The sequence below is a fragment of the Poecile atricapillus genome, chromosome 17 (assembly GCF_030490865.1).
Source record: "Poecile atricapillus isolate bPoeAtr1 chromosome 17, bPoeAtr1.hap1, whole genome shotgun sequence".
In the NCBI taxonomy this organism is placed as follows: domain Eukaryota; kingdom Metazoa; phylum Chordata; class Aves; order Passeriformes; family Paridae; genus Poecile; species Poecile atricapillus.
Window position 1 is genome coordinate 2,034,753 of NC_081265.1, and position 142,166 is coordinate 2,176,918.

At 47.3% G+C, this 142,166-nt stretch overlaps 2 protein-coding genes and 2 long non-coding RNA genes across 10 annotated transcripts; 1 reads left to right on the plus strand and 3 right to left on the minus strand.

The window, feature by feature from the left end:
• Positions 1-44,667: 44,667 nt before the first annotated feature.
• On the minus strand, positions 44,668-50,914 carry LOC131585992 (uncharacterized). The gene is made up of 3 exons (XR_009279070.1): positions 50,723-50,914; positions 49,422-49,572; positions 44,668-46,456 (listed from the first exon to the last, which is right to left on the minus strand). It is a non-coding gene; the product is annotated as an uncharacterized LOC131585992 (long non-coding RNA).
• Positions 50,915-56,743: 5,829 nt separating this feature from the next.
• KCNJ2 (potassium inwardly rectifying channel subfamily J member 2) lies at positions 56,744-75,163 on the minus strand. 3 transcript variants are annotated; one of them, XM_058852272.1, is made up of 2 exons: positions 66,777-67,345; positions 56,744-62,056 (listed from the first exon to the last, which is right to left on the minus strand). In XM_058852272.1, exon 2 carries the CDS (start codon positions 61,838-61,840, stop codon positions 60,557-60,559), a length of 1,284 nt encoding a protein of 427 aa, XP_058708255.1. In that variant the 5' UTR covers positions 61,841-62,056; positions 66,777-67,345; the 3' UTR covers positions 56,744-60,556. The 3 variants fall into 3 exon arrangements, with proteins under 3 accessions (XP_058708255.1, XP_058708256.1, XP_058708257.1); XM_058852273.1 differs by having other exon boundaries at positions 66,605-67,345; XM_058852274.1 differs by lacking the exon at positions 56,744-62,056 and adding an exon at positions 66,352-66,476 and having other exon boundaries at positions 66,605-75,163.
• Positions 75,164-78,682: 3,519 nt separating this feature from the next.
• Positions 78,683-116,070, minus strand: KCNJ16 (potassium inwardly rectifying channel subfamily J member 16). Of its 3 annotated transcripts, none has more exons than XM_058852234.1 (4): positions 116,022-116,070; positions 112,827-112,896; positions 100,570-100,677; positions 78,683-85,134 (listed from the first exon to the last, which is right to left on the minus strand). In XM_058852234.1, the coding sequence occupies exon 4, from the start codon at positions 85,077-85,079 to the stop codon at positions 83,799-83,801; it is 1,281 nt and encodes a 426-aa protein (XP_058708217.1). In that variant the 5' UTR covers positions 85,080-85,134; positions 100,570-100,677; positions 112,827-112,896; positions 116,022-116,070; the 3' UTR covers positions 78,683-83,798. The 3 variants fall into 3 exon arrangements, with proteins under 3 accessions (XP_058708217.1, XP_058708218.1, XP_058708219.1); XM_058852235.1 differs by having other exon boundaries at positions 100,570-100,724; positions 116,022-116,036; XM_058852236.1 differs by lacking the exons at positions 100,570-100,677; positions 116,022-116,070.
• LOC131585768 (uncharacterized) lies at positions 113,010-120,447 on the plus strand. Of its 3 annotated transcripts, XR_009279046.1 has the most exons (7): positions 113,010-113,142; positions 113,572-113,595; positions 113,694-113,885; positions 114,265-114,377; positions 116,764-116,847; positions 117,647-117,786; positions 118,103-120,447. It is a non-coding gene; the product is annotated as an uncharacterized LOC131585768 (long non-coding RNA). The 3 variants fall into 3 exon arrangements; XR_009279045.1 differs by having other exon boundaries at positions 113,572-113,885; XR_009279044.1 differs by lacking the exon at positions 113,010-113,142 and having other exon boundaries at positions 113,154-113,885.
• Positions 120,448-142,166: the final 21,719 nt, after the last annotated feature.

The window sequence follows — 142,166 nt, forward strand, 5'->3', positions numbered from 1 at the left end:
TCCCAAATTATTCCAGGTCAATCTCAGGGATTGAATTCCTGAGAATTCCTCTGGTGCCAAGGGGAAGAAGATCCCACAGCCGGCAGCTCGTGGTCCTCAACCTCTCCATAAAAATCTGCATTCCTGCAGGGAATTTGGGAAGAGTTTTCTTTCCTCAAAGCGCAGGTTCATATCGAGACAAGTCCCTGAAAGTGGAAGGCAAGGCAGCTCCTTGGGAAGGCATTTTTAAGGAATGCTGCCAACCTGTATCTACTGGCCCTGGCGCAGCAGGGGATTCTTTGACAGGCACTGGGAAGGTGTTTTAATTAACACTTCAAGAAAAGCAGGGGGAAGAGTGATTCTTCAACTTCTCAAAGGTCAGAAGGTGCTCAGACATCACAGAATTGGATAGAGGGCAAGAGCCTAAAGAGACAGGGACCTGTCAAAGCTCTTGGACAACAGGGCCCCTCAGAGGAGTTATTTTCTTTCTGTTATCAGGTGAAATGGAGCTATCAGAGAATGAATCTCCTGCTCAGACACGCTCCAGAGATAAGGCAGAGCTGGAGGGAGGTGCTGCACTTCAGAGGGTCTCTGCTGCATTGGGCCAGGGTGATGAGGGTGATTAAAACAAAGAGATTGTGTGATTATCTTGTAACTTGGAACGGCATTGAAATCCCCCCACAAATGGGTGTGATCCCTTTTCATGGAGACATTGAAAAGTGGGAATGGCTGGCGGGATTATTCTTTGCCAGGCACAGTGCAGGGCACCTCCCATCTTCTGTCAGGGAAGAGATAAAAGATCAAATTTGCAACAGGAAAAGCTTTTCAACTCCAGTTCTTGTCCTTCTCCATGCAGAGCCCATCAGTCTTGCTGAGCTCACTCAGAGCTCCCCACTGCACTTCATTTGAACTCTTAAACTGCTCAACTCAGCTTTTGTTTGAGCTGGGACCCCCACACCCAGCTGGGTTTATATGAAAGAGGTGGTTTTACCACTGGGAATCTCATTTATCTGACTGAAGTTGCCTCAAAGCCTCCACATCAAGAAATGACCACTTTTACTCTGCGGAAAAAAATGCCTCACACCAAAATCTGAGCGTGCATGCAAATATGAAATCTCCCAAAAGTGCTCCTGTTAATGGGGTGTGCCCAAACAAACAGCTCCTCAGCACTGAAAAAATGCAAAAAAACCATAGAAGGTCGATTTATATGAAAATGAAAAACTCCTTTCATGCTGTTTCAGTGATAAAAAAGGCATCATGAAGCTTTCTCAAATTTTAAAATTATTTTAGTCAAGCTTACATTGGGTGCAAGGTGGGAATAATAATGAGGCAATGCTATTAAGTGGGAATCTTTCAGGAGTGGTTGTGGGAGATGCTGGGAGCTGAATGATGAGCCCACTGGAAGGAAAAATCGAGCCCAGCTCCCAAACTCTCACAGAGAACCTGCACACCTACAGGAAGGAATTTTTAGGAAGCCGAAGATGTGACAAGAGACTTTCGACAGCTCAAACGCTCTTTCAGGTGCTGAAAATAGATCATTTCCCCCATCTCCTTCCCCATCCACAGCAGCCCAGCTGAGGGTGGGGAGGATTCTCAGCTAAAATGTGAAGTTTGCTGGTGTCTGTGGCTGGAGGTGACACAAAGGTTGCAGGACAAGAATAGAGTGAGATTAGCTGAGCTCTAATCCCACCGGTGCCGTGGTGGCTTCACCTACGGAGAGCCTTCCACTGCTCCAGGGAAACGTTTTAAACCCGGCCTCCCAATCCTAATTGATCCACTTCTATCTCCTTTTCCACCTCATATCAGCATCAGGAACTGTTTTAGTTGTTCCACTTAAGCTGCCCAAAAGAGGGCTGAGGAGGGATCTGGGAGGAGAGCGAGCCCGAGGCTGAGCGTGGAGCTCGTGCTCAGATCCAGCTGAATCCCAACTCTTGGATGGGGATAAACGGTGCTGGAAACATCCCAAAATGCCAGCAGAACAGCAATGCCCCTCTTGGCCCATCAGAATATAAATTATTCCCGCCTCTGCAGTGCCTCACGGGTTTCTAGTTAATAAATTCAGGTTTCACAGAGCCCAGGGAAGGAGAGGAGCCGTGGAAACACCAAATATTGCAGTAAATTACAGAAGGGAAGCGCTGCCATTCCCACGGAAAAACAAATGGGAGCTGCGAGCTGCCGGCCTGGTGGGTGGCCAGAGCAGCTCTGATGCCGTGCTCCACAGCCTCCTGGAAAACCAGAATCCACAGGATTTAACTCCACGGCTCTCCAGAGCACGGAACAATCGGGCAGGGTGGAGGCGGCTTCGGAGCAGGCATAAATCTTTCTTCCCTCTGCTCGAATCTCACGCTGATAGCAGCGAGTTTTCTTATCAGCCTCTGATGGCAAGAAAGGAGGATCTAGATAAAGTTGTTTATTCCAGTCAGGTATTGGCATGATGTGAGAAAACACACTGGGAGACCAGATGTTCCCGTGCTGGCCACCGCAGGCGTTTGCTCAGGAGCAGGAAAAACGATTTTTCCTCCTTTTCCCTGGCCTTGCTTGGCCTGTTGTTATTTCCTACGAGCACCTCGGTGTTTTCCTCCATCAGCTGGAGCAGAGCCCGGGTCCTCCCCTCCTGCTGCATCTGTTTTCAAAGCACTTTTTGAGAGCTCTCAACGCAAGAGTGATAAATCCTCCTCAGGATGCGGGGAAACGCTGGGCTGAGGATGATGAAGGGAATTTAGGCACGTTCTTGGTGATCCCTTTGGCCAGTCTTACAGAGGACGGTGTTGAGGTGAATTCATCTCCTGTATATCAGGGAATCACCTGGATTTTGCAGCTCCCTGGACACCAGAGCAGTGGGAATGGACAATGAAATTCCTTTAAGTTTGAGAGGGGCTGGCAGCAGGGGGTGGAAACTTTTTGATTTCTCCCCAGATTCATCTTTTCCTTGGGAGATTCACCAGCAAAACAGGACAGATTTTGTGGGTGAATTTTCTCTTTTGGGGTTTGTTTGAGGAGTCTGGTTTTTTTCCCAGTTCATAAGATTTCAGGAGCAAAAGCCCAACATGAAGTTCTCTTTGATTTTGATCAAATGTTGACTCTGTTAATTAAAAAAACAGAGCGGAGCTGCATGGCCTCATCTGCCTGCAAAGCATTTGTAGTCTCCAAACATAACAGGAGATAAGCAAATGTCTACATCATCTTCTCTTTTAACCTTTGGATGAGGAATTTTTTCCAGCCTGGCTGTACCTGCAGCAATCAGCAATGGCGGGACTCAGCAGAGAGGAACAAAAAAAAAGGAATTGGAAAGCCCTTCATTAACCAATCTGAAATGAAAGCATTCAATCTTAATCCTGTCATCAGGGTTCCCTAATTAAGGGAATGGGCAGATTTATGAGGTTTCTATTTTTAGCGCCAGCCCAGCGCATTCGGTGCCGCGGAAGTGATGTCAGGGCTGGCTGGAGCCAACGGGAATTGTGTTTGAATTATCCCAGGAGAACTCCTGTGTTCTCCAACTCCCACAGCACCTCCCCAGCGTCTTCATCTTCCCACAGAAAACCTCAGGGCTCCAAGGGATTCACATGAGCATTGTTTTCCTTCCTTGTCTCACCTTTCTAAATCTTCTCTGGATTATTGCCGTGAAATCCCGATCTTCCACAAACCCAGTGGAAAGGCAGGGGGATAAATTTCCTTCCTGATCAGGTTGGAATAAATTTTAGAGGATCCTATAAAGCCATCAGACATCGCTCACGTTTGCAGTGGCAAGAGAAATTGGACAGAGTTTGAATGCAAATGGGAGTGCTGGGCCACCTGTAAATGGATAAAAAGTGAATTTAGATCACAACAGGCAGGGAATTTGTAGGAAGGACCCATCCTTTCTTGGCCCTTTGGCAATGCTGGCACCACTTCTGTGTCTACCACAGCATTTTTTGGAGAAACTTCCTCATAAACAACTTGTTGGGACAATGAGGGATCTTCCATGGAGCAGCCTCAGCCCCTTCCTTCCCCCTCTCTTTGGAGCTGTCTTTAGTGACGCTGCTGGGGGAGAAGAGGAGATGGGAAAGATCCGAATTTCAAATTCAATTCCTCCAGCAAGTGACAATCTTAAATTCAAAAGGCAAAGAATCACCCCAAAAAATCACAGAAATCCAAACCCAATGAAAGAAGCCATCAATCCAATTTCCAGAAGACAAAAATCCAAGCTCCAAGTGCTTTCAGGATTTTGTTCTCACCGTGTATTGATGGAAAGCTTTTAGCTTTACCCCTATATTTAGCATTGCAATAAATGTTCTGCATCCCCGTGCTGCCACCACTGCTCATTTAAAAGCTTAAATAGCTGAATTTATGACAGGTTTTCTTTCTGATGCCACTGTTTTCATGCTCATGAATTATAGATCCAGCTCTAGAGAGAGTGGCGGTGTCAGAGAAAAACTGATCACTCATCTTTATGATGAGAACAAATAAGATAGGAAGAGGCTCTGTGACAATGGACAAATTTAGTGCTTGGGGGGGAAAGGGGTCTTTTGTGGAATCTGTCAGATTTTGCCTTTTTCATTATGAGGGGAGGAGCAGGAATTTGATTTCTGCCAGCAGAAAGAGCAGGATAAATGAATCTCTATCACAGGCCAGGTCTCCGTTCCCTTTTCCAGCAGGGATGACCCCTCACTTCACTCTAATTTATCAAGACCTCTCCCAAACCAGGCATTTCTCTGTGGATTCTGTGCTGGCCACCCTCCACAGCCAGAATCCCTCATTTTCCTGCTGCTGACCAACATTTCCCTGCTGCACCTCCGCTCCTCCTTCCAGGGGACCCTGCTAGCGAGGAATTCCTCTCCTGGGATTCCTTCCCTCCTCCCATCAGCTGTGCTGGGAGAAGTGGGCAGATTTTTGCACATTTTGTCTCACACCATGCTGAGGGAGATTAAAATATTGAAGTTATTTTTGCTGTGAGGTTTGGAGAACAAAAATGCTGTCAGTTTTCTAAGGGATGTCTTGTGCCTTGCTCCCTGCACTTCCACGAGGTGTTTTTTTCTCTTCAGAATGAAATTTGTGAATGGCACAGGGGGTTTGCTGTGCTGAACCTGTTTGCACTTCCTCATTTTCTCCTCGTGCACAAGGAATTTTGCCAAAAGCTCCTTTTTCCCTTCTCCATCTCTTCCAAATCCCCCTTCCCAAATTAACTGACAGCCTTTCATGTCCATGCTCTGGCAATTTCTCCTTCATTCCAAGAGGGAGGAATGCACAGGCCAGATAGTCCAACATAGCTCCACAAAGACTTTAAGCTGCTTTTCCTCTTGTCAAACCAGCCTAAAATAAATGTATTCCACACCTATAGCCTGAAAAATTTTTACAAGGCCAGGCTCTCGTGGAGAAATATAAATCTCAGTGGGGAGAAGAATGCAAAGCAATAAAGTTGTGTATACAGCTGAGGGCAGAGGGATGAAGGGCTGGCAGATGAACTATTTTCTGGTTGTTTCCTCACCCAAAAACCATCCTCTTCATCAACTTCCAGGAATGGAGTTTATCCCAGTGCCTGCTTGTGACAGAAGTAGCTTTGCCATCCTGACCTTCTCCCTAAATCCACTCAGCGTGGCCTGGAAAGTTTTACATTTTTTTCTTGCTGTTTCATTCTGTTCTGGGACTTTTAGGGCAAGAGAATTATCCCCACTGAATAATCAAAAAAATTGCAATGAGGAGAGGGGGGTGGGAAAGAGGGAATGAAAGCAGCTGGGGAATTAAAATATTAAAAAATAAGGGCCACCTAATGCTGAAGAATAAATGTTGTGTTGAAGCTCTCAAAACCCAGGACTTTAGTCCAGGAATTATCACAATAAATGGTCACACACACAGAATTTAATTCCTTTCCTCCTACCATCAGTTATGGTGGGAGAATTGGGCAGATTTTTGTACATTCTCACACCAAAACGAGGAAGAATATAATATTTAAGTCATTGTTGCTGGTGGGGAAGCTGAGTTGAGGAAGCCTTTTGGGGTAAATCTGCAGGTTCCAGCACTGCCCTCACCCCATGGTTTGTTCTGGAGGGCTCCAGGTGACGACCCCAGAACAAACAAACAAAGAAATCTCACCCAGAGTTTTCCATTCCTTCCTCCAACATCACCAAATTTTGTGTTGTACCAGCCCCTGGAAACTGCAAATCACTGAGGAATGGAGTGAAGTTGATGCTGAACATCCCTATTTTTGTTTTTTTTTTGTTTGTGTGCAGCATCCAAGCAGCAGCAGGTGGAGCAGGACCCCTCAGATTGATTCCCCAGGATTGATTCATTTGGTTCTTTCTGTCCCAGCAGTAAATCCTGTGAGGCTGCTCCTGTTTCAGGGCTAAACTGCATTTGTCAAGTCCACCTTTTGTCTCCTGCAGAGCTGGGGGGGATTGATCTTTCCAAGGAACGTGCTGGGACTCGTGGAGGCATTTCAGGGGCTGGAAGGTGAGCTCCTGCACACCCATGACTCTGATGTGTCACCATGAATTTCATGGCCAGTGGCAAATATTGGCCACTTCCTGGTGCTTCAAATGGAATTTTTCAGAGGTGGTTGTTTATAAGGGAAGAAAAGCAGCCTCAAAAACTCTGTTTGTGGAAGAGGCAGAAGAACTTGGTGTGGAGGAAGCTGTGGCCACCTCCAGGACCACTGAGGTCCTCCTGGGACCTCATCTGGGTCTGTGGCACCTCCTGAGCTTGGACCCAGCCCCGTCCACCCTCCAGCCGTGTCCAAGGATCTGCAGGGCCTGGTTTGGCAGGAGGAGGCTCCAGGAGACAATGGATGGCTGGAGAACAAATGAAGCGTCACAGAGATCACTGGAGGGGAAGCTGATATTTGAGATGGGCCCAAACTGAGTCAGGATTGTTTAGAATTCTCTCTGTGCCTTCGCTGTGTGTTCTCCTCTGGTTCTCCAGCACCACCCGTGCTCCTCAGGCTTTCAAATCAGGATGAGCTTGGCAGCAGCGGTGCTGGAAGTGCTGGAAGCCCTCAGCTCCTCGGGAGCCCCTCCTGAATCCAGGCATGGTTCCACTGGAAACCAGCCCTTGATTCACCAAAAGCTTGACGTGGCCAAGATGAAACAATTTTGGGAACTGTGAGGAAATCATGATTCCCAAGACTCTCCCAGGCAGCCCCCAGCGCTGCATCCTCTGCAGTGATGAGCTGCTGCCTCTTAGCCAGCCCCAAGAAGGGCCAGATTTGGTATTTTGCTCTGTGTTAAACAAATTATGGTGGCCTGAGACAAATGCTTGTGGGTGGCTAAATTAGTCCTTACAGATATATGAAGTAATTTGGGTTAATTGTCAGTTAACCAGCTCAGAAAACGAAGCTTGAGCATTTCAAGAGAAGTACATCAACATGAGCGGAAAGAAAACTGACTTCTGATATTTTGGAGGTCAAAATTAACAAAATTATGTAGATTATTTAAGAACTTTTTAGGCTATTTTTGTGCATAATCAAAAGAATGACAAAAGGGAAGAGAGGCAGTGTCCCAGTTTTTTCCTGACAAGCAAAATCTTGGTTATTTGCTGCCTTTAGAGCTGGACCTCTGAGTAATTTCAGTAATTTATTACTGATACCTGCACTGTCAGATATGCCTGTGACTGACAAAGGTGAGGGAGTCAAAACCAGACAGAGTGGAGATTTTCAGGATGATTTTCAGAAAGGAAAATTGAAATATAGCTCCCACTCTGACAGGCACTTCCAGGGGTTTGGAGATGACTGTGTTGAAATCTGTCCCCTCTAAAGGAAGCAATAAAACTCCACTGCTGATGATTAACACATCATTAACATCCCCTGGCTCTCAGCAGCCTCTGCTCAGCACTCTTGGCGCACCCTGCACACCTCATTCCCTCCTGCCTCCCGAAATTCCTGTTTCCATGGGAGAAGGTGATTTCCTTCCTGTCATTTGTGACTGGGAGCTGTGTTTAATGGGCTCAGCTCCACGCTCGGAGCTGTCTGCCTTTCAGTGGGAGGGTGTAGCTGAAATTCCATGTTTTTGTAGGATAATTGGATGCTTTTCAGGAGGGCAGCGGATCAGCATCAATCAGTTTTGACTTTCCCACCTCTCTCAAGGTGCTTTGTGCTTGGAGCAGGAGCCAAGGAGCTGGTGCTGGATGGAAATTCCTGGGTGGAGATGGGAGCAGAGGCCTCGTTAGCAGGAGCTGAGCACAAAGATCGGGCTTGGTGGCAGTGTGATTGTGTTTTATCCCTGTGAATTAGCCGTGAAAAGCTCAGCTCATTCCCAGGGTGTGTTTGGAGACTGGAGCAGTGAGGAGGGTTGGGATCGTCCCTCTTATCTGTATGCAACACGAGAAATTCCAACGTTTTGTTAACACTTGGATTGCTTTTATGGGATGGAATTAAAGATCACCTCTTTATCCCCGAGGGGATGGCCCTGAGGAGGTGAGGAGGTGACTGCTTAAACTGGAGGCAGTGTCAGCAGAAGGACAAATGGCACTACAATGATGCTGGATGCAGTTAGGCTGGATATCTGATAACTAATATTTGGAAAATCCCTTCTGCTGGGAGCACTGGGAGCACTGGGAGCACAGAGACTGCTGGTTTGGAAGATGTGACTTTCTCAGAGTGTGAAATGTTTTATCACAGTGCTGAAATGGTTTGGGTTGGAATGGATCTAAAGCCCATCCAGTCCCACCCCTGCCATGGCAGTGACACTTTCCCCTGTCCCAGGCTGCTCCAAACCCCATCCAGCCTGGCCTTGGGCACTTCCAGGGGTCCAGGGCCAGCCACAGCTCCTCTGGGAATTCTGTGCCAAGGCCTGCCCACCTTGCCAGGGAAGGATTCCATCCCAATATTCTGTCTAAGCCCGTTGGAAGCCATTCCCTGTGTCCTGTCACTCCAAGCCCTTGTAAAGGGTCTCTCTCCATTTTTCCTGTAGCTCCTTGAGGAGCTGGAAGGCCACAGCGAGGTCCCCCCAAAGCTCCTCTTCTCCAGGCTGAGCAACCCCAGTTCTCCCACCCTTTTCCCACCTTGGATCATCCTGGTGCCTCCTCTGGACTTGTTCCAGTATCTCCACATCCTTCCCACGCTGGGAGCCCAGGACAGGATGCAGAGCCCCAGCTGGGGTCCCACCAGTGCAGTACTGAGCCTGTTCCAACCCATTCCAACCTGTTCCAACCCATTCCAACCCATTCCAACCTGTTCCAACCCATTCCAACCCATTTCCAACCCATTCCAACCTGTTCCAATCTATTCTAACCCATTTCCAACCCATTCCAACCCATTCCAACCCATTCCAACCCATTCCAACCCCTTCCAACCCATTCCAACCCATTCCAACCCATTCCAACCTGTTCCAACCCATTCCAACCCATTCCAACCCATTCCAACCTGTTCCAACCTGTTCCAACCCATTCCAACCTGTTCCAACCCCTTCCAACCCATTCCAACCCAATTCCAACCCATTCCAACCCATTCCAACCAATTCCAACCCATTCCAACCTGTTCCAACCCCTTCCAACCTGTTCCAACCAATTCCAACCAATTCCAACCTGTTCCAACCCATTCCAACCTGTTCCAACCCCTTCCAACCCATTCCAACCTGTTCCAACCCATTCCAACCTGTTCCAACCCATTCCAACCCCTTCCAACCCATTCCAACCCATTCCAACCCCTTCCAACCCATTCCAACCCATTCCAACCTGTTCCAACCTGTTCCAACCTGTTCCAACCTGTTCCAACCAATTCCAACCTGTTCCAACCAATTCCAGCCCATTCCAACCCCTTCCAACCCATTCCAACCCATTCCAACCCATTTCCAACCCGTTCCAAACCATTCCAACCGGTTCCAACCCATCCTTGCTGCCATGCTGATCAAATAACTGAGATTAACTTCCCACAGGCATCACTCCCTGCCCGTGCCCTGTCCCTCTGTCTCTCTGCTGACTCCTTGGCCCTTGGAGATTTTCTCTGGCACGTGTGGTATGCTTTGTTCTGAGGGGCACCTCTAATCCCAGCTTTTGTGGAAGAGATCTTCTGATGTGGAAGAGAATGAATGCTCAGCTCACACAAGAGCAAAGGAAGGCTCCTGCTGCAGGAATGTGCTGGCTCCCAGCCACCAGACACCGACTGGATTTACAAGAAGGGGCAGAAATACCCAGTGGTTGTCCCCTGGAGCAGCCCAGGAATGCCACCAGGATCCTGGATTTTTCCCTTTCTGTGGGGGGACCCACTCAAACAATTTAAATCTGGCCAGTGTCAGTGGTAACCCCTTCCACAGTCGGGAGGAGTTTCCATGTCTTGGCTGCAGGCAGTGAGAATCCACCTGGATGGAGGATGGTGAGGTTCTGTCCATCCCTTTCCAGCCCTGCTCTGGCTGGACACGAGGGCCAGGGCTCTGTTTTTATCTTTTGATTCTTGGAGGGGACCTCACCCACCGGCCCTGAGTGACTCAGGAAATTTATTCCAAATCTGTTCCACCCTGGCCGCGCTCCAAAGCGAGCCAGGGCCGGACTGGCCAGCAGGAACGGGTGGAAATCCACACAGGGACATTCCTCACATTCCGGGGCACGTGCTGCTCCCTGGAAAAATAAAAATAAAATAACCCAAAACTTTCCACTGCAAACAGGCTCCGGGAGCCTTTCCCTGCCCGGCCGCCCCTGTGCCACCGGAGCCGCTGGAATTGGGAATGCTGCAGTGCCAGGCCCTGTGAGCAGCAGGAGAAGTTGGATTTCTCTCACCTGGCTGGGATGTGTGGAATTTAGAGAAGGCAGAGTGGTTGTGTTCATCCCCTTCTCCAGAGGGATCCCATCCCAGGGAGTGCTGGGCACATCCAGCTGCTCCTTGTGCTCCATCCTCTGCCACCAGGAATTTTTGGGTCGGGTGCTTGCCAGAGCCACTGCCAATATTGATTTCTTTTAGGTATTAATAAATGCAGAGCTGTTCAGCCACAGCCAGGGAAAGGGAGCACCTGGAGGGTTTAGCAGAGGAAAATTTTTAGGAGGGGTTTGTGTTTTAATTGCTGGGCTTTAATATTCTCTTCAAGGGGTGGCAGAGGAACAGAGCTGGGCTCTCTGTTGTAGAGGAGAAGCAGGTTGGAGCAAGGGAAATTCCAGTTAGATCCAGGGAGAAATTCACCATGAGGATGTGAAACCCTCATTGATAAAAATATTCAGAATTCAATCAGCTCAGGCCCTGAGCATCATGGGCTGGCTTTGAAGCTCCCTCTGCTTTTTGCTTTCTTCCAACCAAAATTCTGTTTTTACCTGATGAATCCACACCATGATCTGTGAATTTACAAAGCCATAACTTTCCAATATTCAGAATTCTTTCTGTGACTCCAGAGGGACCTTCCAGAGTGCTGTGACAGCTTCAAAAAGAGCATTTTATTCTGTACCAGCCTCTGCATCCTGAATGAAGGCACTGCCCACGTTAGTATTGATCTCTTCTGTAATTTCAGGCCCTGCTGGCCCATTTAATTGAACAATTCTGTGGTCACCTGTCACCAGAACATGTCAGCAATACTTCCCTGGAATTCTCCCTTTAAATTTTATTCATGGAGCAGGGTCCCATCCCTGTTCCCCCCTCACCCCTGGGTTAACCAGATGACATTTATTAAATTCCACATTTGTTTCATTCTCAGTGTGTACCTGCAGGTGCAGAAAGAGTTGTCAAAACACTTTTTTTTTTTTTCCTATTTAATCAATGAAAACAGAGAATCAAGGTCACGTTCCCTCATGTGACAAATTCATTCATTGTTTTGGAGGGGATGGAAAGGGGTTGTGACAGGAAAAACATTTTTAATCAGCAATTCCTGTAAAAATGTTCCATAGGGGCTGATCTTATCTATTCTCTGTTGTCATAAATAACCAAACAAGAAATTTCTGTCTGAGTTTCACCAGCATCCCTGAGTCCCCTCTGTCACATTTCACCAATCTGCCGAGGGATGCCCAAGCACTGGGGATGTCTCAACCCAAATTTTTCCTTTAGAGTTGTGTTTAGGAGTGGGAATTGACCAGGATGAGGCTCTGTGATGGTTTGGTAGCTGGAGTGGGGCAGGCACAGCAGGAAAAACCTTGGGGAAAGTGCAAACCCTGCTGAGGGTCCTGAGGCATCCTGTGGTCCAAACCAAAGAATGAGCCAGCACTGGGAATGAGAATTCAGGTTGAAATGAAGATTGGGCTGCTGGAGGGATCAGAGCTCCCCAGGCTCAGCCCCAGGGATGTGCTGGTGCCAGGAGGACTCTTCCCCCCAGATCCCCTTCCCTGGGTGGCTTCCAGCAGGTGCCTGACCCTCCTGGAGAGGTGACATTCCTCAGGTTTGGATATAAAACCCCACAAACCGCCCATTTTAACTCCATCCCAACCTCCTGCCCTGTCTGCAGCTCTTGCTGCCCTGGCAGAGCCCCTGTGAGAGTTCTGCTGCACAGATGAGGAAGGGAGCGGTGAGGAGCTGCCTTTCCAAACCCTCTCCACAGGCTCCCAAGGCACCAGGAGGGACAGCTCTTAGACAGGCAGCCAGCTTTCTTCTCCTTCTCCTTCTCCTTCTCCTTCTCCTTCTCCTTCTCCTTCTCCTTCTCCTTCTCCTTCTCCTTCTCCTTCTCCTTCTCCTTCTCCTTCTCCTTCTCCTTCTCCTTCTCCTTCTCCTTCTCCTTCTCCTTCTCCTTCTCCTTCTCCTTCTCCTTCTCCTTCTCCTTCTCCTTCTCCTTCTCCTTCTCCTTCTCCTTCTCCTTCTCCTTCTCCTTCTCCTTCTCCCTCTGCTTCAGTTCTCCCCCTGTTTGTTGAGTGCTGAGCTTTCAGATGCTTCCACTGAAGCCTTGAATATTTCTTTTAAGCGGAATAAAAGTGGCTGTTCCGTGCCTTGCCCCAGCTCACCCAGGGTGTCTGTGGCAGAGCCAGCAGCCGAGCCCAGATCTTCAAAATCTCAGGCCAGGCTTAACCACAAGGCCATTCTTCCTCTCACAAAGATGATCCCCATCCCATAGGAAAAATATTCCAACAGGATCTGAAAAAAAAAAAAAAAAAAATCCCTATAAAAATACTTAAACCTGAACAAATATGTAATAATTGCTATTCAGGATCCATGCAGGGGCTAATGAAAGCCATACTCCGTAACCTTAATTTAAAACAAGCCCAATATTATTTTTAGGGTTTGGATGGGGATTTATTGCTTCTATCAGCGGCGTGTTTGGCACCCAGTGCCACACAAAACTCTGCTGTTTCATCAAAGCCCTGGCAAAAAAAACCAAACAACTCAGATTTCTGGACAGCTGCTTCATTTTCCTGATTAAACCCCCCTGGTGCTGCTGCTCGTGTCCCCTTGGAGAGCAGGGGGCTGTGACACCGGGAGCGGGACCGTGCTGATCCCAGCTGCCAGCCACCCTTCGGGATTAAGCTTTAATTCCGGATATAGGAGTTATGTAATAAAGCAGAATATGAGTCCCCAGGGCTGCACTCGCTGACCTTCCAGCCCAGGGGATGCAGGGCTGCTCCCAGAAACCCAACCTGAGCCATCTCTTCCCTCTCCTGGCCGATAATTCCGCTTTGCCTCCCGGTTTCTGGCCCAAAAACCCTCCCGGTTTGCGGGAGCTGACTCAAGCTGGGGGTGTTGTTTCCACACGTGAGACAGTAAATGATGTTCTCTCCAGAGGAATTGAAAATAAAGGCACGTGGCAACACAGCTCATCTGATTTTTTTTTTTTTTTTTTTTCCCTCCCCCCCTTTTTTTTTTTTTAATATTGTTTCTGTTTCTCTAATTCCAGGATCTAGGGGAGGAACTAACCACAATAATACGGTTTTTTACAAGATTTTAACTTAATTTTGGTTGGGGACAAGGAACTCAAATACTTCTGGTAAACAAGAACAATGCGGGCTCTGTGAACTGAGCTCAAAGGCTGAGCCCTGAAGAGCTGCAAAGCATCTTTTTGTCCTTTTTGCATCCTAAAACCCCTTTCTTTGTAGAAAGGGGTTAAAAGCAGCAAAAGAAAACAATGAAGACATCAAAATAGCTCAGGCCAAGCGCAAAGCCACAGATTTCTGGTGTTTTTACCCCGTGTCTCAGCACCTGCCAGCCCAGTGTCTCCTTTTTCATTACCCCAGCAATAACAAACCCTGCAGCCCTCAATCCCTGCCCTGGCCCCGAGCCTTGCAGCAGATGTGGTGAGAGGCTTTGTGAAAATGGTGAGGAAACAACCATGGCAAAGGCCAGGCTGGGCAGGGGGAGCAGGAACCTGGCCTTGTCCTGTCCTGAAAATGCCAATTTTCAGGACAATTTCCCCTTCAGCTTTGATTCTTTGTCTTTCAGACTGAGAGCGCAAATCACCTGAATTTATCTCCCCTCTTTGAGAACTCTTCAGCCTCTTGCAGACTCGAGAATTCAGTCTGGGGACAGAAATTCTGAATGGAAATTAAGAGTTCAAGAATTTCTGCGACAAGGAGGGAAAAAAAAAAGGAAACAAAACCCCTTTTGCTTCTGGATTAATGCAATGTATAAACGTGCCGTGATTTTTCGGAAGCTTCTCCTGCCTGTTCGCTGATGTTCTGTGACCCTGACAGAGCCTTGGAGGGTAAAAAAACCACAGATAAAATAAAAACCTCACTTGTGTTGGGGTCAGTATTGATCACCTTCAGCCCATGCAGTGCTGGGGGTGAGCAGAGTCTGACCCCAAACCCCAAACCCCAAAGCCCAAAGCCCAAAGCAGCTCTTGGGCAGAGGATCAAAGTTCCACTCGTGCTTTCAGGACACTCTAAACACAACTTGACACCAGCACATCCACCTGAAACTGGGCACTCAGTGGAGTTTGTGCTTTGCCACTGAGAATTAGTGAGAGGAAGGAGAAATAAGCCCTGGAAAAGCAGAAGCTGCTGCCTGTCTCTACCTCTTTATCTTGTTATGATATTCGTGTCCAGCCGTGCTTCCCTCTGCAAACCGCCGGGGTGGGAGCATCCATCATCCTATCAGTTCACTTGGATTAATTATGCTCAATCAAAATGTTTCAAAAGAGGACAGAAATGTCTGCAGCAGTTAATCCCGACCACTGGGGTTGTCAGGACATTGGCATTTTACACTTCAGTTCAATTACAAGACAAATCTGCTAATGGGACATAATCTTCCAGAGTAAACAGGGAAGCAGGGCACTGATATTCTGGCGATTGATTTATGCAGGGTAAATGGTGCAGAGTAAAAGCCTCGGGAAGCCACATGAAGGAGAGCAGCCCTGAGCTTGTCTCCTCCTGCTTTCCCTTCCCTTCTTCCACGGGAAAATAAATAAAAATGGTTATGTGAAGTTTGTTTTTAATTGTTCTGCAGCCAGGAGTCAGAGCTGGGCCGGAGGGATGCTCCAAACCCGGGGGGATCATCTCCCCTCATCCCCCCTTCTCCCTCCTCCCAGCCACGGGCAGGCAGCTGAGAGGGCACCACAAAACACAAAAGCTTCTGCTGCAAAGAGGAGATCCCAGAGCCCCTGTCCTGCACAGGGGGAGGATGGAGACACCTGGGGCAGCTCAGCAGTGCCTGGAACTGAGGGAACAGGGGCTGGGGGTGCTGTGAGAGACCCCCATGGGGCTGGGGATGCTGACAGGACTCTCCCATGGGGCTGGGGATGTTCAGGAGAGACCATCCTCAGACGAGGAATTCTCATGAGAGTCTCCCACAGGGCTGGGGATGCTCATGAGAGTCTCCCACAGGGCTGGGGATGCTGATAAGAGACCCCATCAAGGCTTGGGATGCTGACAAGGGTCCCCCAGGGGGCTGGGGATGGGGATGAGAGACCCCCATGGGGCTGGGGGTGCTGATAAGAGACCCCTCCTCCCCTCCCCAGTCCTGTCCCCCCAGTCCAGCTCTCTCCCAGCAGGAGCAGCAGCCCTGGGTGCTCTGCAGGGCAGCGAGCCCCGAGCCCCCCTTGGAGTAAAAACGACCTTTAAAGGTTTAATTAACGCCACCCTGAGTGATGCAGCCGCCCTCCCACACGGAGCTGAAGGCAGCCGGGCCGTGGAGCTCCTGCACACTCATCACACTCACATCACACCCTCATCACACCATCCTCATCACACCCCCTGCAGCCCTGCAGCCCCTCTCCAGAGCAGATCCATGAGGAACCCAGCTGGATCCTTTGTGATTCCTGCCCTGGAGGTTATTTAACCTCCTTGTAACCCCCCTGCTCACCGACAGCCTCGGACACGGTGTTTTCATTAAGCATTTATAGCAAAGCAACTGCAATTAAAGATTCATCAATCCTATTGCATTACAGCGCTACCCAGAGCAGGAACTGACCTCGGGCCAACTTTCCTGTCTCTTTTCTTGTTCTCTGAGGACAACAAGGAGCTGGAATCAGCTATCAGTTGAAAGTGTACCCTCTGCTTGTTCAGGGGCTTGTCCAAGCGATTTTGGTGTTGATGGAGGTATTTTGTTTGGGACATGGTGCTTGTTGAAGGAGGAAGGGCCTGAAAATCAAGCTGCAAATTGTTCTGGGGAGACCTCCCAGGCTGGTTTTCACCCTGACTCTGTTCTTTCAGGTGGAAATGCACTTCAGACAGCCCAGCCCACCTGAGACAGGTTGGTGTGTGCTGAGCCCTCGTTTCCCAAAATACCTCCTCCCCAAAATATGCCACCCATCCAGGGGCCAGACAGTGCTGCTGGGCTGTGTCCAAACATCAGACATCTCCAAACATCAAACATCTCCAAACATCAAACATCTCCAAACATCAGACATCTCCAAACATCAGACATCTCCAAACATCAGACATCTCCAAACATCAGACATCTCCAAACATCAGACATCTCCAAACATCAAACATCTCCAAACATCAGACATCTCCAAACATCAGACATCTCCAAACACTCATCTGAAGGAAGTTCAGGGTTTCTCCTGTTCTGGAGGGACATCACACCCCAAGCCAGGAACTGTTGGGCTCATTCATCCATCTCCAGTCGGGAAATCTCACTGGAAAGGGTTGAAAGCAAGGAGTGAGTTTGGAGATCTGAAATTCTCCAGTGAAATGATGGCATTGGAAGTATCAAAAGGAGCTTGCCATGATTGGGTGCATCCACATTTTACAGAGTGTTTGGAAATGCAGCCCTGTATAAATTCCCTTCCTCAGAGTCCCCGTGGGATTGGGTTTTTTCCCAAGACTTTGCAAGCACTTTCAGGCAATCAGAATTTGCCCTTTCTGCTACAAACTGGTCCAAGCCACCCAGGCTCAGCCCAGCTCGAGCTCTGCTCCTCGGGAAGGAGGAGGGAGGGATTGACCCTTTTGTCTGCCCCGGTTTCACCCATCATTACACTGTGAATCAAATTTAAAACTACACCTGGAAATTCCCATTTACTCATCGAGGGAGTGAACACACTTCAAACCATTCCAGCACTTTCAGAGGAGTCAGTGTTTCAGCATAACCATGTTTGGGCTCAGAGAAAAGCCCTGATCAATCCATGGATGTTTTTTTCCCCTGATTTTTCAGCCCTGGAGTATTTTTTCCCCTCTCTGGAAGCCGTGAGCATGCTCAGCACACCCACAAATGCTCATTTTCAGAGGGTGGTTGATGATTTCCGGAGCGGTGACAGAAATGTGTGGGACACAGATGAGCTTTGATATATTTGATGAACTTCAGCACAGCTGGCACCAAGTTCTGCCTCTCCAAGGCTGGGGAGAGGAGGTTTTGCTGGAGCAGGAGGGCAGTGGGAGCTGGGACAAGGTTTGGGGTTGAGATTTCAGATGGAAATTATTTGGGACCTCGGTTTTGTGGGACAAAGCTCTCATGAACCTCATGAAAAAACTGCCCCTTCCCCACGAATATTAAATCCTCTGTGCAAAATCTCCTCCTCCTCCTCCTCTCCAGGCTTGGATTTCCCAGGGTTTCAGGGCTGAGGGAGGTGAGATGCTCAGCCCCAGCTCTGGAACTCCCTCCCCACATTTTACCCACCAAATTTCAGCACTGAGCATTTCCCTGCTCTTTGTGCCCGGGCTGCCTCTCCCCGGGGAGCAGTGATAACATTTTGACTTGTGACAGATGCTTCCTTCACAAGGATATTTTCCAGGCTGACTTTTTCCCCAGCCACCTCATACAAATAAAGTTTTTTTTGTTTTCTTTTCTTTTTTTTTTTTCGTTTGAAATGAGTTGTTTGAAGTGGTGGGGGCTGCTGGAGGTGCTGGGGAATCCTTTAAAATATGTCTTGTGATTAAAAATGAAAAATAGAATTCCAAAGTAATTAACATGTGTGTTATTGGATGTACACTGATGATTACATTATAGAACTGGTTATCAAAGGATTACAGTTAAGAGGTTTAATATTCTCCAGTTGATCCTGGGGCAAATTAATCTGCTCTGACCTTTACTGTTCTTTGTTATGTCACCAGAGTATCATTTGAGCTACATCATCCCTTACCCCTCTCAGGAAAGCTAAAAAAGGAAGGAATTTAAAAAAAAAAAAAAAATTTGGCTTTTTAGGGGAAAGATTATCAGAGCAAAGCTTTGCTGGTTCATCATAACTAATCTCATTTCTGAGAGAAATAGATCTGAATGGCAAACTTTGGAATCCCTGCAAAGATTGGTGTAAGAACATTAAAAAAAGGGGGAAGAAAACCCTTCCCTGCACAAGGATTTGGTTCAGTAGAGGATAAAATGGGAGCTGTGGGTGCCACGTTTTGCATTAAGCGTCCTCTCCCTACAAACAGAGCAAAACCTGAGGCCAGTCCTCGGAATCCATCAGCTTTAATCCCCCAATGTCCAGATGAAACCGCCCAGTGAAGAATTCCTGCATCCCAGCGCAATCTCCCAGCCCTGAGGTCATTCCCAGCAGAGTGGATTAAAGCCCCGCTCCTCCAATCCCACAGATTCCAGCTCCACAGATAAGGAGAGCCACGGATTCCTGAGCTTTTTGTCTGACTCAGCAGAGAACAAAAGGCTGAGCCAATTAAACCCCTGGCATCTGCTTTTCCTGTGCTTTTGCTGTGTCCATGTAAAGGAATTTTCACAGCTCTCCCTTGCTGCTGCCAGAACAGCAAATTTGTCATGGCCAGGGCTGGAAGGATGGATTTTCCTGCTGGAATGGGAAAAGGCACCAACAGGGCATCAAACACAGCCTGACAGGGACAGGCACCCCAGGGATCTGAAAAATCAGGGGAACATCCAGGAAAATCTCAGAGATTTTCCAGCTCAGAGAAATCCAAACTCTTTGTGGGGAGGTCACAGGTGCACAAACCCCAGCCAGTTCCAAGGAGATGCAGGAGGAGGGAATTTTCTGCTTCATTCCCCCTGCCATGGGATGCTGTATTTCCTTCTCTTCCTTCCTGGGCACTCCATCTCCTGATCAGGAATTTTTTGGGTGGAAAAGCTGATTTTTCAAGAGGTTTTTGCACCTTCAGTCACTCGATTTAGGAACAATGCCATTCCACCCTGGAAAAGGAAGGTGTTTAAAAGAAAAATCCTTATCCATCTGACACCATTTTCACACTCCCATTTAGAATTTCCATCCAAGCAATTCCCACTTTTCCCTGCAGCTAATTCCAGTTCTCCTCTGCTGCGGTTTCCCTCCTTGCTCTGGGTTTGGATTTCATTAGCCAAAAGGACACAGCCTTTCCATCTCAGAACAAAGTGCTCCTCTGAATTTCTCCTTCCTGAGGAAGGTAATATTCACGTTTCCTAGGAAACTTAGAGCTCTGCTCCCTGCAAACATCATCTTGGCATATTTGAGGAATTAAGGCTTCTCCTCCATCACAGGGGAAAAAAAAAAATAAAAAAATAATGACATTTATAAAATCTTTTCCTCTGTAGGATCTTCCCAGAAAGGGAATTAGACTCTCATTGTTCACTTGGATCTGCTACCCCTCAATTTGAAATTATTGCAGATAATGTAGTTCAAAATGATTGCAGATATTTGGACTTGAAATTATTGCAGATATTTTGATTTTAAATTATTGCAGATATTGTGATTCAAAATTACTGCAGATATTTGGACTTGAAATGATTGCAGAGATTTGGATTTGAAATTATTGCAGATATTGTAATTCAAAATTATTGCAGAGATTTGGATTTGAAATTATTGCAGATGTTGTAATTCAAAATTACTGCAGAGATTTCGATCTGAAATTATTGCAGATATTTGGATTTGAAATGATTGCAGATATTTGGATTTGAAATGATTGCAGATATTTTGATTTTAAATTATTGCAGATATTGTGATTCAAAATGATTGCAGATATTTGGATTTGAAATTATTGCAGAGATTTGGATTTGAAATTATTGCAGATATTGTGATTCAAAATTACTGCAGAGATTTTGATTTGAAATTATTGCAGATATTTAGATTTGAAATTATTGCAGAGATTTGGATTTGAAATTATTGCAGATATTTGGATTTGAAATGGTTGCAGAGATTTGGATTTGAAATTATTGCAGATATTGTAATTCAAAATTACTGCAGAGATTTGGATTTGAAATTACTGCAGATATTTGGATTTGAAATGGTTGCAGATATTTGGATTTGAAATGGTTGCAGATATTTGGATTTGAAATGATTGCAGATATTGTGATTCAAAATTATTGCAGAGATTTGGATTTGAAATGGTTGCAGAGATTTGGATTTGAAATGATTGCAGATATTGTAATTCAAGATTACTGCAGAGATTTGTATTTGAAAATACTGCAAAAATTTTGATTTGAAATGATTGCAGAGATTTGGATTTGAAATGATTGCAGAGATTTGTATTTGAAACGATTGCAGAGATTTGGATCTGAAATGATTGCAGATATTTAGATTTGAAATTATTGCAGGTTTTTGGATTTGAAATTATTGCAGATATTTAGATTTGAAATGGTTGCAGATATTTAGATTTGAAATTATTGCAGAGATTTGGATTTGAAATGGTTGCAGATATTTGGATTTGAAACGATTGCAGATATTTGAATTTGAAATTACTGCAGAGATTTGGATTTGAAATGGTTGCAGATATTTGGATTTGAAATGGTTGCAGATATTTGGATTTGAAATTATTGCAGATATTTAGATTTGAAATTACTGCAGAGATTTGGATTTGAAACGATTGCAGATATTTGAATTCAGCATCATTCCCCACTGCAGCATCCCCGTGCTGGTGGCCCTGGGGAGTTGTGTCACCCCAAGGCTCAGCAGGAATTTTTGCTGAGGTGTTCCCAGTGCCAGGCTCCAACTGGGAGCTGGGATTTGCTCCTTTGGGTGCTGCCCAGCAAAGTTAATTAAGGATAAGGGAATTTCCTGCAGATCCCGGGATAAACACTCCACTCCTGAAACCGGAGCTCCCAAAATGATTTGAGTTACGGGAGTAACTTTCCCTTATCATTAATTGATTGATTACTTAGTTAATTACTGCGATCACTGAGGTGTTTTGTGCTTGATAAGGATCTCACTGGGTGTTTTGAGCTGCTGCAATCCCTGCTCCAAACAGGGAATTTTCATTTATCTGGATGGGCACAGAGGGAAGGAATTTGCCCCACCTTGGTCTGATCCTTCTTTTAATCAGGAATTTTTGCATTTTGTAATTTTTTGGTGATGGTTAAATAAAAAAAGGAAGGAAATATTGTGTAAAACAGTGGAGTTTTGCAGGTTTTCCAACATTTCATTCCTTCCCTGTGGCTCCATCAGGGTGGCTCCTCCTCCAGAGAAATTCAAGATCTGAAAATTCTGTGAATGAAAGAATGAATGAATTATTTAATGCTTGAAAGTTTTCATGAATAACTGTGCTCCATAAACACGTTTGGTTATGTTGCCTAAATAAAAAATAGTTCATTATAGCACCTAATTAATTCAAATTCTAGTGCAGCATTTCTTAGAAAAATTGCAGGTTTCAAGGCATTTTCTCCTAAAAATGATTTGGGTTTATTTTGCTTCTCCCTAACATTGCCATAAGGAAAATGTCATTATAATAAACATTTAGCTCATTAAAGTTTCAGTTTGGATTTTGAATAGGTTTTTGATGTTTCATTTCATTTTCATGATGTTTTCGATGATTCATTTCAGAGTAACAACAGAACCTCCCCATTTGGAAGCAAAAATTTACAAAAAATCATGGTTTGAGAGGAGAATTTCACTTTCTTAACCAAATAAAAGAGTTTTTTATCATGAATATCAACTATAGCACTTCTAAAAATTGCTTAATAGGCCCAAATTTAAATGTCCATCCTTCCAAATGATTTCTTTTTGTTTTTAGTTTCCATTAAAAGCAAGAATGCACTCGGCTTTCTTTCATTTCATAGGAGCCAAACTAAAGGATGGTTTTTCTTCAGAGCTCCTTTTGCCCTGTGAGCTTCAATTAAACATTACCTTTGTTTTTTTCATGTCTGGCTCACAATTAAAACCAATAATGAATAAATCCTACAAAATCCATTTTCCAAAGCTGGATCTCAGAGCGAATTTTTAAGGAATTATAGAAAAATCTATAGAATTTTCAGGAATCTGAGTGCCAAGTTTCCCAGGGCTTCCCTCGAGGTTTTAACAGAACATTTCCCTTTCACTTTTAAATAATCTCCACCCAGTTTCACAAGGCATCAGGACATGGAAAAAGGAGCTGGTGGAAGAGGAAGGGAGGCAGGTTTGTTTCATGGATGAGCAGCTCTCATTTTCATCCCTAAAATGAAATATAAACTTCTTGTATCTCTTTTCTTCCCTGCATTAAATGCCCTGCATTCACCTGGCCACTCAATACCTTCGGTTTCATCTTTCCCAAACAAAAGTCCTTTTTTTTTTTTTCTTCCTCTTTTCTCTTCCTTCTCTTCCTATTCAACTCCAGCAGCGTTTGGGAGAGTGGAAAAATTAATTGATTTTCCCTAATTGATGTCTCAGTGAGGAGATCAGGTGAACTGTGGGCAGCAGCTGCACTTTAATTTGGGAATGTGCAATTGAAAATTCGGCACTCATTGGGTTACTGCACCTGAGCTGGAGCTTGGCCCCCTGCCTGAAGTGGTTCAGAAAGAGAAGAGTCGTTAAAAAATCCAGACAATTAAAAAAATCCAGAGAAATTCTAATATCCATGTGGAAGTGAAGGAAAGGAGAGCGGAGGTCGCCCTGATTTGTTTGGAAAAGAATGTGGAAGTTGGGACTTCAGGCAGTCCAGAAAAGTTGGGTTTAGAGATAATGAAATGTCATTTTTGCACCTGGTGGTGCTAAACCCAACCTCAGTGTTCTGGAATTGTCTCAAGAAGCAGAAAGTGAAACAGAAACATGGAGCAAAAAGCATAAATTTTAAATTACTGCAGAGTAATAATCCAGAGTGCCAGGAAAATATCAAAGTGTTAAGATGAAGAGCATTTGGAACCACATTTTTAATTTAAAAAGACAATTTCAAGCCAATGAGAACCTTGATTTTCGTTTCATCTTAAAGCTGACAGGGTGTTTTATTTTATTGGTTTTGTTTTGTTTTGTTTTGTTTCTTCTAATCCTCCACGTTAAACTTGAGTCATTTCACTTCCAGGATCTGCTCAGATCCTCTTAGAAAACAACAAAAAACACATTTTAGGTGTTCCTAAAATAGAAAAGTGGAACCAGTGTTTGGCCCATTGGATTTTTCCATTTGAAATCATCGATATTTTGCAATCTGGATGAAGCTGGGGATGTTTGTACTCTTGAAATGTCAGCCAGCATCTCCCAATTTCACATACTTGTCATCATTTTACAGCTTCAGGTTCACATTACAAACTGGCAGCGACGCTTTTCAGGTCATTTTAATATTCCTCTTTGCTTTTTTGTTTTCCCTCTCTCTCTCCTTTTATCTAAATTCTTAAATTCCAAAGGAAATCCAGAGGGAAATTGGGATTTGTGGGAAACCTTTCACCTTGGTGTTGCTGCTGGGTGTCCAGATCAGGTCCAGCTCTGGAACCACAGGGAACTGAGGGAGACAAAAAGGCACAAAAATGATCTGAAAATTGTGGAATGCTTTGGGTTGGAAGGGACCTTAAAGCCCATCCTTAAATCCACGGGGATTTAATTCTCTGGGAATTTGGAATTCCAGTGTCCCACCATCCTCATGGATTCACCTGAATGAAGGGACACAGGGCTTGAGGTGTGGTTTAAACTCTGGAGTGAAGAGTAGCCAAGAAATTAGGGAAAGGTGGGAGAAAAAGCCTGCCTGTGGGATCCTGTATCCAAAGACAAATCTCCTCTCCAAGAACTGGAAGTTGCCTTCAAACTCAAATTTTCTCTGTATTTTGAAAGTGTATTTTATGGGTGTCAGAGGGAATCCTGTGCTCTGACACAATTCCAGCATCTCCCAGGGCAGAAGGAGCTTCCACTTGGGCTCCCCTGACACTTGTGGAGCCCAAATGGACAAAAACAAACTGCACCCAGACCCTCCAAACATTTCAAAAGGTTTTTTTCTTCTGGAAAACACAGCCAAAGGTTGGGTTCCTGCAATGAAAGCACTTAAAGTCAAACAGCCACAAACCAGAGCCCTACAAACCACTAATTCCATTTATTCCTCTCCTCCTGGAGCCTGTCTGGGAGGGCTGGAGGGAGAAAAAGAGGGAAAATTCCCCATTTTCCACGTGCCCACGAGAGCAGAGAGGGAAAAGCGAATGCAGGTCACCTCTCCTGTCCTCTGGCACAGCAAATCCATTCTCCTTTCCCTATTTATTGCCTGAGCCAATATAAAAGCTTTCCCTGCCCAAATCCCGAAGCTTTTGCTGCTGGGTGCTCCGAAAGTGAGAGGATTTATCCCTTGTGCTGCCCTGGATGAGCAGGAAGGGCCACTGTGGACATTCCTGGTGTGGATGGACAGCAGATTTTCATCCAGGAGCAGAAAGGAGAAGCTTTTTGGGCCAGCTGTGCAGGGCTGGTCCTGCCAAGGAGGGAAAACTCGCTGGAATTCCTGCTTTTATCAGGCTGGCAGGAGTGGAAGGGTTCACTCCTGGCTTTTGGAGGAATTTTTGGGCTCTGGTGTCAGCTGGCATTTCAATAATGCCAATTTTTCCCCAGCGCTGCCCCAGGAGAAGAGATCTTGGACAGAACTGAAAAATCTTTGTTGTTCTTCCCTTTTTGTGGTCTGAGTCAGCCCTGAAAGCTCAGCCAGACCCGGCTCGTTCCAGGTGAGCACAGGGAGGAATTATCCCGGCAGGAGGGAGGAAAAGGAGTGACAAAATCCTCCTCCCTGAGCAGCAATTCCCAGCTCATCCCTCACTCTGCCTGCCCAGGGAATATCCAAACTGTGAACAGAAGAACTCCACACAGAAGGAATATTTCCTAAGGGTTTTCACAATATTTTCAGGGATTCACACAAAATTTTCCTGCTTTTACCAAAGAAGTTCATCCAGTGCCAGACACAATTCCAAGAGAGACAGGAAAACAGGGATGGGTTTTTACCTGAGAAGGACAAGCAGAGCAGTGTGAGTTAGACTAAGAATAATGAGATTAAAACAGTGATTTAGTGATTTAGGGTCTCTCTGTGGTAAAAACCCCATTTCCATCAATGAAGGAGGAGTAGGAAACTTCATCCTCACAAAAATGGGATCAGGAAGATCCAGCCTTATCCAAGGTCAGAGTTTGTTTCAATTATTTTTGGGTTCCAAGAGAAGCAGTTTCCATCTCCATAATAAAAGATCAGCTTAGGTATTCTCAATATAATATTATTATATTATATTATATTATATTATATTATATTATATTATATTATATTATATTATATTATATTATATTATATTATATTATATTATATTATATTATATTATATTATATTATATTATATTATATTATATTATATTATATTATATTATATTATATTATATTATATTATATTATATTATATTATATTATATTATATTATATTATATTATATTATATTATATTATATTATATTATATTATATTATATTATATTATATTATATTATTTAAATTATATTATATTATATTATTTAAATTATATTATATTATTTAAATTATATTATATTATTTAAATTATATTATTTGATATATTATCAATATATCAATATAAAATAAGGTATAAACCTGTTTTTTTTTTTTTCTTACAGAGGCTTTTTTGTGATGGCAGGAGCCTGATGAAAGAGGAAGTGTAATTGAGATGGTGTCACCAAGGCAGTCAGGGCCATCCCAAGGGATCCTCTCAGGCTGCAGATCCTCCCTGGAAGGAATAAAAGACAAATATTCCCAGAGAGGGAGAGGTGTGAGGCTGAGTGGGGCTGAGCAAACTCTTTCCTGAGGGCCAGGGGGTAAAAGATGTTGGGGGAAAATTGTTAAAATCCCACAAAAAAACTGGATCTTTGCCATTGGGAATTTTGCACAAACCTGATTCTTCCTCACACTGTAAATATGATACAAATGAATGGATGAGGGTGGTGGGATTGCAGGGATAAACTCTTGATAATGCCCAATTATTGCAATAAAAACTGGGGAATGAACCAGGAAGAGATGGCCATGGAGCATCCCTGTGTTCCCAGGTTTTCTGTGGAAAGGGTGTCTGTGTTTTCAGCTTGGAAGGGCCCCTCTGCTCCAGCTGCCTGAATTTTGGAGAGCAACTTCCCACTCCTGAACTTCCTTCCTTGTGATTGCTGCAAACCCAGTTCCAGTGGGTCCTGCAGGGGCTGGGACAGCTCCAGAGGAGTTTAAAGCCACAGGGAGCGGAGTTTGGTGACTCCACTGCTGCCAGCATCTCCAGGATGGGCAATAACCACAAAATCCAGCCCTGAGCTGCAGGACAGGCTCTGGCTGCTCACCCTTGTGCCTCTGACCTGCTTTGGGAAGCCCTGCCCTGCCCAGTGCAAGGGGAATCATCCTGATTAAACACTTGGAAAGAGTCCCCAGGGAGCTGCTGGATCCTGACCCTTCCCCAGGTCACTGCAAAACAATTTCAGAAGTAATTCAGGTCTCACAAAGGTAATTCAGCTCTCACAAAGGTAATTCAGCTCTCACAAAGGTAATTCAGCTCTCACAAAGGTAATTCAGCTCTCACAAAGGTATTTCAGATCACACAAGCCCTCACCAGCTCCTAGAAGCTCTGACACAACTTTGTGTTCTCCCCTTTGGGAGTCGCGTTTGGGGCTGGATCAAAGGCAGAGGATATTTTAAAGTCATTTAAAAGTGTTAAAAGGAATTTTAAAGTTGTTTTTACTGTCGCCCTTGTAGCTGTTTTATTCTCCTTCATCTCAGACCTGCACCCTCTGAACAAACAGAAGTAGGTCTGCTCTTTTCTTTATTCCACTTTCAGATGATGATGAATTAAGCGAGTTCTGCTTGTCAGCTCTGTTTATTGAGATGGACCAAACCCAGAACCCAAACAAACCCAACCCAGAGGAAGTTCAGAGCTGCAGCCAGACCTTTTACCTGTTTTCCCTTTTGAATGACCCAAATCCGAATTTTAGGAACATTTCCATCAGCTTTTGATCTATTTTTAATCACTAAAACCCCCAGCCTCTAGCTCAGAAGGAGATAAAATACAGATCTGGAGATCTGGCTGCTCCTCCACAATCCTTTTTCCAGAGTTGTGCAACCAAGGCAGTTTTTATGACCACAGTGGCATAAATTAGCCAGAAACAGGCACAGGAACGAGGGTGCAGCACCAGGAAGATGGATTTAGAACCAGGATGAGGGATTTAGGACCAGGAAAAGGGATTCAGAACCAGGAAGAGGGATTTAGAACCAGGAAGAGGGATTTAGCACCAGGAAAAGGGATTCAGAACCAGGAAGATGGAAATGACACCTTCAGCCATCATTTTCTGTCTCTGACCCATCCCATGACTCTTTCCCAGTAACTTTTCCCTACTCTCCAAGAGCAGAAATAGTGGGAATGTTTTTCCCTCAAGGGCTGTCTCATGCTCTGGGATTTTTTTTTCTTTTTGCAGTCCTCAACATTTATTTAGAATTCCAATTCAGCACAACTGAGCTCCCAAAATTCGAGAGCCAATGATTTAAAATGAGGATTATTGGTCATGGGGATCTCCCAGAGAGGGAAACAGGGACAAAACGTGCAACTTGTGCTGGATGTTTTTCCCAGGGCTCTTCATTATTTTGTGTCTCGAAGGTCGAATTTCCATCAAAATCTAAAAAAATAGAAAATTTCAGCAAGGTCTGTGAACAGCTTTGGGCTTGGGGAGGTTTGGAGTATCCCAGGAAGGTCTGGAGGTGGCACTCAGTGCTCTGGGCTGGGGACAAGGTGGGCATCACTGGCCTTGGAGAGCTTTTCCAACCTCCCTGATTCTGGAATTCTGTGATTCCCAGCCCAGATCCATGGCCTGGTGTCTTGCTCTGAGCTTACAGGACCCAACTTCACACTGATCATCATTGGCAGCAAAACATGAGGTGAGGAAGAACAGAATCCAGCAGAACTGGAGATTCCTCCTCTCTCCCATCCCAGTCCCGAGCTTGGCATTTTTCCCAAGATCCAAACCCAAAAGTTGTGCTGGGCTGTTGTCATGACCTCACCTGCACAATTTTTCAGGCACAGGAAAATCCAATTTTCCAGCACTGCCTTTCATGTCCTTTTTTTCCAGCAATTTAATCCATAGGAAGAAGAGCCAGGCTCCAGGCACCCATGGGATGGGAGTGGGGAAACATGGAAAAAAAAATCACCTTTTTGTCAGGTACTGACTCTGATCAGCCAACAAACCAACCCAAATCCTGCCAGAATTCAGAATTCACAATTCACAATTCACAATTCTGTCAGAATTGTGTGCAGGCACACAAATTCAGGGTTTGTGTTTTTATGGTCGTGTCCCAGCTTCGTTATTCCCTTCTCTTTGTTTAATATTTTGGTATTTGAGGGAAATTTTTGCATTCCAATGGATAATTATTAAAAAGATAAATTAACTTAGCCCAGGGTGATTCTTTGTACTCTCTGAAGGTTGCTCTGGCTCCTGCTGCCCTTTTGGGAAGTTTCTCTTGGTAACAGATTTTAGGAAAACCCTCTCTGCTCCCTGATTTTCCAATGGCATCACAAAGAGCTGGAGGAAAATGACATCTTTGCATCTTTGAATAAAGAGATTCCACACTCAGAGAGAGACTTTGGGAGTTTCTGGAGAGGAATTCCACCCCAAACCAACCCTGGATCACAGCATCCACGATCACAGAAACAGCCCAAACCTCTGCCAAAAATCCCCTGAACCCATCCCACTTCACCTCACAGCTGAGAGCAGAGCTGGGTACGAGAGGCTTTTATTTTAAATTCATCTTGGACTGGTTGTTTTGGTGAACTTGTCTGTTTTATAATAAATATTTTCCCCCTAAAATTATGGAATTGTCTGTTTCATTTCAAGCTCTTTCTTCACCCCCGGCTCCAGAAAGAGCAATGGTTTTTTAATGTGGAAATTTCTTGCACAGGTTCCTTCGTCCCTTGAGCCAAATCCCATTTTTCTGTTTCTTAAAGATTTATTTATTGATCCTTTTTTGGCCCACCTGATGAGTTACACAACCACATATCACAGAGGGGATGTAAGCAGCAGTTTAAAAACCTTACAGAAAGGGTCTGGAAGCAGCCAAAGCAGCTTTATCAGCATCACTCTGATTTATTTAGCACATCCCAATGATTTACTGCGGCCTTTGCTTTATGCTCAAAGCATTTTTTCATTCTTTTTGTTCAGCTTTTGCTTTTTTTTTTCCTTTTGGGTCTCTTCTGAAAAGTTGACACACGCAGCCACTATTGTTTTCTATTCTCATCTTTGCAAACTTTCAGGGTTTAAATCAACTCCAATAAATAAAAAACTTGCAGTTGAAATAGGGGAAGGAAAGTTTTTTTCTCTCCAGCTACTCCTGACCATAGGGCACATTAAAGGTTTAGGTTTGTTTTTTTTTCTGCTTTCTGCTTCTGTTTGGTTTGTAATTAAGAAACTACTTGAATGAGAGAATTAAATATAAATACAAATATAAATGTAAATATAAATATAAATATAAATATAAATATAAATGTAAATATAAATATAAATATAAATATAAATATAAATATAAATATAAATATAAATATAAATATAAATATAAATATAAATGTAAATGTAAATGTAAATATATATATAAATATAAATAATATATATTTAAACATATATTATCTATTATCTATTATCTATTATCTATTATCTATTAATTATTAGCTATTAACTATTATCTATTATCTATTGACTATTAACTATTAACTATTAGCTATTAACTATTAACTATTAACTATTATATATTATATATTATATATTATGTATTATATATTATACAACATAAAACATACAACATATAACATATAAAGCATTAAATATAAATATAAATATAAATATAAATATAAATATAAATATAAATATAAATATAAATATAAATATAAATATAAATATAAATATAAATATAAATATAAATATAAATATAAATATAAATATAAATATCTCTCCAATTCTGGATCTTTTATTGCTTCAAAACCAAACTCTCTTGAAGTTCCTGACAGATCCCATCACTTTTTTCCATTTTTACACTAAATTCCCATTCCCAGCTCAAGCTGGAAGTGCTGAACTGGCAGAAGGAGTCAGCATTTTAACCCCCATGAGTCAAATTTTGGCAGCCTGGGGAAACCAAAGTCAAGATATTCAGGGAAGGTACCTAAATTAATCTTTTCATTCCTCTGTCATCCATCAGTGGGATGGACTTTGTGAAGTTCTGTCCTTCATAAAGGCGTTGCCTGGGGCGTTTTTGGGCTCGGGGAATTCCTTTGGTGTCGCTGGGGAGCTGCCCCTGCCAGCGGCTGCACAGATGGTGAAGGAGCAGATCCCCCTTTGCCTGGAAAAGCTGGAATTTTAACAGGTTTTTGTTAATTAGAGATCCTCAGGTTTTCACAAATCCTGCTGCGAGCCAGGGAAGGGTGACTGGGCACGGTGGATTGGATTTGGTGATCTTGGGCGTCTTTTCCACCCTTAGTGGTTCTGTGAGGTTGGGTCAGTCCTGGCTGAAAGATGGGAAACCCAATTTGAAAAGTGGGAATGATTTCTCAAGAACATTGGCAAAATCCAGATGAGTCCAGAGCTCTGGGCTCCTCCTCCAGAGCCACAATCACCATCATTCCCCGTCCTTCGTGAGGAAAAGCTCCTGCTTCTCCTCTCCTGGGACAGATCTTCCAGAGCTGTGACTCCTGGGATTCTTAAAAATGCTCTCTTGTGGTACCTCCACAAGGTTTTGGTTTCTCCATCACCAAACCCTTGCTCCTCATGGAGCATTTTGTGGTCCCGTGCAGGTTTCAGAGCCCTCTCAAAGATTAAATTTATCCCTTTGCTAAAATGCGGTGCCAGGCATGGACTGAGCACTTTGCAGAGAAAAAAACTGTTCCAAGCCCCTCCAGTGCAGCTCTAATCAATTTTCCAATTAATAAATGCACTGGATAACTCAACCCCTCCCATTTCCAAAGACATAAACAAGTCCCAGACCATCCTGGGATGGAATCCCAGCCGAAGTTCTGGAATCCAGCACATTATCTCACGTTAAATACACTCCTAGAATTCCTCTGCTTTCTGTTTAATTGAAGTGTGACACACAAAGCAGAAGATGCTAATTGAATTTTATAGCTCCCAGAAGCTGCCAGGTTGTTGGAGATTATTTTTGCTGAGGGGAAAATTTATCTTCTGGAGCTTTATTTCTTTTTGGGTTGGCAGCACTGAAGGAGCCCTCGCTTGGAGAGCACCACATTTATTTATTGGCTTTGCTTTCTTGCAGCTAATGGCTGGTTTTATTTTGCAGAAAACATGTCTAGCTTTGTTCTTAACGACACTTTCAGCAAAAATCTCATAAAAACAAGAAAAAAATAAACAGTTCAACCTCTGAACTTGAGCCTTATCTCAGATTTAATCTCAGTTTGAAATGAGGGCTGACTCCTGACCTCTCTCATCTGAACCTCCCATCACCTGCCAGAGCTCTTTGGTGAAACCCAGCTTTTATTTCTGCTCGTAACCCAGGCTGGATTTGATTTACAGTAATCCCTTCTAGGAAAGGCTGCTCTGAACTTGGGCTTGGCTGTGCCTGATCAATTAAGACAGGAAAAGAGCTGATTAGAGCTGCTCTGATAGCGGGGCCTATCACAAACCGTTCTGCATCGATTTGGGCTGCTCAGGAGGGGTTTTTTACACACTGGGTATTGATCAGCACCTACAAATGAAGACATTGGAGAGGTAATTGCTCCTCCTGCAAGGCCCTGCAATAAATTTAAAAGGTGGCAGCACTAAAAGTGTGTTCCTCAGTAAACACATTTGGCTGCCCCACAGGTTTGGGGCTTATCAAAAACACTTAACTGGCAAAACCTGGGCCTGGAAGGTGCCATTTCACAGCTCCCTTCCTGGTGTTTGTGTCACCAGTTCATCCTCAGCTGGCAAAAAGGTATTAAATATAAAAAAAAAAAATTAAAAAAAATTATAAATAAAAAAAAAAAGGGTAATTTGATGCTTTGAGGCAACGTTACTTATTTCCTTCCTGCCATTGTGGTGGGTAGTTCAGGCCCCAGTCTGTGCACCGGGAGATAAATTTGAAAGCTATTATACTTATTTCTAGATATAAATACATATTTATGTCCTCTCTAATTAGATCAGTAATTTCCTGCAAACTCTCGAGGAGCAGCACTTCTTGATTTCTTGTGGATTGGTTAATTTTGGATCCATCAGCAAGGAAAAATAAAAAATAAAAGAGTCAAATATGGGACTGAGAACACAATTCATCCCTTCTTGTCCAGTGAACACCTGTCTCCATGTTTTCCAGGAAAAGACAGAAGGTTCCAACGTTGGCAGGTTGATTAGAGGAGCTAATTGCATTTTTATTAATGGGCCTGCTGGATTTTCTCAGCAGAGGAGTTGCCAGGCCTGCAGCAATCCAAGGGCTGCTTTTGCTTCTTGTTGTGCTTTGAGGGTTGGTGTTCACCAGAGGGACAAATTGTGAAAACTGGAGTCAGCGTGGAGCCTCTAATTTAATATGGAATGTGGGAAGGAAAAGGAGAAAATGAACAAGGAGATAAAAGGATAATCATAAGAATGATAAAATCACTGAAGAGACCATGGGCAGGGACACCTTCACTGCTCCAGGCTGCTCCAGCCTGGCCTGGGGACACTTCCAGGGATCCAGGAGCAGCCACAGCTGCTCTGGGAATCTGTTCACATCTGAATCCTTCACTGGGATGAATTTCTTCCTAAAATATTTGTCTGTGGAGCAGCAACCACATCTCCCAGCTTCCAGAAAAACTTCCAGACCGGGAAGGTCCCTGATCCAGAGCCAGCCCTTCTGCTGGTGACAGAGGCAGCAGCTGGCAGGGGACAGGCTGAGGGTTTGAACTGCATCCTTCCCATCCCCATGGCACAAAACAGAGCTCCTGTAACCCCCAGCACACTCCTGCCTGATTGTGACTGACCTGCTGAGGCTTCCAGGGAGAAACCTGGAATCTGACGTTGCTCCTGGCCAGTGTTTGCATTAAAATCCACTGCTGTTCCCTGTATTTTATGCAGAAATCTCGCTTTGTGTGCTTGAAGAAGAAGCCCACCCACTTCTACACAGAACATTTGTTTATTGATGGTTTCACTACACATCTGTTGACCCCACAATTCCGTCTTCCGCGGGAGAAAGAGGAAGAACAAAGGAAAAATGACACGTCGAGTCTGAGAGGAGAATTCCTGATTCTGCTGGGGAATGGGAGCTGAGCAAGCAGAAAACAAAACCTTCTGTAGAAATAGAGCCCAGATGTAGCTCCAAATTGTTAATCAGCAAAACTCTGTGCTTGATAAAAAAGATTTGATAAGGAATCCTGTCTGTTGGACACAAGTTTCACTCATCCAGGGCCCTCATGAACAATTCCTATTTTTGAATTAATGAATAATGTGCACAATGTTTGATGAGCTTCCTCCACCAAGCCATGCAAGCACAGAATGTACAATCCTAATTAGCTGCTTTGCCCAGCTACTTAAAATGTTTTTCACATGCCAGCAAATGTAAATACACAATTAGGACATGCTTAGTTAAAAGGCAAAGCGAGATAAAGTACAACTATTATTAGCCAGAACAAAAATCTTCATGATCTTCATCATAGCGAGGGCTAATTAGGTTGGGAAAATGTGCAAATGAGCTCAGCTGATTGTTCAGGGTTTGGAAAGCAGAGCCCAGCTGGAGAGTCCAAGACTGAGGGTGTTGAGGGGTGGGTTTGTGGTTATTGGTTCTGGGAGCTGCTGTCTGCACAAGTGTGAAAATAGTCAGCATTAGGAGGTTGTGTTAACAGGAATTGGGAAAGAGGTCACAGGAGATCTTCATGGCAGATGAACCCCAAAAAATGTCAATTCTATCAGCTGGTTTGTGTGGCTGGGTGTCTTTCTATTCATATTTGGGGAGTAAATAAAATTCAGCTCATTGTCAGCTTGGTTTAACAAATAAAGTTTGAGGGGAAAATGGAAAAAGCGTTTTTCTTTCTCTCTCTGAGCATTTGCCCATTGCCTGTCTCGAAACCCTGCATTTCCCAGCGCTCCAGATTGCCTGGGATTAGGAAATGCTTCAAGAGTTAGAGCCAGAGAAGATAAAGAGGAGCTTTCTTCCAGGGAATTTGAAGCATCCTGCACTGCTGTGGATGTTTTACTCTCAGGTTGGAGGTGATTCCCCTCAACCTGAAACACGAGGTCTGCTACAGCAGCCTGACAACTTCTTTGCTGTCAAACACATACCTGGAACTAATTAAAAGAGAGGCTCTTTGGTTCCCACTGGGAAGGTTTCAGGGTGTTCATCTAAAGGCTGATTTTGCCAGCTCAGGTTGGTCCTGCTTCTCCCAGGAATGTCCAGAGTTTGTTCACCTGAATTCCTCGGCTGAGGATGCACTGGCAGGGTCGGTCAGAGTGGAAGTGACACCAAAGCCACCCCAAAATCCTGAATCAAGACCCTGCTCGTTCTTTAGTGGTGGCTTCGTGTCCTTTGGGGTCTGTCCCTGTGAGGGGCATCAGCAGCTGGGATTGCTGCAGGAAGAAACAGGAATGTTGTGTAAATAAATCAGTGGAGGCAAAGCAGAGACTGCCACTCATCCCCTCACTGCTGATTACCTTCCAAGCAAATTCAGATTTACAGTCATTTACTGTTTTAACTACATAAAATAAAATACTATTTCTATTTTTTTATTTATTTATTTTTACTATACTAAAATAAAATACTAATAAAGCTTTATTAGTGTTTCATCTCTCCCTCCCTTTCTTCATATCCTCATCTGAATTTGTGGTTTCTTTCCCTCTCCCCTCCCAATCCGAGGAGCTTCCAGCAAAGCCAGAGAGGAGCAATAGGGAGCTAATGCCTGGTGCAGTTTGATCCCAGCCCAGACAGGCTGGGTTTGCCTGGTTAAGCGTGCCTGCAAGCCTAGCAAGCTGATTAAAGCTGAGCCCATTCTCATCTTACAGGCACTCGGTGTCTGGGATATGAGATACCAAAAAAAGCCTCCTGTGTCCCTGATCCTTTAGCTGCATGCCAAGGCAGCCAGGCCTGAGCCAGGTTTCATCTTTCTCGAGGTGTTGCCAGGTGCTAAATTAGCCTCGGGACCTTGCAAAAAGGGAGAAAGTGCAGGAAAAGATTTCCCTGGAGTTTGGTTTCTTTCCCACTGTGTAGAACTCAGCCCTGTCTGTTACAGAGTTTATTCCCATTTCGTGCTTCTCCCAGGGATGGACTCTGCCCTTATTAACACAAGTACCTGTTGCTGATTGAGTGGATATTTCTGCAGGCTGAATTTCCACATTCCCTATCCAGAGCTGTCAGTAACATCCCCAAAGCAGAGGGAAGACAGAGCAATGTTTAAATCCCCCAGTTTTTTTGTTAATTTGGCTCAGCTAAGGAAAACTTCCATCCTGGACCTGATAACTGGTTTATTAGACCACTCTGAAACAATAAGAGAGCACAGCAAGTTCCCCAGTCCCGGGGGAGAGTGGGCAGGGCTGAACCAAGGCACAGCTCCTGGATTCAATTCCCAGTGTCGTAATGGAAAGCAATGGGAAGTGTCCTTGATTCCCCGATAGCCTCAGCCCTACGTGCTCCAGCCTTTCTAATAAAGGCCTTTGGGGAACTGCATGTGGATTTGGCCTAGCCAGACACCCCCTTTTTATTTAATTTATTTGTGTTTTGCTGTTCCACTGGTGGTGAGGGAAGGAAGTGGTGAGAGAGCAGAGCTGGTGCCCGGTCCCAGACTCCCGAGGATGCTCATACCCTTGGCAGGCTGCTGCTTGCTGTGGGCTCACCTAAAAGTGCTTCTGGCTGCTGCCAAAGCCTTCCCAACATGCAGAGAGGATTTTTTGTGGATACCCAACCCTCCTTTTATCCCACTTGTGACTGTTCCGTTGCCCCGTGTGCTCTCGGAGCTGCGCAATCACCGTCAGTTCTTTCTCTGGGGGGATTGCATCCAAAGCTTTTGGGCTTTTTCAGGTCATGTGTGCCAGACCTCAAAGTGACCTTAGCTAACAATCCCTTGTTTCTCTTCCTCTTTCGTGTACTTTCTTTCCAGGATCAATCTCTTTCCAACAATAATATTAATGTTGGCAGCCGGTCCCGCTGCCTTTCACTCTGGTCTGTGTCTGGAGCAGGGAGAAGGACAAAGCTCCCGTCTTTAAAACATTAAAGCTCTCCTCTTCCAGCCACACTTGGGGCCTTTTCTTTACACTGATTGTGTTTCTAAGCTGATTGAGGGTTCTGTTGTAGGACAATCCTGTGCCCAGCACCAGTGACTGCTGCAGAATCCATCGGGGCTGTGCTGGGTTTGTTCCCATCACTTTTGATATTCCTCAGACATGAATTTATAAAGCTTGTTCCCATCACCTTCTGATATCCCTGACACAAAGGGAAATTCAGAGCCAGGAGCTTTAATACACAATCACTTTGTTTCAACTTTTATTTATCCAGTGCATTCTGTGTTAAAAAAATAAATCACAAAATAGGTGAAGTTGAGGATAATGCAGAGACAGGGGAGCAGAGTGGGATGGAGATGGGAGGAGAGGCTGGTCCTGGAATGCTGTGCTCTGTTTTGATGGCTGCACTCAGCACCAGCAGCTGGAAGTGACTGATGATAAAATTCTAGAAGAAATGAGATGGACCTGTTTAACAGCAGAGAGAAATTCCTGCAGGAGTGAGGGGACCTTTTTGGCAGCTCAGAGCAAGGCTGGATGCATTTCCAGAGGATATTCCAGGCTCAAAGCCGGGACTCCATGAGCTGTGAATGGAGCAAAGGGACCAGGCTAAACGACACTTCACCTCTCACCTGAAACTCTCCTGAATCAGGAATAGGGAATTATTCCTTGGAATGAACAAGCTGGAAGCCGTGGCAGTTTTACAGACCTGGCTGCACCTCGGGGTGGGTGTAACATCCTCCCAATATTTATTTCCAGTGAAAAGGGGCAGCTGAGCTCTGTTTGCAGCCAGGGGTTCAGCCAATGCCCTGCAGGGCAGGAGGTTCAGCAGGAATTTATTCAGTTCTGGGCAGGGCAGGGCACCAAGGGTGACACCAGGAGCGCTAACGCTCCTTTCGCTTCCCTGACGCTGGAATTGCGCTTTTTCTTCTCACTTTTCCCATTGACAAACTCTGCTGCTCCTGCTCTTCCTCTCCCGGGAGGAGCTGATTGCCATCCTGTTCCCTCCCTCTGCACAGCATGGTGCAGATGTTCCAGCTGCTGCTTCGCTGGAGCCCCGGAGCTGCTCAGGCTTCCCCAGCATCATCCAGGCTCTGCACCCAGGTTTTGGGGAGAAATCACCCTGTTTGCCCATTTCCAGCCATTTATCCCCATCACCTCAGCACGGTGAGGTTTTTTTCCTGCCCGTGGTGCCCTGCTTTCTTATCCATTATTTCTTTATCCAAGCCATGTTTACTTAAGAGAGACTTTTATTTAGGAAAAAAAAAAAAAAAAAAAAAAAAAAAAAGAGATACTTTTAAAACAAAACAGATTTTAAGGGCAGTAAATCACTCTGTGTCTTTCTACCTAGAGGTTGCTTATCCCTTGATGTTAAATAAATGAGGCTTTTTAGCCTTTCCTAGTGACTGCCTTGTTCTGGGCTGCTGATGCCCTCCCGGTCCAAGGGATGTCTCACACCCAGCTGTGCCTCAGCAATTTCGGTTTGGCTGGACCTTGAAATTAGTCCCTGCCCTCGTGATTGAGTTGTCAGCATCTGCTGAGGGATCTTTTATTGTGCTGTCCCTTCCCATCCAGACAGGAAAGCCTCACACAATAACTTCACCTCGTGGAAAAGGTCATGCCCAGAGTTCACAAAACACTGTCTGTATTCCTTTATTTATTGCTTAGCACCCCAATGCCCACCCCATAAGCCACAAAACAGGGGAAGACAGTTAAAAATACTCTGCTTTGGCACATTGCCCTGGATTTGGCAGAATTTGGGTTGAGGCTTTTGGTTTGTATTTATGTGAAAAAGCAGGACAAAGCTCAGCTGGAGTTTCCCCGAGAGCCCCAGAGCAGAATCAGTGCAGGATCTGTAGCTCTGCATCCAGCCCATAAATCACTGCAGGGTGACTTTAAACCCAGCCCAGGTTTGCCAGGACAGCCTGGCAGCCCCAGATTGCTCCTCAGCGCCCTGTTCCTGCCCTGCCACTGATTTTCCACATCCCTTCTGCCTCCACATCCATGGCCACCACACCTCCTGTTTCCCTGCGTGCTGTCCCCGAGGTCACCACAGGCAGAGCCGTTATCACCCGCAGCAAACCGTCCTTTCCCCTCCACATATCTTTTATTTTTTGAGTGTCAGCTGTGGAAAACCCAACAGGATGATCACTCAGCATGTACCTTGTGTCTGCTGCCTGCTGGGAAGTCACAGCAGAAATGACAAATGGGAGAGGGAGGAATTCAGAAAACACCAAATGGCTCAAAAGGCAGCGGGGCAAATCAAGTCCAACCCTGCTGTGGTTGATAGAGCTGCGAAACCAAGAAATGAATACTCAGATGTTCCACTGGTTTGTCAGCAGGCAATTGGTAAAATCTTTTAGCACTTTTCCTTGAAGAATTATGATTTTTTTTTTCTTATCCTCACCACAGAACTCCTGTGGGCACGTCGAGGCGTTCCCCACAGAGCACTGATGATCTCATCCTGGGAAACCTTTATCCCAAGCACTGCTCCCTCCTCGCAGCACAATTGCTGGATGATTCTCCCTTTGCTCTGGCATCCTCCAGGTTTTCCATGGGAATTACCATCCCCTACCACACCTGCTCCATCCTGCCAGGGGAGGATGTACCACATGCCATTGCCATCAATCCTGGACAATCCTTGGATGTGGAGGGTGGGAATTTCCCAGTGGAGCAGAGCCAGGGCACAGGCGGGCTCTGAGGAGCTGGGATTGGGCTCCAGCCGAGTCTCTCCCTGTCCCAAGGTGTGACGGGACCCTCGTGACCTTTGCCTGCTCCAAAAGCCCCACAGGGATTTGAGGGGAGGAATTTTATCCCGATCCGATGGTGGCAGCCCTGCCAAAGCCCTCCCTGGGTGTCCCCCGTGCCTTTGGGGACACTTTTAGGGCTGTCCCCGCCTGCCTGTGGCTGCCACAGGAGATGCTGGAGGAGCCTCCTTCTCCTAAAGGACCCTTCCATGAGACACAGCTCCCAGGGATTAGGGGTTTGGAATCCATCTGGCCAGCGTGAGGATTCCCAGCAGGGAGAGGGGACAGTCAGAATTCCAGGTGCTCCACAGGGAGGTATTTGCTAATTTTCCTCTGCTTGAAACAGCTTTTGGATCCAATATGCAGCAATATCTGACAGCCACCAAAGGGGATTCACCTCCTGGAGTGATGCCAGATCCCGGAATTACGGGAATTCTTTGTGTTCACAGTGTCCTTAGCAAAGCTGAGAGACCACAGGGATAATTTTCCTTGTTGTAAATTCAGCCCTAATCACAACTTCCCAAATTTGGAGTGGCCACAAAAGGCAAAAAGAGAAAGATCTAAACTTTAAAATGACCTGGAGAAAAGAGATTAGAAGGGTACAGAAGTGTGAGAGAAAAAAAAAAAAATGCTAAGAGGAAAAATAATGTTGAAAGGAAAAATAATGTTGAAAGGAATAATGTTAAAAGGATGGGATACTGGTGGCAGGATAAAAGGATGTACCCACATTGTCACACTCAGTGTAACACTTTAATTTTCACCTCATCTTAAAGCTGGCTCTGGTTTCACCAGAACTACCCTGGGATTAACTCTGTTGTGGTATTTTCACTTTCCTCTGAAGTGAAGTCCTCCAAGAATGGCTCTGGCGAGGACTCTGATCTCCTTCAGAGGAAGACACGAGATTTATTCCTGTGCTCACTGCTGTCACTGCACTCCTGCCTTTATCCCGACCCATTCTGTCTCCCAGTGTTTACCCAGGTTTGTGCTGGAAGGTTCCACAATCCCTGCTTGGGGCGAGATCGTTCCGTGTCCTTCTGAACCCTCGGAAGGTACAGCGAGATCCCTGCAGCACAGAGCGCTCCGGGAACCACTTGTGAGAGTAATGATCCCTCACTTGCCCTGCCCGCTGCTTTTAGTTTGCATTCCAAGCATGATTTTATGCAGGACTCTGGAATTTCTCATTAACTGGGGTACAACCATTTCTAGGAGTTTCTGAGGCATTTCGCAAATATTTGCAGCTGGGGCATGTGGCAAAAAGGGGGTTGAAGGGAGAGGTAATTGATGTCAGCTCGGTAACACTCATTCGTCAAAGGATAATTGTGCTAATTAAAACTTTAGCCAGAAGTCATGTCCATCTCACAGCTGGAGGCCCCATCCCAAGAGTCCAGGGCCAGGCTGGAAGGGGCTTGGAGCCACTTGGGATGGTGGAAGGTGTCCCTGTGGAACTGGATAACCTTTAAAGTCCCTTCCCACCGAAACCATTGCACAATTAATTCTCTTTCTGGATCCCCACGAATAATCATATTTGAGCCAACTATTCCTCACCTTCAGCTTGAGTGGTCAAACAGAACAAACCCCACGAGAAAACCCATTCCCATCCTCCCATTCTGAAGCAGAGCAGCTTCCAGGAGGACTCGAAAGGCGAGCCAAGTTGTTTTCTCCTTGAGGAGTGAGGAGGTGAAGCTTTTCCCTTGCAGCTGCCTCTGTCATTCCCTTGTGGCACGTTCACCTGGCTCCTGCAGCAGCTCAGAGCTGGCTCTGCCCTCCTGGCACTGCCTGGGCTGAATTTGAGCTCAGCTCAGGGGGTACCACCCCATCCCAGGCTTCTCTTGGAGAAGGGATCGATGTCTCAGCCGTAGAGAAGAGAATCTGAGTCACAACAGAGGTTGCTGGAGGAAGGGCTTTACAAAGCATTTGCTGTTTCTAATTTTGGTAAGGAAATAGGCAATTACTGCCTTAAGAAATTGAATGTCACGTTGTTTCAAACTCTTTGCTTCTCATCAACATCTTGCAACTTGTGGCAGAGGTTGCTGGGAATCTCCCCTGACAGCCGTGCCACGTTGGCCAAGAGATGTTTGGTGCTCCAGCCCTCTCCTCATGTGGGTTGGACCTGTCTGTAGTCAGATAATAAAATCATCTGCTCAATTTAGCTTCATAAATTAGAGCGGGTCAGTGTTCGTTTTATGGCAGCTCGACCTAATCCATCCAGAGAGGAGCTAAAACCAGCCTTGGCCAGCACTAAACCACCATTTGCCAGCTGAATTCAGCAGAGGGAGCCTGGAATTTTGATGTGTGTGTGTCTCTGGAGCTCCAGCTGCTCCCCAGAAGGGCTGGGTGGGTCAGGGTGTGCTCAGGTTTGCACACCTTGGGGTCTGAGTCACCTCAATGCCTCTCCAGGTTGTAATTTCTGAGGTAAAACATGATCTGTAGGCTGGGCTTTGATGGCTGTGCAGATGTCTGGGCATCAGCCTGTCCAGATTTTGTCCCAGAAGTTTGAATTCATCCCTAACCCAGTTTAATACGGACTTTTTACCCCTGTGGTCTCAGTTACAGCGTGGGGAGTTGGGGTTGGCACCCACTGGGCACTGAGCACCAAACCCTGCTGTCAGATTTTCCTTAAAGGGTGTCCCAAAGCCACTGCTCCTTTCCAAAGGGAATTCTAGGATTAAATCCCAAATATCTGAATGAACTCGCTGGGCTCAAAGCCAAGCAGAAACTCCACCACTTTTACCTGTGCTGTCAGCCCAAACTCATAAAAAATCGCTTCCTTGGAAGTTGATTTCATCAAAGGAATTCTTCAGTGACTGTCATGCCCTTCACCCTGCAGAGTTCCAGCTTGGAGAGAGACAGGGAATGCTTTATTCCTAGAAATCTGGGAGGTTTGAAGACAGGGAATTAAAAGGCGAATGGGTGCCTCCCACTGTGCCGTGGGCTGGAGCTCCCTGAATTTTCAGTATTCATTGTAAAACATCACCGTGCATCACTTTGACATCTCCAGGGTTTGCTCAGACCCTGGAGGCACAGGGAGGGTCCCCAGTGGGGGGACAGGGACAGCCAGGTGGACACAGGCGTTGGTGGCACAGCCCAGCTCAGCTCTCCCCGCTAACCCAACCCGCCCGGGGCAGCGGGAATCAATTACAGAGCTTGGGAAGAAAAGTCAATAACAGGATTGAGACGTTCCCACAGGTTTCTCTTGGATGAGATCTCCCAGATAGCTTTGGTAAAATAGCTCTGGTAAAAATGCGGTGCCAGGTGAGATTTTATCACCAGTTCGAGGTGCCCAGACTTCAGCCAGCTCTTGGGAAGCTCCATGAGGTCATGGATGAACGGGCTCCAAGGGAAAAAAAGGCAATACAGATGATTTTCTCCAACAGATTCACTGTGATTAGCACATTCCAGTGACTCAGTACAGAGCGAGGAGGTGCTGGATTTTTCACATCCATGAAAAAATTTGTGTAGCATAGAAAAATCCAATAATGCCTATTTTTATATATATATTTTTTGTCCACTGGTTGTATTTAAAATTAAATATAATTAATAGGAAATCTGTGGACATTTAATCTATATTACCCAAGAGTGCTCTGCCCGTGAGGTCACAGTTCATATAAATAAAATATTATTCATATAAATAAAAAAAAGTGTAAAATTGCTGCCAGTTGGTTCTGAGGTAGGTCCTGAGTGACCAAATTCCCTGTCCTTTGAAACCAATCCAGATCACGTTGGCTGGGTCCTGATTCAGCGTGGAATTTGTTTTTCCCATCATGTGAGAGGGAGAAAACGTCCCGTCCAAGGAGGGCGATGTCAGCTCCGACGCAAACGCGCTGGGCACGGAGACACGAGGAGAGGGCTCAGCAACATGAGAACTTTCTGCACTGCCTCGTGCACAAAACCCTCTTGGAAGGGCTCAAAACAAACTGAAAGCTCACTGGAAACATCTCCCTTGTTTGTTTTGGCTCCCAGAGCTTTTCTAAGTGTAATTCCCAGCAGTTGGGAAATGGAGAGGGAGAAAGAATCCTTGTGGTTCGTGTTCAGGGGCGGCAGCTCGGGAGACCTGGGTTGATTTCTAACCTCTGTCACGGTGTCAGAGCAGGAAAAAGAGATTTAATTCATCTGCAGGTTGATTTGTACAGAAAGGGATGAGGCTGCCCTGCAGCAGCAGCAGCTCCTGGCACTGAGGTGAACCCTCCATGTCCTGCTGCTTTTATGGAATTCAGAGAGATAGATGTTATTATATATCCATTTTTAAGGGTCTCTGGTGCTTATATATAAATATATAAACCTCTCTTAACAGCACCATGCTGCTTCAGAGGGGGAAAACCCCCCATTCCTGCACAGAGCTGCACATCCCTTTAAGCCAGCGGATAGGAATGGATTTGTGCCCTGCAAGGACCAACATCTTCATTAAGATCCCCGTTTGCTGGGCAGTGACAAATCTTTCCCTCAGAACACGGTGATTAAGGTTTAATTTTATTCCGGATTATGGGCAGCTCCACTTGCAAAGCAGCCAAGGTTGGGCACGTATTGCCTGGAAATGAACGTTTCTCCCCAAAGTGCTTAAGCAGCTTTGGATAAGAAATGATGGTTTGGGGAAGATTAGGAGCGTAAGGAAGATCTCCAGGCTAAGAGGGGGTTCAGGGAAAGTGCCAGCGGGTTCAGGAGGAAATGCTGAGGGTCTGAGGCTTCCAAGGCTTGGGAGAGTTGGAGGAGGATGGTGGGAGCAGGGTGGGTTAGGGAAGGTGGTGGATTTACAGGTGGGTGAAGTCAGACAAATCTATGGGGGTGAGGTGGGGAGGGTGTGTTTATAAATCACCAGCAGGGAAATCTCCAGGCTTCAATTTGCTCAGAGAACCAAATCGGCATTTCTGGAGGTTTTATGAGGTGGCAGCAGCCAGGAGCATCACTTGAGATGAAGTTTAGGTGTCATCTTAAACACAGTGGGGAATAAAATCCCTCTTGCCCAGCCCAGGAGCTGAGTTTGGAAGGTGGACAGAGGGCTCGAGGAGAAGCAGAGGGAAAGGAAGAGAAGCCCCCAGGGCTGGGATGCAAATATTTGTCCTGATACGCAATTCCCTGTTCCTGCAGATCCTCTCTCCCCTGCTTTTCCTCACAGGTACAGGTTTATTCTGCCAGAGAATGGTATTTAAATACAACCCATGATGATTATTTGTTCTCAAACACATATGTTCTTCCCTCCCCTGGGAGCAGGGGGAGGAGGACAGCAATGAGAGCCGGCGAATGTTTCACCCTCGCTGCAGTGACAGCTTTGATTTGTGAAACAGCTTGGAATAAAACGCCGGTAATTTTTCATGGAAAAAGCAGTGGACATAATTTCTGTGTGTCTCAAAGAGAACAGCAGAGAGCTGAAATGCCTGGACACACCATTGTGTGAGTGCCAAAATCCCGGATGGATATAAAACTCAGTGTTTTCAACCCAGAGAAATAACATTACAATCATCCCTGGTTAAGCAGATTCTGCTTGTTTATTGTTTTCCAGTTTCTGCAGCTCTGCTCATCAATTTTTCACATTATTCCTTGGCTGCTTCCTCGTGTTCTGTCTCTTTGCTGGTTTGATGTTTTGTTCTCTGGAGATTTCTTCCATAAATTTTTATTTCCTCCGAGAAATCTTTTTTTTATGGTTCCCAATGAGAGCTGGGACTGCGACATGGTGGAGGGAGAAGAGAAAGCTGGGCAGTGGAAACTCCTTTAACTTAATGCCATGGAAAAACCCCTCTGGCTCCCTGTCAGCCAAAGAAGGTCAAACACAGTCCGAGCTGCAGCTCTGCCAATGGATCCTAAATCCAGTATTTAATATCGATCTCCAGCTTCATAAACACCACCCTGGCAGTGCTGACAGCAGCCCTGACATCAGCGTGATGACACAGGGCACAGAAATGACTTCACACTGCCAGCTCCTGCCGGGCTCTGCCAGAGAGACGGGGCCACTTAAAGACGCTTCAAAGCGTGATTTATTATTTTAATTCTGCAGTCTCATGAAGGAGTGAGCACATCTTCACCTGATTCACCAGCTGTTCTTGGTCAGTGTCACAAGGCTACAGGTTATAAGATCTTTTAAAGATTAATTAGCCAATAAACTAATGCCACAAAAGAATGTTTCTACTTTCACACCAATAGTTAATTATTTTGTTTTATACATCTCTGCCTCAGTGAGGACTTTCTTAACCAATCATGCAATGACACACAAAGCTACTTGTTATACTTTAAACCTCTTATTACCTTTATAACTACTTCTTTTTATTGACATTAAAATCTTAAAACTTCCTACAACTTAACCTGATGTCTTTCTATTTAAATTCATATTCTCACTTATGATTTTATGGAAGCTTTCTCCAAGGCCTCAAGTCAAGCCTTGTGTCCATGTCTATATCTAAGCTCGTATTTACAAGATTTTGAGAGCTTTCTGTGCTTGGAATTCCCACATCTCTGCTCCCATCCCATCCATGAAAATCTGTGCCCACAGAAGGAGTCAATAAAATCCAATCCAAGGGGACCAGCATGAGCCAGAACTTGGGACTGTGTAAATAAAGCCCTGGGGTGACACCAGTGGGGCAGCAGGGATTTACACCAGCTGAGGATCTGGCCCATCAAGTGGGGATAACTCTTCCTGCCCTGTGATTTATGCTCTCCAGTTATTGACTGCTCTGAAATAATCCTCTGTTATAAACAATCCGGGCAGCAAAGAAGGCAATTGTGCCTTAATGAGCCCATGGTTCAAAGCACTGCCCTGCTACATTGACCCTTCTATAGATCAGAAAGTCTCCTTGATTTAATTACCTCACAGAACCCCAGACTAGACAGTTCCAAACCTCATTTATGCCCTGATCTTGCTATTTTTTTATTTTTTTTTTATTTTGTTGCACTTTACAGTGATTTACAATTCAGCCAAGGGACTCTTCAGGCAGCCAAGGAGAATTGTTTAGAGGGGTTTTGTGTGCAATTACATTTTTCTGAAGGAAAGGAAAAGGAAAAAAAAGCACATTTTGAGACTCAAAGGTCTTGTCTCCTTTCCCAAGCACAAATAATAAGCAGTTCTCCCTTTTTAAGTGTAAAGGACTAGAAACTTCAAGGGTAGAATTAAGGGAATTTAAATCAGAGGCGAGACACTGCACACGCTGGAAATGTTCCCATTTGGAAGTTCCCAATCCAGTCGTGCACGCAGCTTGCAGCAGATATTACAGGATTGTTCCACCAGGATTATCTCAGCTACCAGGGTATTTATCTTCCCCTTCCAATCTGTGGAATAGAGCAGTGGAAATAATACAATGTTCCCTTGCATTCACCAATGCCTCGTCCCTCCTGTCTCAGGAGGAGCCTCTCATTAGATGAGCCTCAAAGCATCCTCAGAAATTAATCCAAAATTAGTCAAATGACCCAGGATTACATCCTAATTTCTTCTGGAGCAATGCTGAGCTGCAACCAAACGTGCAGCAAACAGCGCTGGCTCCTCTCTGCTGCTTCCTCGGCACGTGGGATCGGATCTCCCCGCTGGCAGGGAGGGAGGGCAGATAAAATTACAGATTGAAATCACAGAATCATGGAGCAGCTTGGGCTGGAAAGGACTTTAAACCCGTCCAGGCCCACCCCTGCCATGGGCAGGGACACCTTCCCCTTTATCAGGATGCTCCAAACCTGGCTTTGGACATTCCAGGGATGAGGCAGCCTCAGCTTCTCTGGAAGTTTTGCTGCAGAGAGCCCCAGTGTTGGCCATGGATCCTGCTGAGGGCTGGCTCAGGACAGAAAAGGGACCAGGACTGGCTCTCCCAGGCTGGAGGATGTGGCAGGGTTGGCTTCAGAGCTCTCCTCCACCTGCCCCAGCACCCAGCAGCTCTGGCACCTCCAGTGCTGTGGGATGTCAGAGCAGCTCCGCAGTTTGGTGATTGCGTTTCACTCTTCACATTCTTGTTTTGTGACGGAATTGGATCACTAAAACTGCCCCATTATTCCCTTGCTTCCCCTCCCTCCCCTCTTGATTAGTAGAGACACTTATTACAGCTTTAATAGGGAGAAACAAGTTCCCTCTGTCCTTTCCCAGTCCTAAAAATACAAGAGTGTATTTTCCAGAGGAGCTGGTGATTGAGGATTAAATGTTCAACCAGAATACATTAAAATGCTCTGAACATCAAGGAGAAAAAGGGAGCCCTGATACCCAGAGGAAAGTGGGGTGCTTGGGCTGATTTACAGCACTGTAATTATTGGTACTGTCAGAGCTTAAAATCTACAACATTATTTTTAGGCCCCCGTCCAACCCACAAAAAGATCTCTAAAATAATTGCAAAAGGACCTCACTTGAAGACTGTTTGTTTTGGAAAAATAGAAATCTTTGCTCCATTTCAGCATATTTCAGCTTGGAGAGCAGTAATATTTTATTTGTGCTGAAAGAAGGCAGGGGTTTATTCAATATTAATAAATGGTTTACAACATGGGTTAAAGTTCTTTTCTTATTCTGCCCTGCAACCCTGCCCAGGAGACTCCACCCCTGGGGGAGAAGATGTTTCAACTGAAGGGAACTGAAATTAAAGGGAAATAATATTCACAGGGTATAAATCTGCCCAAATTGAGATGTTTTCTGCTCAATATTCTGCTACATTTTGCACATCGGTGCTAATTAGCAGTGTGAGCTAATTAAGAGCAGTGTGTTAACAGCACACCTGGCAGGGCAGTGTGCTCCTGGCCAGGACAAAGGGACCTGACCCATTCCTGGTCCAGGCTCTTGGTTTGGAGCCCTCTGAGCTCCAGACAGACCCAGGGAGTTGTGCCAAAGTCACTCCATGACATTAAAGACTCAAAGTCCAACTGTCTGTGGTCAGAGACGAGAAAAGGGATGGGAAAGAGGAGAGAAAGAAAAGGGGGGAAAGCAGATCCTAAATCAGGGGGATGCACTTTAATGAAGGAGCTTTAAGGTGCCTCCCACCCCAAACCATTCCATGGCTCTGTGGGTTTCCCTGGGGACATTTGCAGCCTGCAGCTTTGAAGGGATTGGATTTTGGTGCTCCTGAGGATGCACAGACCCCCCCAAAAATTGTTTTTCTGCCTTCTTGATGCTTTTCTTCGCTTTGTTCAGTGGAACGGGAGAAGGGGAAATGTTTGAAGTCCTGGAGGTGGTGGCTGAGCTCTGGCACAACCCTTGGGGCTGTTGGTGCCCCTCTGTCCCAGCAGTCCTGAGCCACCTTCCAGGCCACCCCTCTGGCCCTGGGAGCTGCACAGCCCTGCCAGGTGCTCACCCAAACCCCAGGGCTGGAGCTGGACCCCACAGCACAGCTGGGACCTGCTGGAACCACCAGGGGTTTATAGGAACCAAAGCCTTGCTCAGCTCAGACCTTCACAGACCCCCCTGAGCACTGGGGTGCTGCTAATTGTGGTCACCAAAGGCCCTGCATCCTTCCAGGGGGGCACTGAAATGGCTGGGAACCAGAGAGCCAGCAGCAACACAACCCCCAGGGACAAAACCCCAAGGAAAACAGCTCTGTGTGAAGAGAAAAATGACACCAATAACGACAGCAGGGAGCTGGGATGGCTGCAGGCAAATCCTGGGCATTATCTGCCCAGCTATGATCGGAATTAGGGCTGTGAGGGCCTGGAGGGGACAGGTTTGGAGCACAGGAGAGGTGGGCAGGTGTCAGGAATTCCCTGTCCCTCTGCAGTGGGATTTGCACCTCTCCTGCCTGGGCGCTGCCCTGGCACCACTCCCACCTGTGCTGAACTCTAAAACCCACACAAATCTGCTTTTCTATACCACAAACGGGACAGAAGGAGCAGAACCCGTGGTGCTGGACACTATTGAGCACATGCCTGGGGTTTTGATTAATTACAAATCAACAGGAGCCAGCAGGGTTTCTAAAAGCCAGATCAGTTTCGGTGTTGCTGCTTTAAACATTAACCAAGCCCTGCTGCAGAGCCCAGAGATGCTGAGGGGAGAAAGCTCCTTCCCCTCGATTTTAAACCTGGATTTTTTTTTTTTTAAGTGCTGCTTTTCAGGGCTCCCAAGTGCTGGGGACTCCTCTGCAGGCAGCAGCTGAGTGGGGCTGTTTATTTATAAGAGTCAACCAGAGCCACACAAAAGGTTATGGCCACGGGCCAAATGTCTTTGACATCATAGCCTGTCATTAATGGCATAAATCCTCCGTGATTTCATTTCCCACTGAGCCAACCAGCATCTCTCCCAGATTATTTCAAAGGAAAAAAAAGTCTAAACATTTACCTTCGAACCCCAAACAGATCGTATCGTTCCATTCTGCTTGCCCGATATTAAATATATTCTCTTGCACATGGCATTTTTATGGCAGGTTGTGACCACTCCTGGAGCTCGTTTCAGGAGACAGGCTCGGAAAGAAAAATTTTCTTAGTGTTCCCTAAGGGGAAAAACAAAAAAAAATGACATTTCATTCAACAAAACCTTTTCTAACCACTGTGCTTTGCTGTTTTCATGGATTTTTGTTCCCCAGATCTCTGTCTAAAGGAGAGAAATATTTTAAAGTTTGTTGTCTGTGTCACAGCCTCTTCAGTGGGAGAATATTTAATGTGGACAGGCTGGAAAAGTTTTCCTTCACACCATTTTTTTTCCATAATATCCACAATATGCACGTGGTTACGTGGAGAACATTAGGAAATCACTCTGAACATGAAAGGTTTGAATATACCTATAATACCTGAATATTTTAATTTAATTCCTTTGGGATTTTAAGTCTTCCTGTCCTTCTTGCCTGATAAAAAGCCAGGTGGAAAATATTTGATAATAATATCAGATAATTTTTGACCAGCCACTGCTTGTTACTGAACTGGGCCTAAAATGCCCAGGAAAAGTTTTCCAAAGCAGGGCTGGCATTAAACCTGCTGGGATAAACCAGGAATTCTACATTTAAGTGCAAAAGCAGAGAGTCAGAGAGCTGGGTTTGACCTCACTTTTTGGAACTTTTGCTGAAATGGCTCCAGATGTCCCCATCTGAGAGAAGAAGAGCCTGGCAGGACCCCCAGGAGCAAACGTCCAAGAACTCAGGGGAGCTCCCCCTTATCAGCTGCCCTGTGAGGAGGAGTTAATTACCCACAATCACAGATGAGTCCTGAGATCCAAATGAATTTATAAAAAGCAAATTTAGGCTCAGCCCAAGCCCAGGTCGGGTCTGGGCACACTGGGCACCATTAAAGGTGATTTGGTGCCTCCTGATGCTGCTGCAAACTCCTGCAGCTGCCCTTGCTGGGTGCTCCAGGTCCCAGGGAAAGGGATCCCATGGAGCATCCACAGCACCAAGGAGGCTCCCAGGGCTGAAAGGATCGATGTGAATTTTCCCAGTGCAGAAAAGAACCCTCAGGGGCTCGAGAGAGAGAAGCCAAGTCCCCCCAGCCCTGTGGTGATGCTGCTCGGAGGAGAAAGGACAGAGCTGGAGCTGGACACGACAGCACAAAGCTCCCGTCTGAGCCACCACTCCTGCCTCCATCCCACCTCCACCCCACACCCCACAGCCCCACCGCCACCAAGGAGCAGCAGAAGGACCTCCAGCATACCTGAGGAAATAAAAATTGGACGTTTCCCCCTTTTTTTTGGAGTGGTCTGGAATCTCAGGAGGCACCAGCGAGCAAACGCGCCCCAGCCGTGCCGACAGCAGGGCTGTGTCAGAGCTCTCCTGCGAGAGCCAGAGTGAAAATATTCCTGCAAAGCACCAGTAGCTTCATTCTTATGACTAACACATCCCAAAGGTGCCATAACATGCACGGAGGCAGGGAATTCTGGGGTGCTGGAAGGAGTACAGCGAGAGGAGGAGCTGCAGGGGAGAGGTTCTGAGGAAAGCCAGCCAGTGATTTTTTCCACAATCTATCATCCTACTTTTACTCCGCTCCTCCAAGCGCAGAGATGAAAAGTCCCACAACTCCAGCACGAACTGAGCCAGCCAAGAAAAAGAGAAGCAGCTTGCTCTGCTCCCCAGGGCACAGATTATGCCTGTTTGTTAAGGTTTTTTTGGTACGTGGAGGAGACAAACTTCAAGGGAGGAATTTGGTCCTCTCCTCTCCGAGACAAAATCTCCCCTCCTGGAACGGGCTGAGCGTGTCTCGTGCTGGGGGCAGGCAGGGTTTGAGTGGAATGTGGGTGGTTTTTGGCACAAATCACACAGAACAGGGCTCCTTTCTGGGTAACTCGTGGACTCTCACAGCACTGCTGGAAATAGTCACAGAATGGGTTGGGTTGGAAGGGGACTTCAAGATGATCTTGTTTCACCTCCTGCCATGGCAGGGACACCTTCCCCTGTCCCAGGCTGCTCCCAGTCCTGTCCAGCCTGGCCTTGGGCACTGCCAGGGATCCAGGGACACCCTGTGCCAGGGCCTCAACCCTCTCCCAGCCAGGAATTCCCAGTATCCCATCTCTCCCCGGCAGTTTGAAGCCACTCCCTGTGTCCTGTCCTTCCATCCCTTGTCCCCAGTCCCTCTCCAGCTCTCTTGGAGAGCTTTAGGCACTGGAATGCTGCAATGAAACCACCCAGGAGCCTTCTCCAGGCTGAGCAATCCCAGCTCTCAGCTTTCCTCACAGGAGAGGTTCTCCATCCCTCTGCTCCTCTTTGTGCCTGCTCTGGACTCTCTCCGTGTCCTTCCTGTGCTGGGGGCAGAGCAGGAGGACGATGAGCAGCAGGAGCCAGATCCCAAATGCTCCGGTCACAGACATTCCCAGGCCTTGGAGCTCCCTGGATGATGGCCTGGGTGTCAGCAAAACTCCACCAGCCTTTAGGGTAGATGAAATCACCTGTAAAAAATGCTGGGAAGGCTCCTCTTGACCACCCAGAACCATCCAAACCAACCTCTCCAGTGACATGAAAATATCCTCGGAAGGAAACCTGCCAGACTGGGAGCGTGTGAGGTTCTGAGCACTACCTAATTAATTACACCTCAAACACATGCAAATGGCTTTAATGAGTAACAAAACAAAGTCCAAGTGTGAAAAGCCAGGACACAACAGGCTTGTTTAATCATTTCTGGAGCAGTGACATTTAGGTGATGCCATAAGTTTTTTAGTTTTTCTGTTTTTCAGGTTCTGGGCTGCTTTGGTGTGTAACTCTGAGCTCCAGAGGGAGTGTTGGTGAACTCCCTTCAGTGTGGACAGACAGAATCCCTCCAAAGCTGAGATCCAAGGAGCCTCTGCCTCAGCCCTGAGAAGCAGAAATAAAAGTGAATCTGGGGGGAAGCAAACCAGGGGAATGTGACTTCATTACCTGAAGCTGTAATTGGAGAATTAACCCCTGATATGGAAATGGACCCAATTTATAATTGTAATAATCTGAAACTGTGTAATCTGAAAAGCTGGTGCCCATTGTCCATCCTGGGTGTAGCTTCTGTGAGGATTTTGCACTGCTGAAGGCCTTTAATAAATCCCCACTTTATTCTCTTATCTCTGTCCCCTGCTCCAGGGGATCCGTGAGGCAGCACAGTGTGATTCCTGCAGCAGGCAAACAGGAGGAACACGACATGGAAATGCTGCTCCCATCCCTTTTCCCTGCTTTCTCCCAGTGGTTCAGTTTCTCCAGATGAGAGCACAGCTCTGAGCAGGAGGATGGCTCCCTGGAAAGGCCACTGGGGATGAAAGAGCTCTCATTATCTGCACAGAAAGCACCAGCTCTGCCTCAGCCAGGGCTGTCACAACATGCTGAGCTCCAGGGATTCCTGGGGGAGCTGGGCTGACACATCTCATCCTGATTTGCATGGATTCATGAATCTCGCTCTGTCTTTTTGTCCACAGGTTCTGAAGATGTTTACTCAGCACATACCTGGAGTTAATTCGACAGAAAATCTGTCAGATACGATGCCATGGGACAGGTGATGCCTTTTGGGCTACCTAAACCCAGAGGCCAGGCAAAGTTAAGGGAATAAAAAGCAGTTCTGTTTATGGAAGGGCCTTCAGGGACATTTCGGGCAGATGAAGCCCACCCAAAATGGATGAGGGCTCACGGGTTTCACACTTTTCTAAGTTGGGTCCATTTCCATCTTGGGGGTTAATCTCCCAATTCCAGCTCCAGGGAATGAAGTCATTTCCCCCAAGTTTGCTGCCCCCAAGTCCCTTTTGTTTGCATCTCTCGGGGCCTGAGTGAGGTGTCCTTGATTGCCAGGCCTGGAGAGGAATTGTTGTGTCTGAGGCAAATGGGGAAGCAGCAGCTGGCTCTGTGTGTGGAGTTTGGAGTTATCCACTGAAGAGCTGCAGGATCACAAATAGATGGGAAATACAAAAGCTGAAACCCTGAGGCATCCCAGGCCCTGCAATCCTGGCAGCCCCAGCCCATGAAACACCCAGGGCAGGGCTGCAGCAGGGCTCCATCACAGCATTTAATGAGCTATCAGCAAATGCCAGCACGCTCCAAAGGCGTGGAAATGTTCCAGCTCTGAAGGTAAATACCAAAGGCAGCAGGGTCCTGGGATCACAGCCCGCTGTCACTGAAGGAGGGAGGGATGAGAAGGGCAGAGTGAACTCCAGAGAGCACTGGGAGAAAGCCTTGGAGAATTGGAGATAAATTCTCTAATAGAGCTCCAGTATTGGCTCTAATTAGGATAAATCAGGGCTTCCCTAATTGCTTTTAATCCTTTGGTTTCTTGCTGACAGGAGTGACCAGAATGTGGAGAAGAACCATGGGGGGGAATCCTCATCCTCTGTATCCCACTGCCACTCCCAGAACTCGATTCCCATATGGGATCAGAGCTGGGACTGGCCAGAAACAGAAGGAAAAGAGAGGTCAAGGACCCTGTGACCTCCAGGAACCCAAATCTCCACCAGCACATCCTATGCAAGGCAAAAGTTGGAAGATTCTGCCGTCTCCCATGGAATTATTTGCTTCCCTCCTCCAGCTGTGCCACTGCAATCCCCCAAATCCTGCAGACAGGTCCTTGAAATTATAATTCTGAAGTGCAGCATGTGCATTTGAGCTGCTCCATGCTTCTGTTCACTTTATTTTTCCTTTAAAGCTTTACTTCTGGGTTTTATTTTTTCAGTTAGCTGAGGGGTTTTTATTAGAGCACAGACATCTCTTTCCAGACTCTCCTGCAGAAGGCAGGAGGGAATTCCCTCAGTTTCCATCCCGAAGGGATCCTGAGTCACCTGCAGCAACCAAAGCTCTCTTGCTTTAGGTGTAAACAGAGAAAAATAACAACTTTTGATCTGCTTCTGCCTTTCCAGCAGGAGCGAGGCCAGTGCAAGCATCAACGTGGGGAGGAGGAGAAATAAAATAAAATGAAAGTTTTTCTGGGCTGTCTTGAATTCTGTGAGTGCAAGATCCCACAGAAATCCAGAGAAATGCTTTTCTCCAAGGTGACATTCCTCCCTCCAAGATGCAGCAGCTCCCATTTCAGAGCATTCAAAGGCTTCAAGAACAGAGCTCAAAGAGCAGAGTTATTTCTCTGGGTGATCTCTGTGCCCCGGGGTGAGATGCAGCCCTGCCATAAAGATCCCGCGCTGCTCAGCTACACAAATCCATCCTTTCCTATTCCACACCAATTAAACTCCGCTAATGAGTTCAGTGGAATCTTGGAGTTTGTGAGTCCTGGGCAGCACCAGCAGCCAGGTCTTTCTCAAAGCTCAATAATCAGGAGGTTTCTGAGGTGGTGACCTCAAAGTGCTCTGGTTTGCCGTGTTCTTTATTTAGAGCCGCTGCTGGAGTTTCCAGTGAGCTTCAGGCTGTGAGACCCAGGCACAGCCAGCAGGCACCCTGCATGCCTAATTAATGAGCTGATTTGCATGCCAAATGAACTTCATGCACAGCAGGATATTTACACAGAATTTTTACAGGGTATATTGACCAAAAAAAAAAATTCAGCAAAATAAAAAATCCTGGAAAGCAAAAGGCTGCAACTTACTGCTTCCCAAGCAGAGGGACCCAGCAGGGATATCACAGTTCAATATGTCATTTGGACAAGTCTCAATGGAGATTTTTTAAAATAAAATCTGTTGCAGGTTGAAATCCAAGCAGGTAAAGAAGGGAAAGGCAAGGGCAGCATTTTTATTTTTAAAGGATAATACAAAATGCATAAATTGCTGGAACAGTGGTGTTTGTCCTGCCCACCCAAAACTGGTAAACTGCATTTGCTTTGCCTGTGACACCCTGGAATTGCATACTCAAACAAGCTGAAAACATTGGTGTTGGATTATAATCTGTATTTTAATGAAAAATTTGGAAGGAGTCAAAAAAAAATAAATACATCTTTTCAAGACTTGTATTTAATTTTTTATATTTTTTTCTAAAATTCCATTCTTTTCTATAATCTCATTCCTGTCTATAATTTCATTCTTGTCTTTTCTATAATTTCATTCTTGACTTTTCTATAATTTCATTCTTGACTTTTCTATAATTTTCATTGCTTTCCCTTTTCTGTCCTGTTTGACAAATCTGTGCATTTTGCCGTGCAGGAGCACCCAGCTGCCCGTGTCCTGCAGCTTCCCCACGTTCCCTGTGGCATTTTATTCCCTCTGCCAGGCTCTGGGCAGCACATCTGGAGCCCACTGAGCATCTTTCAGCTCGGCTGGATGCAGACAAAAGGGAAAATTTTAATTATTGCCTTGCTGGCCACTGAGATCGGTGTTTAATGGTGCTGGACTGGCCCGAGCAGAGGCACTGACAGGAGAGGGTGCTCATGATTTAGGGAAGGGACAGGTCTGGTCTGTCCCAGCCCTGTGTTCAGTTCATGCCCGAGGATGCCTTGCAGCACAGGGAGAAGAAGCAGATGCAGGCTTGGGGCAGCTAATCCACAAAATCCAGCCCTGTGGTGATGGTGAGCTCTCCGAGAGACCTTTCAGCTTCAAGAGTCAATTTGGATGTAAAAACAGAATCCAGCTGGGCAGGGTCAGGGCTCCAGCCGTGGTTAAACGGCATTACAGGCTGATAAAAAGGTTGGGAAATCAGCAGAGGGGTCAAACCTGCATGGAAATGTTCCCTCAGCCGGGGCAGCAGCGTTTGATCCCCGCTGGATCAGCACTTGGGAGCTGAGTCACGGTTGTGCAGCCTCAATATCTGCCCTGGAGGCCACAAAATCAGGATTTCACAGCTCCCTGGGGCTCCTCGAGTGCCCTGTGCTGTGCCTGTGGGGGACACTGGGCTCAGGGAAATCAGGGATGGAACATCTTTCAATAAGGAGATGTTCCAGGCAGACACGAAACGTGGGGATTTCAGGATGACTTTTCCTGCCTGATTTTTTTGATCCCTTCCCAAACCTTCCCGTGCTGTTTGCTGATGCTCTGGGTGCTTTCATCCCCCAGCCCTTCCTGCTTTGGAGCCCACTGGAGGCAAGTCATGAGCTGGGGTTCTGCAGCCCCAGGTGTGACCTCCAGAAAGGTCCTGAATTCGCCTGGAGCAGATTTTCCTCTGGTACAAACCTCGGTTTTGTGTTCTCCCCTGGGAAATAAGGGTGGGATCACCTTTCCCTCCTGCCTTTTGTCGAGCTGTCTGTTCCTCGAGTGCTCAGACAACCACAAACACAGCTCCAGACCCCCTCCAGACCCACCTCCCTCCTCCTCCACACACAGGCAGCACACACCCAGCTCATCCTCAAAGTTTTGGGTTGTTTTTTTTTTTTTTTAATTATTTATTTAGAAATAATAAAATAAGACATAATATATAAAAATCTGTACAATCCACAATTTGTGCAGTACATTAGGAAGACTTCGATACAAAAAGGCTGCAAACAGGAAAATAGTCATGGACAACTGTCAGACGCCGAGATTGTTCGTCTTACAAGAGCTGCAGGCCAAAAAAAAGTCCTTAAAAAATCAGCTTCTGATGGGCTGTGGGGTGGCAGCTACGCAGCACCTTCTACTTCACAATGTGGTGAGCAGCCAGAATGAAAGACATTACAGTACTTCTCAGTTTCACCTCGTAATCCATCGTGAGACAGAAAACCTACCAGGACAAATTAAATATCGCAGCCCTTTGTCTTTCTCCGAGGGTTTCTGCTAATGCAGGAGTGTCCCACGGCTGGGAGAGGGTAATTAAAGCCAGCTAATGAGTGAGGATTCCTACCCCGGCAGCTTAACCCAGGACAACTCGCAGGGAAGAGTCGGAGGGAGGGAAAGCATCCCCACCTGCCTCTGCTCCTGTCACTGTACACAGAATTATGGGTCAGACAATGTGTCTCATTCAAGTATTTTCAGGGAAGGGCAGAAATAACATATTCCCCCCCAGCCCCTAAGCAAAAAACAGGATAAAAACTTCCGTGCGAGCCGGGAGAGCCAATTTATCCTGGATAAAGAGGCTGAACCGAGGCCTGGGGGAGGCTCTGGGTAGGGCTCCATCAGCTTAAAATGTTTAAAGTTTAAAGTTTAAAGTTTAAAGTTTAAAGTTTAAAGTTTAAAGTTTAAAGTTCAATGTCAGCATTAGCTTGGCCCAGGATTGATGGGAACTGAAGGAAAACTGTCAGTCACTGCCTAGTCCTTAAAAATAACATTTTTTTTTTAAACGATTCCTCCAATTTGCTGCTGAGAAAGCCAAAATTGATGGCAAAAAGGCTCTTCCCAGCAGCTTCCCAGAGCCAGGGCTGAAATGTGGGATTCCCTGGCCAAAGACAAAGGGTTGTGAAAGAAAGAACAAGCAGAGATTAGCAATGGATTACACCTCCACACACCCCCCTGGACACGGCTCTGGGAGCTCTGCAAAAACGCCAGTAACTAGAACGTGTTCTCAAATGAAAAGTCCACGCTTAAAAAATAAATAAAGAGAAGTTCAGAGCATTAGGAATCCTATAAGGCTTGCAAGTAATTTGCTAAAAATCATGCTAACCTGTAGCATCTAGTCCTAGTGAGCCAAGACTGCTGAGCTGAATTGATACTTTTTTTTGTGGCCTTTTCACTGTCTTATCCTCGTCCTCCTTTACAGACTTCTATTTACATTTGGCTTTAAATATGAAAATACTTGATAAACTTTATAAAATGTACAATTTTTAAAAATATTTCTGAAAAACCGACTTGAAAAACAAAACAAACAAACAAGGAAAAAAAAAAAATAAAACTAACCCAAAACCTCTGCACCAGAAATGTTAAAGGGGAGGGGATTTTAACTCTCTGGATTTCTTGTGTGTCAAAGAAATGCGACAAATCCTGAATTTTCCATCCCCCCCATCTCTCATCTCTCCCTCAAAAATCTCAAGTATCATTTGGTGGGAGCACTGTGCAGCTGGGGGACGCTGATCTGAGATCAGGTCCCCTTTCTCCTGCTCAGCCTCTCCCCGTTGTGTTTTCGTGCCCCCTCTGTGTCACTGAATACTCTTTGGTTTGGTTTTTCTCCTTTTGCAAGAACATCACCGGTAGCAGCACCAGCAGCACCCCGTGGTCTCCACCGCTGTTGACCCAGAAACTGCAACCAGACCGCCTTTAAACGCCCCCCCTTCCCTTCCTTCCCCATCCTCCCACCCCAGTAACAGCCTCAGCACTTGCACTTCATCCTCTGCCCTCTCCAGGAGCCAAATCTGTCTTTACCACATGGAATTCCCCCAGTTCCCACCCTGCCCGCTGCAGATAGCGGGATCAATTTTCTGATATCTTTATCAGAAAGCAGTTCATTGCAGGCATTTCTTCCGCCAGGCAGGGGCCAGAGGCCTGCACAGATCTCCGTGTGCAGAAGACACCAGACCTAGAACAAGCTGTTTTTTAATGGCATACAGTGATCCAATACTGCAAGAGTCGTCCGGGACTGCCACCCCCCGCGAGCGGGGGCCAAGCACAGCTTTGCTGTCTCCTTGAGCTTAGAGGCACAGAGAATTTAAAGCCTTCGGGGTGAAGGAGCCAAAACGCCACCAGAGCTTTGCTGCAGGTGACAAAACCCACTCGGTGGCGAGTGGAGGGCGAGTGTCACCCGCTGAGCGCCCGGCTGGGCTTTGCCGGGGAGGGAGGCAGGAGATGAAGCTCCCTTTGCAGCCTCATCCTCCCCAAGGAACCCCTCTCTCCACCAGACGGAAATCCACCTTCCTCACACCCTGCGCCCTGCTGAAGAGAAGCGTCTCGCACAAAGCGCTGCCGTCCCTCCGCCACTCCCGAGCGCTGCGCTTTCCTCCTCTTCCTCCCTCCTCAAAAAACTCCTCCTGGGGACTCCTCTGCTGCTTGGCTCATCCGTGGCCAAACTCCAGCAGCCCCTGGCATCAGCCAGCAGCTGCACGGCGTGTCCATGGCACAGGTTCAGGGAAAGCTCCTCCGCTCGGAGCTGAGGGGCTGGGGCAGGCCAGGGAGGACACGCGGATGATGCTGGTTTGCTTCCCCCAGCTGAGCTTTTTCCCTCCTACAGGAAAAGAGGGATTTTATTCCCCTCACAGAAGAACGGGGGGAAAAAGGAGGAGGCCCAGCTCACTTTAGATCCGAGCCTTAAGCCTTTAGAATAAGGTGCAAAATAAAGGTCTTTGAAAGAAAAGGAAAAAAAAAAAAAAAAAAGAAAAAAGTCAAAACCAAAAAAGTGTCTGAGGTTTGATTTTTTTTTTTTGTTTAAAGCAGCCTGTTTCTTTTTTTTCTTTTTTTTTTTTTTTTTTTTTTTCTTTTTTAAATAAACTCCACTGTGCAAAACTGTGCATTTTCTTTGGTATCCACTTAGGTAGTTTAACGTAGTACTTTTTCCTATGTATACATATCTTTTGTCTCGTTTTTCCTTTAAACAGAGAATTAAATTCTCCCCCCAAAAAAATCATAATTTTGCTGGAGGCTACTGATTGGCCTGATATTACATAATGCCCCTTATGTAATTGGAAAGAGAGAAATTGATTCTAGCTATCAACTACTGGCCTCAAAAGGAGTTTAAACTTTCTGGCAACATTGGCCTCTCTGATCACGAGCTTTTCAACCCAAAAAGTTCAACACTGACTTTTTTTTTTTTTTTTTTTTTAAATTACACAAGAGAAAATAAAAACTACACTGCAACAAAAATAACCATTTGTGTTCATGTAGTTAGCAGCAGCTTTTTAAAAAATAATTATAATAATAATAATAAGGCAGATTCTTGCCTTTGTTATGCCATTAAAAACATTCTTGTTCCCTAGAGAGAAGCATTCTGGAAAAAGTTGAAAAAAAAAAAATAATAATAACCCAACCAAAGCTTGCCTGCAAGTTCAAGTTTTGTAAAAAAATATATACATAATTTATTCTACAACATATGTGCCTTCTGTTCATACTTAGACATGTTTAGTGCTTTGTGTTTAGAGTTCATTTCCTGTCGTCCCTCCTCTGAGGACAGCCCTAAAACCAGCCTGGGTTCCTCGGGTCTGCTGCCTTCACGCCACTCTTCCACAGTACCGTTGTCTGCAAACTCTTCTGGGCCAACTTCTCAGGTCAACGAGCCCTTGCCCGACGGACACGGTGGGGATTTTGCCTTCCAGCCACGCGGGAGAGGCAGAGCCTGCCAGTCATATCTCCGACTCCCGCCGCAGCGGCCGCGGCTCCAGGGGCACCCCCGCCTGGTTGTGGTGCTCCATGTCCGGGTGGGTGTCTGTGCTCATGCTCTCAGGCACCCCCGTGTCGATCTCGTCCTCCTCCTTGCTGCTGAGGGCCACCTCGTTCTCGTAGCAGAAGGAGTTGGCGTTGGAGAGGATGTATTTCTTCTCCGCTAAGTCCCTGGCACTGCAGATGGGTGTGTTGGGCACTTCGTACGTTTTGTGGAACCTCGAGTAGTCCACTTTGTAGTAGTTCTTCTCCTCGAAGAGCACGGGCTCGTAGCGGTGGCCCCAGAGGATCTCGTTGGCCAGATATGAGCTACGGCACTGGGTGGTCATGGCGGTGGCCTCCACCATGCCCTCCAAGATGACCACGATCTCGAAGTCAGCATTGTCCATGTCCTGTTTGCTCAGGTCATACAAAGGGCTGTCCTCGTCGATCTCGTGCACTATTGTAATGGGGGAGACCAGGAAGATGCGGTCGATGCCGCTGTCAAAGCCCACGTTGATGTCGATTTGATCCAGGGGGATGTACTCCCCTTCCGACGTGATCCTGGATTTCAGGAGCTGCGCCCGCACGTGCGCCTCCACCAAGTGGCTTTTCCTCAGGTTGCCCACGCGCCACATCAGGCACAGCTTCCCGTCCCTCATGGCCACCACGGCATTGTGGCTGAAGACCAGAGTTTCGTTCCTCTTTTTTGGCTTAGCCATCTTTGCCATGACGGCACCAATGATGAAGGCATCAATGATGCAGCCCACGATGGACTGGAACACCACCATGAACACGGCGATGGGACACTCGTCGGTGACACACCTGAAGCCGTAGCCGATCGTGGTCTGGGTCTCGATGGAGAACAGGAAGGCTGCGGTGAAGCTGCTCACCTGAGACACGCAAGGCTTGCTGTGCTCTTGGTTCTCCAGATCCCCGTGCAACAGCGCAATCAACCAAAACACACAGCCAAAAAAAAGCCAGGAGAGGATGAAGGTCAGGCAGAAGATCACGAGCATCCACCTCCAGCGGATGTCCACGCACGTGGTGAAGATATCGGCCAGGTAGCGCTGCCCCTTCTCGCCCACGTTGATGAACTGGACGTTGCAGTGTCCGTCCTTCTTGACGAAGCGGCTCCGGCACTGCTGCCGGGTGTGGACCTTGCCCTTGCCGTTGCCGAAGCCGTTGGCCACGGCCATGGTGGACAGCTTCATGCCGTCCTCCTCCGAAGACACGATGCTGTAGCGGTTGGTTCGCACGCTGCCCATCACTACTGCCGGGGACTGAGGTGCTTCTGCTTTAGAAAACAGTCTGAGTTTCTGCAAAACCCTTTGGAGAAACAGTTTTGAAAGTTCTACAGGAACACAAACACGCGGAAAAACCGGGCAGAGGCCGGAGTCCCCAGAAGCCCTCGGACCGACCAAGGACAGTCTTCTGGCATGCAGGGTGAGCTCAGCAAGCCACCGTCATAGAGAGGGCATGGTCTGCAAGAGAAAGAGAAATGGCACTTTAGATCCTGGAGGAAAAGCATGAGGAATCGAGGAAAATGACACCTGTGGACCTGCAGGAAGTTTCCTCTTTCTTAATGACATTTTCAGCAGTGCTCAATGTTCGCAGCTGTGCGTGGACAGGGGTCACACATCGTGACTGCGAGGAAGGAATTGCCCTTCCCGAAGGAAAGCGCTGAAGGGATCGTGTCACACCAGTCTGAACAATATTCACTTTAAAGCTGGGCACGCAAAGGATCTCTCTGCTATTTATAACCCTGAGTTCTGCTTATTTTGAAACAAACAATTCCCTTTAACATCCTTCTGTTCAAACACAAATACTGAAGTGGTTTGTAGCGACTTATGATGTGTCTCGTGGACCATCTGACCCGTGACAAAGCAGGGAGAGAGCAAAGGGGAAGGTGGAGACAGGGAAGTGATTCCATTAAATTAAAGCACATACAATTGTTTTAATTAAGCTAAAAGAAGAAGTTGTGTATTCTCAGCAAATTTCACTGTTGCAGTTGCTTCTCTCTAACTCCACAAACTCATCGGGATTTCTGTAGTTTTTACGCTCAAGTTTGGCCTAAGTTGTACGTAAAAATTAAACCTTTTAAACGTCTCATCTGCTCCTGCTACAGCCACCAGTAAAACGTAGCAGAATCAGCTGAGTGCCTTCCTAACACCTTTAGGAGTGAGAGAGGAGCCCGAGGCAGCCCCTTCCATCTCCAGTGGGTGACGGTCCCGAGAGACCCGAGGGTCTGAAATGTCACCAACCAAGACTCGGCAGAAAGGCTACAAAACTCTCTTCCTGAGGGGAGAAGCCACCAAAAACTTGTTTCAGGGAGGTCTGGCTGAGACCCAGGTCTAGCTTTTAACAAGTGCGTCATCCATTAAGTCATGTACTGCATATCAGGAAATGGAATTGAAATACTGCAGAGGAGAAGGGATGCATTAAAGCAACTGCTCCAGCCACACATGGCCCACGGAGGGAATAAAGCTAAAGCCGGCTGGAGAGGAATGTCTGCTGTCCCTTTGGCACGGCATGGGAGGCTCCAGAACCATTTACAGTAGCAGGGGATTCAATCACGGTGCTCTTCCTAAATGAACGTTATCAAAACTCATCGGAGTTTGTCCAAAAGCCAAAACCGCAGCCACCGTGGAGCACAACCCCTGCCCGGCAGGACCTCTGCTCTTCCTCTGACTGGAATCTGACAACAGCTGGAGATGAGATGTTATCTCCTTTCCCAACAACAGCAGCCCCCAAAGCCCTGCCGAGGTGCTCCAAAAACTCAAGCGGTTCCAAACAACTCCGCAAAGCCCTCCCACATCCTCCGGCCACATTACAAAGGCTTGAGCTCAGCAAACACTTGTTAGGAAAAGAGCAGGTGACACACAGCAACACCACCAGCTCTGTGCAGGCTGCTTTTCCCTCCAGGATCTCCTCAGGGTTTACTTTCACCTCCTCTTTTCCCCTCACTCCTGTTTGTTGTGCAAGAAAGTGTCCCGATGCCTCCCTGCCAAGATTAGTCATCTGTGACTTCAGCTCAGACAAGACATTTTGGCAGCTCTTGGCGGGTTCTGTAATGCCCGTTTGAGTGCAGCTCTCAGCACTGAACGCTTCTGGTGGAGCTTACTCTGGGCACTTATTCTTACTCTTGCAGCTGTCGTGCCTCCAGTGTGTAAGAATCCACTCTTTTGCCCCCTTACACCTTTTTGTTCGTGGGTTTTCTCATTCCCGTCAGGATATCGTGCTCAAAAATACAAAAGAATTCTTTTAATGCTCACTTAAATGATTTGTTTTGGCCAAAACCCCACTTTTATTAGAAACCTGAGCGCGGCGGGGAAGTGAAATTACTGTTAATACATCCCACATAAAAAAACTTCTTGAAAAGCCATTGCACTGCTCTGCAAATCGATCACTCCCATAAACCACATCCTATAATCACAGTCATGTTCGACTTCCACGGTCAAAGCCTGTTTTGTTCCAAGCTGATGGAAACACACAGCCTAGGAAACAGTTTATTCTAAAGTTTGGTTTTTTTCCTTTTCTTTCCCGGATTTTAGAGGAGAACTTGTGGTGGAGGGGAAGATGTAACATTTAAAGTGTTTGGATACACAGCTTCTCCCACAAAAGTCTGGACCTGAGGACACTTGTTTGAATTCCACAAATCCCTGAAATCCTAAAGCCAATGTCCTGTGGCTGCATTTAGAAGTTTGGGACCCGGATTTGTCATGTCTCTCCCCTGGAGGACTGAGCACCTCTTCCCTCCTGTCCCGTGCCTGGATCCCTCCTCGCTGGCGGTGCTCTGGGAGTGGAGCTGCCCCCCTTTGGTTCCAGGGACCCCCAAAGCTGGGGGTGAGCCTGGGGGCAGCTTTGCAGCCTGCTGGAAGTGCACAAAGCTCTGGCACACCCCAGGGCAGCAGAGCTCTCTGCCTGCTCTTCCAGCACAAAGTGCCTCTCCTCCTGCGAGTGCTCGGAGCGGGGAGGAGGATGGGATGGGTGGGATGGGTGGGATGGGAGATGGATGGAATGGGTGGGATGGGTGGGATGGGAGCAGGAGCAGCACCACGCACAGGGATCAGCCAGAGGGGCTGATCTCGCTCCTGCTCGTGGAAATACAGGTCCTGTGAAATGCCCTGTGCATCCACTGCCTGCCCCAGCACCTGCTCCATGCTCACCCTGACCCTCACAACCACTTCCACCAAAAGTTCCCCCAAAAAACCCAGGAACAAAGCAGCAGGAAAACCTAATGCTACTTCTTATGATGCCAATCCACCTGCTGCTCAAAGGCTGGACAATGCTGCTGCCCCTCACTCCACCCCAGCATCAGCTGCTGGTGGCACCAAAAATTCCAGGCTGGTGTGGGAGCAGCCCTGCAATCCTCACTGGGCAGAGGGAGCCAGCCCAGCACCACTGACCCACCCCAGTATTTGCCTAACTGGGCACAGTGCAGGGCAGCCAGACACAGAGCTGTAAATTCAATCATCACCAGGTGTGTTGTTATGATTATTATTATTATTATTATTATTAATCCAGGTGACCTTTCCTCCTGGAAGGAATGACAAGCAACACAGTTTGGAATCACCAGCAGTGGCAGGGACACGGGATTACTGGGAAGGGACGAGATGGGATGGGAGAGCCTGGCTGGCTCTGCTGCGAGGAGATGCTTGGAGGAGGGGGGAAGATGGGGCTGTGCTGCATCTGCAGCATTTCTGAGCCAGCATTTGGGGAAATGCCACCGTGAGGAGCCCAAAGCTTCCCCCTGAGCATCCCCCTCCAGCCCAGCCCTGGGGAAGGACGCTCACATCGCAAGGCGCAGCAGGAGGGGGATTTGTGCAAAGGTTAAAGACTGAGGGACAACTCCGGAGTGCAGAGGAGCAGGGGAGGGGTAGAGAGGAGCAGCAGGGAGCGCTTGGAGCTGTTATTCCCCGGCTGACGCCACCGAGCCCTGCGGAGCGAGCCGGGCACATGTTGCCAAGAGAGCACCCGCACCACCTCAGCCGAGCGCCCTCCCTCCCTGCTGCCCTCGGAAAGCAGAACAAAGCCGCTCCTGGCCCCAGCCAAGCCTGTTCCCACATTCCTGCTCCCTCGCTGCCGGGCACAGCCACCCCTGTAACCTTTCTCCTTAAAAGTCATTCCCCAGGGCTCCTCCGCTGCTCCGGGCGCGACTCAAGTTACACGGAGCGGAGAGGAGGAGAAGGATCTGACCTTCAGGGACAGGCAGCGGGGGGGAGAAAAAAATGCAAAAAGAGCACATGATGCAGGGAAATGGGTGCGAAGAAATAGGAGAAAGGGAAGGACAAGTGGCGCTCGCATCTGCTGCCCTGCCAAGGAGACGGGCTCGGGGTATTTGTAGCTGGTGACAAAATAACTCCGAGAGGAGCAGCCATCAGCAGGGGGTGTACGCGGCGCACCGGCTGCGAGGATGGAAAAGCAAACAAGTGTAAAGGTAAGGCTGAGGCACGGAGACAAGTGCGGGCAGCCTGCGGGGTGGGGACAGAGCCGCGGGTCCGGCTCAAGCCAGGCCAGCGGCACCTGCGGGTCCCCAGCAGCCCCCGACCCCCCAAATCCATCTGCTTTTGCTTATCAGTATTTTTTCCTTTCACTGTCATGAGCTAAGCTGAAACAATACAGCTCTTCGCTGCCTCCCCAGATGGTTTATTATTATTATTATTATTATTTTTATTTTGCCGCTTCCCATTTTTTTGGCTGGATGGTCAAAAACACAGGAGCCTTCCCGTTCGCATCGTGTCGATGAATGAAGCTACAGGTTCATTTCACAGCCCTCTCAACCATCCCGGACGCTCAAAGCGAGTGCCGAGACTCGCCGCTTCTGCCCTCCCTCCGTGCAGGAAACAACAGGCGAGAAGGAGGCGAAGGGATGGAGCGGTGCGTCCGTGCGAACTTCCAGCCCTTCCCCAGGATAAAATATCCCGAGGGGGGGAAAATAAAAAAAAAAAAAGGGGGGGAGCAGCTGGTGCATGGAAAGTTATGAGCACAAACAGATGCTGGAAGCAGATGCTCGGGCGCTCCAGCCATACCTATCGAATTATTTTCGGCGCTGAGAATAGCTCCGTGAGAAACGCAGGAGTTCCCCCTCTTCTCCGAGCCGCGGGCAGCGGCCGCTTTATCGCGGGGGTATCGCGACAGCGCGCGCGCCGCGCATCGCCTCCGCTCCTCGGGGAGAGACGGGGGCAAGGAGGCGATCCTTACCTGCGGCGGCCGCTGGGGAGGTGCCGGCGCGGAGAAGGGGTAAGATCCGTGGCGAGGCCGTGCCCGGTGCCCGCTCGGCTCGCACTGCGCTCCCGCCCGCCCGCGGCCCCTTTTTGCGGGCGGCCATGGCACCTTTAATACGGGCCCGCCGGACACGCCCCCCGCGCCCCGACAGCCAATCACAGCACGGGGCGGGGACCGGGGGGCGGGGCCTAGGAGGGACCGGGAGCGGCGGGGATGGAGCGGAGCCGGGATGGAGCCGGGATAGAACCGGGATAGAGCCGGGATGGAGCCGGGATAGAACCGGGATAGAGCCGGGATAGAGCCGGGATGGAGCCGGGATAGAACCGGGATGGAGCCGGGATAGAACCGGGATAGAACCGGGATGGAGCCGGGATGGAACCGGGATAGAACCGGGATGGAGCCGGGATAGAACCGGGATAGAACCGGGATGGAGCCGGGATAGAACCAGGATGGAGCCGGGATAGAACCGGGATGGAGCCGGGATAGAACCGGGATAGAACCGGGATAGAGCGGGGATAGAGCGGGGATGGAGCGGGGATGGAGTGAGGATAGAGCGGGAACGGAGCGGGGATGCTCCGGGAACGGAGCGGGGATGGAGCGGGGATGCTCCGGGAACGGAGCGGGGATGGAGCGGGAACGGAGCGGGGATGCTTCAGGAACGGAGCGGGGATGGAGCGGAAACGGAGCGGGGATGGAGCGGGGATGCTCCGGGAACGGAGCGGGGATAGAGCGGGGATGGAGCGGGGATGCTCCGGGAACGGAGCGGAGATGCTGCGGAGCGGCGCGCGGAGCCGGAGTTCCCGCTGCCAGGAGGAACCCGGGAAAAGGCTTTGGGTTCCCCAGTCCCCGCTGCGGGGGCTCCTCGGCTTCCCGGTGCGGAGGATCCCGGGAGAAAACGCCGGGTCCCTGCATCCCCGGGCTGCCGGTGCAGAGAGTCCCTGGGTCCCCCCTGCGGAGGATCCCGGGAGAAAGCGCCGGGTCCGGGATCCCGGGATCCCCGGTGCGGGAGGTCCCCAGGCTCCCGGTGCGGAGCGTCCCGGGAGAAGGCGCCGGATCCCTGGATCCCGGTGCGGAGGGTCACCCCCGGTTCCCGGTGCGGAGGGTCCCGGGAGAAGCGGCGGTGGAGAGCGGGCACGGCCGCGCTCTCTCGGCTCGGCGGGGAGGCAGCGCCGGTTGCGGGTTCGTTCCCCGGCTCCGGGACGCTCCGGTTGCGCCCTCGGGCACCGAACACCTGCTGCCGGCATCCCCCAGCCTCGCTCGGCAGCGATAAAGGCTTTTTCGGGACTTCACGGGGAGTTTGGGATGGTCCCGTGTGGGAGCTGGCTGCCCGCTCGCTCCCGTTCCCAGGTTTTGGGCTGATGTCCGAGGCCCCGGGCGGTGAGAAAAAATACCGGAGACAGAAAAGTTTCGTTTCTTTTGTCCCTTTCTTTATTTTAGCGAAGGGAAATGCTAAGGTGCAGGGTGTCCCATCCCAAACTCCCCACCCTAGCAGGCACGAGAAGCCAGGCAAGCACAACACCGCCCCTAAACCGAAAATCCTTCTCCTTAACGAAACGAAACATCCCTTCCAAAACAAAGCTTTGATCCCCGGGCTAAGATCTTTTGGAGCAAGGCAAGGACGAGCCTGGCTGCAGTGCCTGGGATCCACGGCTTTGTTCCCTGAGTCACCTGTGGCAGCTCGGCCAGCCTGGCCAGGCTTGAAATATGCACAAATCCAAATGATTTTTAACAGCTTGTCCTCCCTACGGTGGACGTGGCCTAAGACAAAGAAAACAGGGATGAAATGCCTGGCCGGGAGCCTTGCAGGAACAAAAACAGCCTTGTAAGCACAGCCTGAAGTTTGGCAAGCTCCAGCTCTGATGGACAGTGCAGGGGTGTTGGGTTCCAGGGCAGGTGTCGGCAGCAGGACACTGTCCCTGCCCTCGGGAAGGGACAACAGCTGAAATCCAGCCCGTGGTGTGCTGGAAAAATAAAGTGGCTGCTGAATGCAGGGGGGCAGAGCACCCCAGGCTTTAGGAATTGTCACGAACACCTTGAATTGCACCCAGCACTGCGACAGCAGCCCCTGAAACACCCAAAAATGAGTGCTGGGGATGCTCCCGGGAAAGGCAGCGGGAATCAGCAGCGGGAATCAGCAGCAGGTCAGCCCGGAGCTGCTGAGGGGTCAGCCTCCAGAGAGCTTCTTACAATGTCCAGAGCAGGCTGTAAATAAGATTTCTTACTTTCCACAGCAATGCCAGTGCCTGCAGTCTCTCTTCGTTGCTTAAACTCTCCTCCTCCTCCTCCTCATTAGTTTGCTAAGTTTCCGAGTGTGCCACGAGCTGCCTTTAAACACTCGGTGGAAGATCTTTGCCCAAATGCTCTCTCCTGGCTCAGGGGCTCCAGGAACAGCCTCCCCACGCTGCTGCTGCTCCATCCCCACCGGCTGCCGTGCCTGGCACCGGCCCTGCTCACCGAGCTCCCCGCATCCCCAGCGAGGAAGTGCCGCTGTTATTGTTGCAGCAATAAACACAACGGCCGAGGGCAGCTGGTTCACAAGAGCCACATTTGTGAGTGCAGGAGGAGCAGAACTGACGCGCTGGGGAGGGGGAAGGAGGGACGAGTGCTTCTGCGAGTTGGGCAATCTGGCGAGTTGGGCAACCAACGCTGTTTGTGAGTTGTTCGTTCGTTTGCAAGGGGAAGAGAAGTCCAAAAATTACAAGTGACGGATCTGGAAAGCAAAAATCTATAAAAGGGGGTGGCAGCAATTCGTTTATCAATTTAGTGAGAGGAAGATAATGAAATCCACAGGATCTGAAAGATACGGGCACAGCTCATGTACCTGTAGCTGAGCAAAAACATCCCTCGTGTTTCTCAATTTGTGTGCGTCCCATGAACTGCTAAAACAGCAACACCTTGTAGTATTTCCAAATCTACGTGTCAGTGAAATAAAGAGCTGTGAACTGCTCCTGCTAAGAGATGCTCTGCTGGGGGGTGGCTACAGCAATTCCCTGTGCAAAATCCCCAAGATATTCCAGATTGCAGCCCGGCTTTGGAGCCTCTTACTCAGCCTTTACTCATGCGAAGCGGCTGATAAAAAATACAGCCCTACTAGAGATTTATCTGCCCAGATGAGTAAGGCTTACTCAGCCATTCAGCATTTCACACGAGGCAGGGGAGAGCAGATACATCACCAGTGTTTCACAGCTTGCTCAAAGTCGGGGCAGCTCTGCCCAGAAAGCTCTTCTCAAAACGAAATATCGATTCTAAACCTATTGCACACGTAATGAAAACCATAACGGGGCCCTCTGCCTGGGCTCCAGCGAGAGAAGCCCTTCCAAACTTCCAAACAGGGAAGCTGAAGTTACAAGAAAAGTTTCTAAAAAACCCTTTCCTGTTGCAACAAGCCAGGACAAAGAGGGTGAGACAGCTGAAAACTTAACCCTCAGCGCCGAGCAAGGGGTTCCTTTTCCTTCTCTCCATGAATGCTTTTGCAATCTGGCACAGCCTTGCCTCAGAAATCTCTCACTGGAATATCAGGAAAGCGACGTGAAATGGTCACGGGCTGAGAGATTTTTCAAGGCAGGACCCTTTATCTGCAGGAGAAATGGTACCAGGGGAGAGGAAGAACATTGGAGAATTTTTCTCCCCTTTTGCTGTCGCAGTTCTGCCCTCGGTTGTCACCACAGCCACCCCTGTCCCTCAGGGGGATCCTGCAGATTCCCCCTGGAAGGAAATTTGGGAGTTGTGTTGCAGGCCCAGACCTTGGAGCAGAGGCTTCAGCCCCTGTCTCACTCCACAGGAGACGTTATGAAATTGCTTTTTCTGTCTTGGCGCTGAAAGGACCTAATTATCAGATTGCATTAGTCCTCATCTCTTCAAGTGGCCAAATCTGCTTTGGTTCTCAAGGATTTTATTGCCAGCTGAAAATGGCTTAATTGTATTGTACTTGCAAAGAAAACACGGGCTGGGGGAATCAAAGCTTTCCACAAGAGGAGAAGAAATGCCATAAATAACACGCTGGGCTTTTATTTTTTTGGGTCTCACCATTTCCATGCATGTAAACTGGCATGAGTGTGCCTTTCTTCCCTAACCATGAAGTCAACTGGAAAAAATTCCTCAGGAAAAGGTGGTTTCCCCATTCCCAGTAACCTCCTGGGGTTTAGGCATTAACTGGATCTTTATAGGTCTAATGCTGGGATCTCCAAGGGAAAATGAACCCACGTTGGTAAGAGAAGGAATGGGGAAATCCAATGAAAATTCCACAAAACTTGCAGGTTTGATAAGACTTGAGAGAGCAAATAAATAAATATGAAAGCAAATGGCATCTACAGATGTGCAGATGTGCATAAAAATGGGTTTGTCCATGGGAGGGATGAAATTGGGCAGAGGAAATTGGATTTAGGCTTTATGTACCTGAGAAGAATGGAACTCATACCCCCCCAGCCACATTTGTTTATTTGACCATATGTTTTGTGTTCAAAATCTTCACTTAAGATTTCAGTTAGGCCTTAGTTAGGCTTATCTTAAAGAAAAATCACCAGCCAGTCATTGTATTTTGGGGAAAAAAATAAATATATTCTCAGTCCTTGCTGCTGCAGGAGGGGGATGTGGGGAGCAAGGTGAGGAAATCTTGAAATACCGAATTCCAAACAGAAATCCACTTCTAGCAGGAGCTGTACCCAGCTCCTAATCCAACAGCAACTCCCAAATTCTGCCAAGGAAAACTCCTTTCCAATGCTGTGTTCCGTGTGGCTCGGTTCTCACCAGATTAAGGCCCTTAATTTAAAGCATCTTCAGCTCCCAGCTGAACTTTCAGAGCCAATAAAAGGTGGTGTTGGGGAAAAGGGAGCTCTGAGCTCTCCCTGCAGGGTCAAAGGCCTTGAAACGATCAGGAAATGTTCATCTGATATTTAATGTACACCTGGAACATTCCATATTTTCCCCAAGCAGGCAGGTCCAGCACCATTCAGGGATCCAGGATTGTGGATAACCTTCCAGAAATGCAGTAAATGCATCTGGCATTGTTTGTGACACAGCAAAATTCCATGGTTTTCCTTCTCAAACCTTCAGCTGGGGCACTTTGTGCTCAAAGGCAGCAGTGGGGAGAAATTTCCAGATTAATGAATTTTCAGATTAATGGGAATGAATTTTCAGATTAATGGGAGCAAATTTCCAGATTAATGAGAAGGAATTTTCAGATTAATGAGGAGGAATTTTCAGATTAATGAGAAGGAATTTTCAGATTAATGAGAAGGAATTTTCGGATTAATGAGGAGGAATTTTCAGATTAATGAGGAGGAATTTTCAGATTAATGAGAAGGAATTTTCAGATTCATGAGGAGGAATTTTCAGATTAATGAGAAGGAATTTTCAGATTCATGAGGAGAAATCAGTGTGAGTGATCAAAGTGACCAAGCATACTCCTAAAGCTAAAATCTTCCTGTTAATCCCCCAGCTGATCTCCCACAGCTCCCATTCTTTGGATATCTGCAAGGAAAGGGAGTTAATGGTTAAATAAAACTGGCCAGAGTGGTGAGAACATGCTTCTGGAGCTGCCATGGGGAGGTTGACAATTCCTGGAAGGAAAAGGGTTAAGAGCCAGCAGCTCACACACACACAAGTGTGGGACTGCACTTTCATCCCCCCCCTTGCAGCTCCAGCTCTTCAGTGCCAGCTTTTCCAGAGCTGGGATGGGCACAGCGAGGTGAGGAGATCTTGGTGTTCCTCTGGTTTTAAAACCTCAGCTCGTGGACCTTGCCCGTGAGCAGGGGGCTCCCAAGGGCTTCCATCGGTTTTTTAGTGGTCCCTGCTGCGGGCAGTCATAGCATCAGTCATAAAATCCCAGAGTTTGGGTTGGAAGGGACCTTAAACTCATCCCATTCCACCCCTGCCATGGCAGGGACACCTCCCACTGTCCCAGGCTGCTCCCAGCCCTGTCCAGCCTGGCCTTGGACATTCCAGGGGTCCAGGGGCAGCCCCAGCTGCTCTGGGAATTCCATCCCAGCCTCTCTCCACCCTTGCAGGGAAGGATTTTTTCCCAATATCCCATCTATCCCTGTCCTCTTATATCATTTACACCATTCCCCTTGTCCTGTCACTCCAACCCTTGTCCAAAATCTCTCTCCATCTTTCCTGTCAGCTCCTTCAGGCACTGCAAGGCCACACCGAGGTCACCACGAAGCTTTTCTTCTCCAGGCTGAACAATCCCAACCCTCTCAGCTTTTCCAACCCAAATTCTTCTCTTTTAGGAGAAAAGGCAAAGAGAATTGGGATTGTTCAGCCAGGCCAAGTCACCTGCTCGCTCCAGAGCTCTCGTGGAGCTCAGACAACTCTCAAAGTTCCCCAAGAGGCTCAGAGAGAGGGGCTGGGCTGTGTTTTTGTGTTTTTCTGGTTGCACCAGGCAGGGATGAAGCAGAGACCTGAGAGTGCCACCATGGGCAGAGCCGTGGAAAGCTTCCAGTGGGAAAGGGAGTGGCAAGCAAGAACAAGAGCTCAGCTGCAACAGAAAGAGCTGGAACGTTTCTGTCTTTTCTGAGCAAAATTATTGCAAATCCTCTGCCTTTTCTGCATCTCCCCTCCTGGCCTGTTTTATTCACAGCTCGGGCACCGAGGAATGGGGCCCAGGGGAGGCTTGGTGGTTCTGAGAGGGAGCTGGAGTGGGATATGTGGGCACAGGAGAGGAACCAGCAGTGCTCCAGGGAAAAGCCTGCATGGTTGCACTGTGCCTGCTGCATTTCTGCTGCTGAGCATTTATTACCACTCTAATTTATTACCTATCAGGGCATCCACTCCAGTGAAAACTGCATTTATAAACCTGAAAGCATCTGATTTCTGCTAGCACCACATAAATGACTGTTCTCCTCTCTTTCTCACACTTTTTATTCCAGTAGATTAGCTGAGATCAAATGTCCTCAGTGTTTTCTATCACTTTGTACCAGAGCCTCAGAATTCGCCTGGAGTCTGTGGCCACAACATAAATGACAATATCAGAGTTTATTTTCTCTCCTGGAAAGCAAATAAACTGTGCTAAAAACAGAGAGTTAGATCACTGGCCATTGTGGAAGGAAAACCAGAGCAGAAAACAAGCTGGAGTTTCCTGAGGAGCCAGCACTGGAGTTTTTACATCCAGTGGGAACTTCCATCCCCATTGCAGTGCAGGAAACTCCCTGAGAGGGGACTGGGTAGGTTTGGGTGTGTTTGTGCTGGATTCTGCCCATCAACAGTGATTGGATTTCTCTACCAGGTGCATCCCTGGAGATGCTGGAGCTGGTGGGGAGCAATCCCAGCTTTTTGGGAGCCTCAAGCCCTTCCAGAGCTTTCACAGCATCTTCTCCCCGCTTTGCTGCCCTTCCCTGCTCGGGAAGCCAAGGAGGTCCTGGCCAGGACACCCAGAGCTGGTCCCTGGCACATGTGGAGCTCAGCCCTTCCCAGAACTCCTGCAGGGCCGGGAAAGAGGAGCACAAATTAAATCAGCTGCCACCTCTCAAAATGTCCCTCCAAACTACAACTGAACCCATGAGTTCAACCAAACCGAGCTCAAAATGTGTTACTTAAACTTCCTGAGATTGTTTTGGGCTGATTACTTGGACCAGCCCTCCAAGGCCCACCCGTTAAAACACCTCTGCCACTTGAAAAATCTGTCGTCAGAGGGGAAATTATCCTCAGCAAGTAAACGCCACAGCTTCCTTTCCCCTGCTATCACGATCTTGTGCTGCTTATTTGCTTTTCTGATGCCGTTTTGTGCCTCCAGGCCCAGCTCTGCCCTTCACTTACTCACAGGGGAAGGATTCCCCACCCAGCCCTGGGCATCCTGAGCTGGAATTTGGGCCAGACTGAATGTCCTGGCCCAGCCCAAGCTGGGTGCCAGGAGGGGCAGGAGGGTGGCAGGAGGAGGCTCAGCGTGAGCCATGAGTTTCTCTGTGATCTCCCTAATTCTTCAGAAGCTGGCTTTGATCCCCTGGTATTGTTTGAGCTGGTGCCCAAACCCTATTAACCAGCCTTGTGACAGGGACTGGAGGGGGAAAGGTTGTGCTTTTTCCCGTCAGAGGTTGAGCAATCAGCGTGGAAAACTGCTCAGTGCCAGGGCTGGTGACAGGGACACCCTGTGACACCGTGGGGCTGTGGTGGCATGGCAGGTCCCAGGATTCCTGTGGTTCCACGGGGCTGGGATTGCTCCCTACAGGTGGGATGGGAGCTGCAGGAGCATCCTGGGTCCCTTCCCTGGGTCCCTTCCCTGGGTCCCTTCCCTGGATCCTTTCCGTGAGTCCTTCCCTGGCTCCCTTCCCTGATGCCTTCTCTGGTTCTCTTCCTTGTTCCCTTCCCTAGATCCCTTCCCTGGATCTTTTCTCTGGATCTCTCCCCTGGATCCCTTCCCTGGATCTTTTCTCTGGATCTCTCCCCTGGATCCCTTCCCTGGATCCCTCCCCTGAGTCCCTCCCCTGGATCCCTTCCCTGGATTCCTCCCCTGGATCCCTTTCCTAGATCACTCCCCTGGATCCCTCCCCTGGATCCCTTCCCTGGATCCCTCCCCTGGATCCCTTTCCTAGATCCCTCTCCTGCCCTCTGGGCACCCAAAATTTTGGGCAGGTGTCCAGAATCCTCCCCCCTCACAGGTATCTGTGACTCCACAGAAGCCAAGGCTGATCCAATAAGTTCCCATCCCTCCTCAGAGCACAAACCTGTACTCGGAGCTGCGCTTTGATGGATATTTCATTTTAATCCCTGCACATTTCAGGGGCCAAATGCCTCCTGAGGTGACCTGTGACAGGCAGAGGGGACACCCAGCACCCAGGCTGGGGCTGTCTTGATTTGACAAAGGGCAGGGATCACGTGCAGGGACAATCAGAGGCACAGAGGCCGACAAAGAGGGGAAGAGAATGAGCAGGGGCTGGTCACATCGCCTGTGACAGTACTGGAAGGTGCTTGTGCTCTCTGCCACCAAAGGTGACACAAAAAAACCTGTGCAGAACAGGCTGGAGCAGGGAACAACGGGCTGCCTTTGTTCCCCTCGCCTGGTGGGGTGACTCCAGAGCTCAGGTCAAGTGCCAGCAGCGCCAATCAATCCCTTTTTTGTTAAAAAAAAATAACAAAACAAGAACCAACATCCCAACCCAGAAAATCCACCCTCCAGCTTTCCAGAAGTCAAAGTTTCCCCAGCAGCTCAGCTTTCCTTCAGCCCCAGCTGTGCTGCTGATCCCAGGGGAGGCAGGAGGGGTGCACAGGGCAGGATTTTACACCAGAGGCTGCACGGAGCTCTTTGCTTTGCGTTACTCACACTCCTCAAGCCCTGGTGAATTGCTTCACCTCTGACCGTACTCCACCGTAATTTCTTCAAGCTGAAGAAGTGTCTGTTCTGAATCTTCATCTGAAATGGCAATTGACTTTGAATCTTTTTGGAAGGCCCAGAAAGGAGTGAAAGGCTTCCAAGCATCTTTGTGCTGTTTGGTGCCTGGAAGTGGCTCCTCTCACAGTGGAGCAAAGAGAAGAAGCAGATCTGGGGGAGTAATTTAATCTGCACCAGGTAATTCACTGCGAGGCAACACCTCAGCCCTCGATGCTTTTGGTTCCCAAACATCCTTGACCTCGCTCTTCTCTGCCCTTCAGATAACCCTGGGAAGGAGAAGGCTCCTCAAGGAGCAAATCCAGGAGCCAAAGCCACGACTTCCTCTGCTCAAACAGGGCCCAGGAGGCTGGGGCAGGGCGTGGATCCTCCCTTCATCTTCCAGGGCTTTGATCAGCTCAGGTAAATTAACACCATAGTAATTACCCCAGGCCAAACACAGAGCTGGGGAAAGTGCAGATATTTCAGCCAGAGGGGTGAAACTGGAGCTGGAATTGGCAGGAACCATCCTCTTTTATCAATGTGAGGAAAGGGATGGGAGATGTTTCAGCCCCAGTCCACATGTGCAGACATATCCACATGTGACACTTCCCTGCTGGAGCTGCTCGCTCCAAATCCTGAGGATTGCTGTCAGCAGAGCTTTTCCAAACCATTCTCCCACATTTTTGGTCTGTAGCAAAGGGATTCTGTGGCTTTAGGACTCCTGTACTAGCAGTGTTGGCTGGAGGGTGTTGGGAAACACCTCGTGGCTGGTGCTGTGTGGGATTGTAAAGAACCACATCTGACTGCTTCACCTGGGACTGCTCCAAAAAGGAGGATAAAATGGGAGGAAAGACAAAAAGCACCTTCTAACAGAGCGATTGCCTGTGGAAAAAAAGGGACCACTGGAGAGAAGTTTAATCAGTGCAGTGAGTAATTGCAGGAGCTGCCATAAAACACTTCCCAAATTTCTTTTCCCACTTCACATCCTACCCCAGGCCACTCTGGAAAGCCTCCTGTGGAATTGGTGGGGTGACATGTACTTCCCATGAGGGAAGGTTTCCCCTTGGAGACACTCCCTGGGCTCTTTCTGATTTCCCCACGGAGATCTGATAGCGCTGATGCACAATTCCAATTTTTTCCCACCCCACTCTGAGCGTGGCTACCCCAACGAGGCATTTACCAGCCAAAATCCCTGCTGGAGACACCCAGCACAGGCATCCCACGGAGCCCCAGCGCAGAGCAGGGGCTGGGGACGCTCTGGGGCTCCCTGCTGCTGCTTCACACTGCGGTCACACAGAGGCCACCAGCTCCTTTTGGCACCTGGGATCGTGACAGACCAAAAATAATCCCTCCCCTGTCAGGCAGGGCTGGGAGACACCCCCTGATCAAAGATGGGGAAGCACGAGGAGCCAGTGCAGTGCCCGGTAGTCGCAGCAGAGCAGCTGCCTGACACTTGTGGAGCTTCCTAGAGCCCGCAGAGAGGATGTGAAGGAGGAGGATGATACGGAGGGCTCAGCAGATGTTTCATTGGAGCTACTCCCGTGCGTGAGAGAACGCACGAAGCCGCTCGACGGAAAATGTGCATCCAGAAGTGGACATGGCACTGGAGATGAGATAATTATTAAGGCATTTCTATTCTGGAGCTTTTCTGTGCGGAGTTTTACACGGTAAGAAATGTCAGCGTTGCCTTTCTACACGCACACACGTTCCCTGGCCCAAACAAACGGGTGCCTCTCGGTCACTGATACGTCCCCAGGTCTGTCCCTTTGGCCACAAATAGCTCATTGCCCTATTGGAAAGGTTCCTGTGGAGGGCAGCCAGGTTTGCCCGGCTATATTTACCTAAGCTGGCAAACCGGGCCAGCTCCTCCCTGCTCTGCCGCTGTATATAAAGGGCAACGGTACAAATTAAACCGGCTCAATTTTATAACAAAATGGGTTCTGCGCTGACTGACCGTGCTCAATGGGAGAGCTGTGCCCAGATTTCCTGGGATGGAAATACTGGGAGTGCTGGGAATTCACCGGCAGCAGCTCGGCTGGGGATAACCCCGCTTTTCTGGGGGTGATGGGTGGGGGTCCCGTCCCGGGGGGTGCAGAAAGGAGCCGAGGGCAGGCGGGGGAGCTGAGCGGGGCCGAGCGGGGCTGAGTCGCTGTCGCCGCTGTCGCCGCTGTCGCCGCTGTCGCCGCTGTCGCCGCTGTCGCCGCTGTCGCCGCTGTCGCCGCTGTCGCCGCGGATGCTCCGGGAACCGCTCGGGGCCCGCCGCAGCTCCGGGCGCTGCCGCCAGGTGGCGGCCGAGGGACCGGGATCGGGATCGGGATCGGGATCGGGATCGGGATCGGGATCGGGATCGGGATCGGGATCGGGATCGGGATCAGGATTGGAATCGGGATCGGGACCGGGATCGGGACCGGGATCGGGATCGGGATCGGGATCGGGATCGCGATCGGGATCGGGATCAGGATTGGAATCGGGATCGGGACCGGGATCGGGACCGGGATCGGGATCAGGATTGGAATCGGGATTGGAATCGGGATCGGGACCGGGATCGGGATCGGGAGCGGGATAAGGACTGGTATTGGGAAGGGGATTGGGATGGGGATTGGGATGGGGATAGGATTGATAGGGATCAGGATCAGGACCGAGATCAGGATCAGGATGGGGATCGGGATCAGGATTGGGATCAGGATTGAGATGGGGATCAAGATCAGGATCAGGACATGGATGGGGATTGGGATCAGATTGATAGGAATCAGGACTGGGATCAGGATCAGGATTGGGATCAGGATCAGGATAGGGATTGGGATTGGTCCAGACTCTAAAGGGGGATGGCCATCAATGGGGAGAGTGGTTTGTTAGGTGGGGAGACAGCGCTAGGAAAAGGGGCAGTGGTTTGAAACAGGAAGAGGGGAGATTTGGATGAGGTGCTTGGGAGAAACTCCCCCATGAGCTGCGGCTGTCCCTGGATCCTTGGCAGTGTCCGAGGCCAGGCTGGAGCAGCCTGCTCTGTGTGAGGTGTCCCTGCCATGGCAGGGGTGCCTCTGGATGAGCTTTGAGCTCCCTTCCATCCCAAACCATTCCACGGGCCCAGGACACACCTGGGTGGGAAATTCCTGTGCATTTTTGACAGTCCAAGGTAACTTTGTGTTGCCTGTCCTGAAGAAAACATTGAGAGGTGTCGATATCAGGGCTCCAAACCCTCCTGGCTTCCCAGGGAGCCCCAGCCAGAACTGCCCATCCTCACGCTGCCTTTGTGTCCATCCCCAGCAGCTCCTCAGCCACCAGACCTCACAAAATCCTCTGAACCCTGGAGGCAGCTCCTGCCCTGTGATTTTTAAGCCCCATCCATGAAAACACCAACCCACAATTTTCAGCCCAGACGAAAACTTTCAGCTTCTTGTTTCAGCCTGCTCATGTCACACACCTCCCCTGTTTGCCTGGAAGTGACTCTGTTGTCGGATGCTTCTTCCTTTTCCCTGCTTCGGGCCTCTCCTGCCCACCACAGACACCAACTCCTCCTGTTTGCAGGTTCCCAGCTCCAACCACCGAAGATTTAAGAGACAAAAAAAGCTTAGAAGCATTTTTATTATTTTTTTTTTTCACCTACACAACATTTCTGATGCCCTGAAAGGTACCTGCTGTTTCCTGAAGACCTCCTGCACGGCGCGTGAGAAACAAGGGATAAACAAGGGGATAAAATCCTGTCCCACATCTGAAACCCAACTTCACAAAAAGTATGCACTAAATGACACATGATAACGGGGAAGGACATGCCAGCTGCCCTAATGAATGGTGGTGAGCAAAGCTGGAAAAATAAATGATATAATAATCTCTTATTATATCCCCTTTGACATAAATTAATCTTGACCTGGAACAACGGTGCTGCTTTCCAAGGGAAAATAACCAGGGTGAAATTTTCACCATGAGTCAGGAGGCCAGGGCAGGGTGGTTTGTGTTTGCTCTTTGTTGTTTAGAATTTTGCTTCAGCTGGTAAATTTTGTGGAAAGGTCGGGGACAGGGTGAGCAACTTTGACACAGAAATTGCAATTCCTGCCTCTCAGCAGTGGCTGGGAAGGAGCTGCTGCTCCTCAGCTCCAGGAATTGGCTTTGGGAAGCCCCAAGGAGATGTGCAAGGCTCTGGAAGAGCAGGGAGGCCCTGTTGTGTCACCACGGAACTGCCCAAAATATCTCCAGGTCCTTCCCTTTGGGCTGCTGGGAATTTTGCTCCAGTGAATTGGGAATGACTGGAAGCTCAGGTCGGTGTTCCTGCTGGGGGATGCACGTGTTGTCACTTCATGGGAGTCTTGGTTGATTTTTTATCGCTCAGGCCTACAATGGCAATGGAAAAAAAATCCCTGGGAAGTTCTCACTGAGAAAGAGCAGATGGGGCAGGAAGAGTCTCCCTCTCATTTATCCTATTTATCCTATTTATCCTATTTATCCTATTTATCCTATTTATCCTATTTTTCCATTGTCCAGTGTCCTGCAGGAGCCTTTCCTAGGTCCTTTCCTAGGGAGGAAGGATTAAGAACTGGCTCTAGCCACTTTAGGCCTGCCTAAATATAAACCCGGAGAGGAGAAGATTCCAGGGAGAGCTGGAGAGGGACTGGGGACAAGGGATGGAGGGACAGGACACAGGGAATGGCTCCCAGTGCCAGAGGACAGGGACAGATGAGAAATTAGCAAAAAATTCCCTGTGAAGGCGGTGAGATCCTGGCACAGGTTGCCCAGAGAAACTGGATATTGAAGTTTAAACCTGTAGCTGAAGAGAAGAAAAGCCCAATGTGCTCTCACAAGATGTGTGGCAGAGAAATGTTCTTTATTTTGATGTTTTTATTCATTTAAAAAATAAAAATAAAAATAACTGCATGCTTTGCTATTCATCATTATTAAACATCGTGTTTGTACTGGGATAAATGAAATTAAAGCAGCAAAGAGAAAAAAGCCAGGCTGGTTGAGAGCAGTGGTTCTCCAGCACGGGCTGGGATCAGAGGTTGGAGATAAAAGTAGAAGAAAATATAAAGCAGCTTTTTATGAATTAACATGCCCAGGAGAGAAGTTTCCTCCTGGCCCTCCTCAGCTGAGCCAGGCACACCTTTTCAGCCATACTCACGTATTTGCATTTATTATTTGCATCTCTCTGTGCCAAAAGCCACAGGACAAATCCCCAAATCAGACTCCCGGTGCTTTCACTTCCAGCAAAGCCTTTCCAAAGGAAGAATTTCTGTCTGGAGGCTCCCAGGGAGGAGAGCCTGGGGAAGGGAAGGCAGCAGAGCTCCCCAGCTCCTCAGGGGAGCTGCTTTGGCAGCCAGCACCTGGAACTGGCACCTGGGGAAGGAATGTGGGGGTTTTGGTCACTTATCTCAGCGATATCTCACCTCGGTGTGCCGTCACTCTGGGATGAGGTGAGCATGGTGGGTGAGAGCTCAGAGAGCAGCAGCTGTGTCCATGTGGGACATTCCATGTGTGGAAACCATGGGATCCCAGAGCAGAAGGCTTGGAGAGCTCCAGGGTGGCCTTTCTTTCACTGCTGACTCTGTTTCCTCCTCCACCAGGCTCCCCAGAGCCACCACAGAGGTTAACCCTCATCTCTGTCACCCTCACCCTCCTTATGCATTTCCTAATTATTTTTCCCCCATTTTTTCCTGTCCCATCCTCTCCCAGCCCCAGATTTCCCTCTCTCCCAATGCAATTTCTGTGTTTGAGAGCTCTTTGCCTCCCAACCCTTTTTAGGACCCTTTTTAGGCCATTTCCCTCCTTCCTCACCGACAGCTTTTCCACATCTCCCCATTCCCTTCCAATTTCTCCACATCTTTCCCAAAAAGGTCTGCCCAGCATTAAATAACAGCATCCCAGCCAGGATCTGAGGGGAGTGGAAGGGTTAATTCCCATGTCTGGAAGGTGATATTCTATTTTATTCAATCCCAATGGTGTTTTTTCCAACACCACAGAAGTGCTGAGACTCTTCCACATTTTCCTACATTCCTTTCCATTTTTTTCTAGACTATTTCCCCCATGTCTGCCAGTGTTTAAATCCAGGATACAAGAAGATGGTTTTTACTGCACTTATAAGTGGTTGCTGCTGATGAATCAGCATATAAAATTGGCTAATTAATGAGTTTTGGAATAACTAACACCCCCCAGGCTTCAGTTTTACCTAAAGGGATCATGTTTATCCAGAGACAAGTGCTAGCAAAAGAGAAATACATTAAAATAATCCAGCAATCCTACTACTACATGGAGTAAATTGCAGGGGGGGGAAAAAAAAAAGAAAAAAAAAGGCACTTAGCAGGCTATTTTTTTCTTCATTAAACGTGATGAGCTCATAAAAGCCCAATTAATTAGTCAGAATGATGTGAATGACTCGTCAGACCTAATTTTAGCAGCCTAAAGTTAGCCAGCATTTCCACAGCAGTCGTTTCATCTCCGTCAGCAATAAATGGAGAGGGATGAACATTTCCAGGATAAACTCATCCCGAAAAACCAGAGGAAGGTGGAGTGAGCTCTCCTGTGGAGACTGAAGAGTTCCAGGAACCACAGAGAGCAGGCAAACACTGAATTTCTTTGCTGCTAAGGTCAGGTGAGCTCAACCCCAGCAACTCCGATATGATTATTTTACGTTTGCAGGGTAATTAAACACAACGCAAATGAACTGCAATCATCAGGGGCAAGAGCATGATGAGGCATTGCTCACTGGATAATTACAGAGACGTGCAGAGCACGGTACTTCCACGTCACAGGCACCTTCAGAGCATCAATGTTTTCCTTTTTTTTTCCCCCCAGTTTGAGTCGGAGTTGTTGGATTTCTCCGTGAAGGATCATTTTAGCACAGCCATCTGAGACAAGCACTTTTCATTCTGACAAAATCACCCTGTTTGCTCTCCAGATTGATCTTTGTCTTTGCAAGGAAGTGCAACACGCTGAAAAGTGAGATGAAATGAAAGAGGATTTGATATCAAATACTGCACAGCTCACTCCAGACATGATCTCCTCCTCAAGGCTCAATCCGGTTCTGCTGATTTAAAACCAGAGGTCTTGTTTTGATTTTTTTTATTTTTTGACCTCCTGCATCCCTCCAGCTGCTGAAGGAGCAGCACCTCAGGGAATGGTTCAAGACTAGGGAATGAAAGCTCTCCAGGATCCCACTGTGGGTCCCACAGGACCAGGCAGGATGTGAGCCGGTGTCCAAAGCCACCCTGCAGCACTGGGGTCAGTCATTCCTTTGTCTTACAAAGAACAGCCCCACGGATTCCCCAGAGGAGCTCTGGGATGAGGCTGGATCTGAGGAATCCTCTGTTGGGATAATGGAGCTCCAGAGCCTCCTGGAGGGGCTGGAATGGGCTTTCCAAACCAACGAGGCAGCTTGGAAACGCCTCCCCAGAGGGCACAGGGCATGGTTTGTGTGCCCTGCCGAGGTCGTTCTGTGTCTCTGGGCACGGCCAGCCCTGGTCCCTGCAGGGGAAGGAACTTCACCAGGGTTTGCTCCAGTGCAGGGGCTCTCTGCACATCCCAAGTGGAAGCTGCTCCCTTGTTCCAGCAGTGCAGAGCTGTCCCCACAGCCCAGCAGGGTGTGACAGTGTGTGACAGCGTGGCCACGAGGTCTGGGACATAAATACTGCTGCACACGAGCCCGCTGTCTGTGTTCCAGGAGCCACGAGGGGAGGATTTGTTGGGAGGGGTTTTAACGGCAGGAAAAGTCAGATTTGGGACTCTATGGAGAGCCTGCTCAAGGTCACAGCAGCTTTCCTGTAGGAAACCTCTCCAGGAGGCTGGCTGGAAGCTGTCACCGGCTCTTCAGGATCCTCACAGCTGGTGACGAGGGCAACAGCGCTGAAGGACTTTTGGTTGGACTTGATTTCCAGGGCTGGCTTCTCCGCTTGCTTCTCCCGCGTCTTCTCGGCGCGGTTCCACTCCTGCTCCTTGCACTCCAGCTGCATGGCGCTGCAGTGAGGGGCGTACACCTCCGTGGTCTCCTCGAACTGCAGGCAGTCCACCTTGTAGTACTTCTTCTTGACGTGCAGGACATCGTTGAACCTGTGGCCCCACAGGATCTCTCTGGGCACGTAGGAGCTCCGCGACTGGTGGGAAGTCCCCGTGGAGTCACCCGTGTAGACGAAGGTCACCAAGATCTCAAAGTTGTCCTTGGCCAGGGCTTTGCGGTCCAGGCCGTACAAGGGGCTGTCGCTGTCGATCTCGTGGACAACGGTGACCGGTGTGACCAGTATGATCTGGTCATTGAGCAGCTTCAGGTCCCGGTACTCCATGGTCATCCTCCCCTCCTTGTCCTCCCGGTAGCGCAGCAGCTGCGCGCGCACCGAGCCCTCCACCATGTGGTTGGGCCGGAAGTCCCCGATGCGCCACATCAGGCAGAACTTGCCATCCCTCAGCCCAACCACGGCGTAGTAGCTGAAACGGATGGTCTGGGCCCTCTTGCGGGCCGTGGCCATCTTGGCCAAGGCGGCCCCGATGATGAAGGTGTCGATGATGCAGCTCAGCACCGACTGCAGGATCACCATGAGGATGGCGAGCGAGCACTCCTCGGTCACGCAGCGGTAGCCGTAGCCGATGGTGGTCTGCGTTTCCAGGGAGAACAGGAAGGCTCCCGTGAAGCTGTGCACGTTTGCCACGCAGGGCGTGACCTCCTCGTCGCTGAACAGGTCCCCGTGCTGGACGGCAATCAGCCAGAACACCAGGCCGAAGAACAGCCACGAGAGCACGTAGGACAGCGAGAAAATCACAAACATGTGGCGCCACTTGATGTCCACCAGCGTGGTGAAGATGTCCACCACGTAGCTCTCCCACTCCCCAAAGATGTGCTTGAAGTAGACGTTGCAGCTGCCATCCTTGTGGAGAAACCTCTTCTGCAGCCTTTTCACCTCCTTTTCCGGGCTTTCCCGACAGGCGCCGCGGTAACTGACCTTGTTTCCCTGGATATTCACCGGCCTGTAGCAGCCACTTTGGTCATTCATCTTCCTCATCTCTGCCTCAGCTTACAGAAGGTGCCAGGGGTTGTTTTCTTTGTTCATTGGAAATCTATGAAATAAAGGAGAAACTCTGTTTTTATTTGAATTTCCAGATCTGATCCCATTTGCTCCGTGACCATCATGGGTGATTTTTGGAAGGGGACAGGCTGTGACATCCATGACCAGGCCTGGAAATATGAGACAGCTACAAATTTAACCACTTAAAAATGTCCTTATCAGCCCTAAAATTTGATGAAAAAATAAATCAAAACCTTTTTTTGGAGTGGAGACCCTATTGTGAGTAACTCCTTTAATGAAGCAAGATTAAAAGCAGGATGAGCTCCCCTGAGCAGTCACAAATGGCAGAAAACACTTAAATTTGGCCAAATATTGGAGGTAATTAATTGCTTTTTACAATTTTCTGCATTTTCCTCCATTAGAAAAAATTTTAAAAAAAGGGGAAACCCCCTTATTTAGAGTTAAAACTTCAGTCACATGGGCAGGGAAATTCAGTGCTGGTGTGTTTTAACCAAAAAATGTATCAAACACAAGGACACAACATTATTTATGTTCTATCATTGCCCAGAAAAACCTGCTCTTGTGAAGTGGGCTGAGCTGGTGCTGCAGAGACATGTTTGTTCAATTTGGAGAAAATTATTTACATTTCAAATGAAAAAAGAAACCACTCTGAGGTCCCGGGAAGCCTCTGAAATCCTTCCTTAAAGCAAACAAAAAAATATCCGGCTGCCAAAAATATTTAAATCTTGATTAATGAGTTTGAAACAAACACGGAGGGTGTTAATGGAAGTTGTGGGTGACACAGATTTAGGAAGTGATGTGGATTAGGAGATTCCTCTGTCAGAGCAGAGAAGAACTGAGCAGTCCTGGGCCATATTTAGTGACCAAGAACAAGAATTATGTTAGAAATTGAGACCTTATCACCTGGAATCCAATAAAAAACATGGAATTTAGAAAAGGCAAATCCTTTTCCTGCAGGTCTCCAGCTCATTCCACAACATCCCAACCACTAACACACAAACCAGTCAGAAGTGATGGGGACACAGCAGAAAAATTCCAATTTTTTGCTAATTTCATGCTTCTAACTGATATTCCTAAAGGGGAAAAAAACCAAAAAACAACAGCTAATATTTCTGTGGGAAACCTGTCATTATTCTTCCAGAAACTGCAAGTTTTTGATGGAAAAATGACAAGCTCTTTTCCCATTTTTAAGCTAGTTTCAGAGTTCGGATGTAGGTTTTCAATGGAGCCAAGAAATCCACGGAAAATGAATTAAAGAAAATCGAATTTCAGAAAAAAAACAGCTTTCCTGAGGGAATTCTTTTCCTCAGGTCTTCGCTCCTTTTGCCTGAGCAGAGAAATGACTGCACACACTTCCAGGCAGAGCAGAGTCAGGCCCATGGGGTGTAAAATATATAGGATGGACTGGATTAACAGCCCAAGAACTTTCTCCTCATCCAAGGAACCATGACAAGCATGCAGAGACATTCATCCAAAAACACTTAAAAGCCAAACATAGTTTCCATTTCTTTTTTTTTTTCTCTTTTTTTTTTTCCTTTTTTTTTTTTCTTTTTTCCAGTCCAGAAATGAATGTGACATATGGTGTCGTAGCCTCAGAATGTGGCCTTCATTAAAAAACACAACATTAATGTTTCCAAAAATACTTCTTGGAATAGGGTCTTTGGAAACATTCATATGACTTGCTTTACTCAGAGTTTTAAACAAACACTGCAGCCTGCTCTATTGAAGACGCTTGACCCAACATTTTCAAAGTCGTGTTTGACAACAAACAAAAACTGGAAACTGCCGAGGGTTGGGTTTTTTTTGGTGTTTTCGTTAAGCACCTCGTAATGTGAGGTGTGAAAATGGAGTAATCAGGAGCCAATATGATCTTAAATAAAAGCATTTGTAGGGCTTTGTGTTGAGGGGCAGCTCTCTGGCAGGGAGCAGGGAATGCTGGAGCTGTGTCCGGGGATTGGGATGGATTTTAGGGAAAGGTTCTTCCCCCAGAGGGTGCTGGCACTGCCTAGGCTCCCCAGGGAATGGTGACATTCCCGAGGCTGCCGGAGCTCCAGGAGGGTTTGGACAGCGCTCCAGGGATGCCCAGGGTGGGATTTGGGGTGTCAGAGCCAGCAGATGGACTCGATGATCCTTCATCCCTCCCAACTCAATATTCCTTGATCCTAATTATTTTCTTATCTTCTTATCTCCTTCTCTTACCTACTGATTTTCTTGTTGACTGCTTCAAACCAGAGTTCCTTGAAAACACTCCCAGCCATCCCAGGACTCTAAAAGGGACTCAGCCTCATCAACCAAAGGCTCCTGAGGGGATCCCACTCTGCTGTCACCATCAGAAAACCTTCACATTTCCAAAATTGTGTTTCACTGGCACCACCCTCGGGTTTTTGTGGGCAGAACCTTGGGTGTGACACACACAGAACAATGGGGTAAAGACCACTCTGATTTCCTGGCCATCTGCCACAGCCAGGAGACAGCTTTGATGTGGAGGTGACCTGTTTTGGGACCTCTGAGTCTGCACAGGGCTTCTCCTCAGTAGAAGCTGTAATTATAGAAATACTCCCATGGGTGTCTGAGGTGAGATTTTGACTGGAACAAACCATGGAACAGGTTGGGATCGCCCAGAACAATCCAAAGTGTGTCAGCAGTAAGAAAGGGAATGGGATGCAGAGCTCCCTAAACCAAAACCAAATGTCCAGCCCTGGAGATGGATGGAGCAAAAAACAACCAGTGCAGAGCTACCAGACAAGGATTGCTCCCAGCTCCTCAGTTAAGCTTTCTTGGTTTTGTTGAAACTTGGATTTCTCAGAGGCATTTGGCATTGCACAGTGGACACTGCCCCAAGTGACCTAAAACCCAAAATTGCACAGTGGACACTGCTCCAGGTGACCTAAAACCCAAAATTGCACAGTGGACACTGCTCCAGGTGACCTAAAACCCCAAACTGCACAGAGGACACTGCTCCAGGTGACCTAAAACCCAAAATTGCACAGTGGGGACTCCCCACATGACCTAAAATCCCTGGAAAGAGCTTCCTCAGCCACTCCAAAGCATCAAAAAATGTTGCCCAGTATTTTGGGTGCGCTCATCCAAACCTGCACTTTTCAAGGCCACCTTTTCAAGTCTCTCAAGTGCAGTAATAATCATAATAATTAATGATCATGCATCATGATTAATAACTCTCTGACATTGATGTTGCTCAGCACATTCAGGTGCAAACCTGGATCATGTAAATCAGGATTAGGATCTGTCCCTCCTTCCTGGGACACCATGGAACAGACACATGATTTCCCTGCTCCAGACAAGAGTTTGGGAACCCAGATGTTCCTCCCCCCTCTGCCGAGGCACTCTGACTTCTGCAGAATGCTCAAAGAATCCGATTATTACCAAATTATTACCAAAGACCACAGAGTCCAAACCAGTGACCTTCAACCCTAGAGACATTTCAAAAATCTGATTTTCCAAACGGGAAATATTTGACACATCCCTAAGAAAGCCCCAGGATCCCAGGAGAGGTCCTGTTACCTGCTAAAGATTAACAAAGGGGTGGGGGAGGATTTAAAAACATTCTCTACTCACTAAAGCTCAGGGATCTGTTGTTGCAAATGACTCTCAGATGTTGCCAGGAAGCGTTTTCACCTTCCTCTAACACTGATATATAAACCCTGCCCCTTTTTCTGTCTTGCTTTTACTTTCTGTGGGCTTTTTCCTGGATTTCTGGGCATGTTTGTGCACATCATGAGCCTCCCCTTGCATTGCAGCACAGCTGAAGTTTGCGGTATTTCTGCTCTCTGTTCTTATAAATGCACTTCCCCCTCCAAATGAAAGTTTGTCAGAGATAAAAATAAAGCAGCAAAGCCAGGCAGGGTGGTTGGAAGGCAGAAACAGAGAAATTTCGAAAGGTTTCTTTAGGGTAAATGGCAGAGAGATGTTCTAAAGAATATCTGAGTTCAGAAAACAGAATAATTCTTAATTATCTAAGCCAGGATTTTGCTGTGTTGGATCCTGAAATGCTCAGGGAGATAGAGAACTGCTGTATCAGATACAGATACAGATACTGCTCTGACACAGAACTGCTCCAGAGATCTGTGTTCAGGGGCTTCCACACTGAATCTCCAAACTGATATACTTTAAAAATTCCACCCCAATCAGATGTGGGAGGAAATTCCCGTATTCCAAAGGTCACAAAGGAGTCCAGTGGCAGAGCCAGGAACAAACCCAGCACCTGCTTTTACCCGGTGAAGAGTTGCCACAAAGCAAAGACCAGCAGGAGCAGATTTTTCTTATCATATTTATATTTTCATGTAGCTCCTCTCGAGCAGAGCAGCTGTGCCAAAAGAACTCGAGCTCCTGTCAGCTGGCTCAGAGCAGTCACTGCAAAGCCTCGAGCATCCCTGGGTGTAATTGTCAATTTAATCCCGATATTTGCAGTTTAGGGCTCAGTGTTTTGTGAGGATAATCCCTCTTGCACCGTAACCTAATACCTAACAAATTGCTGCTACACCCCTTTTATGACTGCCTTTGCCCATTGTGTAAACAATAGGGGTGAATTTTTGTTCGGTGACAACTTCACTCAACAGCCTGTTTGTAAAACATTAAGCAAAACAATGTGAAGATCTGGGTTCCAGGATAATTCTGTTCTGAGATCAGATCAAAAAGAAAACAACCCCAAACTTCCAGACTGAATTGGGTGCTCGCTCTCACCCCCACGCACAGAAGTGATGTCTCTCTCTCTCTCCAGCCTTGCTTTAGCAATCACCTCAGTTTCCTGCTTCATTTTGGGAATGATCTGAAAGGTTTCCAGTTTTAGTCATTGTTGTGTAACCCTGGAAGGGTTTCAGCTCAGAGACCAGAAATGTGACAAGTCAGAACCTTCGGAGCTGCTTTGGGATTGGCTCCAACACTTGTTCCCTTAAAAAAAATCCACCACCCACAAAACCTAAATAAATCTATTGCAGGACAGCATTAAGGCTCTTCCTTCCTTCTTTCCTTCCTTCCTCTCACTCTTTTTGTTGCAAAGAGACTTCTCCTGCTACTCACAGCCAATCTTTCTGCTTCTGATCTGTCCTTCCACCATCCCAGCCTGCTCCAAGTCCAGCCTGGCCTTGGACACTTCCAGGAATCCAGGGGCAGCCAGGAATCCCTTCCCCATGTCCCATCCAGCCCTGCCCTCTGCCAGCTCAAGATTTAATGTTTGTCAGCTCAGATCCCCACAGGTCAGCTCTGCAAGGGGAGAGGGAATCCCAAATCCCCTGAGTGGATCTGCTGGGGGAGCAGGGCTGAGGGAGAGGGGTCCCTATTTCAGAGCGTGGCCAGAGCACTCCGGTTGTGCTGCCTTCACATCCCCGTGGGAGCTTCATCCCTACACACACAGTGACAGCTTTGATGCCACCAGAGTGAAGCTTTTAAAAGGCTCAAATTTCCCTGGAAAGCAAAGGTTTTGTTCTTCCCATCCCTTCAGCTGAGCCAAGCGAGTGCTGGAGGTCACCGAGGGCTCCACCAGGCATCACCTGGCAGCTGTCACCTGTCCCCTCCAGCCTCCTTTGCACAGAGCCCTTCCAGCAGCAGAAGAAAATATTGCAAATAAAAAAATCAAAAATCAAAAATAATAAAATTATTAAAAATACTATATATATATATATTAATATTTGTATAAAATAAATAAAACACTGGATGATCTTTAAGGTCCCTTCCAACCCAAACCATTCTGATTCTAACACACCAAACCCAGAGCAAAATCTTACTTATTTCTTAGACTCCTTATTCAATGCCTCCATACGTACAGAGACCTAAAGTATCAATATCAAAGTGTTTGTTGAGCATTTTAAGGACCAGACGAAGACTCCAAAGAGCAGCAGAGCTTTGCAGAGATTTTTGAGTCACGCGATGGTGCCGTGATCCCCACTGGAACAACTCACAGCAACAGATATATTGACATTTAATTCATCTAAGTGAAACCAGATCTGCTTGCAACAAAACCAATAAAAAAATAAAAATAAAGATGAAGGAGTTTGGCCCCTTGAAGCTGGAGAAGACAGACTGGGAGCTGCTCCTTGGTGAAGGCTTGGTGCCCATTTGGGAGCCACAGGACAGGTTCAAAAGGGAGCAGCTCCCTGCTTCCCACTCTGAACACTTCCCAAAATCCTGGGAAAGATGTGAATGTCTCTTTTCATTTATTTGCACTGTGTGCACTGCATGGCCTCAGCCAGGAGCCAGCAGTGGAAACACTGAAAAACCAGGAGAGATGGAAAGTGCTGGCAACTCCAGCCTCTTGACGGGGCCTCGCTGCCATTCTTTGTCCCAGAAGCTTTGGCAGGGGGGAAACCTAAAACTGCTCCCTCTGGAGAGTCTCTTCCCAACCCTCAGCTCCTGCACAGAGGGAACTGGGGCACAGCAATCCCAGCTCAGCCTCCCCTCATGGGCTGCCCCAGAACTGGGACTGAACTGGGACTGAACTGGGACGGCCCAGCAGGGAAATGGAGTGACCAGAACACCAGAGGTGACATCCCACACTGGAATGGGGCAGCTGCACCCCCCAGGGCCACTGTCATCCCCTTCTCCTCCTTCAGATTCCTTGTCCTGGCTCTCTTCCCATCAGCTGGTACAGGAAGCCATGGAACAAAAATTTGCATTTTGATATTCAGCTGACAGGAGCGAAGAGTCTCCATTTCTGCTCCTGCAGTTTCAATTCTTAAAGCTGCTACAGCTGGGACACATCCTAGAGCTGAAAATCATGGAATGGTTTGGGTTGGAAAGGACCTTAAAGATCATCTTCCAACCCCCTGCCACAGGCAGGAACATCTCCCACTGGACCAGGATGCTCCAACCCCCATCCAGCCCGGCCCTGGGCACTTCCAGGGATGGAGCAGCTGGAAAAACAATTTTATATCCAGGCTTCTCCCTCTGGAAATCAGTAACCAAGCTATTCCCTAATTCAGCAGGCCCCTGGGCTTTAATGAAAATGAGCTGTGAGGCAACCAAATCACCAGTGCCAGCACTAATTAGCATTTCCTCCTCCCCTGACTGTCTGTCCTGGTGCCCAGGGAAGCTTCATTCCCACCCTTCTGCAGATTGCACCCCACACTGCCCCTCTTGGAGCTCCCTCAGCCTTCAGAGCCCCAGCAAAATCCCTCGAGGAACTTTTCCCCCTCTGGCCAGGAGCAGGAGAACAGTTTGTAGCAGCTCTGAATAGCCGTGATGTAATTAATGAATTAATGTAATCAGCAGGTGAGTGGCAGGTCAGGAACAATGACAGAAGGAGATCAGAGAGTGCTGAGCAGGAATTTAGCGGAGCCAACACCCTCAGCCCCGTTATTTGCTGTTCTGTCCCTTCCCAAAACACAGCAGGTTATTAATAATCTGGGAATCTGGAGCTGGTATTCCAGAAGGAATGTCCAGAATATTCCTCCAGGCTCGGGACAGCTTCCTTAACGTCAGCCCCTGCAGCTCCGCTTCCTGAGCTCCTCTCCTTCCTGTTTGCTGCTTCTTTGGGGCCAGGAAAGGCCCCACAGCCCCGAGCCACAGCACCTCCAGCCCAGGCTGTGATCCAGGGATATCCCAACGTTCCTGGAGAGTTCATCCTGGGATGTTCCAGTATTCCTGTGCTTTTATCCAGGGATATTCCAATATTCCTGTGCTTTTATCCTGGGATGTTCCAATATTCCTGTGTGTTTTATCCAGGAATATTCCAATATTTGTGTGCTTTCATCCAGGAATATTCCAATATTCATGTGCTCTTTCTCCCGGGATATTCCAACATTCTGTGCCCCTTATTCAGAAATATTCCAATATTCCTGTGCTCCTTACCCAGGCATATTCCAATACTCCTGTGTGGCTTATCCAGGAATACTCCAGTATTCCTGGGCAGCTTATCCAGGCATATTCCAACATTCCTGTGCCCCTTATCAAGGAATATTCCAATAGTCCTGTGCTCCTTAACCAGGAATATTCCAATATTCCTGTGCTCCTTAACCAGGAATATTCCAATATTCCTGTGCTCCTTAACCAGGAATATTCCAATATTTCTGTGCTCCTTAACCAGGAATATTCCAATATTTCTGTGCCCCTTAACCAGGAATATTCCAATATTCCTGTGCTCCTTAACCAGGAATATTCCAATATTTCTGTGCTCCTTCTCCAGGAATATTCCAACATTCCTGTGCCCCTTATCCAGGTCTGCAGATGTGAGAAATGCACATATCCAGAATTTGCCTTTAAGACACAAAAATGAAATGTTTGGATTGTTTTGAGGGGGATCTTTGCCCCCTGTGACTTGCACAGAGGTCGATTTGTGCCCCTCAAGGCCCGGGACTGGAGCTGTGTGCCTGACCCTTGTGTGGAGCCGAGGGAAAAGGAGGGAAGGAGCTCCTGGATGGGAATTCAGCCCGTTCCAAGCTGCTCAGCCAGCCGTGATTTTCCTGTTTCACTTCTCCAGGCAAACAGTGTGAAGGAGCGAGCAGATCTTATCAGAGCCCGTGTTAACAAAAATACATCAAATAAAAACCTGCTACATTGCAAATGTCAACACTCCACACACACACAAAAAATGATATCTAAACTGCAGTAGGGTTGATTTTATTGCCAAAGCAATTCCCAAAGATTGTTTTGAGAGACAACTTTGCTGTTTGGCCTCACAGGTGCTGTGAGGCTGTGAAATAAATGCGTCTCTCATTTATTCAACATTACCTTCACAGGGGTGCTGTCACCAGAGACAGGAGCGTGGCAAAAGGAATTTCAGCCTCTGGTTTGAAATTTACTGCCATTGTCCCCTGATTCACTCCAGGTTAGCTGGGAGTGGGATAAATTATCGGCCATCAAAATTAAATTAAATTCAGGAGTGATGAACACAGGCTCAGCGGGAGATTTATCCTATTTTGTACCCTATATGTTTTCCTGGGTGGTTTTTACTCCTGTTCTCACTGAATAAAATGGAATTACAGCATCACTTGCTCCTGCTCAGAGCCAGAGGCCTTCCAAATTCACACAAATCCGAAGGTGATTAATGAAACCCCAAATCACTGCCAAGGCCTGCCCCAAATCACGAGCTCAGGCTCATTCCTCCTCTGGAACATTCCGTATGGTGTAAGCTCTGTCACCTCGGGAGGAGAGGATCTTTGGGAGGCGAAGGCTTTGAAGAACATAAAGTGGTGTTTCCCACAGGAGAAAAAAAAAACCCAACAAACAAACCAAAAAACATCACTCGGGTGTTATGGGAGCAACCGCAAGGCTGATCATGGGAGGGAAAGAAAGCGCGGATTAAAGAGAATGAAAAAGTGACCTCAGAGGTGCTGGAACAATGCCAGGAGTGCTGGAACAAAGGGAAAGCCATGTGAGAGCAACACTGGCCTGAAACATCCCTGAGGATGAGCCTCCAGCCCATCCCAACCTGAGAGCAATAATGGCCCCAAACACCCCTGAGGATGAGCTGATGCCTTTGGAGCTACCTAAAACCAGAGGCCAGGCAAAGTTAAGGGAATAAAAAGCAGTTCTGTTTATGGAAGGGCCTTCAGGGACATTTCGGGCAGATGAAGCCCACCCAAAATGGATGAGGGCTCACGGGTTTCACACTTTTCTAAGTTGGGTCCATTTCCATCTTGGGGGTTAATCTCCCAATTCCAGCTCCAGGGAATGAAGTCATTTCCCCCAAGTTTGCTGCCCCCAAGTCCCTTTTGTTTGCATCTCTCGGGGCCTGAGTGAGGTGTCCTTGATTGCCAGGCCTGGAGAGGAATTGTTGTGTCTGAGGCAAATGGGGAAGCAGCAGCTGGCTCTGTGTGTGGAGTTTGGAGTTATCCACTGAAGAGCTGCAGGATCACAAATAGATGGGAAATACAAAAGCTGAAACCCTGAGGCATCAGAGCCTCCAGCCCATCCCAGTGCTGCAGGATGGAGCCGTGTCCCTGCTGGACTCTGCTCCTGGAGGAGCTGCCAGGGGCTGCAGCCGCGCCGTGACGTGTGTTGATAATTATGATCTTATGCCATCGATTTGCTCTCAGGGTGTTTTTCCAATCAGGCTCGGAGATCTCTTTGTTCTGCCGTGTAAAACCCGGCTTTGAGGTCACTCCTCGCCTTCCACACCCTTGGCTGTTTATGGACGCAAAGCTCCGAGCCCATTTCCCACTGAGGAAGACAAGGAACAGGTTGTGTCATTGTCTGGCTCAATTGTTCTCCAGGACTAATTCCAAGGAGAGGAACAGCTCACCAGCTTGGGGCTTTATTGTTGTAAAAGCCTCCTATCAACAATGAAAGGATGTGCAGGGTACCAGCCGTGGGACTGAGGGGAAAAAATCTGCTTTTCATATTGAAAATGAATGGGAACCACCTCCATTGATTGGAAAGGAAAACTGGTACAAGGTTCAAGGGCCACCTACTTAAAATGAGTGCTAAAGGCCATTTCTGATGCCACCAAAACATCAGCTCTGGGTTTCTGTGTGTGGCAGAGGCCTGCAGGGACATCCCAAGGGATGCCAGCCTTTCTGTGTTTCGGTTCGGGGTTGTGGGGACAGATTTTGGCAGCCTAACCTGCATCTCCTTAAAGCTGCAGGCAGCACATCCTCCTGTCCCGGTCCTGGGCATCGTATCCATTTAGACAGAACTCTGGGATCTTCCAGAATAAAAGGATCCTTATTGCAGGAGTTGGAAAAGCATCAGGAGGGATGAAATATTTCCCCTCCACACCAAACAGGGAACCTTTTCTTCCAGTGCTGCTTTAGGACTTGCTCCTGCAAGGTCTTGTCTGTCAGCAGATGCAATCAGCTTTAAGAGCCTGAATTACCACGCTGGAAATGACTGGGAATTGTTTTGGTGATATAAAACCCGGCGAGCGCGGAAGTTCTCTGGAGGATTTGGGCCAGCAGGTTCAGCACCTGGCAGGAAGGAGCCTTTGGTTCTCAGAATCGTTCCTGGTGTCCAGGACAGCCGCTCATCAGGGCTCCGTGCAGGGAGCTTGCGTTTCACTGCCTTGCAAGATATTCCTGCCACCCCCCTGGGACACAGGGGTTTGGGATGATTTGGAAAACAAAAAATGGTTAACAGCGTTTTGCCGAGTTTTTCCAGGTTTGAGGTCTGTGACAGGCTGAAGAATTTGCAGGGATGGTGTCAATCTGATGTCACAGCGGCAATAAATCCTATTGTGCTGGATTACATTCTGCCCATTAAAACTGCTCTGACCCATTGTCATCCAAGTGGAACCACATTCCACTGGCTGCTCAAAAGGTTCTGATTTCACTCCCGATTGTTGCCAGGGCAACTGCACCTCCATCCAAAACTGCCTCACCAATCACTGAACAGACTGCAGATAAAGCAAAGCACTAATTGCTTATTCCCACTGAAAAAGTCCAAATCAAACCTTTCTGAGGCCTGAATAGCAGAAACTCGAAGGAGTTGCTGGAGGGTTACTTGGGGTTTTTTTTTGCATGAGGCACCAATTGCCTCATTTCTTTGTGGAATAACTGGCTGTGGTGACAAAATACCATGAAAATCTTAATATTCTAAGTCTATCCAGAGCAAGAGTGCACTGGAAATCTCACCACAGGCCGCTCCTGGAAAGTGTCCTCACTCAGTTGTGGAAAACTGAAAGGATTTTCATGAATAGTCAAACAGCTGCTGAAGGCTCGGGAGTGGAAATAGAAATATCTGAATTTCCCCGTTGAGATTTCTGGTGGAAAGTGGCCTGTGTTTTATGGCCTCTACTTTTATGAAGTGAATATCATCTCCATGGCTCAGATTTGTCCTGATCTATCTTTGAGTGGGACAAAGCCAGGTAGGAAATTGCTCTTTCTCCCAGGGCTGCTGGGAATCAGCATTTCCTGGAGAGCAGAAGGGGCCACTTGGCCATCCAAAACCGGGTCTGTAAAGTCAGGAGCGAGCAGGGCCAGGTGATGCAGGTTCTAAACAGTTATAAACCGCTCCTAAACAGTGCCCTGATGTTGAAATGCACAAAATTTGGTTCCAATTTGAAACAAGCTTGGGAGAGAATATTTTAAAAGGAGCTGCAGATGTTTTGTGAAGTTGTCTCAGGAATGGAGATGCTTTTATTAAACATGGAAAATTTCCAGCGGTTTTCCAGTAAAATTTTACTCTTTTATCCTTTCACACTCCTCTGTGAGCCCATCTTGGTTTTCCCTTGAAGAAAAATTGTCTGAAAAAATTGGTTGTTCACCAAATTTGCCCTCTTTTTTTTCAGTTTGTTTGCCAGACCATTGATTTTTATCAAATGTCAGTCTTTAGATCTTCTCTGGGAAGTGTTGACCCACTGTTCTGTACCATGACAGCAAGGAGAACCCCAAAATTCAATGTTTCCTCTGCTGTTTCTTTCCAGAGGAAATGAAGGGCTGGAACCCTCTCCACCCCAGCATGTCAGCACAAAGAGCAGCTGAGGAGTTGGAGATTGTCCTCCCCTGCATGCACCCTCAGAACATGAATTTATCTGCTTTGGAAAGAGGAACCAAGGATGGAATCATGGCTGGAAAAGGCAAGAAATGAGCAGTTCCTCGTGAGATTCAGCACAGACACGTCTCGAGTTGCAGCTCTGCCTCCTGCCAGCCAGGACAGACAAATCCTCTTTTACAGCTGAAGATGGAAAGATGAAGAATGAAATCAAGCCCTTAGCCCGGTTTAAAAGCAGGCAGAAATGTGGGGTGGAATTTGCTTTGTTGGGCTCGTTTGTGTTAATTGCACAATCAATGACTGCAAAGGGCGCTGCCTTCCCAAACCTCTCACCAAAACCTCGGGGTGGGAATATTGGGCAAGAAAGGCGACAAATGACACAAAAAGGGGCAGAGCATCAGGCAAAATCCGGAATTTCAGCCACACCAGGGAACACTGAGGTGAGGGAGAAGCATCCTGGTAAAAGGCTTACCTTAAAAAAATGGAAACCCCCTCTAAAACATATCCCATAAACCCAAATGAAACCCATCTGAGAGAAAACAGATAAAAAATATCTTTAAAAAGACATTTTATATTTTTAAAAAAAAGATAAAATGATGTCTTGCTATTCATTCAAGCCTCTGGTTTACAAGGTCTATAAAGTGATATATGCAATCTACCATACATGTGCATTCCAGCGTATTCCACCTTAACAAATTGTTAAAAATTAAAAAAATAAAAATGATTTATACCTTAAATTATTATGGCGCCACATTTTATATTTATACCATATATTTTTATGGCATCATAAAAGTCCTTATCAGATACTGAAACAAAAGCCCTTTATCCCTTAACCATATCGAGCATTTTAAAAGCGAGGTGAGGGAAAAGTGAGGTGAAAGGCAGAAACTTTCTGAGTGTGGAGTGTTTTTTCCTCCTGACCTTTCCACTGCTCAGAACCTCTGCTGGCAGAGGGGCTGCTCAGATTTCGACCTTTTTTTTTGTCTGGGAACGCGTCTTTTGCTAAAGTTTTAGTTCTTTGGGAGAAGCTCCCCGAATAAATGAGCGATCCATCAGTCCCTGCTCCTTCTGTGACAGGCACAGAAATCCCGGGGAGTTCCTGGATGCTAATTCCGACACTTCCAGCACAGAGCTGCTGCCACACTAATGAAGCCCATCTAAAATATGGATTGCCTGGGTAGAAGCTGAATTTAGGGAGTTTGCAGCCGCTTAACTCAGATTGATCAGCCGGTATTTGCTGAGCGCTGCCAAACCATCCATCAAGCGCTGTAATAAAGCCTGGGTTTGTCAGGAATGGATCGGCTGCCCCAGCTCGGCTGATTTAGCAGCCCCCATCTCGTTATCTCACTGCATTCACACCTTTTCCAGAGCAGGAATCAGGAGAACACTCCAGAATGTCTGCTCTGGTTCCAGAAAAGCCCAGGAGCATCCTGGAGTGTGGAGTGGGGGAGAAGAGAAAAGAGAAAGAGAAAAGAGAAGATGCAGAAGTTCTGTGAGATTCATTACTGAAGTCTTTGCAGATCAGGAAATCCAATTTTCCTCCCGTCCTTCTTTCAGTGACTAATTTCTCTTACTGTAACAAGGAGTAAATAAGTTTATCTCCACCAAAATTTAAATATTCACTTCCTCTTCTCCACCCACTACGTTCACTCGGAAAAGCACTTCCCTCTCCATGCCAGCTTGTGAGCAAGAAAGCTCACAACAATACTACAGAAAACACTCTAAAAGAAGGTTTTTCTATTTATTAAATGTTTATAATCACGCTTTGTATCACCATCCCCTCAGGGAACGAGTCAAGGCTCCCAGGAGAGCAGAGGATCCCAGGAGAAAGGGAAAATGATGGAACACCAGGACTTTGCAGAGGTTTTTTTATCTGGACAGATAAAATCTGGATCCCCCTCTGGATTTCCAGGCTTGTGGTGGCCACTGCCTGGAAAAGAGCTTTGATCCACAGCACAGGCAGGAGGATTTGAGGAAGTTCAGCAGAAGGAAGATGCAGAAGCCAGGAGTGTGTAAGCAAAGCCCTGGCAAAGGCATTGCAGGGCTGTCAGAGGCAGCAGCTCTGTCTGTCTCTGGCTCCTTGAGGCTCTGTGTGCCAGGTGAGCTGCTCGGGACAGGTCCCTGCACCTTGCTCAGGAGTGAAGAGCCCAGGGACACAGCCAGGAGAGCAAATCCTGCCCACCCTGCCTCTTGTGGGACCTCTCCAGACCCCCAAAAAGGCATCACAGAGTTTTACAGCTTAAAATGTTTGCTCGGGGGTATAGAAATAGAGGGATTTCTAAGGGGGATGAGCAGGATTCTTGCTTTCTCACCTTTATTTTGGTGGATTTTCATGGCATAGGAGGGGGCACAATCTCTCGGCCGGCTCCTTGCCCAGCCCCATCAGTGACACGGGCGCTCCCACGGACACTCAGATCCAGCGAGCTGTGTCTATTCCTGCTCCCAGTTATCCCAGCACACCCCGAGCAGGCTCCCCAGGCAGGGTGATCCCTCTGACTCATTGCTGCCAGCCTTTCTCACACCCTGCGAGCCGCAATCTCCTCGGGGGGAGCTGCGAGCTGCTCTGCCCTGCTGGCCCAGGAACCCTCCCGAGATGCTGAGCCCCTCCAGGAGGGACAGAAAGGACAGAAGGGAAGGGAGGAGATGCCAAAGCGGGCTCTGGGTGGTCCCACAGCCCATCCCCAGCAGGGCCAGGTGCTGCAGGAGAAGGTGACAGTGCAGTTGGCAGCTCTGGAAGGATTTCCCTCCTCTCTGACAAGTTCTCACCCTGATCTGCGGTAATTAGAGCCCGGCTCAGCCCTGCAATTACACAGCTTAGCACCCTCCCTAAGCACGGGATCCAACAAGCTCTGCCTCTCTTTAATATTCAAATTAAGGCGAATTCCAGCCGCACAAACCGTGTTTCCAAACAACAGCGAAAGAGCTGCCAGGTTCCACTCCAAACACCCCTCCAGCTGAACGAGGAGCAGTTTATTCCCACCCCGGCTGCCCAGTTGGTTTAAAGCTCTCTAAGGCACCAGAATTTCTGTTTTCGTGTACAAACACAGGGGAAAGCGAAATTAGGGAAGTGAGAAATGGGCTTTACCTTAATGTCCTGCTGAGGTTTGAAAGAATCTCTGCTTCACTCCCTCTTTTCTTTTGCTCTGTCTCTCTCCCTCTCTTCTTGCATGGCTGGACTGACAGGTTGGCAGAGCTGAGAACGACAGGTTGGGTTTGTTTTTTTAGACACAACTCCTCCCCCTCTCAAAGAGAAGGGAAAAAAAAAGAGAAAAAAAGAAAGAAAAAAGCAAGACTGTTTGGGAAAAGTTCACAGAAAATCCCGTCCTTTCAGCACATTGGAACTGGTGAGAAAAATGCTGCTTTGGGGAGCCCAGCAGTTTCCCAATTGTTTTTCTCAAAAAGGCTCAAGGTCCGCTTTGCAATAAGTGTGGAGCAACCAAAGGATTTACACCAGGAACGTCTTGACCCCAAACCTTCCCCATTTCCCTGATAAACTGCTCCAGAGGTAATTACAGCCCCTTCAGAGCAGCCTTGACCAGAGAGCTGCTGAAAAAGTGGAAAGGGCTTTTAGCAGGCAGCACAGACACCTTTGGGCCCTGGATTTTATCCTTGTATCCCATCATCAGTCTGTGCAACAAATGTCACCAAGAGATGGCTGAATTCCTCATTTTTTTCCCTCAGAACCCCGTGCTGCTGCTAATCTAAATAACACAGGTTATTTTAAATTCCTGCTTTACTCCATGCTCTGAATTGGTTGCACAGGGACCAGCTCAGCATCTGTCCCTGTCAGCTGAGAGGATCCCAGAGAGCTGGGGGAGGTTTTTAACAGGTCACAGTGACCACAAAAGTGAGGTCAGTGTAAAAAGCTTCCACTTCCACGGGCCTTTCCAGGTGTTCTGGCTCAGGTGGACAAAACCCATCCCTGGGAATGTTCCACTGTTTTTAGAACCAAGATGCAAACACTGGTTTTACCCCGGGTTTATCCATAAATTCTCAATTCGGGCTGTGTCAAATGAATTCAGTGCTGCTGGTGCCTGTGTCCTCCTGGCCATGCAGCTTTGCTCCTGGCAGCCCATGGCACGAGTTTTTGCTAATAAATGTCAGGAAAGAGGAGCCAAGAGGCTGGGGGCTGTGATGAAACAACTCCCACCCTCCCACTGCCCTGCAGCCTCCAACAGAACTGACAGCCGGTCTCTTTCAGCCTCTGAAGCTTTTTTAAGTTGGTGGTTTGGGCACAAATCTGCAATTTCCAGGCCTGTTCTCTGCAGAGTCGCTGCCTCTTCCCTACCCAAGCAGAAAAACAAGTATTCAATAGACTAATGACTGTCATCTGCAGGAATTTACACCCAGACTCCTTGGATAGAGCCCCACATCCTCTGGGACCTGCACCAGGGCTGGGACAATGAGGGTTCAGAGGATTCCTTTACCTGGGTCACTGGTGTCGCTCTGTGCTGAGCACCAGCAGCTCTGCAAAGCCAAAAGGGCTCCAAAACTCTTGGGAAAAAAAAAAAAAAACCCAACCCAGTTTGATTTAAGATTGCAGCCAGATGAATTAGAGGTGAAACCAGCAGGTCTCACACAGAGGCAGCGTGACATCATATCCAAAAATGCCTCCTTGCACTTGTTGCAAGCTCAGCTTTACCTCCTGTGCCAGGGGAGGCCACATCCATCTCCTCCATCTATCCCAGGAGTGGTTTCCAGCCCTGCTGCAGAACACGCTCACACCCTGCCCCTCTCAGCAGGCAGCTGGGCTCAGCTGGGCTCAGCTCCCCACTCGAGATCAGGGAGAAAGCAGAAAGCTCAGAATTCCCTCCTGCCACGGAGACAGCTCCCCAAATCCAGACACAAAGCTCAGCGCTGATGGATCATGGCTGGAGGCACCACTGCCGGCTGGGGGAAGCGAGGAACTGTTCTTCAGCTTACAGCAGGGTCACAGCCTGCAGCAGGAACTGTTCTTCAGCTTACAGCAGGGTCACAGCCTGCAGCTTTCTGCCCGAATTTCCAGTGCAGATGCACGGGGATAAGAATCCAGCAGCGTTAAGCACACGCCAGTGACAGCACTGCTGTGTCAAAGGTGGATTTCCCAGCAGAAATCCAACCAGTCTGGCTCTGCTTCGGGTTTTTCTCAGTCCTCCCTCCTCAGCTGCATGAGGTTGGAGATCCAGACTCTTCAAAAGATTTGCAGCTTGAAGAATCTTTAAGATCTTTTAGCAGAGGGGTTTGTTCTCTTTATTGGTTCAAGTTTCTTGCCCTGGCACCAAGAAATCACCAAAAACATGCTTGGCATGATGCTCTTGCTTTACCTCTGGCATTTTCAGCACACATGGGTGTCCTGGAGAGGGAGGGAAGCTGGAGAGCATCACAAGGAGAGGGAAATCTCCAATCTCCAGCTGCAGCTTCCAGCCCAATCCCAGTCCAGCCCTGGAGTGGGACAGGTTTTTGTCAAGGCTGTGTCTGCTAAGGGTGAATTAAAGCCAGGAGCCCTCAGTTCTCAGCAAACACAGTTGCTATAAGAGCTGAAAAACAGTCAATAAATGCACTTCAATTAAGCACTGCGGTGAGGTCAGATTTCTTGTTTTTCCTGTTTCACCAGCAAGTTTCAAGACAGCCTCATAATGAACCCTGGGAGCACAGCTCGTTACAGCATCAGAAAAGTTGCAAAATTGCACCCAACTTTGGGTTGTTATGTTCTGGGAGCTACACTCCCTGAAGGGGAAAAGAATCAAAGAGGAAGGAGCGTGTCTCATAAGGTAGGAACTTAATCCCAAATGCCTTGGTGCCAATGAGGAGATTCCCATGGTTTGAGTAGGTTTGGGATCAATATTAGTGTGTGGAAAAATTAAATGACTCAAACTGCTGCTTGCAAAGAGGTGACAGTGGAAAAGTAGTGAAACAAACAACAAAGGGAATAAAAAGTTAGTTCATGCATCAGTCCAAAGGTGGAGAGGATGGGAATGGGATGTGTTTTTGTGGTTACCTGGTGGAGTGTGGGTGAAAGGAAAGGTTTATTTTTCCTCTTGTGTAACTCTAATCTTTTTACCATGCATGATCCCTCTCTTAGTGCCACTTACTCGACGTGTGATGAAGGGGATGCAGGCAGCAGCCGTGCCTACAGACCCAGCAATGGCTACAAAAACAATTACAAAACCAAAAAAGAGCCAGGAACAGGGAGTAAAGTCAGTGATAACTAAGGTTTGTAAAGACAATTATTGAGAAAATCAAAAGAAGAGGGATTGAAAGGAATGGGAAGGAGCTGACTTCACAAACAAACTGTGGGCCTGGTGGATAAGGCCAGATGTGGAGAAGTGAAAGAAGCAATGGGGGGAACCATAAATTCCATAGGAATTCCACATTCTGTTACTGTCTCCAAGCTGTGGATTTAGAGAAAAAGAAGAGAGACACAAGGGAAAACAAAAACGGGGGGGTATAGATCAGAAGGGGTTATGAGGGGTTTGGGGAAGTCTGTACCTCTCAAGTACCTCAGCCAATGGAGAAGGAGAGTGGGAAATGTGGTCAGGAAATTGGGATAAAAAGGAGGCTGCATCCTCTAAAAATTCTGTGAGTCCCCATGGGGAGTGCCCCATGGCCTCTCCCTTTATTGGAGCAAAGTTCCAGGACTCCTCTGTCTCCTTTTTGGACACAAATCTCTGGTGTTTGTGGATTCATTTTCCTGACACTGAGATAAATCCCGTGTTTTCACGTCAGGCTGGTGTTTCCCACTGATTCCCAAGTGGATTTGTGTTCCCTGATTCCCTGTCCTGCCTTGCAAACCCCTCCCTCGATGCCTGCAGACATCCCTTGTCCTTTCCAGCTCAGCAGACCCCGGAGCCATCCGGGGAAAAACCACATTTCAATCCCCAGCTTTTCATCCTTGGAGAGTGTGGATCCCTCCATCCACCCTGCAGTGGCCACTGATCCCAATCCATCACCTCAAACCCCAGCAAACACGTGCAGAACCCGTTTTGCAGCCTGGCTGAGGCTGTTGCTCCAAGTTTCTGCTCATTCCCAGCTCAAACTCTCCTTTAATTCCATAAAAACGGCAGGTGCTGAATGTTTGATCGGGCAGGGAGGAGGTCCCTGCAGGGAAGAGCAGCTCAGGGGACCTTCAGTGCTTGCAGAGTGGTGTTCCCATGAAAATCAGCACAAAAGTCTCTGTTTGGGGGCTGTCACAGAGCCCCTGGCACACCAAGAGGTTGTTCAGGGTGTTGGGAAGGACAGGAGAGCTCCAGTCCTTTTCCATGTGAGCAGGGACTGAATAATTCACCAAGAAATCAGCTGGCCAGTGTGGAAATAATTTGAAATTAACCGAGCCCTTAGGTATTACATTAACTGGATCTCTAGGGAAGGATGTGGATTACTGCAGCTGAATAGAGCCCTTATTTATCAGATGGAAAAGGTTAATGTCATTTCCTTTCCTTTCCTCCATGGTTTTCCTCACCACATCCCCGTTCCTGGCGAGCAGGAGGTGCAGACAGTGTAAGAACATGTGCTTGATTGTTTAAATCACCAGAGCTGTTACTTGGGCCAGGGAGGGGAGTAAGAAATTAAGATTTCTGCTGGTTTCCTGGGGAGAATTACAGGGCTAGGAAACATAAAACACGGAGGAAAGGAAAGGAAATGGGTTTTGGAGCAGCTGGGCTTTGATTTGACATCCTAACTCAAGGAGGGAGTTTGTGCATTCTCATCTACCGTGGTGCCTAATGGGGACCAGGATCAAACAAATCTAATATTCTCATTCCATACTTTATAAACCAAGAGTGCATTAAGAAAGGTCATTTTTTTTTCACTCCTTAATGAAGTTTGAATACAGTTAAATTAAGTTCTACTAATAAAGAGTCTATGCTTTTTTTTCTAATTTGCCTCTGGAGTGTCTAGAGCTGTTGACCTAAAGATAAATATCAGAGCAGTTCAGCTATCTATTATGTGCTCTGCTAAGGATGTCAACAAGTTAATTCTAATGTCAACTGGGGAGAAAATTTCCACGTCAGGACTTAGTTTGGGCTAAGAGGAAACAAAAAGTTCTTTTTGTGGTAAAAAGCTCAAGACACCCAGGTTGGTTTCCCTGTCTCTGGTAGAGGGTATCCTTGGATAATCCAGGTAGGGATATCCCCTTCTGCAGTAACTAAGATGGACCTAAACCACACTGAATTCAGAACTTCAAGAGAAGGATAAATGTTTCTGACCATTTGGGAATGTCAGGATTCCAGGTGCTGGCTCCTGTCTGTCCATGAAGAAGGATGGATGAGTGTGGCATTGGGATTTGGCTGCTGACCACAGCTCTTCTTCCCCCCGAGGTCTGCAGGTGCTCTCTGGGCACCTCCTGCACGTTTCTGCTTGCCTTGCCAGAGCTCAGAGCTGCTCTGGGCTCCTCACCACCCTCTGCTTTTCCAAAGTTTTTAATTCCTTTCCTTAATTCCAGCTAGGCCCCATAAAGAGGCACCTGAATGCAGCTGTTGGTCTCCCTGACCACACGAGATGTGAAATCACCTCCCAGTTTCCAGCTCCAAACCTCAGGCACGCTCCTTTCCTCTCTCCACATCCCATGGAAAGCAATCCAGCCTGAAGGGACAGCGAGGGCCAGGACTCCTGGGTGATCCTGAGGTTGCTTTTCCTGGCTCCACTTTCCATCCCTGACCTGAGTCAGTGGCTTTACCTTGCACAGGTGCCTTGAGGACAAAAATTCCATATTTCAGGGCACGGCAGCGGGGCTGGCTAATTCCAGCTCTGAAGGCAACGGGGACAGAGATGCCCATTGACTCATGTGGGATTTGCAATGAGCCCTTATCCATTTTACATCGGCCCCAAGCAGCCATCTGAGGATAGCAGGGACTGACTCTTAATTCCTCAGCGGGTAAACAATCAGCATCCCACTTAGAATGGAGTCAATTAATGGATGTAGCCAAGGCAACCCCTTGGTGGCTCCTGAGTTGGCTTCATGGGCTATTTGCAGGCTATGAAAAGAGCTGAGTGCATCTGCTCTCATTTTTTTTCCAGCTCGTCCATAAAGGAAAAGCTTTCCTGGACAACCAGGCAGCGAGGATAAAGCAAATAGCCTTTCCCAGAAAGCCAACCTTGACTTTGTTATAATTGCTGTGTAAATATAATCCCACTCATCAATTAAATGCTGCTCTCCAGGGCTGGAACATTATCCATGTTCATGGGGATGGAATCCCTGTCAATTCGCTCGGCTAACTCCGTATTCATGGGCTTTAGCCTTGGGAAAGAGAATGTGATTGCTTGAATAAATTCAGCCGCCACCTCCAGCACCCCTGGATCAGCTGGCAAGCATCAGTCTGGCTGGAAATGGGGCTCAGAAATAAGTTGCCATGGAAATCCTAAATATTCTGCCCTCAGCAGGGGGATTCAGATAGGATAGTTGATAAATAGAAATAACTCAGCCCTTGCCAACCTCTGTGCTGACCCCTTGGTCCTACAGGTGTTACCGAGAATCAGAAATTTGGGTTGGTTTTTTTTTCAAAAGTGTTTGAGTAAGAAAAGTTCTGGATTTTCACCAGCATTCACAGTTCCAGGTCCTGTATTCCTTGCAGATCTCTCCCAGAACCTCCCACTGCCTATGCACGGCCTCTCCAGTGGGGTTTCATGATTTTTGAGCGGTCTGGATGCAGCCAGCTCCAGAGGCCAGAGGGCAATTGCTAATGGGCTCTGCCAGCAGCCCTTGCCCTGGGGGTGACCTGTGCTCCCTGTCCCTGCCCAGCCCGGGGCCAGCCAGCACCTGACCCCTGCTTTATGGTCCTTGTTCTGTGTGACTGAACATTCCTAACAATTCAGAACGGCTCCGTGGCTCTGCTGTTTCCCCAGCACGGTTGCAAACTTTACAACCCCAAATACAAGCTGGGAATGGATTTCCCTCTCGGGCAGGAGCCAGCAGCTGTTCAACAACAGCCAGCACACCCCTGCAGCAGTTTAGCACCAGGCCTGACGTGTGTCCTGCCTCATTAGGCTGAGGAAATTCAGGCTGGAGACAAATCTTGGCCCTGTGCTGGCAAAGCAGCGCAAGAGCTCAGTACTGGGGGCATTAAACACTGCTGGTGTTTAAAATCTCAGTGTGTTTCACAAGGGAGGAGAAACAGTTCCATGGAACACCGTGGAGGTTGTCCATGGACTTTGGGGTGCTGGAGTGACCCCAAAGGAGAACAATTGAGGTAGAAAGGGTCTGGAGCACCAGGAGCAGCTGAGGGAGCTGGGAAAGGGGCTCAGCATGGGGAAAAGTTGGCTCTGCACAACTCCCTGACAGGAGCGTGGAGAGAGGTGGGGTCTGTCCCTTCTCCCAAACAACAAGTGATAGGACAAGAGGAAACAGCCTCAAGTTGTACCAGTGGAGGTTTAGGCTTGATATCAGGAAGAATTTCTAGGCAGAAAAGGCTGCCCAGCCCTGGCACAGCTGCCCAGGGCAGTGGTGGAGTCCCCATCCCTGGAGGGATTCAGAAGTTGTGCAGATGTGGCACCTGGGGACATGGGGCAGTGGATTTGGCCATGTTGGGTTAATGGCTGGACTCAGAGAGTTCAGAGGTCTTTTCCAACCTCAACGCTCCTGTCCCTCAATCCTAAAACCAACTTTGGGGCAGGAATATTGCTTTGAACAACTTTTCTACCAGACAGCGGTGTTGGAGCACTTGGACACTGCTTCCCTTGGTGGAAAATCATTGGAAAATGGGGGTCAGGAGGCGGGGGTCGGGGTCAGGTGTGGGTCAGGTGTGCATTGGACATGGGATGGACACGGGATGGACATGGATCAGACAGCGGATGGGTGAGGTCAGACAGGGGATGGACACGGGATGGACATGGATCAGACGGGATGGGTGAGGTTAAACAGGGGATGGACATGGGTTGGGTGCTGTCAGACAAGGGTTGGACACGGGTTGGGTGCAGGTGGACACGGGATGGGAGCGGGGCAGATAGACACGGGTTGGACATGGGTTGGACACGGGATGGGTGGAGTTGGACATGGTTTGGGTGTGGTTGGACACGGTTTGGGTGTGGTCACACAGGGATGGGTGAGGTCACACACAGGATGGGTGCGGTCACACATGGGATGGGTGGGGTCACACACGGTTTGGGTGTGGTTTGGGTGTGGTCACACATGGTTTGGGTGTGGTCACACACGGGTTGGACACGGTTTGGGTGTGGTTGGACACAGTTTGGGTGCAGTTGGACACAGTTTGGGTGCAGACGGGCCGGCGCTATCCCTTCAGCACCACAGCAGCTCCGGCGGAGCTGGAAGGGAAACCCCCGACATCCCCCGGCCCCAGCGGGACCAGCTCAATCCTCCCCCTTGCAGAGTGAAATAAAAAAAGAAAAAGCCCTTCTGGCGGTTTGGGTTTCATAGGGGTTTGTGCTGGAAAACAAATTAACCTAAGAGGATTTGGGGAATTCGAGCTGGGAACAAAAGACAAGGTGGAAGTGTCTGAGTTTTGAAAATGTGCCCAAGGCCCTGACCGGCAAATCCTTTCTCTGAATGCTCTTGCTAAGCCCTTTCATCAGCACTAAAGGAATACAGAGAAAATGTGCTTTTTGTTTTTTCTGCAGAAAAGATTACCTGGAAATTATTTTCAGTAAAATATTGGTTGTGCTTTCTCGTCTTCTCAAAAAAATGTTTCTGTTCGTGGAATTATATCAGAAGAAAACTTAGCAGCCACTAAATCTGTGGATGTGATCTGGTAATTTAATAAAACCATCATTTGGTTTAATGAAGGTTGGAATTAATTAGTCCAAGACATATCTCTTGAACATTAATAATTAACTTTGGGCTGAGACTGTTTCATAGGATCATGGAATGGTTTGGGTTGGAAGGGACCTTAAAGTTCATCCCATGGAGAGAGGGGATTTCTAAACACTGGTGGAAGAGTTTGCTTAAAGGACTGGATTTCTCTTCCTCCAATAGTTTGTCATTTACTTTTGGCAACTTTCAATCCTTTGTGCTGAACAAAGCAAAGAATTGTGCAGAGTAGATTGAGAATTTAAAAAAAAAATCTTCATCAAGAAGGGCTGAGAAGATGCAAGGAAATGTTCTTACAAGACAAAGCGCCCTCACATCACGTGCACAAAAACCCAGCATTTCATGTGCTACAATCCCATCTTTGTGCACGTTTAAAAACCCAGTTTTTAAGATCTCTAAATGATATTTCAGTGATAGGCCAGTGCTGTGTATTCTGTGCATTGCAGTGCCTTTCAAAAGGATGTGAGACAATCTTATCTGCATCAATAGTTTGTGTTTCGTCCATTTTGCGTTTCCAAATGTAAGAATAATTTGATGCTTTGCTGGTTTAGTGATGGGATCTGATTTGGGTTATCAAAGGAAGTGTTGCAAAAGCCTTGGGTGCCCTTCCTGAATGCTCCAACCATCGCTGCCTCCTCACCCAGGTGTTCTCAGCCACAGCCTGCCCTTGGTTCCACAGCTATGAAAGCAAACAGACACAGCTCAGACTGCACAACCCCTCCCTAAATCCTCTCATTTTCCTGCTTCCCACCACCCCGGAGCTGCCTTGGGTGCTTCGCCCTCGGATGGAGCCAGGAGCGTTCCTGGCTCCGGGATTCCTGCAGGGATTTTTTGGCAGAGCTGGGAGCTCCTGTGCAGCTCTGCCAGCACTGCCAGCAGAGCTGGGATTTCATCCAGCATCCACCCAACTCAGTGGGAATATCCTCAAAAACAGAAGGAAAAACTTCCCACTAGAGTGATATTTTCCAGCTCCTGCCCACAGCCCCACCTCTCCTTGCTCTTTGATTTAGCATTTATCACTTTTTCTCAACAAATTAAAAAAAACCCAAACAACTGCAAAAGGCCACATCTGGCCTCAGGAATCACGATGAAGATGGGAAAAAACCCTCCTGGAACAGAACAAAAAGGCCCTGAGCAGCTCTGAGCAGAGACTGCATGCCAGCCCTCATGCCCATAATAAATCTGCATTTGATCATGAGCTCTAAGTCCTTAAGCACATTGTAAAAATGGGGCAAATCCTCTTTGGGAATTTACTGACTTAAAAAAAAGGAAAAGCAACATAATTCCATTTATTTTAACATCATTAGATGCTGAAAAAGAAGCCCTGATCATATCATGGGATGTATTGCTATTATTATCAGAAGGCTTGATTTATTATTATATTGATTATAATAATAAATTATTGATTATAATAACTGCTGTTATTTAAGACTTGATTGCTGGCACATAAAGGAATCTTGTGCTGTGGAGTTATGTGGGAAATCAGAAGATGGAATGAGGAACAAAAACCAGTTCCTACTTTGCACTTTTTTCCCCAGGGAAGTCTAAGCTATTTATTGTCAGGATAATGGCACCGAGCTTGGATGGGGCAGTGGTGCTGGAAAATGAGGTTTTTCCACCCTCTGTTCCTGTGTCCATGAAGGAAAATAAAGTGAAATCCAATGTATCCTATCGTTCAGTTCCTATCAACATGGTTTGGGGACTGGCTTCCCAAAAAATCCCAGAAAAACCCAACTAAACCTCAACCAATGAACCAAAACCCCTCCACAGCTCCAGGTCCTGTTGGGCTGGGGATTTTGCTGCCTGTTCCCAGAGCCAGAAGTTAACTCAGCCGCAAGGAGTTTCTCTGCTTCTAATATGAGCAAAATAGAATTAAGGCACTTCTCCTTTCTCTCCTTTTCCACTGGAAGATCCCTCTGGGAAACTCCTTTTCCACTTTTTTTCCTCAGCCACTTCAGCTCTGGAGCTGAGCTGAGGCAGCTGGGCTGGCCAGTGGGATTATCCAGGAGAAATCCATGAGCTTGTCCTGAGGAGTGTTTCCTTTCCCCAGCAGGCAGAGTTCCTCTCCTGAGGATTCCAGCTCTCCCTGCTCCGCTGGCTCCCTGGCTCCCTGACAAGAGCTGGATCTTCAAAGCTCTCCTTGCCCTTTCCATGCCATCATCTGTATTTGCATTTCGTGGCACCCAGAGCAAGCCAGGCAAATTCCTTCAAAGTCCAATTTAAGCTTTGTAGAATTGCCAGATTGGGGGGGGGGGGGAACGCTCAGGAAATGGAGAAATCTCTGGGCTCTTAACAAACATTAAACTCCTGATAAAAAACGATGATAAATTCATCCTCTGCTGCCCCAGGTCACCTTTGAACAGCCACAAGGTTCTTGATCACTTTGCCAATTCCCCCATTCTTTTAGAGGCCAGGTTTGTGTTTTGTTCTGGTTTCTTTGCCTGTTTATCTCTTAATCTTTGGGTAAATTGCAGCATCTGAATCTGGCCATTGTAGGAAGGGGTTCAAAGCTTCTCACCTAATTCATAGCCAAGGTTGCCCTTTCCTCGAATCAGGCAACTCTTTGTTTATTTTTCCTGTGCTATGATTTACATTTCCAGGGTCACTTGGACCTGTACTGACAATATTCCAATAAATACTAATTTCTACCACCAATACTCCCATTCATTCCAGGATTCTTCAGTGGGGGAGAAATGACTGAACCTCTCTAGACCTGGTGGAAGGTTTGGAAATGTCCATTGGCCACATTATCATCCCTTACTGATGGAGCCATGACCCCCAAAATAAACAGCTGGAGCTGGACACAGAAAATATCCTAAAGGATGAATTGTTCTGAACATGAAAAGGTTCCATTCTATTGTTTTTTATATAAATTTATGTCACAACAAATAAAAAAAGACATTTGAACAAGTGAGCCTAACCCTCTGAGGACCAGTTTTGAGCCACCACATAGCACACACATGAAATATTATTAAAAAGCAAATATTAATGATTTTAAAACAAATACTCGTGATTTAAAAACAAGTATTCCCATCACACTGACAGAGCACCCAAAACAAACATGAGATGAGTGTCCCTGTCCTTTCCTGTGCTGTGCTGAGGGAATTTGCCTCAGCAAGAAGTTTTCTTCTAGAATTCACTTTACCCAAGAGCAGAGAGAAAAAATAATCAGAGGCTCAGGATGAATGTAAATGGTACAACCAGACTGGGTGAGCTCAGTGAAAGGGCTGATGTAAATGTAGATTTGCCCTAGTGCAGGGAGAAATAGAGACAAACCTTCACAGACTTGAGCATAAAACATGAAAATATAAAAATTATTGGAAGAGGAAAAAAAAACCAATTACAGAGACAAGGCTGTTGGTGTGGAGGAAAAAAAGAAATGGAAAAGAGTGTACCAGGGAATAAATAAATTCACTCTTTATGGATAGAGACACATCAGTTTTGGGTCAAATTAGGATGAAATCAGCTGGATTTATGCAGTGATTTAACTTAAGAGACACAATCCAGCCAAGCTGGCTGCTGCCAGGTTGTTGTGGCCCAACAGAGGAGCAGAACCCAGGAATTTCCCAGGGATGGAAACGGAAAGGACACAAAAGGAGCTTTACCTTTGCTCAGGCAGCCACCAGGAAGTTCTTTGGAGGCTCCTCCGTGTCCCTCTGGCAGCAGCTCTGCAATCTGTGCAGAAAAACAGGGGCTGGGTTAATAATAAAGAAAGGCAGGAGCTGTGAACGCCAAGGACTCGGGTTAAACATTGACTCTGGTCCTTGGCAGCGAGCTCGGGGGGTCTGCACGGCTGCACCTTGAGGATCAGCCACGCTCCTCCTCAGCTCCTTCCCAGCCAGGACACTCCAGGCAGGGAGCTGGGGCCACCCTGCACATCCAGGGGAGCCTTTCCAAGGCAAGGAGCAGGAAACTCTCCAGGTAATAAAAGCCCTTCATCATTCAAATGGTTCTGCAAATATTTACCCATGAGATTGGGTCTGGAGTTAGCCACTGATAGACAACTTCAGAATAAACAGGCTCAGTTTGTAGTAGGGTCTATTTTATTTATATTTTTTTTTTCCTGTAAGAAGTCTTTTGTTTCTAGATTAGCATGAGGTTAAGGTAAGGACTTGCAGCCTGCACAAGAAGTGCAATCTCATTTTCTCTTGAAATCACACACCGTGTCCTTTCCTGTGCTGATGGAATTTGCCTCAGCAAGAAGTTTTCTTCTAGAATTCACTTTACCCAAGAGCAGAGAGGAAAAAATCAAAGGTGCAGGATGAATGCAAATGGTACAGCTGGACTGTGTGAGTTCAGTGGAAGGACTGATGGAAATACACAACTTCCCAGAGTCCTTCCTCTCCACAGGGAGAAAAAGATCCCTGGAAAAAGGTGAGCACAACCTTCATCCCCACACAGGAGCTCTGCAGCATCGAGACCTTTCAGAATGGTTTCAGCTCCTGCTTTTTCCCTTTTCACATCATGTTCAGGCTGTTCACTGAAGATTAATGCAGGCACCTGAAGATGAATTTGAACCATTTGGATTTCTGGGTACGGTTCGTGCAATCCCTGCCCAGGGACCAGGTCTGAAGCTGGGACATGAAATGAGAAGAGAAACCCAAATCTAAAGGACTGAACTGGAATGAGTTGGTCCAAGGTGTGGCAATGTGTCTAAATCCACGGTGGGTTTGTATTTAGATTTAAAAAAAGCCAGTTTTGACTCTTTTCATGCCAGCTCAGCTCTCCAGCACTGCCCTGACCTGGAGAGAGGAGCTCAACCCCCCAGAGCTGCCCAGCTCAGGGTAAAACTCCTTTTTGTGTCTGCTCTGGTGCTGCTCTGGGTTCTGTGAGGTGACACCAGTCCCTGCCTGAGCATTTCCACAGCCCCAGGTACCCTGGAAATCCAGCCCCACTTTGGTAGTTCTGTAATACAAATTAATAACAATAACTAGACTTGACTGCTTGACAAAAAGCAAATAGTTCGGAAAAAGCTGTCTTAAATCTTTCTGTCCCACTTCCCCAGACCAAAAAAAAATCTCTAAATGTTATTTCTTTTGGCAGCTGAAATCTAATCCTACCTTGGTTAACATAACAGAGAGAACAGGAAGCGCTGTGAAGGAATTTTTCATTCCCTGGGACGTCTTTGATCCCGCTCCCCTCCCTTTTCCTATCAGGTAATTTTCAAATCTCGATGTTTCCAGTTAGTCTACGGATCTTCTTGTTTTGTCTACTCCAGGCAAGCCTTATTTAACTCCCATTTCAGGGATGAAAATCTGCCCTGCATTGAGACTTCGCTGTTGTGTAAGCGGAACCTGAGAACTCCAGAATCCAGGAGGGAATCTGACTAAAATTCACCAATTTTTTTGGTGGAAAACCAATCATGGCTTTGCTTCAGCACAGGCAAGGGGCATTCAAACATTGCAGCAACCCCAAACAAACCCCTCAAGCATTTTTTCCTGCAGCCACCACTTTTTGTCACTCAGTTTGACTTCCTGAGATACAGAGGGAATTTTATTTCACCATTCTCCATCTCGGTTTGTGCCCACCTAAAATTTGTAAAGCTCCAAACAAATGAATGTCTGATTAATATTTGGGGTTCTGGAGGAACGTGTCCAGCCTTTTTCCAGTCCCACGTGGAATGCAAGGCTGCATCTCTGCTTTGGGCAATAAAACAAGTCATAATTAAAATATTTATGACTCTGAAAGGGCTGGATTACCACAGAGCAGCCTCCTGCTCATAGCCAGGACAAATCTGGAGCACTCCAAAGCAGGAGAAAACATAAAAATCATAAAAATGACACCAAGATCATCTCAGAGCAGCACCACAGCCCCTCTGCCTGCAGAGGGGTGAAACACACATCCAAAACAACGCAATATTTCTGTGGAAATGTTGTACCTTTATTTATCCTTTTTCTACTCTTCATTAACAATTTTGCTGTTACATTTCCATTTATCCCACAGATCACCAGGAAATAAAACTTCATCCTCAACTCCCCTCTTCTCTTGATGTTAAAGGGTTTGTTTTCCATCACCTAAGGATCATTCTCTCCTACTCCCACCAGTTCCTGGGGTTTTTAAGGCTGTGAGAGAAGGGGAGATCAGGAGAAAGATGTGGCAGCTTTTCTGTTGTTTTTAAGTGAAGGAATAAGCTTGGAAAACGCAGTCCCTGCCTTTGTATCCAGCACCTCCAGGACCATCAGATCTCTCTGGTGCACAGCAGGAAGGTTCTGCAGCTCCCAGTGCTCCCTGGGATCCTGCAAATATCCTTCTGTCATTCTGGGATTTAAGACAGCACAACTGACAGGAAAAAAGAAGTTCAGAAAGTCATTGGGAAAAACAAAAAATCATTGGCGTGATTCTGCAGGTACTGAGACTTAATGATTCGTTATTTCCAATTTCATCTTTGTGCTTTCTTATGGAAGCAGCCTATTTTGAGGTGAGAATTCTTCATTAAATTAAAAAAAAAAAAACAAAAAAAATAAAAAGCCAGAACAATTAATGGAATGAAACTGGAATGCCAAAGCGTGCTGCATTGTCAGATGCATTTATGGCTTTATATTTTAATTTAGGGCTTAGTAGCCCTAAGGAGTCATAGGCTTGTGTTTCCCTGCCTCTGTGCCTTCCTGCCTTCCAAAGGGCCAGGAGAGGAATTGCTATTTTGAAAAGCAGCACAATAAAGTTTTATTAGACAGAACAGGCTGGTTCTGTCCTGGGCTGGCCCAGTGGCAGCGCTGGATGGAGGAAGCCCCAGGCCAAGCACAATAAGGAGAGAAGCTCTGGAATGTGACATTGGCATTTGTCTCCAGCGGATTCCTCACCTTGGAAGGAAGATTTCACTCCTCAGGAAACTCTTCTCTTCCTGTTCATTGACAGCTGCAAAATAAGAGAGTTGTTATCCATCAGTTGTAGGGTTCAAAAATAGCTCTGAGCCCCACCAAGAGCCCCTTGGCAGCCCAGGAGAGCCCCCCTGGCTGCAATTTCTGGTGCTTTGGTTAAACTTCCAAATATCCTGAGAGATGTGACCCCTCTCATTTCCCTCTGCAGACTCTCCCAGCTAAGAAAGAGTTTAAAATGTTTTCCCTGCTAAATCCTAAATACTCTCACCCCTTTACAAATGGTTGTTGAGATGTTTCCTTTCCCTTTCACCTGGCTGATTTTAATTTCTCTAATTCTTTGGCATATCTAGTGGGCGGAAAATGTTATAAATTAATAAATTCCTTTCCTGCACGGAGCTGAAAAAGGAGCCCGGGGTCAGCTGCAGGTTTCACACGACTGTGGCCAACCCTGCTGCTCACCCACATGTAAAAATGCAAATTATATTTACCTGCCATGAAGAGGTAACATTGAGTAGCCAAATTCCTTTTTATAAGTATTCATAAACGCTGTTTGCGTAACACATCACCGTAATCAGATTTTTTTTAGTTGGGCCTGTAATGAGATCTTGCAGATTGGCTGTTATCTAAAGGGTTTATGTTTATTAAACAAGTAAATAGCACAGAGCAGCAACTTTCCTGGGGCCAAGCTGCCACCTCTTCACGAGCTTTTTTCTTCTTCCAACAGCTCCCTTTAGTGCCTTTCTCCATCGGGAATTCCTGGCTCTGTGCAAGGAGTTCAGACACCTTTCCCAGGAGAAAACTCCAGCAGGTGAGACCACATAAATCCACATTTTTCAGGGATATCTGACAGAGTTTAACCCCAGGCTAGGCTTGATACCCACATGTTTCACAAAAATTCTATCTTGGGACTTTTTAGACCTGAATGAATGTGCAAGAATTTCCTGAAGAATCTGTTTTTTAAAATTAACTTTAACAATCACTTTAGTCATTGCATTTCTAATAAAAGTAATTAGCAAAAGCTACACAAAATATTGTCTGAAGAGCATATTTATAACATTTAATTTATAGCAAATTCTGCTTTAGTGGAGGTCATGACTGACAAACTGGAAAAGTCCTGATTTTAATTTTTCTTGTGAACTCGGCGCTTGTCTGGACAATCCCAACCCAACAGTTTCCCTTATCAGAACAAAACAGGGCTGTAAAAACTGACGTGGGGAAAATGGTTTTCTTGTGAACTGGAGGAGATTGCTCACCTGGAATAAAGGTGACCTGAGCTTTCCATGCAGGCTGGAGCAGCTCCTGTCCATCCCGTTTTGTGCACATTTCCCAGAGCTTTGAGGGCTCTTGCCCAGCCATGTCGTTTCTGATTAAGGGCTGAGCTAGGCCAAAACCACAGATCCCAAAACCTCTTCAGCTTTCCCAAAATACAGTTCTTTATGGGAATTCAGCATCTGTCTCCACCATGAGCTGAGCCAAAGCCTGACCTCCACCACCAGTGAAATTTGGGGAAGTTCCTTTTCCCGTTCCAAGCTGGGTTTGCTCCCTCCAGAGGAGCCATCCCAGGAAATCACTCAGGGTGTTGATAAACCCACAAATTAAACTTCTAGGTGCTTGACATCCAGGCTGTTTGGTGCCAGAATGTTGTGTCCAGCTCCTCCAGCTGATATCTATTTAGTGAACAGCCATGTGCAGCACCTCGCACACCCAAAGGGATTAACAGCAGTGGAAAGTATTTGAGGAATTGCAGGTGAGGCATTTCACTGTGCCCAGGGGGATTTCTGTCCTGCTTTTCATAATGAAGACGGTGTTTTCACAAGGTCACCAGCAGCATTCCGACCTGTCCCAAGAAATGCAGCCAGCACAGAGCTGGGATCAAGGAAAGAAAGAATAGGAATAATATTGTTGTGTCCCTCAGCCTGTGGAAAAAGCAGGCTGGGTCTCCAGCTGCAGAGATCCAAGGGATGGCTGAGGATCACAGCAGCTCCAGCAGATCCCAGCCCTTTCTTTCAGGATGCTGAGGTGGGAAATTTCTCCAGGAAAATTGATTTTAGAAATGTTTTCAGGCAGAACCCCTGGGCTGCTCAGCATCCTCGGTGTGCCTCAGCCACAGCAGAGAGCAGTGCCCTGCAGGCAAGGAAAAGGTTTGGCAACCACAGAGAAGTGAATAAATAGAGATGAAACAAAGCAGTGAGTTCCTCTGCTGGCAAATCATTTAATTAATAGAAAGATTCCAATCTCCCAGGCAGCACAGGCATGACACGACTGAGCAGACAAACGCTGTGTGTCGGGGTGTGACCTCCCCGAGCTGGGAAACAGGAATTCTGTGTGTCACTGATGAGCTGCTGGAACATCCTGAGGTGGGAGAATCCTGCTGGGTTATCCAGGAATGAGGGGATCTCCGTGATGTGCTGCTGTGGGGAGTGAGGGGCAGCAGGAGAAGGGCACAGTGCGGTGTTCCCTGATCCTGGCGGAGCTGCAGGGGTGACACCCAGCCAATAACCCCCAGCTCAGTCACACACTGCAATTTCCATCCCATAATTGCACCACGGGACACCCCAGGCTCTGCTTTTCCAGGGGATTATTGCACTCCATGGAAAGCTGGACTCGCTTGGCCTTTGGCCTCCCAGAACCACCCAAAGCTCTCAATAATCTCCAGGGCTCTGCTCCCTGTTGTGTCTTTCTCAGACAAATGGAAAACACATTTTCACTTCAAACTAATCCCCATTAAACAGCGCTGAGACCAGGCAAACCCTTGAGCTGATTCTAATAAAAAAAAAATAAAAAATAAATAAAAGAGAACATATTTAGAAACAAATTAGCCTTGTAAGTGAGGCACTGCAGGATCATTGTGTGAAACCACCACTGGACAGATGGGATTTGCTGCTCCAAGAGTGACACCAGGCACAGGAAACTCAGACACAGGGATGAGCTGGGCTCTGCACAGCCAGCTCCAGTCCTGGTGTAAATTGGAGTGGGGGCTTCTCAGTGCTGGGAAATGTGGGAGCATTGTGGGGTTTGGTGGAAGAGAGGAATCCTGAGCAGGCTGAGGCAGGGAAGGGAGCTCTGGGTGCTCTGAGGGGTTCCCAGCAGGACATGGAGCTCTGGGGGAAACTCCAGAGGAGGCCCCAAGGTGATCAGAGGGATGGAGGAAGGCTGAGAGAATTGGGGTTGTTCAGGAGAGGAGAAGCTTTGGAGTGACCTCACTGTGGCCTTGCAGTGCCTGAAGGGAGCCCACAGGAAAGATGGAGAGAGACACAAGGGATGGAGGGACAGGACACAGGGAACAGCTTCAAACTGACAGAGGGCAGGGATAGATGGGATTTTGGGCAGGAATTGTTCCCTGTGAGGGTGTTGAGGCCCTGGCACAGATTCCCAGAGCAACTGGGGCTGCCCCTGGATCCCTGGAGTGTCCCAGGCCAGGCTGGACAGGGCTTGGAGCAGCCTGGGATGGCGGGAGGTGTCTCTGCCATGGCAGGGGTGGGATGGGATGAGCTTTAAGGTCCTTTCCAACCCAATCATTCCATGATCCCATGATTTAGCCAAGTGTGTGCTGTGATTTACCGAGACACTGAGCAGAGTGTTACGAGTGGGAACCTCAGCTTTGTGTTTTTATTAGCAAAGCCCAAGGAAACGATTTTTTTTCAGCATGATCCCTTGATCCCTCTCATCCCTACACCCTTTCTCCTTGGCCACCCTCACTGCAGCATCGATGCTGCCCCAACAGGAGACAGCTCCAGGCCTGAGCACCACCAAGGTGAAGCATTCCTGTGCCATCGTGTCTCTGCTCCCCAGGGAATCCATCTCTCCCCATCCATCCACCCAGGGGCCGGTTTTGGATCCCTGGCTCCAGCTGTGGAGCTCGGAATGCGGAGCAGAGCTCTCCTTCCTCGCCAAGCATTGTTTTGAGCATGGCTTGTGAGGGCTGGGTTTGTTTGGGGCTGGCCTTTCTTCTGTTGCTGTTTTTGGGCTCTGCATGGAAAATGGCTCGGTGAGCTCTGTTCTGCTCCCACTGGAGCTTATTTTGAATTCTCCATTCTCCACTCCAGGCACTGGTTACATCCAGAGATCATTTAGGATGTGTGAATGTCTTAACAGCCCATTCCAAACCCCACTGAGGCTTTCTCTTTCCTTCAATAGGCTTTGATTGGGCCACAAGTAAACAACCAGGAAATCTGAGTTGTTTTAACCTTTGTTCTGCCTTTCTCCTTTCCTGCTCTCACTTCGTTACTTCATTTGTTACCTCACACCTATTTAAAGATAAGACTTCTTCCAGTTAAGAGCCATGCCTTGAATTTTTTCTCCTTTTAACTTTCACTGATTTTGATTTATTCGTTCTAACCACCTTCAATGGCTTAGGTTTGTTGAGTAAGTGCAAATGCTGACAGAGTTAATTTTTGTCCCCACAGGACACAGGAATGAGCAGGATAAATCCCTGCGGGGCTGGGTTTGATTTCCCGTGGCTGGGGAGATGGACAGAACACTGGGATAACCCTGTTATCCTATGATATCCTGTTATCCCAGCCTCGGGAGATGGACAGAACACTGGGATAACCCTGTTATCCTATGATACCCTGTTATCCCAGCCTCGGGAGATGGACAGAACACTGGGATAACCCTGTTATCCTATGATACCCTGTTATCCCAGCCTCGGGATGGAGATGGACAGAACACTGGGATAACCCTGTTATCCTATGATATCTTGTTATCCCAGCCTCGGGAGATGGACAGAACACTGGGATAACCCTGTTATCCTATGATATCCTGTTATCCCAGCCTCGGGATGGAGGAGGGCGAGGCTGTGGCTGAGGAGGGTCTGAGCTCTCCTGTTTGGGGAGGTGAGGGGCAATTCCCACCTCCCTCCATCCACGGAAGATGTTTGGGAGGGCTCTTGCAGCTGGATTTTCCACCTGGCCGTGGGTGTCCACCTCCATTCCTGTCCCTTCCCTCCCTTCCCTGCCCATTCCTGCTGTTCCACCGGGCGCCAAATTCCAGGATGGAATCCAGGATGATGCCATGAGGTGCCCAGGGAGCAGCAGCTGGACAAAAAGGATGAAGAAATTCCGAATTCAGCCTGCCCCACCTGCCCTGCTCACCACCAGCACCAAATCCAGCTTTGTATTTTCTGTCCCTCTGCACGGGGAACTTTTCCACTCATCCAAACACTGGCTTGCATTGTCCCATATATTCTAGAAATTCGGTGCCAGATATTTGACAGTGTCTTCATTCATGCTGCAAATAGGAAAATGGATTGCAATGTGTCACGTTACCTGCAGGCCCTGCTCGGCCTCCCCTGGGGCCAAGAATTGTACATTTATTCTTCTAGGCAATCCTTTCTGGAAAACAGAAAAGTTTCCAGCTCCCAAAAGTCTGTGAGGGTCACAGGCTTTGCTTTGCAGTGGATAAATTCAGATCAGACTCGGGGTTATACCCTGCAGCTACACTGGGGCCGCTTACTTGGGATTTAATGGCTTTTATGATGGTCTTAGTTGGCTTGAACAGAGAAATAGTCAGCAAATAGTAGTTAAAATTCAAACAGCCATTAAAGTCTGGTCCTGACAAGATGCAACTACTCTGTTACTAATGGACTTTTCCCCACAAGGACACATTTGTTAAGAGGAAAATGTTTGAAATATTTGGCCGGTTGACAGTGGAAAAAAAAAAAAGAAAGAAAAAAAAAGAAAGAAAAAAAAAGAAAAAGGAGAGAACAAATTCTAAAGTTCTGAGGAAGCTGCGGTGGCAGGATCAGGCTGCACACATCAGCAGGATCCCAGGAGAGGCAGCAGTGCCCCCGGGAGCGTTTTCTGTGAGTTGTCTTTATTTAAACAGCTCTGCACTCACACATCCCCTTTAGCTGGTGGGGAATGCTCCGAGAAAAAGCTGCTGGGAGTTCCAGGAATAAAGTTTGACCACTCATTCGGTCAAATAAAGCCTCTGGTTGCTGCTGGAGCCTGCAGCAGCTCAGCACTGCTCTGAATCTGTTTTGGGGAGGAGAAATCGAGTCAGAAACACTCAGGGGCCTGAAAGTTTGATGGCTTGAGGTGCACATGGCGTGGCAAACACCGTACCCAGAAATTGGGGCAAAATTTGGGAGGTTTGGCATCAGTTCATGGAGGTAGAAACACCTGCACAAACTGCAGTCTTCAAGTGAAGATAATTTTGCTTTAGTTCTTCATTTAGGAACGCTGAAGCTGAAAACAAGTGGATATTTTCCATCAGAACAGAGCTGATCTTTGGCTTTACACAGAGCTGGATCATCTTAATTTTGCTGTATTTCTTTATAGATTTATTTTCCCCCAACAGAGAAACTGTGCACACACAGTATTAAAAAAAAAAAAATATATGTTTTCTTAAAGAAAAACCTGATCCTGTGAGCCAAGGCCGCTTTTTTCTTCTAAATTCTGCACTGTGCTTGCCCACACTGCATCCATGTAAGTCACAAGTGATGATAAATAATAAAATATAAAATAATAAAATAATAAATAATAAAATAAAAAATAATAAAATAAAAAATAATAAAATAAAAATAATAAATAATAAAATAATAAATAATAAAATAATAAAATAATAATAAAAACATCTGGAGAGGGTTTCTGCGTTTGGTTTCACGTCAGCTGGGGGCTGACAGATAAAACTCAGCCCTGGCAGACCACACTCAGCCTTTGTGTTTCTCCCCCCAAAACTCATTTTGAACTTCCTCCTGACCAAGTGGACGTTAAGAAGAGGGAGAAACCTCCATTCTCACCTATAAAAGCTGCAGCTGTTTTCCTGTTTTTATAGAAAGCAGCGGGCAGATTTGCTGTAAAAGAGTCAAAGCTCTGCTGCAAAGAGCTGTTCACCTTGAGGGGTGATGTCAGAGCCATAAATAACACCCCGGGAACACGGAGATGTCCTTAAAGGCCCATTAAGAATGATGTGAAAAGGAAGTGGGAAACAGAGAAACGGTGCTCTGCACAGCAGGCACATGCTAAACATCACTGTAATAAGGGAGTCAAGAAATGGCAGGGGAAAAGAAAAAAAAGGGGGAAAGGAAATAACAGAATTTCTTCTTTGGAAGTCAGTTGTGTGTTCTGATGCTCGGCAAAGAAGGATTTCAAAGGTATCAGTGGTTGAAGCACTACTGGTGGATCTGCTTCTTAGTGCCAATTTCACATTTCATTCCACTGAGTAAAAAGAGTTGTACAGAATATCAAATCAATTATTATATTTGAAAAGAAAAAGTCATCATCTCATTAGAAAGAGTAACTTATAGTAATACAAGAGTAAAAATTTCCTGTCTGGAAATGTTTCCTCTGATAGAGTCTAGAGCTGGATTAATCTTTTTCCTCTGTTCAAAAACACATCTTCCTCTTTTCCCTTTTTTTCCCTATCTGTTATATTCTGGTCTTGTAGCAGAAATTCTTGCAATTGCCATTTATGCTCTGACACTGTGTGTAATTAAATTTCCATCTCCCTGCCATTACTCAGTCCCTGGAGACTGCTGGGTTCTTCCCCTTTGGTATTTCCCTCCTTCAGCGTCTGTGTTTCAACCCTGACTTTTCAGCAAGTTCGGCATCACTGATGGAAATTTTAAAATCAGTTTAATTTGAGGATTGATCCCAAGGAGAGTCATAGTTGCATTCGTTTTTCACGTGTTCCCTTTGATTAGAACTCCTTTTCTGTCCTTGTCTTCCACTGGGCTGGATCTTTAGTTTAATGAATATCCTGGATTTTTAGTTTAATCAATACCCCGGATCTTTGGTTTAATTAATATCTCTGCACGTGGTAGTTGAGGTAAATTTGCTTCCCCTATCTGGAGAAGCTCAGTAAACACTTAACAGTAAACAGGTTCACAATTAACCACGAGTGACCTTGGGAAAACCTTCTTGGATCTGATCCCTTCTCCTGGACAAGTCTCAGTGCCTGGCAGTGACACTCCAACAAAATATTCTGTGCTCCATGTGCTCCTCTCTGCTCCTGGTGCAGATTCTCCAGGATTACAGGTGAGAACTCGCTTGTTTTGAGAACCCTCTCCCACCATTTCCACTGATGCCTCAGGGTTTCATCTTTTGTATTTCCCATCTATTTGTGATCCTGCAGCTCTTCAGTGGATAACTCCAAACTCCACACACAGAGCCAGCTGCTGCTTCCCCATTTGCCTCAGACACAACAATTCCTCTCCAGGCCTGGCAATCAAGGACACCTCACTCAGGCCCCGAGAGATGCAAACAAAAGGGACTTGGGGGCAGCAAACTTGGGGGAAATGACTTCATTCCCTGGAGCTGGAATTGGGAGATTAACCCCCAAGATGGAAATGGACCCAACTTAGAAAAGTGTGAAACCCGTGAGCCCTCATCCATTTTGGGTGGGCTTCATCTGCCCGAAATGTCCCTGAAGGCCCTTCCATAAACAGAACTGCTTTTTATTCCCTTAACTTTGCCTGGCCCCTGTTTTTAGGTAGCTCCAAAGGCATCACCACCCAGGATGGCTGGAACTGCTCTGCCTGCACCTCCCTCCCGAGCCAGCTGGGATCTGCAGCTCTGGCAGGGTTTGGCTCCTTGGAGAAGCACAAAAGGGAAAGCAGCAGGGAAGGGAGAGGGTAAAAAGCTGAGGCTTGTTCCTAAAAACCAGCAGCGTAGTCAGAGGAGGTGAGCTCTGTGGACATGGCTTCCAAATGGCATCATCAGCTCATTTTTGTGGTTTTGACTTGAAAACTCTCGCCATGGCTCTCTGAGCAGAACAGCTGTCTACCAAATGCTCCAAACGCCTCCAACGAGCTCCCCAAGAGCACCCATGGAGGGGAAGGGCTGTGCTGGCACTCGGGAGCAGCAGGCTTTTATGACATGTCATTCTCTGCTCTGTCCTCATGCAACCTCGCATTGTTTCCCAGGCAGGGCAGAGCTTCTGCCTTAGATTCGTTATTGGGAAAACGTGGGGACTCCAGAAATTGTCCTTGCTTGTGTAACCTCGGCCCCAGCTGCATCCCACCCCGTTAACAGCAGCGGTGACAGCGCTTTCCTCCAAGGAAACGGGAACAAAAGAGTGCCAGGCCAGAAGGGAGAGACATCCTCACTGCTGCCTTGGCACTTTTCTGTCCCCTTTAATGAGGAGAATAAAGGAGAAGATGCATCCCAAAGTTTTCTGCAACCTGAAAATCAGCTTCTCTGATGGTTTCAGAGCAGGAATTTGCTCCAGGTTTCCCATGACAACCGAGTTGTTTGTTAATGACAGGCGTGTTCAGAATTGGGTCTTTCCTTCCTTATCACGGTCCCACCGGGGGTTCTGTGAGCCAAAAAGATCCTCAGGTAATGAGAACTCATGGAGCAATCTGCTGCCAGCCAAGAGCACAGACTCTGCTGAGTTCCACAAGTTGTTGCCATGGAAATGGGTCCTTTCCCTGCCAGGAGCATCTCAGCAGAGGAGTAAAACAAAGGGGACGCTCACCTGTGCTCAGGTTTTGGCAGCAGGCCTTGCAGGAACGTGGACCTTGGGATGCTCACTTTGGATGGAACCAGCTCTTCTGCTTTTGTTTGGTTTGGTGTCTACCGGCCTTTAAGGGTTTGGGGTTTTCTGCCAGGCACAAATGGAAAAAATGGCCTCTTCCTTTGGGAGAGGGAGCCAAAATCTCTACTGGTAAAAATAGTGGTTTGTTTATTTAAATCTCATCTCTGTCAAAACAACAGGATGATCCTATGCTTGTAGCTGACACTTGTTCAGGAGAGAAAGTGCTCCCAGAGAAGCTGGAAGCTGATCCAGTGCTCCTTTCCAGCAGCCATCCCACCAGCCTGGACATCTCTGCTCTCCTGTCCTCTCCTGGTGTCCCCAGTGCAGATCCCACTGTGGCACCAGGTTCAGCAGGGAATTCTGCTCCTGCAGAACAATTCCTGTTCCTCGAGGCAAACCCCACCAGATCTTTGAGAACAGCCACGGAAGGGAGATTGAAGTTACATAAGTGAGATTTTATTTTTTTTTTCAAGTCTAAATTAATCAGTGGTCAGCTCAAGCCGTGTGTGACACGAGGAGTTCCAGCAAGCTTAAAAAATCATGCCAATATTCTATTTCCAGAGACTCATTATGCACATATCATTTTCTTAATCCACTAAATCTGTGATGACAATGATCTCTTATCCTTTTATTTGTACGAGGCAGAAGAGTCCTTATTCATCCCAGCAGCTTAAAGGCACTGGATGATAATAATAGCAGTAGTAATTTGTGCCTCATAGTAATGAATTCCACGGGTTGCTTTGTTTTCTAAAAGCTGCCTTTTCTTCTCTCTGAATTTTGCTGCCATAAAGTTTGTGGCAGGCTTATTATTTTAATATTATCACTTGGGGTGAGTAGGAGCTAAGTTTGGTGCGTTCAACACTTCCAGGCTCTGACTTCACTGCCAAAAATCCTGTGTGGATTGGGGAGAGACAAAGGCTATAGAGCAGGAGGATCTGCAATTCAGACTGATTTTTCTCTGTGGGATAGCTGTGAAATGTTTGTTTGCAGATGCAGATGCAGCTCCCAGCTTGTTTGTTCACAGTTTTTTCAGAATATAAAGCCAATTGTATTGCGACCCACGGATGTGATGAGCTGCAAAACACAGACAAGGGAATTCTGCCCAGTAATTTGGGTATTAATTCAGTAACTTCGGTTTTAACTGCACATCAGAAATCCAGGCAAGAGTCATTTTCCTTCAGAAATACAGGAAACACTGGATTTAGAGATACATTTAATACTAATTTATTTCACACTATTCACAGCTATTCATACAGGCTGTGTAAGTGCTAAAAAAGTATTTCCTGAGATCCTTGGTTGTGACAAATGTTTCCAGTTCTTGTCATTTGATCAGCACTTTAATAACCCCGTAGATAAACTGGTGATGTAATGAATGAGCTCATGCACTTTAAAATTGAGCTGAATACAAAAACCTCGCTTAAATCAAATGAAGATTTTGTAGGATGGGGAGGTTCTTAGTGGAGAACAGCGCTTCAGCCTTTCCTCAGAGCTGCCACAGAAACTTCTGCTGGGGGGGAAACATTTCAGTGCTGGAAGGCAGTCTGGGATTCCTGGGAATGCTCTGGTTTGTGTTTGCTCACCTCTGCTCTTGCCTCCTTCCCCAAGGTGAGGAGGGAGATAAGCTCCGGTTCTTTTCCCCCTTGGAATTGCTGCCTTGGCTGCCCTTGAGCTCAGCAGCCCTCATGTTCATTCCAGATCCCTGAGGGATCCCAGGGACACCCACCAGGTCTCTGAGGAGGTCTGGGAGCACCTCCAGCACCTCCCTGCTCCTCACCCTCAGCCTTCCTCCCCCTCTGATCCGCCCTTCCTCTCTGCTGGGGCTTTGCAGGAAGGTGACTCTGGGAGGTGTCACTGGGAAGGGTAACTGGGGATTATGGTGTGTCCCTAACACGCTTTGACAGCCTGGGCCACCTTCCTGTCCCTGCAGAAAATGCGTGCTCCTCTTTTCCCTCCCCTTGCCTGAATCCTGCTTTTCTGAGCCTCATTCTCCACGGTGGGGCTCTTTTTATCCAGATCACTGGAGACTAAGCAGGATTATAAAACCAGATTTATCCAAGGCCATAATGCTGTAGTTGCAAGGAGCACTTTCCAGTGGCTGTGAGGTGCTTAATCTTTTAGATTAACTAGAAATATCTATGGCTTTAAACCGCTGGTTTGCGTCACGTCCCGAAAGCCGCTTTATGCTGGGAAACATTAGAACAGTGATTAAAAAATTGTCTCTGCCGGTGGATTCTGCACGAAAACTGGGAGGGGAAAGCATCAGTTCTGGACAGCTGAGTCCATCTTTGTCCTGCCAAGCAGCCAGGATTCCCTGTGGGGTGGAAGCAGCAGCGCTCCCATGAATGATGGAGCATTTCCTGGAGGTGTGGGAAGAGAGAAGGGAAACACCAGGAAATGCTCTGGTGACATGGGACAACACTTCCCTTACTCTGCCCAGCTCCCTGCTTGGCCCTTTAGAGCCAAATATTAGCCAGAAATTCAAAAAGCACCTAAACAAAGCAGGAATGGAGTGTGAGCAGTGCGAGCTTCGCTGCAGGCCCCCCTTGGCTTCACCTTTCCCTTCCTCCCCCTGCCAACCTCCTCATCCTCCCACCTCATCCTGTTCCATCTGCAGAGATTCCTGACTCCAGCCCATCCTGAGACACATCAGGTGTCACCACAAGGGCCGTGGTGGGGTTCAAACTGCAGGAACAGCCAGGCCAGGGAGCCCACCTGGAGCTGGAGAGTCCTGGGGGACACCCTGGCTGCCTCATGCCCTGCTCTGGAATGGCTTTTCCACCTCCAAACGCCTTCCCTTCTCCCTCCAGACTGCTGGGAAAGGGCAGCAGGGCATCTTCTCTGTCTGCCAGATGCCTGCACGGGGCTTGGAATTTTTCTGAATTAATAAAGTCACCCACAAAGCGCCTGGGGGTTTTTTATTGCCTGAGCTCATCGGGACAGCAGTGAAAACTCTGCCCAGGTAGGAGAGGCTGGGAGTGCTTCTCCTGGTGATAATATTCTAAAAAAGGAAGCAACCAGGAGAAAAACACTTCTATAAATTTGTTTAGAGAACATCCAGTGACCGTGAATCCTGCTATAAATATCCCAGGCTATAGGTTTCAGGGATTCTTTACGGGATTGGTGCCGTGCCTTGTCACAGACCTTGGTAACAGGAGCCTCTTGATGGTTGTGATAAACTGTTTTTATTCCTTATCTCCCTCTCGTCCCTCCTTCCTTCCAGTTCCACCAGGCTTTTACCCGTAATGTTTATTCCTCACCTCATGGAAAATTTTTGACCGAGAAAAAGATCGCTTCAGTTGGAAAACCAAAAATGTCCAGCCAAAACCAACGTTTTCATTGTTTGGCTGAAAATGAGAGGTTTGCCATTTTAAGCTTAAAGTTTTTGGTTTGGAGCCAAAATAGTTTTGTTTTTTGCCCAAAGTCTACAGTAAAAATTCCCAATTTTTCAGGGAGGCAGACACTTGTTTTTATATCAACAAGGGAAAAGTTAAAAACCTGAGTGCTCACCAGAAGTTGTTTAGACAAAAGCAGCTCTAGATAAAAGTCCTTTTTCCTTTAAACAGTGAATGAAACCTGTTCCAGTTCTTCTCCCTGTTCCATGGACATGGCAAAGCTACTGGAGGTCCTGTGCCAAAAGGATTCCTGAGTGGAACAGAGATGATTCCGTGTGAATTCCGTGTTTGATGACAACTGGGATGGTCCCCACGCTGTCCTGTGTGCAAATCCCAGCTCTGCACAGGGAGCCTGCAGCTGGGTGGTGCCTGCAGCCCCAGGGCTTTGATAACCCCACAATCCCTGATCTTTGTGGGGGACACCTCTGCTCACAGCCATGGATTCCCATTCCTTTGGGGACTGGGATTTTCCCTGTTGCCATTCCTGAAGTGTCTCCTGAGCCCCAACAAAGAATTAAATCAGTGAAAGCTGTTTTATTCCTGACACCATATCAAGAATTCCTATAATTCACCTCAGTGAATTATCCAGGGGCTCCCTTGCCTGTTCTCTTTCTGCACACATCTGTTTCCAAGGATTTGCCATTTTCTGGGAGGGCTGAAGCAACATCTGCACCCTGATTTTAACTGCAGAGGTGCAGAGAGGAGTGTTACTGCTCCAGGTGTCTTGTGGACACCTCGCTGCAGAACTCCAGGCTCAACAAATGCCAACAGAATCAGTTTGAAGTAAAGAAGAGAAAAAAGAAGCAGGAGCTGTAAATTTCAAAAAACCCAAAGAGTTGGGCAGCCCATAAGTGATGATTATTAAATCACTTTTCAATAAAGCAGGCTACTGCTTGATTTCGGCTGTCAGGACACAGGAGTCACCAGGATGGCAGAGCCATGGCATTCCAAGTGAACATTCCAAAGGAACATTCCAAAGGAACATTCCAAAGGAACATTCCAGGGTTCTGGAACCTTCGCTGCTCCTCTGTGACAGGGGGAACTTAGTGATGCTTTTTATTCCATGAGATTGATGTGGGAAGGACCAAGCCAAGGAGGAGTTTGCACCGTGGGTGATCTCCAGAAGGATCCTGAGCCCAGTGAATTCCCAGAACCCTGATGGGAATCAGGTAGATCACGGCAAGAATCTAAAATTGGCATTTTTGGCTGCCCTGCCTTTGGCCAGTTTTTGAGTGGGTGCCTTTATTTTGCTGCTCGTGTTTGTTCCCTTGAACTTCAGGCACATTTCAGCCACACTTCTCTCAGGAAATGACCACATGGAAAGTTGGTATTTTCTAACGATTTCCATGGAACAGTTTCCAACTGGATGGAGATCCTGTGCAACCCTAGACCAAGAAATGACAAAGCCTTCATTTTCTGACCAAGGGACCTGTATTTGTTCCCCTCCACAGCAGTGGTGGTCTGGGCTTGTGATTTGTGTGAGTTTCCACTGCATCAAACCCCACGGTGTTGTGCTTGGCCAGGGCTGGGGGTGAACAGTTCATCGGGGGAGGGAGCAGAACACATCCACCAAAAAACTGACTTGGGATAGGGGAGGGTGGCTGAGTCACTCTCAAGTGCCACCAGAAAATCTGCTGACACGAGCATCAGAGTGACTGCAAAGCTCTGAACTTCACCTCCAGGCATTTCTGGGGCCTGAGATGAAAAACAGTTAAATATGGATTTGATATTTGGTTGGTCTAATGGAAAGAGCCCCTGCCCATGGCAGGGGTTGGAATGAGATGAGTTTTTAAGGTTCCAACCCAATTCTGTCATTCTGTGATTCTGTGAGTGCTGATTTAAGCTTCAGGTTTGGTGTTTTGGTGGGGAATTTTAAAGATCAGTTTGGATCTGTCAGAGAGGGACCAGAGAAGGGTCACAGAGATGATTTGGGGTGTGGAACTCTGCTCCTGTGAGGAAAGGCTGGGAGAATTGGGGCTGGAAAAGAGAAGCTTTGGGGTGACCTCACAGTGGCCTGAGAGAGCAGAGGAGATGGAGAGGGAGCATTTACAGGATCATGGGATGGCAGGACAAGGAGGAACGGCTTCACACTGACAGAGAGTGGGTTTAGATTAAATATTAGGAAGAAATCCTTTCCTGTGAGGGTGAGAGGCCCTGGCACAGATTCCCAGAGCAGCTGTGGCTGCCCCTGGATCCCTGGAAGTGTCCCCAGGCCAGGCTGGACAGGGCTGGGAGCAGCTGGGATCATGGAAGGTGTCCCTGCCATGGCAGGGGTGGAACTGGATGAGCTTCAAGGTCCCTTCAACCCAAACCATTCCACGAGTCTATAATTCTATGATTCTATGATTTTATTCCTTCCTTTATCGTGCTGCCATATTTTCCAAGTTGCCTGTAAATTAATATCAAAATAATTAGTAATTATATCCTGCTGTTTGAAGAAACATCAGCACTGGGACCAGATAAAAGAATTGAAGTAATCAATAATTGCCCCCTGCGATGAACAGTGGCTTCATTTACTTCATTTGAAGTATCTTTTCTGGGCACTCTGGCACAGGGGTGCTTAAAGATAGGATTTTCATTTTTTTTTTCCCCAGAAAAATTGGTTTAGACATTGGTAGGTTTAGGGTAATTTTTTCTTTTATCCTTCTGTTCTTTTCACTGCCATATATTTCTCAATAAAGAAATTTTATCCTTGCATTCCGTATTAAGAAGAGAGGGGGAAAAAATCAATCTCTGGGTTCTCTTTTGTAGAAAGTTCTGGTTTCCTACATGACTTTTCTGTGGAAATTGTTTGGGAAAAATGCAGAGTGCACCAAAAGGAGGTAATGACAGGGTTTGGTATTTATCAAAGCCCTTTTTCTCTGTCATCAAACTGTCAGCAAACGGCCTGGAGCAGAGGAGCTGCACAAGCCAAAGTGGGAAACACAAGAGATCCCTTGGGAAGGCTCTTCCCTGCAGAACTCAGCCCAGGGAGCTGGGACATCTCCAGGAGCTGGGACATCTCCAGGAGCTGGGACATCTCCAGGATCGGGGACATCTCCAGGATCTGGGACATCTCCAGGAGCTGGGACATCTCCAGGAGCTGGGACTTTCTGCTTCCAGGATCATTTCAGGTGAGGCCAATGATCACACAGCAATGAGGGCTCAATGATGGAGTAAATGCCATCTAGATCCCTCCAAAAAATGGAAGATAACTCCATTCTGCCACCTAAATACCCTGTGGGGTGGGTGCCTCTAAATGAAATTAATGGCTTATTGTCACTAATGAGTGCTCTGCCCACAGGATGAGTCTCATTTTCTCCAGCGCTTCCCTGTGACTTTTTGAGAAGGCCCCTTTCAATGAGCCCCTTTTGCTCATCTTGAATCTTAACATCTTAATTATTGTCAGTTTTACCATTTCTTTTTTTTTATCTTGAAAATCTCCTTGAAAATTCTGTTTGACTCTACTTCAGGGCATTGTAATCATGAGGTTGATAATAAAATTAACCCCCTGGCTCATCTGTGCTGGTTTATTTCTTTTCTATTTTATCTTTTTGCCATCTTTCAAACCCTAAACTTCTGTTCTTTATATACACTGTGTCTCTCAAAACTGAATTTCACAGTAAGCAAAGCCTTTCTTTTCCTTCCTTCCTTCCTTCCTTCCTTCCTTCCTTCCTTCCTTCCTTCCTTCCTTCCTTCCTTCCTTCCTTCCTTCCTTCCTTCCTTCCTTCCTTCCTTCCTTCCTTCCTTCCTTCCTTCCTTCCTTCCTTCCTTCCTTCCTTCCTTCCTTCCTTCCTTCCTTCCTTCCTTCCTTCCTTCCTTCCTTCCTTCCTTCCTTCCTTCCTTCCTTCCTTCCTTCCTTCCTTCCTTCCTTCCTTCCCTCCTTCCTTCCTTCCTTCCTTCCCTCCTTCCCTCCTTCCCTCCTTCCCTCCTTCCTCTTTCCCTATGGAAAACATTAAATAAAATTAAATTAAAATATTAATTCATGCTGATTCTTGCTGCTATGAAGGGATATAAATCAACACAGCCCCACTCCACTTCCACCAGTGAAGATCACCTTTTGAATTTAGCATTTTTCCCCACTTACCCTGAGGCAGAAGCATTTCCGATTCTCCTTTATCCCATGGATAAAATGGGGTTTTATGTGTCTGACTCCCGGGGTGATAATAGCAGGGAATAGTTTTACTGCACACATAGAACTTTTCCCAAGGCCAAGAAAAGCAGCCACAGCTTTTCATCCACTCCCAGCAAAAATTAAGCAGGATTTAAAAAAAAAATAAATCCAATTGATGGGGACAGAAAGTGGTGGGAGAAGAGAAGCTGAAGTATGAAAATTAACAACATGAAATACACAGAAATCACCCTGAGTGCTTTGTCCTCTATTTTAAACGTTTCTAAAATCTTTCAAGTGACATATTCAGCTAAATGATCACAATTTTCAGGGTCTCCCCCCCACTCCCTACAGCTACAAGAGATGAAAATCAAAGGAGGAGGAATAGAAACAGGAATGTTTGATCTGCCTGTTGCTCTTGCTGACTTTTCCAAGTGCAGTTTCCTGGCTGCAGGGTGGAACAGCAGCAAAGTCATTCCTGGGGACATCCTTATCCAGGAGAGCTCATCATCCTGACATTAATGATGGGAATGGGGGAGCTTCCATCTGCACAGGAGCTGTCCTGGAGATGAAACATCCCTGGAAGTGCCCAAGGCCAGGTTGGACAGGGCTTGGAGCAGCCTGGGATAGTGGAAGGGGTGGAATCAGATGATATTTAAGGTCCCTTCCCACCCAAAGCATTCCAGGATTCCATGAAAGTGAGCCTTATTCTGGAAAATGGAGAACAAAAAGCAGATTTGGGTGAAGGAAAGATCGGGAAGATCCCCCTCAGAGCAGCATGCCCAGACACCAGAAGTGCTTTGCAGGATTCAGGCTGTGAGAGAAATCTAAATTTAAGCTTTTCTGTTTCCCTGAGAACTTGGTTCAGAAGGAAAATGGGTTTCCAGCAGCATTCCATGTTTCCACACACAGACAAGGAGGAGGATGCTGTAATTTTTCTCTCTGCCCTTTTCTGCAGAGCTGTTTAATCACAGAAAGCAGCAGGTTGTTCATCCCACCTTGCACTCGGTAAATCAGCGCTGACCTTCACTCCTTTGTCTCCTCTCTCACATCCTGGCTTGGCCTCCAGGACTCTTTTTTGAGGAACAGTCCCTGTTTTCCAGCAGTGTGGAGAGCTGAAAGGGAAAAGGGAAGATCCCACAGTGTTTGGAAACACAATCTGTGTGGGTTAGAGCCCTGAGAGCCACTTTATGGACAAAAATTAAAGCCCCAGGACACAACCACCTCCTCTTGCTGGTTCCCTTAGCAGTTATTAAAGAGCAGTGATAATTAAATAGCATTTATTAAATAGAAGTTATCGAATAGAATGATGGAAAATCACAATTAGTCCCAGGCAGGGCAACACCAAGCTCACCTTTTATTGAACAGGTTGGTGGAAAGGATGGGGCACCGAGTTTGGATGATGCTGAGGCTGGGGAGGGAAAATGGGCAGCAGCAGCAGGGAAGGAAACAGCAGCACCCATGTTTGTGGGTGTGAATAAATGTCAGAATGAATTCTGGGGCTCCATGAAATGAGAGAAGGCCCTGCCTGATCAGGCAGCAAAATGCAGGTGGAACCAATGAGAGAGAAATTCAAGAGGTGAATCCATGGAAACCTGTCCTTAATCCCAGGAAGGATCCCTAGAAAGCTGAAAATCTCAGTACAAAAAGAACTGAGAGTGTCCTGCCTGTTGAACTTCCATGGGAAACTTCAGAGTTTGTTGTTAATTAAGGAAACTGTTTAAATTTGAAGACATGGCAATATTTTAATCACCCTCTTAAATAGACTTTATATTTTTTTTTGATGGTCTGCTCATGGCAGGTGTTTCCCAGCTCTGGCAGAGGGTTGGGGATGATTTTTCAGCCTGATTATGCCCTTCTAAAAGGAAGTTAGAAGTGAATTTTTGGCTCCTGGTGAAGCACTGGGATTTGTTGGTGCTGCTCAATGGGCCCAGGAAGATGCCATGGATCAAAACATCGCCTTCCTCTGTGCTTCTCCCTCCTAAAATGTGTTCTCTGAGTCTCCTGAGGGGCACAGCTGATCCAGTGTCATTCATGAGTCTGCAGGAAGACACCCCACACACACACAGATGGGATTTTTGTAAGGTTGTGAGTTCAAAGGAAAGTGAAGTCGCTGGTTTACATAAGCCTGCCTCTTCCTTAAAGGCTGAGCTATTTTAACAGTGCATTCCACCAAAATGAATAATATTTGGCTTTTGGAGGCAGATTTTTCTGTGGTTACAACCTCTTTTGCACATCATAAATGTCCAACCCCATCCCCTTGCTTTTCTTTGATTAAAAAGAACAACAACTAACCTTTAAAAATACCGTGTTTGTCACGGGCTCCCTCGGGGTGCAGCTGGTGTGATTTATGTGTCTGCCCTCAGAGCAGACACACTCAGTGAGGAGAGTTAGCAAGGAATGAAGATTTTGGGTCATCTCAGGTGGGTCTGCAGAGGACAGGCTCTCCCTGGAGCTCACCTAGGTTGAGGTGGGTCACGAGTCCAAGCTTGGAAAACATCCAGCAGGTGACCCATGGATCCCACAGGGAGCTGAGGTGCCAGCAGAGCCCTCCTGGGAGTGCCACACTCGTGTTCTGTCCCAGCATGGGCAAAGCCAGCCTCCTAAATCCCAAATCCTCCCAGATTTTACAGATTTGTGGTTCCAGACCCCCTCCTGTTCCAGCCTGGCTGGGCGTCAGCGCCTTCCATTCTTCCACCAGATCCCAGTTCCACCGCCCTCCGTCACCAGTGGGTCCTGAAACACTGGAAAACAAACAGGCAGCACTCAGGGGATCTGGCCTGGCACCAATAACTTTGTCCCCTGAGCTCACCAGGAGGATTTTCAGCTGGTGCAGATCTCGCCAGACCTGGAGGTGTCCCCTCCTTACACAAGCAAGAGATCGGATCCAACACGAGCAGGATTTTTTTGGAAGAAGGGGAAAACTATTTGAGGAGGGAGTAAACGGCTCTGTATCGTTCCAACTGCTCGAAAATTTGTTTTGCCAAGGGAACAGGAGAAAGCTGTTAAAAAAAGATTTTAATTTCAAGTCGCTTTCGGCTCTCCCTGTAAGAAAACAAGGAAGAAGCAAACACAATGGCTAAAGAACATGAAAAGATCCCAAAGGTTAAGAATGCTCCAAGAAAAATACGCTCTCAGTCTTCAATGGAAACATTATTTGCACCACTCTTGGGGCTGGTGCTGCTTGCGAGGGGCAGCAAAGGCTCTGTGGCTCCCCAGGGCTCCTGGGGAAGGGGCAGGAGCGGAGTTTTGAGCTCAGACGGTGCTTTGGGCTCTGCAGTTCCCCCACCACAAAGGCTGTGTTTGCACAGCTCATTTGCAGGGTGAGTGAGAAGGCTCAAGTGGCAAATTGGATATTGATAACTTCCAGAAGCCTTGCCGGGACGGCGGCGTTGTTCCACTCGCTGTCTGAAGCATCGGCAAACACTCGCCGCAGAAAAGTTCCCTCGCTGGCAGGGGAGCGTGGCTCCAAATGAATTAACTTCCAAACCTGATATTTAAGGATGTTTTATTGGTCTGATGTCTCTCCAAGTGTTGCCAGAGCCATCATGTCAAGGAGCTGTGGACTCAGTCAGAGTAAAAGAGACGTTATTTGTAATTGTTTCCTCTGGGCATTGTCGTGGAAGGGGAAAGGAGAGTGGAAAAGCATTTTCCAGAGCTCTGATCCATCTCCCTCGCTGCTCAGCTCCCACCCAGAGCTCCCCAGGAAGGGAAACCTCGGGGTGCTGTGTGGGAAGGGCTCTTGGGGACATCCCTGGCACGGAGCAGAGCCAGCACAGGCACATCCAACTCTCCACGCTGGAATTCTGTCATTTTTAACAAGCTTTTCCTTGCTTTGCTTCTCTTTGTTTTGCTGTTGGTTTATGTCATGTTTTTATTAATTAAGGATGGGATTTTTATTTTTTTTTTTTTTAATGATCCAAGTTTAGATTTATTTTGCATAAATCTTGGCAGAACAGCTTCTGTGTGAGAGAGAAAACAAAGGTTATCATGATCAGCACATGACTGTGCTTAGGCAGAGTATCAGTTAAATTAGTCTTGAAATTACAACGTTTCAGCCGCTGGTACTTTTCATATTAAAAATCAAATTTAATTTTCCAGTTTTGCAGAAACAAAAATTCCAACCATTTGTTGCTTTCCACCACCAGGAGGGAAGAAAAAAAAGGGGAAAAAAAAAATAAAAATAGAATGAATCCAGCCTAATCCTCCCAAATAAATCTCCACAAAGGCTGTTTCTATTTGTGAGAGGTCACTGCTGATTTTTCAGCCATCCTGGGGTGGCACCTCCCAGGTAGAAGTGGGGGCTCCACTCATGGTCTCAGTGGGGACAAACCTTCCAAATCTTCCAAATTCTGGGATTTACCCTGAAGTGATGGCTGCATGACCCAGGTGGGAATATTCCATTTATCCTGGGATATGTGCAGATGCTCCTCATTCCCTGTCAGTGACTGGATGTGAGGAAGGATTTTGGGAAGCAGCATCCTCAGCTCAAGAGCTGAGCCATTCCTGACCGTGTGTGGCAGCGTTTTTCAATGCTTGGTTTAGTTCCATCCAGGCTACAAACCAGAGAACCAAACCCAAAACAGAGGAGGGGGAAAAAAAAATTAAAAAAAAATAAAAAGAAAGGAAAAAAAATCCTTTCTGATTTTCAACATAAAGCTAGGATTACCACCAAAGAACAATAAAAATTCCATTATTACCAACAACAGGAAGAGCAAAGAGAAAAATAAACCACAGAAAATCTTTGTTATAATTTTTCCATAACAAATAAGGTCTTTTCTGGTCATGTTTGGCTTTTTTTTTTTTTTTTTTTTCCCTTCTCCTTAAAATTGTATCTCTTTTATAAAAAAAAAATAAAAAAAAATAAAAACCTTGTTTAGAATAAAAACAAAACTGCAGAGGAAAAAGCAGAGCTCTTATTAAAGAGTTTGACATCACAACCCATCTATTAAATAGCAGGATCCTTAAAGGAAAGTCCTTTCCAAATAAAAGGGAGGAAATGAAAGGTTCTATGAGTTCCCAAGCCCATTGTTGATGCCGTAGAGAGCAGAAAGCTTCCACTATCCATGGTCAAGGAAGTCATGTAGGAACAGGAACCAGCTCTGGAGGTTCCCACAGGGAGAAGATCCTTGCAGAAATCCATCTGGGGTTTGGCCTGGTGCTCTTTTATCCCTCACCCATTTTTGCAGTTTTGCTGGGGGGATTAAGGGAGATGAGAGGGGAGGGAGATGTGCTGCTGCCTTGGCTGCCAGGAGGGATGGAGCCGTGTCCCTGCTCTCCCAAATCCACCCCAGGAGCATCAGCTGGAGCCCAGCTCGCTCTGAAGGGGATGGAGTTTATCTCCAAGAGGGATTTTTGATGTTCCCCTGGCTCTGGGGGCTGGTTTGGGTTTGTTTTCCATGAGTTTCTGAGGGACAAGGCTCTTTTTTTCATCCCAAAGCCTGGCACGCTTTGTTCCTGCTCCTTTTCCGTGTGGATCCATCCGAGGCTGATTAGGGGCGATAAGGCTGGCAGTGAATTATTGCCCAGCCAGACTGAAGAGCCAAACCAGGCAGTTTTGACACAAAACAGCCACAAAAAGTGACTTTTCCCCCCTTATCTGGCCCTGCTCTCGATAGCACAGGCAGCCTGGAACAAAGGGTTTTGTTCCTCGTTGGTCTGGAGGGAGAAGGAGCAGGGATCCTTCCATCCAAGGGGTTTTTCCTCTCGGATCCTCTGTCCTGGGGTGCCAGGAGGAGCTGCTGGGCACAGCCTGCCCACCCCAGTGCCTGGCACACCCCAAGGGACAGCGGGAAGGCGCTGCTGGGATTTTCCCTGCAGCAAACAAGGGATGCTTTTCCCAAGGGTGGAACAAGGAGCAAAGTTCTCACCAGGTTCCAATCACAGGATCCCAGAGAGATTTGGGATGGAAGGGACCTTAAAAATCATCCAGCTCCACAAACAGGGACACCTTCCACTGTCCCAGGCTGCTCCAAGCCACATCCAGCCTGGACTTGGGCACTTCCAGGGATCCAGGGGCAGCCACAGCTGCTCTGGGTGTCCTGTGCCCCCCCACCCTCCCAGGGAACAATTCCTGCCCAATATCCCATCCATCCCTTCCCTCTGGCAGCTTAAAGTGATTTGTAATGGTAATTTTTAATAATTGTTAATAATTCAATAAATTATAAATATATAATATAATATGGAATTATTATTATATAATAATTTTAAGTAATTTTAATAATTTCCAGGATTTTAATAAAATTTCTAAAATTATACATAAACATTAAAATGCTGACATGACCCTCCTAATCATGATATATCTTTGTTTTCCTTCCTTGTTTCTCCCCAGCTCCTTCTCACATCCAGGTCCCTTTTTCTCTCCCTCATTGCTTTGCTGTGAAATTATGGCCTGAATCGAGCAGAATTGTGAAACAGAATTGTTTTTTGGGGTCAGACCCCAATTCCCTCTCAAAAGATAATTTGGGGTCACAAAATCCAGGAAAAGTCTGAGTTTTCCTTCCCTGGATCTGCCCAGGATTCAGAACTGGGGGTGCTTGTGCAGCACCAAAGGGATAAATTCCTTTTGGAATTTATTTGGATTTATTTGGATCCTCTGTCGAGTTGCACCCCCTGCTCCTGGCTCATTTCACAGCCAAAGGGTTCAGAGCTTCTCCTTTTATTCTGAGCACTGATGTCTGAACCCAGAAATCATCATACAACCAATCTAGAGAAAAAAAATAAAGTAAGAATACCCTGTTTCCATCTACATTTTTCCATATGTAAATACTCCTTTAATTCAGTACAAAATTAGTCTTTTATAACATTGCTAGGTTTCATTTTTGGTTTTGTTTTTCATTTTCTGATGTCTTTTGTGGATTTGGGATACAAACAAATGACAGGGTACTAACAATGACTTGAACCAGCTTCTGAAAGATGGGTTTTTGTTGGGGTTTGGGTTTTTTTTTTTACCTCCTTGCACCACTTTTTTTTTTTTTTCCCTCTCTGGCTTCTTCATCCTGGACTTTCCCAGGAGGGCAGCATCTTTTGGGATTAGGATTCCCATGGCCAAAATCTTCCCTGAGGTCCATTTGTAGAAATATTCCACCATCCCTCCAGAGGAATTCTGCAGTGTGGTTTGGGAAGATCTTTGTGGTTAAATAATGCCACAGCTCAGGTAGAATCCAGAGGAGGAAGATGGCCCAGAAGGAGAAAAAACAATTGCTAAGGAGTTATTCAGAACACAGGGATCACACCTAAAGTCTCCAAAGGGAATAAAATTGGATATTTTCCTGTAAAAGTGCTGCTGGATTAAAATGTAGATCTACGAACTCTACAGAAAAAAAAAAAAATAAAGAAAGGAAAATCAAGGCCCAAAGTGATTTTAGTGGAAGAGAGGTCAGGCCAGCAGGGAATGTGGCAGGATTGGAGCTGCACTGATGATGGTGATGGGTAAGGAGCAGAACATTTCTGTGATTTGGGATAACCTTTCCCTGTTCTCTGACACAGAACAGGAACCCTGCCCCAAAACCCAGCTCTTCAAACACTCATTTTCTGTTTCACAGGAGGTGGTGTGGCACCAGAGGCTCCCAGGACGAGGCAGAGCTTTCCCTCAGGTCCATCCCTCTCCATCCCTCTGTCCATGGGACACAAAATCATCCAGAGCTCCATTCTGATTCATCCCTTCCCAAATCACTTTCTTTTGGGAACAGTGGAAAATACCTCTTATTTTCTTTATTTTCTTTATTTTCCTCTTTTTTTTTTTTTTTTTTTTTTTTGGTTTCCATGGCCATAATTTAATTCTTCATTTTAACCAACTTGCTACGTCCTTTCTCCTTGATAACTCGAATGTAAAAAATGTATTATTACAAGAGACAATTACGGGGTTCAAAGCATTCTGAAGCATTCCATGCTCCCAGCTTCTGGTACTGATATAAGGAGAGGAATACTTGTGGTTTTTTGACTTGCATGAAGTGGAAGGGTTCCAAGAGCTGGTGGTAAAAGGCCTAATGAAAGTCTGCCTTCATCAGACACAACAAAGCTCCTGCATCCTGGGAGGTTTAACTCTTTCTATGCCCAGCACTCCACACAAACAGCCCTGGACCGTGGAAGCTCAACCACTTCACGCTCAGTCAAAAACAACAGCGGGAAAAGAGCAGAAAAAAGGGAAAGAACTCAGGGTTTGTTTGGCTTGAAATTCTTTTTTCGTAGTTTTTAAACAGCACAGGGCTGGAAGTTGAAGTTTGGCAGCTCCCAGGGTTTGTTTGGGCTGAAGATGTGCCTCACACCTTTGGGATACGGTGGGACAGCAGAAAATGATGGAAATTGGGTCTGTTTTGAAGGACACCCAGTGTCTGCACAAACATCTGACTGCTGCAGAGCAGGAGGTTCCTCTCTGCTGAACCTTCTGTTTGTCATTTATTTTTCCATTTTATAAATCCCGATTGGAAACTTCTCCTTGGAAGGCAGAGGGAAATCTTGTGGATTGTAAACACGGAGGAGAAGAGGAATTGTTTAGGATGGTGAAAAGGGTATAAGGACTCAAAGCACAATGTTAAGTAGAGGAAAGTTTAGGCTGGATAAACTTCCAAGTGCTGAAATCTCATTAGGCTGTGGAAAATTCTTCCAAGGGATGTGGGAGAAGCTCCACTGTTTGAGCAGTTTGCCATTAGATTGGACACAGCACTGAAAACAAACCTTCAACAATCCTGCCCCAGCAAAAGGGGTGGAGTGAAGAGGCCAAAATCGATGTATCCAACACTTCCTTTGCTTCCATGGACCCCAAATCCACCCAGGCCCAGGGAGGGAGAGCACCCGTGGGATTTGTGTGGCTCAAGATGGATTCACCACTGGGATGGGCTCGACTCTGGAACCTGCTGGAGAGAAACCTGTGTGATCCAAGAAAGCAGGAGGTGTCAGAGCCTCCCATCCCAGCAAAGGAACAGCAATTCTAAACCAGCAAAATGGAAAATAAATGCATCAATCTGAACAGGTTTGCTGCCCAGAGGAAAATTTGTACTTCGGGGTTCAGAGATCCTTCACGGGGTAGCCTGGGAGAGAGCACAAGGAACATTTCAGATGTTTAAGAAGGATTAAAAACCAGATTGACACAGCTGAGCCCAAACACAAAGATGTTTCACCCCAAAATCTGCTCCCTGAACTCAAAGGACCTGCTCAGGTTCAGCA

What these genes read in the sequence shown, in the direction of transcription:
- KCNJ16 (XM_058852234.1), bottom strand. Translation starts at nt 85,079, where the DNA reads ATGAGGAAGATGAATGACCAAAGTGGCTGCTACAGGCCGGTGAATATC.
- KCNJ2 (XM_058852272.1), bottom strand. Translation starts at nt 61,840, where the DNA reads ATGGGCAGCGTGCGAACCAACCGCTACAGCATCGTGTCTTCGGAGGAG.